The sequence below is a fragment of the Peromyscus eremicus genome, chromosome 3 (assembly GCF_949786415.1).
Source record: "Peromyscus eremicus chromosome 3, PerEre_H2_v1, whole genome shotgun sequence".
In the NCBI taxonomy this organism is placed as follows: domain Eukaryota; kingdom Metazoa; phylum Chordata; class Mammalia; order Rodentia; family Cricetidae; genus Peromyscus; species Peromyscus eremicus.
The window spans coordinates 155950269-156063952 of record NC_081418.1 but is presented as its reverse complement, the minus strand read 5'-3'; the positions used below and the strand labels follow the sequence as shown (position 1 = coordinate 156063952).

Genomic DNA, 113684 nt, shown 5'->3' with positions numbered 1-113684 from the left:
TCTGGTGTGGCCTGTCACAAATTACTGTTTTTTCAAGTGAATGTTTTTACAGATTAAAAAAAAAAAATGCTTTCTTGAAAGAGGGTAGGCAATCAGGTGGAGAGACAGCAGCAAAGCACGCAGCAGTTAAGTGTATGAAAAATGGCATTTTGTAGAAAATAAAAATTTTTGGTTAAAATACACAGTATTAAGAACAATTAGGGGTTAACTGACTAATAATGTAATAATGTTTTAAATTTTAAAATAATCCAGGAAATTTCAGATAATGAATGTCTTCTCTGAGGTTTTTGTTTCTTTGTGGCTTTTTGTTTGGTTGGTTTTGTTTATTCCCTTAAATTTTATAGTTAGGCTAGAAACAGAACATCTCTCCAGAAGAATTTTGTTAGTAAGAACTGGAATGTTGCTTTTCTATGTCTACTGCTAGAAAATTCAGTCAGATTTCAGGGAAGAAAATACTGATTTAGAGTTACTTTCAGTATTACAATGTCTTTAAAAGATTTAAAATTATTTTTAATTGTTTCCATGTTTTTTACGTGCCACGTTAAAATCTTACTGGGATGTATCTTTTCCATTAAAATTGACTCTACAGGAATTTGTTCAAAGCAAAATTTTCTTTGCCGTTAATTTCCATTTTAAAAGCTAAGACTTTGATTTTCAAATCGTCAGGGTCACATTTTTGTCTGTAAAAGAATGAAAATTCTGACCATCTGTTTGGGTGATGAAGGCAGCTACAATTAGGATTTGTGGAGAGAACTTTTGGCCTTACCAGGGTTTTTTTTCCCATGCCAGATATCCCTCTCTGACCTGCCATAGCCTTCCCTATACCTGTGGATCCCTAGAGCCAGGATACCCAAGTGTCTATTCAATCCAGTCTTTTTAATTTTATTAAGATAGTCTGTGTGTGCGCGTGCATGCGTGTGTGCATGCATGTGTTCAATCCTAATATTTTTAAGTCTGAGGCCTCATTTACTTGAAATGTATTTTTTATACTGTTTGTATTTGTATACCTTGACTGTAAAGACAGTAAATAACTAGGTGAATAAATTACTGTCAAGTGTTTAAACCCTTGACTATCTACCTCCTGAGATAGCCTGGCTCAATATTAGAATGGCAGATCCACTTGTTCTTAACTTAGAAGAGTATTGGACACTTCTGTTTTTTTGTTTTTTGTTTTTTTTATCAGATACACAGAAAAGCTATCTATTTCATTATCATCAGAATTTGTCATCTGAAAGAACTTACAGTCTTAACTTTAAAGTGCATATAAGATGTAATATTTTAATAGATGTGTTGTCATTCAAATACCAGGAAGTAAATTTACATTTAACTCCTTTACTTCAAAATTCTGTCTACACTTGTACTTTAGATACATTTTTTTTTTTTTTTTTGGTATAACAAATACATGATCCAGAACCTTGAGATCTTTAAAGCATTCAGCATGCCACTTAATCTTGTAGCTTCTCTTGTATAAGCTTCTCAGATTCTTTATAACACTACCAGGATAATGATGGAGCCTGCTGTGGCATGCATTTGTCCTGGTGTGACATGCATCTGTCCTCCTGGTGTGGCATGCATTTGTTGTCCCAGCACTGGGGGAGTAAAGACAGGAGGTCCCTAGGGCTTTCTGGCCAGCTAGTCTTGCTGAATCAACAAGCTCCAGTTTCAGTGAGACACTGTGTGAACAAATAAATGGAAAATGATGAGGAAGTCGCCCATCATTGACAGCTGTCCTCCACACATGGGTACACATACATGTAAATAGCACAAACATGAGCTATGAGTGAGTTTGTAGACAATTGACGGGATTACAGTCAGTAAAGCAAGTGTTTGGGGTCTCCTAATAGTATTCTAAAATTCTTAGTGTAACTCATGTGTGCACTTTATGTAATACCTTAAAAGAACTCATACGGCGCAGGGAGATCCCTTTAATACAGGCTTGATGCCAAACAGGCCTGCGTCTATCACTAGTAATGCTGTGGAAATTCTTTGGATTTGTTTTTCACAACACTTGTTTACAGGTCACTTGGATAGCTGTAAGTTTTTTCTCCTGTCAATTTGGGTGTTGAATTTGGGGTCCTGAATATTTTCTGCAAGTGCTATGATGCTGAGAAGTCCCCGCCACCAGCTCTGCTTTTTATTAAAGTGTATTTTTTCTAGAGTTGACGCATGTTGTTCTACCTCACGTCTCTGACCCTAGGACTCAGTATTTTAGGTAAAATGGGAAGATGCTAAAAAACGTTCCGTGGCAGAATACATGGTTCTGCTTAAACTTAATTCCAGGTAAGCACTGTTTGCCATAGAAGTAGCCACACTTTGTCATATAATATCCAAAACCTAGCTATTGCTAGGCTTGTTTTATTAACTTTTTAACCATGTTTTTAAAGCTGATTGTAGCCAATAACTTTTTTTTTTTACACTTCTCTGGACATAAGAGACCAACACTGCTTTTCAGTGTTCCAAGACAGCAGGACCACAGTTCAGAAAGGTAGCCACATGAGCCCTGTGAATTTTAAAAGTTACTGATGATTTTAGAAAGTAGATCTGACTTAATTTTTATGTTTGTTGTGTTATAATAATGTGCTTTCAGTAGGAATGGTCCCTATAAGCTCATATTTGAATGCTTAGTCACCAGGGAGTGGAAGTGTGAAAGGATTAGAAGGTATGGCTTTGGAGGAATTTTGTCAACAGGGTGAGCTCATTCCAGGCCCAGTCTCTGCCTGCAGATAAGGGTGTAGCTCTGAGGTACTGCTCCCACACCATGCTCCCTGCCATGATAATAGCCTCTTAAGTATAAAAGGAAGCATTAAATAGAGTTGCCTTGGTCATGGTGTCTTTTCACAACAATAGAACAGTGACTTAAGACAAATACTCTTTGGAGTTCCCTGTTTACCTCTATTGTAAATTATTTAAAATGAGTTAGACGTGGTAATAGGTGAATACAAAAGTATGACGTTTTTCTGGTGTGTGTCAGCATTAGTTGCCTTAGTGGCTGTCTGATCACTAGCAAATATCATGTGGGTACAGACTAGACATTTCCAAGACTTCCTATTTGTATGTTTTTACTAGTCTATATTAATAGAATAAAATATAATGGTTCATGTTGGCATTTTTCTCAAATGTAGAGAAGACATTGGTTGTAATCAACCCTCCTTTTTATCAGGACTTCTTCTTTTCAAGCATGTACCTTTATACTTTTAACTCTGCACCCAAGTAGATTTTTTTTTTTCCTATTGTGTATATATTGGGATTCATATAGTTAATTGGTCCTGGGGTGGATTTCTCAATGGTGGGGACTTCTTTCACATAGTTACTTTTCCTGTTTAGGCATTGCAAGATAAATTTGTGCCATGTTTGTGATGCCACAGAACACTCATGCAAATACAATCCCATTGGTGTGGCAAGAAAAGGTGGCATCAGTGTGTACCTTAAGTTTATCTCCTTTTTCCTGGAGAGGAGTAGTGGGAAGAAGTGGTCAGCAGTTAAAGAACACTGAGAAGAGGCTGGTAATTCAGAAGTTTATTTAATCAGAAGTTCAAACTAATATTAAATCCCTGGAGTTCTTGGATTGATGAAACAATGATCAAAAGGTAGTACATTTTTAGAATTTAAAAATCCAATCCTGTATCTTATCTTGAGTTCCTATTTTTATTATATCCATACCTGGTGTGTTTCACATGACTCAGAAGTGTCTCGCAGATGTCTCACATGGGGGACCCATGGGTGCTTTTGTTTCAGAGTTGAGTTTTCCACCTGGAGAGTAGTCCCTGACCTGAATCTGACTTGCAGAAACAGTACCAGAAAGGGCCCTCTCAACATGTTCCTCATGGAGCCGAGGAGAGCTCAGTACTGGGCACACTTGAGCCATCAGAATATAAACATACACGTTAACTATCTGTGTGTAGTTTTCAGCAATTTGTGTGGTGGTTACTTTTTAAGTCCCAAACACCTTATTTGAATATTTCATGTTTTTAGCATGCAGAGATCCTGCAGTCCAGTGTGTGTAAATCTCAAATATGAGCAAGACTAGGGTGACGGCTTGAATATGAGGATTTGTGAATGTATAAAGGTTTGTATTTGTATTTAAAATATTTAAGCAAAAACTTAACTTTCTGTTTTTGAGCTCTGTACATTATACAATTAACATGTGACTGGGATGACTGGGGTCCGAGGGGCCTCAGGTGCTGCAGGAACGTCCTCTTCCCAGCTCCACACATGAAGACAAAAACTAGAACTTAAAATTTTATTTGAAATTTTGCTTTCCTCACTGGCAAAGGTTGGAGCGTTTCTATGGTTCTAGTCTAGGAACTTCCCTCTCCCCATCAGCCTTACTGACTGATGTCTGAGTGAAGTACACTTAAATAGAAGGGCTTTGGCAATATCGATAAATGAGAAGGAAACTTAAGTGGGTTTTCAGGACAATGGCGATTAAAAAGAGTTAGACTAAGGGATGTCAAAATCATAAGACGCTATAAACTTTGACTTAAGTACGTAAGACTCCCTGGTGTATGTACGATTAAGTTCATATTTGGTGTAAGATACAGACACAAGTGAGAAACAGGGCAGACATGAGTATTTTTCCCATCACCCACCCCTCAACTCAACCAGGACTCTAGTGTTTAATATAGTAGGCTACTTCTGTGGCATTGTCACAATGCTGAGCTGCCCTCCTCCGTTCACCATGGTTGGAAGCTTTTGCCTTGCTACTGAGCATGCCTCCTTGGTTAGTGCTGCCTTTCTCTAGCTTGCTTAGGCTTCTTCCATGTGTTCTTCCATGCTCAGTAAGTTGAAATTAGTTGTGTCAGGGAAGGGAAAGCTAAGTATAGGAAGTGGGGTGCTCTCATGCTTCATGTGTAATAGTGTAGAGTGTATGATGTAAAGACAATCTGGAAGTTAGGTTTTTGTAAATGTATGCAGTTAAAGGTTGACTTTCCTTCTCACTGAACCAAATTTTTAAGAAAATACAGTGAAAAGAAGTAGAAAAGAAGATGGAATGGCAAGTTTGACTGGAAGCTTGGGAAGCTTCTTGTTACTTCCTAGTTTAAGACACAGTTTACTGCCTTAGAGGTATCTTGAGGTTCCAGATGATGGGCTGGTGGAATGTTCTTAGACCTTGAGTGTGCTGGAGGCCCTAAAGTAGGAGATGAACTTGTAACAGAAGCTCACAATGAAGAACCAGATGTTCCGAGCCATCTGAGACCTTGCGATGAGGAGGCGCCAGACGATAAGAAACAGGGCGGTGTTAAAGAGGTAGTGAATGTTCCGGAGCCTGAGAGACAGAAACAAAAGCACAGTTAGACAGTTAAGACAGCACCTGTACCCAGCTGTTACCTGAAGTGTAAATGTATTCCTCCTATCTGTTACCAGCAAATACCTAGTTTTTAGAGCCCACGGCAGGCCTAGTGTTCCTAGGTCTTTATGTCTTTCATTTCCTATTCTGGAATAATCATGTTTCCTTCATGTTTTCCTAGCTCTTACTCTTTCTTCTACTTCTGTTTGGAGCTCTTTTTACAAGCATGATTCATGGATTAGTGTAATATTTTTAAAATACACTCTGACCTTTCAATATCGAAAATCTTCTCTGGCCACTGAGATGACTGAGTAAATGCATTTTTGGAGCAAGCCTGGAACTTGAGTTGGAACTCATGTAAGGGTCAAAGGAGGGAATTTGACTCCACAAAGTTGTCCTTTGACCTCCACATGTAAATTGAGACCACAGAGTTGTTTCCTGACCTCCACATGGCTGTGACATGCACATCCACACACCATGCATAGTTTTTAAAAGCCTTCAACCACTTATTGGCTAGAGGATAGATAATGAACTTTGCAGCCTGCTTTTCAAGTGTCTTCCTCCTTGGCTGTCTACCTTTCCACTGTTACCACCTCGACTACAAACCTTTGTTTTTGCAGGAATCATGACCTAAATCCTGTAATTTATTTGTCAGGAATTTTGACTAAAAGAAGTAGGAATTATAAGAATTGAAGAGTAGTTACATGGCTTTCCAAGTTATGTAGTATGATCTGCTTTTTGGGTATTCCTTAGGTCACACTGTGATACAGTGCACAAGAAGAAATAAACTTGGGCTTGAGCCGGCTCCAGTATTTGTTTCTATGAACATTGTCTTTTTTGTGCCCTAAGTTGTGGTATTGTGTTCCCCAAAATATTGTGCACCCTAAAAACTTACCTGGGGTCAAAGAACAGAACAGCCACTAGATACAGAGGCTAGAAAATGGTGGCACTCACACCTTTAATCCTAGCATTCCAGAGGCAGAAATCCCTCTGGATCTCTGTGTGTTTAAGGATACAGCCAAGCATGGTGACTCACGCCTTTAATCCCAGAAAGTGAGCCTTTAATCCCAGGGAGTGATGATAGAAAGCAGAAAGATATATAAGGCGTGAAGACCAGAAACTAGAAGCTTTTGGCCTGGTTGAGCTTTTAGGCTTTGAGCAGCACAGTTCAACTGAGATTCATTCTGGATAAAGACTGAGAAGCTTCCAGTCTGAGGAAACAGGATCAGCTGAGGAACTGGCAAGGTGAGGTAGCTGTGGCTTGTTCTTCTCTGATCTTCCAGCATTCACCCCAATAACTGGCCTCAGGATTGATTTCATTAACAAGACCTAAGATTTGTGCTACACTAAGTACTTCTTGTATTAATGGGCTAACAAAAAGAATACCTGCTTCAGGGGTGCAGTGAGGTCTAAATTCAACATTGTGTATAACAGGGTAGTGTGGATGCAGGGTTTCTAATGCTCAAGTGTGAATCCAGCCTCACAATTGGCACTGCATAAATGGGGGCAGGGTGATTTAATTCACATACAGAACCCTGTGTAAAGTCAGTCAACAGTAACACCTCACACATACCAAGGAATGCACCTACCTTTTTAAGTGTTGTTTTGCTTTGGGGATACCAGCCAGATCCTCTTTCAGTAGATACTTCTTAACTCCCAAAACATAATTTTCAATGTATTCAAGCCAGTTCAACTGGCGTACATCAAAGTTGAATACCTACGAAGCAAAAGATATGGGCTGTCAGCACTGCACTGCAGAGCAGTCACCTTGTCCAGTGTGGGTACCCGGAGCTCATCAATATGGCTAGACTTGCTGGCCCCACTTCTCTCAACCTCCCCATTACTGGGTTGCCAAGCATGCCACTACATCCAGCAGCAGTGAAGGTCTCATCACAATCTACAAACTAGTTGTAGCTGCAGTAAACTTGTTTCCTGATTTTGTTGTAGAATATTATTTCAAGGTGTGTTACTTTTGTTTATGCTCTGGAATATTTAATGACACAAAGATGTGTTTGATTAAATAAAATTCACCTGCGGTCAGAAGGCTGCATCAACAACTAGCAGACAGGAAATGGTAAGGAGGAGCCAGGCGAGAAAGGGCTTATAAGGAGGAGCGAGGAGAAGCATGAGGGCTTTTTGGAGGACTCGAGCAAGGAGAGGAGGTGAGCTACTTGCTATTCAGCCTCTCTGAAGAGTAGAATTCCACTTTAACCTTTGAATCTTGAGTTCTTTAGAGGGGGAAAGGTTTAGTTAAGTTCCCTTCATAGCTTTGCAAGAGTTGGAGCCATAGGGAACAGATTTCCCTCCAGCTGTGCGGTCCTTGTGGCCTAACTAACGGCTGTTGGTAGCAGCAGAGTTGCAGTTGCTGAGTCAGACAGCTGTGGCTTAAAAGGCAGCAACCATTAAAAAAAGGACAACAGATACTGTCTGGTTTCCTTAGGGAAAAAAACATCTTCCTCATCAGCATTATTGGTTGTGGTGATATTTTGTGATCTAACAAAGCTTGCCTGAAGATCAGAGTGCGGAGCTAAGCCACTAGTTAGCCATAGAGGTCAGGCAGTGGTACCTTTAATTCCAGCACTCGGGAGACAGAGGCAGATAGATCTCCAAGTTCAAGGCTACCCTGGGCTACTAGATTGATCCAGTCTAAAAGAGAAACAGAGCTAGGCAGTGGTGGCTCACACCTTTGATCCCAGCACTTGGGATCTCATGCCTTTAATCAATCCCAGCATTAGGGAGGTGGAGACAGGAAGTGATATGGCTGGGTAGAGAGAGGAATGTAAGTAGGGAGGAGACAGCTCAATCTCTTTCAGGCTGAGGAGTTGGCAAGGTAAGAGGTGGTGGCTGTGGCTTGTTCTTTTGTCTCTCTGATCTTTCAGCATTTACCCCATATCTGACTCCAGGTTTTTATTATTAAGACCAATTAGGATTCTTGCCACAACCTGTCACATAATCCTGAGTTCCCAGAGTGCACTGTCGCTGCGATTGGAGTCAGAGCCGTACTTACTCTCTGATCTTCAGGACTCAGCTCTGACAGAAGCATCTCTGTGTTGTTTGTGCTCCATTCCCAACTGTGGTTGATGAAATACTCCAACATGGAGATGGTTCTCAGGAGCCGATTCATGAGCTTCAGCATCCTGAGGGAGAGACCAGACAGCTAGTACAGTGCACCCTGCACACCGCCTCTTCCTCCACAGGGAAGGGTGGCCCAGTATCATCAAGGAAGTGCAAACCTTGGTGGGCTCATGCCAGTAATACCAGCACTGGGGAGGCTGAGGCAGGAAGACACACATGAGATCAAGATATGCCTGGGCTACTTAGATCATTCAATAAAAGTATTAAAAAACAAGACAAAAATGTATCCCTCTTTCCTCCAATTTCCCAGAATTCTTTTTTTTTTCAGTTTCTTGGTGACATTCTTCCTTTGGCTAGTTAACAACAATAACAGTTTCTACCATCAAGCTTCTCTTTAGTCTTTTGTAAAGTACCTTACCCCTTCCTTCATGTGCATGAGAGACAGCAATAAATCTAACAAATTGCTCTGCTTGTGGTACTAGAAGGGCTTGCAAATTTCTGTGAAAGTTAGAATTATCATTTCTCCTCACTTTCCATCTTAATTCTGTTAAAGGAAATAATGAAGCTAACAGACATTTTACAACCCCCCTACCCAAACACCCATCCTTTTCTCATTAGACATTTTAAAATTGAGCTAGTTATTTGCCTGAAAGGATTACTATCTTGTTTTGTTTTACTGATTTGAGGCAGATCTTTAGAAAGCTAATTTCTTTTTATTGTATGTTCTTAAATTTGTAAAACAAAAATAGGATCTCAGGTCTTAATATATAAACTTTTGGCAGAGTGTTGACTATATTAGCACTTGGTGAAGCAAAAGCTTGTAATTCATACTTAAGGAAGACAGACTTAAAGTTAGACAGTGTTGACACTTCTAGAAAATACTATCTTTGCTGATTTTCCTAACAGCCTTGTAGGTAGGTCTTTGCCCACATTTTTCTGAAAATGGTTCATAACCTTAGAGGGTCAGCATTCAAACTCCCACGAAATTCTGACCAACCCCAGAGAACCTCTGCTGTTGCAGTCCCACTGCCCTGTGTCCATTTCTTGCAATGGACTGTGTTTTCTAGCTCTATGCTCAGAACATGAAACAGCTCTCCTCTAGAAACCTCTTAGGACCGTGATGTAGTCAGAATTTATTTGTATTAACTTTACAGAAAGGTTATGTTCAAGATCACACACATACACAATAGGTAAAAAGGTGAGAAAAACGTGTGTGTGTGTGTGTGTGTGTGTGTGTGTGATAGACACTTGTCTCCTTCAATCCTCAGCTGTAGGGAGGATTAAGGACTTTGGGTTCCATGCAATGACACTACTAAAGCCAATGTTGCAACTTCTCACCTGGGTTTCCTTCCAGTGAGCCTCAGATAGAAGTCGTAGATAATGGCTGGGGCCCGATGACTGACAGCGTTCCAATACTGGGTGGTGAAGTTGTTGGTGGTGAAGTCAGCATTTGGCCTTCTGAAAGCACTCTCAAATGGGATCTTTTCGATGGTTGCCAAGACCTGTAATCCTGGAACAAAAAGAGGAAGTACTAAATCTCAGAGAATGTAAGTCCATTATAAGTGCAAGCTATCTGCAGCTCAGAATGACAGACAGTATTTGCTGTATAGCATCAAGAATCTGTTTCTAAGAACATGAAGATTTTTATGCGTGGCAAGTGAACATCTGCACAGTTAAGCAGTATGACTGCACTGAGTGGATACTTTTTTGGTGGGGTGGGAGGTTGAGACAGGGTGTCACTATTGTAGCCTTGGCTGTCCTGAGACTCATTATGTAGACCAGGCTGGCCTTGTAGACCACCACTACTGCTGGCTTTTTCTTTAAACATTTACTCTCACATACTTGGGGAAATTTCTTGTTCAATACAAGGACAGGTTATTCAGAAGGGTGTTCCATTCCAGGTTCTCAAGTCTACTCTGAAAGGCCAGAGATGGAGGCTGGGAGGATCCCTTGCAGGTTAAATGTCCTTAACAAAGGCTTGCATAAAAGTGTACAGATGGATTTTTTGTGTGGTTCACTTTAGATACCACAGCTTCTTTTGCCTTGATAGTCTTGCTTTTCTATGTGTGTATTTGACTCAGTTTTTCACTAGTAGAATTTTTATAATTGCCTTTTTATGTTCCTATTTTTTAGATTAGCTTAGTTTAAATTTTTAATATTTATAGATTCAATAGTTCTTTTAGAGCATTCATTTAAATTCAATTTTGACTTAATTGGATCTTTTTAAACAATGCAGTTCATTATTCAATTATGAAGTTATAAGTTATTGTGGTAATTTGATCATTACCTCTTTCAAAATATATCACCAGGAAATGAACATGTAAAATATAGATGTTCCTGGTTAGCTTTAACTCAGAGTTAACTGAAAAATTGTCTGGATTAGAGTATACTGTAGGCATGTTTCTAGGGGATTTCCTTGATTGTTAATTGATACAGGAGGGCCCAGTGCCATCCCTTGTATGGTGGTTTGAATAAGAATGGCCCCCATAGGCTCATATGTTTGAATGCTTACTCATTAGGGAGTGGCACTACTTGAGAAGGAATAGGAGGTGTGGCCTTGTTGGACTAGGTATAGCTTTGTTGGAGGAAGTGTGTCATGGGAGTAGGGGAGTGGGGGGTTGGTCTTTGAGGTTTCAAAAGCCCAAGCCAGGTTCGGTGCCTCTCTTCCTGCTGTCTGCAGATCTGGATGTAGAACTCTCAGCTACTTCTCCTGTTTGCACGCCTCCATGCTTCCTGCCATGATGATAATGGACTAAACGTCTGAAACTGTAAGCGAGTCCCATCTAAATACTTTTTTTTGTAAGAGTTGCTGTGGTCATGGTATCTCTTCACAGCAATAGAACAGTAACTAAGACACCTGGGTAGGTGGTTCTGGACTGTATAAGAAAGTTAAGCATAGCCTGTACAGATGAGCAAGCATCATTCTTCCATGATTTCTGTTGTGCTTCATTGACTGTGAGTTGGTTCCTTGGTCAGAAGTAATGCTCTGCAAGCAGGCCTGCCTTCAAGTTTCTGCTTGAGTTCCTGCTCTGCCTTCTCTCAATGATGGACTGTAACTTGGACTGTAAACAAAATAAACCCCTTCTTCCTCTAAGTTGATTTTGGTCAGTGTGTTTTATCAAGGCAACATAAATGAAATCACAGCATGGAACTTAGTGGCATCTACACTTGAAAAAGAAAATAAAAGCCAAACACAGGAGATTCTGACGTTATTACTGACCTATCTATGTATCTGCATGTTTGCTCCACATTTTCTTTTGGCGATGTAATAAACATTCATGTTTAACAGCTCTAAAATTGTCCTCTGGATACTCCCACTACTAGCTGCCCTTTCCTGACACATTTAAAAAAACTTTCAATCTCTAAATGATAATGGTCTTTTTCAGTAAGTCAGCCAGAACCTTTGGAGTCATCTTGATGCTCCTCTTTGTTTAACAACTCTCATAACAGTGCAAACCAGAATAACTGGCCTTCCCCTTGAAAAGAATTCAGCACCACCATGTCCATTGTGGCCATGGGTAGGAGCTGTTCCTGTTCTTGGAATATTGGGATAGTGTCACACTGGACTCTGCTATAGCTCTTGTCCCCCAGTAGTTTGCTCTCATACAACAGCTAAAACGAGTCTTTGCAAATGTTACTCAGGATTTACTTCTTTTTTTATAAAATGCTCAGATGGACCCTCTTATTTGTTTTGTTTTGTTTTTGGTTTTTTTTTTTGAGACAAGGTTTCTCTGTGTAGCTTTGCGCCTTTTCCTGGATCTCACTCTGTAGACCAGGCTGGCCTCGAACTCACAAAGATCCACCTGGCTCTGCCTCCCGAGTGCTGGGATTAAAGGCGTGCGCCACCACCGCCCGGCGACCCTCTTATTTGGAGGGGAGCCAAACCCTTAGTCCAGTTGGTAAGACCTTGTAATACCTGCATCTTCTCATACAGAGAGACAATGCTCAACATGGACAAGGCCTTGTAGGATCTTCCTGCATCCTCACTCCCACGCCCATCCTTCGGGTTCATTTACTGCCATTCTCTTTCTGGTTGCGTCTGCTCTAGACAAGGTGGCTTTCCTGTCTTTGAATATGAATAAAGAGTTTTTGTACTGATGGTTCCTTTAGCCTACAAGACTTCCTTCAGCTGTCTTCTGACAAGCCTTCACTTCCCTCAGGTCTCTGCTGAGATGTCACCTTACCAGAGCCGTTTCCTTGGTCTTCACATAAGAAAGCATCCTTCTTACCCCACTCTATTTTTCTTCAAGCACTTAACCATATCTGATATGTAAGTTTGCTTTTGTGCCTCCTTAGATCTTGAGAAGTGACTGCCAGGCAGCTGGTGCTCAGTGAATATTTCAGTAATGCATAATAATTTTCTATTTCCTAAGTCTATCTTGACTCTTTAGTTTTTTTCACAGTGACCTCATGCCACCAAAACAGATTTTCAGACTAGATGATTAACCTGTGATAGTTTAACTGGGTATAAGATCAATATACTAGTCAATTTAATGTCTTCCCAGTAACCATTAGAAAATGTATTCTTTATAAAGATACCATAAATTATTAACAAAATGTATACATATCCTAGTTCCTATGTATAAATCTGATAAAATTCTTAAGAACTATATGGAAAGAATTTAATTTTTTTCTTGAAGGGCATTAACAAAGATAACTAAATGGAGAGATGTTGCATGTTCACCCACCCAGCTGTCAATTATTCTGCATTGTCACTTGAAACTACAAATGTTCAGCCTGTGGTGACATTGCTAGTGGTTCCAGTTAGTAGCATTTGGATCACTTCTAATAGCCCTGTCATGAAGCATAAATGAGTTTGAAACTCAACAAACCTGAATTAGTGGGTAGTGGAGTCCTAATATGCTGTATTAGGCTTCTTGTGTAGAGGCTTGGCACTGGATGAAGGATATGACCAGCTAAGTATATCTGCTGTGGTGTCAGGGGTTGAGAAGCACGTATGTCAAGTATTTATCATTCCTGAAAAGGCATTCCTCAAGTTACAGCCTATCATACAACAAGCCACAGGGGTTTGGCAGTTCTGCGGCAGTGTTCCCCAGACAGCACCACTGAAGCACATAGAGAGAATTACTGTGTAACACGGAGAGGGAGGTTGTCATTGGGAACTCACACCATGTAGGATAGCCGAACTGTCTTCCTTAACCTTCTGTCTCATCATTAGGTATTTAAATTATTTTCCATGGGTCTTGGGCATTGAATAGCTATAGTCCCTTGTGTATAGACAATATGTGTTGGTATAATAAGAATGGTCTCCATAGGCCCATGTATTTTAATGCTTAGTCACCAGGGAGTGGTACTACTTAAGGATTAGAAGATGTGGTGTAACTGGAGTAAGTGCGGCCTCGTTGCAGTGTTTCACTGGGGGTGGGCTTTGAGGTTTCAAAAACCCATGGTAGGCCCAAGCATGCAATACATACTCCCTCCCCTCTCTCCCCGCACCACTCCCTCTCCCTCCCCCCCCTCTGCCTGTGGGTCAGAATGTAACTCTACTACTTCTGTAGCACCATGTCTACCATCATGCTATAGTGATAATGGACTAAGCCTCTGAAACTGTAAGCAAGCCCCCAGTTAAGTGCTTTCTTTTATAAGAATTGTCTTGGTCATGGTGTCATGACAAACAGTGACTAAAACAGAAGTTGCTACCAAGGACTAGGTTATTGCTGTGATAGGCCTGACCATGCTGCTTTGTGGGAGGAATACAGAAGTCTTTTGGTCTTTGGTCTAGAAAAGTGGCTTAATGGGCCATCCTAGTAGAAGCAGGGAAGACAGTGCTGAGGGTGATTTGAACTGTTTGGCCCCAGCTTGAGAAGTTCCACAGGGGAAGAAATTAGTAAATAGCCACGAGACTATTCTAGTGATATTTTGGTAAAGAGTGTGGCTGCTTTTCCCCCCTTGTCCTAAAAATTTGCCAGAAGCTAAATTGAAGAGTTTTGGATTAATGACATTGGCAGAGGCAATTTCAAGACAGCCCAGTATTGACTGTGTCATGTGGTTACTAGTGGTCACTTTTATGCAGATCTACAATGAAAAGGAGCAAGTGGGGCAAGGAAAAATATAAAATGTACCGTTTGAGGAGAAAAGGATTACCAAGAAATGTAATGGAGCTAAGTCTAGTGCTCAAAGAGATGAAATGCTTAAAGAAAAGCCTGGTGTTAAATGGAGTAGTGACCTCAGGGCAAGACCCCACCCAGCTAAGCTTCCAACTTGTGAAAAGAAATTAAAAACTTAAGCAAGCATTGAAGGAATCCATGGAAAACAGAGAGCAGATGCAAAAGAAACTAAATGAGGGAGGCCTTGTCCCAGTCTCAGCCAAGTAGCAGAAGTTGGCAGCCTCAGCCACATGTTTCTGGCTTTAGAGTCAAGAATACAAGAAACAAGTTGTGGAATCTGCATCTGCGTCTAAGGAAAGCCACTGAGCCAAGCCTGTGGTAGGGGTGCCCCTACATAGAGCCCTGGAGAGGCCATTGTGTGAAGCTGTGAAGGCAAAGCCTGGATTATGTTGGAGACCCCAAGATATCGGAGATGCCAGAGTCATGGTAACCTGCCAAGGAGAGCTGCATACTGAGTGTGGAACCAGCTCAAGAAAAGAAGTGTGTTGTAGTCAACATAGCTGAAAGGAGTTGGAGATCTGATGAGTACTTTTGACATCAGACATGGAGATGTAGAATTTGGAGTTTGCTCTGTTGGGTTTTGGTCTTGCTTTGATCCAGTATTTCCTCACTATGTACCCTTCCCTCCCTTTGGAATGGAAATGTGTCATTGTATATTGGAAGTTTGTGATAAGCTTTTTTCATTGTGACTTTACAGGGGGTGATAGTTAAGAGATTGTCATGAGTCCCAGAACAGGCTTTGAACTTTGGACTTTTAAACAGTGTTGAGACTGAAAGACTATGGAGACCTTTGAACTTGGATTGTGTTTTTGCATTATGATATGACTATAAGCTTATGGGGACCAGGGAGTGGAATGTGGTGGTTTGAATAAGAATGGACCTATAGGTTTATATATTTGAATGCTTGGTCACCAGGAAGTAGCTATTTGAAAGGATTAGAAGGATTATCAGGATGTACTTCTTAACTACATTTCTAGCACCAGTCCTGCCTGTCTGCTGCCATGCTCCTCACTCTGATGATAATGGACTAAGCGTCTGAAACTGTAAACAAGTCCCTAGTCAAATGCTTTCATTTATACGAATTGCCTTAGTCATGGTGTCTGTTCATCACAACAGAACAGTGACTAAGATGCAGCCAATAGAGTTTTTGTAGTGTGGGTTTCTTAAAGCAGAGACTGAGAAGTCTGCTAATCACATAGACGTTTCCTTGGCACTGCCTAAGGTCTTCGACCAAGGACTCTGGCTTTATTTTTGTCTTAACAGTGACTTATATTTTCTTTTATAAATTACTAGTGGAAAGGTTATTCACACAGAAGAGAGCCAGAGACCTGGCTTTACTTTTATTACAGGGACTAACTAGCTCCCTTTACGAATCCAAAAAGCTCATTTACTCTCGGGCCTCATGTAAGTTGAGCACCCTAGATACTTTTTAAGGTCTTTTTAACTGTAATCATGTCTAATTCCATAAAATGAGAGTTTTCAGGAAGGAAGAAAAATTTTAAAAATACTATATCCTCCAAACTCTTTTTAAAAGTCTTATTTTTAATATTTAACATTTAATATTATATGCATGTATGTGTGTCTGTGTGTAGGTATGTGCATTTGAGTATAGGTGCTTGCAGAGGCCACAAGAAGGTGTCAGATCCTCTGGAGCTGGAGTTAGAGGCAATTGTGAGCCAACTGATATGGGTGCTGGCAACCACACTGGATCCTCTGCAAGAGTAGTACATGCTCTCAACTGTTGGCCATCTCCCCTGCCTGAGTCTCCAATATCTTATTTGCTTATGTTACTATCAATGTATATGGGTGGGATCTTAGACATCTCCCATTACTAATGCAGACAGATTTCTTACTATTTTGAAATCAATTCTAATTTAGATATGTGATCTAAATAACTGAGTTTATGATGAAAAGAACTTGATCACAGATAATTCCACATCTGCAACTTTGCAAGTACAAATAACACAGTGTGTGTGTGTGTGTGTGTGTGTGTGTGTGTGTGTGTGTGTGCGGGCATGCTCTGCATGGGAATAAGACTAGAACAACAGCTAGAGGGTCTTAAATCTCAGACTTTAGCAAGAAAACTAACTCCTAAGTCAACAAAGGTGTGCACCATTGGTTGATTGGTTTGGCAGATTCCTAGATACATGAGATCTGTTACCAACAGATCACTTTCAGCATCCCAGGTGCTGCACAGTTGAGGCAGGGCGGGGGCTGGCAGCTGCACAAATGGATGAGCAATACCACTGCTCCATAACAGAGGTGGACTGTTGCGTGACCTTTCTGAAACAGCCGCTGTGAGTCGGGGGTGCTGACTGCCACCAGTACTGTTTATCTTGCCAACTTTTGCTTGGCTTCATTGTTTTTAAAACTTCCTGTAAGACTTCATTCCGTGTAATCCTGCATGTTTTTCCACAGCACACTTTCTTATTTAATCAATGTACATTCTAGTTGACGACAACACATTTACAATCTGCAGAGACTTTCTCTCTTTAAGGTTGGTTTTGTTTTGGCTCCCCGCAACCCCGTGTTCCTGGCTGCAAGACACACTGTTTTTCCCTGGCCAATACAGGTAGCTATGCACTTACATAGTTAAAGGCACTCACCCATTTTATACCAATTACACGGATTGAGATTACCAGATGTGGAATGGTAGACTAATGTTGATTTAGGTCTGGAAGATAAAAGTTAAATAAATATGACCAAATTGATAACTAATGAGAAATAAAGGGAATTAACCCTGAGGCAGGTATCAAAGTTCCTGTGGCTACTGCAATCTACACAGCACTTTCAGATTCTCTGTTCTTTGGGTTGATAGGAAAAGTGAAAAAAAGGAAGAAAAAGTACACGCATCAATATATCAAATAGGTGTGACCTGTGGAGTACACATGCCTGAGTTCACATGAGAAAAATCTCCTTTTCCTTGTCATTTACTAACAGAGCCACAGTCACACACACAGGCACCATAGCCTTTACTTCGTGTCAGCAAATTTCCTGTCTTATCTCTTGGCATTTACCAGCAACGAAACAGCAGTTCAACAAAAATATAAACTGTGCTGCCATTTCATCGACTAGTTTCTTATTTTAAGATACTGAATAGAAAGCAAAGCTTTTTGGTTATTCAAAAATTCCACGGTAAGTGGTCTAATAGCAAATTATTTTATGACCCACCAAGTATTAATCAGTATTCATGCACCTTTGCCTATATAGAGAGGTATATCGGGAATTCTGAGATCCTGGAACAAACATCCTATCACTTTGGAGTCTTGTAGACTGAAACCCCATCTCCTCTCAGAAGTTTGCATAAGCATGCTTACCTGTGAACTGCAGTATACCATCCTACTGCTATGGTGAGGTTGACAACTGTGTCAACTGGAATCAAGTCTGCCACTGCCATGGGAGTAGCTTTTATGGACCGAAGAAATCCTTTCCCCGCCTGCTCAGGAGAGATGGAGCACAGAATATTAATCAGGTATGAAGTCACAGCCGGGACTAGCCACTTTGTATGGGGGTTGGACACTAGGTCCCTTCTTTTGTTATAAGAATCCATAGGTGTGTGTGTGTGTGTGTGTGTGTGTGTGTGTGTGTGTGTGTGCGTGCCTGTCTGTCTGTCTGTCTCTGTGTGTGTCTAGCTACATCTTTGTCTACTAAAAATATAATGTGAAGTGGATGGAATTCGAGTCAGTGTGCTGGTGTGCACTGTAATAAAACTGATTCTAGCCCATGTTGACATGATTTTTATCCCCATCTAAACTGTCATGGGAATGAAAGCAGTCAGGGAATAGAAAGAGGATGACTGGAAAAGTAGAAGTAAGACAATACATGCACACAAGCTTGTGTATTTTAATGTCAAGCATTCCATAGTCTTTGGGATAATTTTTTTTTGAGACAGGGTCTCATGTAGCACAGGTTGGCCTTGAGGTTCTGATTCTTCTACCTGTCTGAGGTCTGGGATTATAGGTGTGAGTTGCCACACACACTCAGTTTATAAAGTGCTGGGGGTCAAAACTCAGGGTTTCAAGTATGCTAGACCAAGCATTCTACCAGCTGAGCTGCATCTCTGGCCCTTGAGGCTAATATTTTTCCTGTAAACCTGATTAAATGCATTAGTTCAAGCCATTAATAAACCAATGAGAAGAAAATACCTCCACCTTGTGGTAACCAAAGGAAAATTTTTGATATGCAAACATCTCCAAAGTAAAACTCTGGAATAGCAACTGAGCATATCAGTCATGTCTGTCCTGATGATAAAAGCAACTTTCTGCTGCTTTTCTCTTCCCACTAGTAACTCTAGATAAGCTACTTCCTTTATCACCACACCAAGTGGACACCAGGGTCTCTGTTTGGTTCTCCATTTCAAGGGGTTACTTTCTCATTTTTGTACATACCGCAATAATGATTCCGCTGGGTCCATTTAAATTATCAACCCAACCCTGGAAAGAAAGATCTCTGTTGGTTACACATTTCAGAAAATTGTTAGTTACCCTTAGACAGCCCAATCTGTTTGTGTGTGGCAGGGTGTATGGGTGTGCATATATATATATATGTGTGTGTTTGTGTACACACCCACACACCCATTTATAATACTAATCAATTGGTCATAAAGAATGTAGGAAAAGAGGAGAAAGGAAGAGAGGGGAGAAGGAGGGAATGGACACATTAAAAGCAGAAGAGGAGAAGGACGATCAGAAAGAAGCTGGTTTTTAAGGCACCTGTATTGAAGCAGAGCAGGAAAAGTGTGGTGCTCACCGGGAAAGGCTCCTGCCAGGTTGCTCCCACTATGGATGGCCTGACAATGGCCACATTCAGGTTCCCACTTTCCTGCTGTACCACCATCTCTCCCAAGGCTTTGGTATAGGTGTAGGTATTGGGTCGGTCCCCAATCAGCTTGGGAGTGATCTCATCAATGATAGAGTCGTCTAACCACCTGAAAGCAGAGGGAAAAAATTCTAGCAACATCTACAGCACAATAGAAACAACAAGAAAACACAGCCAGTCAAACAAAACTTGCACCTGGCTTGAATCTGGAAGACAACCATCACAAGGACAAGTGTGTATGTTCACATCATTCCTTCTCATATCTTAGTTAAAAGTCTGTTCCCCCCACCCAGATACTTGATTATTTCCATGGATATGTAATTCAGTGCATCGCATGGAACCCCTATCTTTACTTCTACAGTCTCATTAGTTTGTCCACTGAACATGTATGTGTATGAGTAATGAGCCCATGTCCAAGAGAAAGCCAGTACTGTGCTCCCTAGCTGGGGGCTCTTCCTCCAATCTGCTTCATTCATTCAGGATACAAGGCAAGTTGTCTTGTACCAGTCTTAAACGTGTAGTTTTTAAATTTTAAAATTTCACTGTCTCCATAAAGCAGCTGTATTTGTCAGACATAATCCTAACATATTCTGAAGATTCCTTTAGACTCTAAGCTAACAACTCAGTGACTGCTCAGGGCTTTCTAGGGATTCTGATGTGGAGTGAGTCCAGAGAGCTGAGGCAGCACCAATAGCACAGCTACTGAATAGCTCTACTTAGGGGTGACAGGCATTACCAGAGTATCAGCCTAATTAAAAAACATGCCAGACCATTGTAATAATCCCATGTTTATTGATATTTCCCTAAGAGCGGCATTATTGTCACTTAAATATGTAATGTTTCTTTTAGTTAGCAGGGCTGTTTGGTTAAATGTTGATATAATTTAAATTTTTTAGGCTGCCTGAATACGTTCATGTAATTACTTTAAAAATATTTAAAAATTATATTCATCTTGTGTGCATGATTGGAGAGTGCACGTTTGCCACAGAGGACAACCTGTAAGAGTCTGTTCATCTCCTTCTCCATGTGTCACCAGGCCTGGAGGGGAGTGCTTTTATCCACTGGGTCAGCTTGCCAGTCATGCTCAACGTGTTTAGTGCATTTGTTCCTAGTTTATAGGAGAAAGCATAACCGTCCCATTTTGATTGTAGAAAACATTAGCAGTTATCCCTCCACTCCTATGCCAAATTGTTAAACCCTGTGTCTGATGCTAAGATCTATTCAGAGTCCTGACTATATTTTAATCACTCTCATTGACAGTGGTGTAGAATACCAAGACTGGCCATAATGGCTCAATTTTCCTTCCTTGGCTTCTGTCAGTACAGAATATAACCCAGACACACAAATGCCTTTGGGTTTCCCTAGAATTGAAAAAAACTCCAAACACACTGAGAAATAAAGGATATTAAATATGAAGACAGGACTGAGGAGATGCCTCAGTGTATAAAGTACTTGGCATGCAGGTGTTGAGTAGTAGAGTGTGGATCTTGAGAACCCACATAAGCCAATTTGGTGTCCTAGCTATATAATACTAGCACTGGGGAGGCAGAGACAGATTCTCTGGAACAAGTGTCCAGCTAGACTAAACATATCAGCAAGCTCCAAGTCAGCCAAGAGATTCCTCCTTGTTATATACTATGGAAGTGATTGAGAAAGGTAGACATTTGGCATCAACTTTGAGCCTCCTTATGCACCCACATGTATGTACATACATCTGTGGGCTCACACATGTGAACATGCATACATGTACACCATATACACATATACATGTCAAAAAGAATTAAGTGACTACATGGGAATTGGAAGAGTAATAGACAAGGTAGGATCCCCCACCCACCTTGACTCCACTTGTTATCCAAGGGGAATTGGTTTGCATATAGCCTATGCATATCCTCATGTGCACTTTAAACCATCTAAATTACCTATAACACTGAGAATCGTGTAAATGCAGTCTAAGTGTTTGTTGTATTGTTTATGGAGTAGTGACAAAAAGCCTGTACAGGCTCAGTGCAGGCACGAGGACTCAGATTAGCAGTTGGCTGAATGTAAAGATGGAAAGTCACAGACACAGAGGGCAGCTCCACCCCTGTCATTTGATCTCATTTGTGGGTAAGCAGTGAATTGACTAACCTAAGACCAGTTTCCTACACCAATACAGATTATAAAAACCAAGTTTAATTTCAACCAGGATGCAGGAAAAAGGAGCATCAGAACCTAGAAATTACAGGGAGTCAATGCCACACCACGAGGAACAGCTGCTCACTGCAAAGGATTATAGCTGAGGGCTCTACGAAGTGGGGAAAGTTAGCTTGTCTTAGAGAATACTGACTCCGTAGATTCCTAGGGGTGTGGGTGTGAGAGCTTGTTGCATATGCAGAAGGCTTGTCCCCACTACTCAGTTCCATCTGTGTACCCCTGTATTCTGTTCTTGCTCACTCCATTTTCACTCAGGAAAGATGGCTCGTTCTATCTGTTCATATTCATGGATTATCATGAGGACAAGCATGGATATATGCACCTATGAGTGAGCCAATAAAACAGAAGTCTCTCTTCCTTCTTTCCCACCTCTCTACCCCTCTCTCATTTTCAGTGCTAGGAAATGAACCCAGGGCTTTGCATATACTCTATTCCCAGGCCAGTGGTGGTATTTTGTATTAATAAAGCAAGCCCCTAGTTGATTTTAAAGTAACTTTTCTTCTACTGCCCCTCTAACCATTTCCTGTTTCATCTAGTCCCTTCCTGGATTCAGAGGGGAGGGCAGTGTGACAAATGCCCATCCACTGCTGCCTGAGGCCCTCTCCTGTGTTCAGTTACCAATTTCTGCTATTCTCTTTCCCATTAGTTCTTCAAAACTGTAAATTAGCATGGAAAAAAGATACTGCATGGATCAATATACATTTCTGAAATCAACTAAATGTCCTGCAGTATATTCAAGGACATGTTTTGAACGTGCAAGTGCCAGCTCCCAAATTTGACTTCACTTTCTTTCCATGAGTTTCCAATTTTAAAATTCTACTTAAATTCCTTCAAAAGAAGCATAAAGTCATTGAAGATCTTAGCAGTATGTGTATGTCTGATGCAGTTACACACAGCACAGGCTCTTCTAACTTACTATCCTTTTTTAATTATGGTATTAGTAGCTTCTTGTCTACACAGTAGTTGAGTGAAATGAGGAATATGTATCTTCTGGGAGTGAATGGTAGGAGTTCTGTGATGACCTTTTCTCATCTTCCCTAGTCAGGCTATGTTTATTGTAGCCACCATGCTTATGTGTTTGGCATGTGTCTGACTCTCTCTTGACAGTGGTCCAGAGAGCAGCGATTCCATCTCATTATTTGTCTCATCACCTTTCTGTCCTGAAACCCTGCTTCCTTAGTGGATGTTTCATCATGCCCTCAGGAGCGTTAGTTTCTACACTCTGTAAGGTTTAGGGAAGCAGGGATGGATAGAGACGCAAGAGAACAGGTGGACTCAGAAGGAAATGGGGTTGTGGGGAGATATGTCAACGAAAGGGGTGCTTTTATAGAGAAGGAAGGAAAATTGTGAAAACATGGGCCACAGTGGTGGAGTGCTGAGAACAAAAAGGTGGAAGGCAACCATCCTCAATTTGGGGCATTTGTTTCACAGTTAATTTAAACATTTTCCAGGGAAGAAGGAATTTCTAAGCATAATGCTTGTTGTGAGTACCACCCACCCCAATTACTGACTATAAGTTATGGACTTTTCCTGGTGATGTATCCAGATAAGACAGCAGGCTGATCACTTTTCTGGAAGGAAAGTTCTTCCTTTTAGCCTTGGAGTATTTAGTGTCTGCATACAGTTTAGAAGGAGGAGGTGGTATGAGGAGCCCTTCACTGTGGTGAGCTGAATGCTATTTCCCCTGTCTGTGATGAACTCTCAGAGGTTTCCAACTGCATAGTCCCCTCTCAGACATCAAAATGGAGGGTAGTGGATGAGGCCCTGGGAACTCAGTTTTGGTTTTGAATCAAGCAGGGGGCCCTTTCCTGGGAGGGAAGCTTAGTGACAAGCATCAATTCATACTGAACATGCTCTCGGGCTTTCTACAAATGAACTGACCTGGGCATCAAACCTCATGTGCCTTTTCTGCAGCTCTCCTGAGGAACCGTTAACTTGGAATGCTCCCTTGTGCCAGTTCCTCTAAATGACCTCCATTTTGAAGATTTTTAAGTGACAGGTAAAAACATCCAGTCTCAGAGCCAGGAGAGACAGAAATGAAGGGAACAAGCTCCCAATTTAGCTAAAACTTTTAAAAAGGAGTATATTTTAAATGCAATTACAGTATTGCATGAATTTATACACTGGCAGATTCACCATGGAACAGTCATTTTGTGCCATATTTTTTTTTGTTGTTTGTTTTCGAGACAGGGTTTCTCTGTGTAGTTTTGGAGCCTGTCCCAGATCTCACTCTGTAGCCCAGGCTGACCTCGAACTCACAGAGATTCTCCTGGCTCTGCCTCCTGAGTACTGGGATTAAAGGCATGTGCTATCACTGCTAGGCTTGTGCCATACCTTTTTTTTTTTTAATGTAGTGTTTAAAAGACATAAAACTCAAGTAGTTAGAGCCAAATAAGCTCTAAAGAAAACAGAAATAAACGTCTACAACTAGAACCACATCCTATGAAGAAAGTGATTTTGTTGTTGTTATTGTTGACCGGTGATAAGAGAAAACAGACTGGAGACCACTTTAGCAAAGGTAGGGAAGTATATCAGCAGAATACTGTCCCCTGCTATATTTTGGAAGAATTAGATTCTTCACCAAAAACCATTACTCCCCAGAACCGTAGTAATAGATTTATATAATTTGCTCATCATCACTACTGTCAGGTAAGCTCTGTGGTGGTTAGCCTCTGGGCCTGTATCTGAGGGGCTGTGTGGACTGCGTTGACTGAGGTGGGAAGATCCACTCTTAGACGGAGGCACCAGTCCCCATGCTCGGTTCCTGGGCGAAATAAACAGGAGATGACAAGATGGTCGGAAGGAGTCCTGTTCTTTGGTTCTTGACTGTGGACTCAATGTGGCTAGTTCTCTCCACTCCTGCAGCCACAGCTTCCCTGTCATGATGGACTGCCCTAGAACTGTAAGCCCAAATGAGCCCTTTCCTCATAGGTTGCTTTTGTTAGGGTATTTTTTATCACAGCAACAGGAAAGTAACAAAAAAGGATCAGGGGGGTTTAGAAAGGCTAAAACAATTGTTCCAGTTTACACAGAAAGTTATCAGCCATGAGGTGAACTCACATCAGTCCAACTTCAAAATTTCTCTCCTGATCATTTGTATTATTTAGCGATGCTGAGAGGTGAATACATCCATAGTCTAATGTTTCTGCAGCCCTATCCTCAACAAGGTGTTTCTTTAGGGATTTTCAGGGTTGAGGATACAGCTCAGTGGAAGAGTGCTTGCTTAGCATGCACAAGGCTCTGGCTCCTCTTCTATCTGTCAATTCCTAGTACACACACATATGCATCTTCTATCTTCCTTCCCTCTGGGGGCATATTTCTTACTGGAAGAAGGGACTAGTAATGACAGGTGAAGCATTTTTCCAAAGCACTTTTTTTTTCAAAGTGTCCTACCTCATAACTTCATTAAGAATCACAAAGAAACGTAGAGAAAGCCACGTGCTGCCACCCAGTTCCTTCATTTGACCCAACTTACTCCATGGAGTCAATGATCTTTCTTGGCTCCACAGGGCATGGGTAGATGACCTCATCTATGTGGCTCAGATTGCAGTTAGAAAAGGCAGTAGAGATGTGGATGAAGGCTTCAAGCTTTGGCATCTGGCTGGCCATTAGCAGGAGCTGCTGGGTGGCGGTGACATTCAGCTGCACAGCTTCTCTGGAGAGGACGAAGCAGAAAAAAGCAGTAAAGACACTCAGTGTCCTGTGTTGCCACATCTACCCCATTACCTGGTGTACCACGCTGTGAGTGTACCTCCTGCAGTGACCGGTGTGCCACGCTGCGAGTGTACCTCCTGCAGTGACTGGTGTGCCACGCTGTGAGTGTACTTCCTGCAGTGACTGACTGGTGTATCACACTGCGAGTGTACCTCCTGCAGTGACCGGTGTACCACACTGCGAGTGTACCTCCTGCAGTGACCGGTGTGCCACACTGCGAATGTACCTCCTGCAGTGACTGGTGTACCACACTGCGAGTGTACCTCCTGCAGTGACTGACTGGTGTACCACACTGCGAGTGTATGTCCTGCAGTGACTGGTGTGCCACGCTGTGAGTGTACTTCCTGCAGTGATTGACCGGTGTGCCACACTGCGAGTGTACCTCCTGCAGTGACTGGTGTACCACACTGCGAGTGTACCTCCTGCAGTGACTGGTGTACCACACTGCGAGTGTACCTCCTGCAGTGACTGACTGGTGTACCACACTGAGAGTGTACCTCCTGCAGTGACTGACTGGTGTACCACACTGTGAGTATACCTCCTGCAGTGACTGGTGTACCACACTGCAAATGTACCTCCTGCAGTGACTGGTGTACCACACTGCGAGTGTACTTCCTGCAGTGACTGGTGTACCACACTGCGAGTGTACCTCCTGCAGTGATTGACGGGTGTACCACACTGCGAGTGTACCTCCTGCAGTGACTGACTGGTGTACCACACTGTGAGTGTACCTCCTGCAGTGACTGGTGTGCCACACTGCAAGTGTACTTCCTGCAGTGACTGGTGTACCACACTGCGAGTGTACCTCCTGCAGTGATTGACGGGTGTACCACACTGCGAGTGTACCTCCTGCAGTGTCTGGGGTGCCACACTGTGACTGTGGCGGATGTACCAAGCTTTAAATGGTGTATGTGCAATGACTATACTTACTTCAGTAATAGGTAAATGGCTCAGATATTGGTGGCACCAATCAGAGACAAGAAAAGAATTGGTCCCTGGATGCACAATTCTATGACACTTGAAATTGTGATGTGCTCCTGGCATGTGGGGTCCTTCGTCCTCATCACTGAAGCACTGTACATACTGTGTCTAGAGGTTACATGATTCTAATCAGTAAAACAGAAAACACAGTCCTCTGAATTGATCAAGTGGCCATTGAAAAAACAAAACCAAACAAATGAAGACTCTAACTCAAGAAGGTGAAACATACAAATAACTTGGAGAGAACTAAGAGTAGATATTTGAAAGAACAATATAAGTTGTTGTTGTAAGGATCCAGGCTAGCCATGAAGATTGATGCCAAATCCTAAATTGTAGCTGATACTGTAGAAAGCTATATAAACTCAGTATAAGCAGTAAGATGGCCAGAATTCACTTAAGAGACACATGCTTTATTCAATATCAGGAAACTCATTACTCTAAGTTAACTCAAAAAGAGGAAAACTATATGATCCCACATATATAACTGTGTGTGTGTGTGTGTGTGTGTGTGTGTATGTGTATGTGTGTGTGTATGCATGTGTGCATCTGAGTGTAGGTACCCACACAGACCAGAGACATTGGATACCCTGGAAGCAGAGTTACAGGTGGTTGTGAGCCACCCACTGTGGGTGCTAGCAACCAAACTAGGATCCTCTGCAAGAGCAGTACACACTCCTCTGTGCCATCTCTCCAGCTTTTTTTTGAAAAAAAATTAAATAACATTTTATATCCATTTCCCATTTAAATAAATGTACTAATGAAGTGATAAAAGAGCACACATTTCAAGTTCTATCCAAAGCTGTGCTTTGTGGTGAGAGGATAGGAGTACTGCCTTCAAGGGTAAGAAGGATGCCTCCAGACATTGCCAGTTAGTCCTTGGAGTTACTACAAGGAACTACCCTGTTATTGGAGAGAAAAACAAAATTAATGAACAGATGTAAAACATTGAAAACCCAGTCACAAAATTGCTGTAATATAAAATTATGTATTTGGAAAATAAACAAAAGAAGCTTAAAAAATTAGAATGCAGACGATCCATTAGGTAAAATATCTACTAAAAATTATGGCAAAATGCTAAAATCCCATTCTATATCTAAATGAAAACTAGAGCATACAGTGGCCTAAAGGCACACATTCAAATGAGCGCCTGTACTTAAAGGAATCGTAAGTGGATAGATAAAACTTCATCAATTTCATTCATGTATTAAAGTGGAATAAGTGGAAATACATTGTCATTGAATGAGAAGAATTGGTATTTTTAAAATGTTAATTTTTTCTAAATGAAGCTATATATTGAAGGTAACTTGGAAAATGTAGAGAGTCGTGCACGGCCGCGCCGCAAGGATGGCACCGGCATCCGGCTTCTGCCTTCCCGATGGCAGGTGCTCCTTATTTGGCTAAGGCTAGGATCTGGCTTGCTTCTGCGCACCTGAGCCTAATCTGGCTTGCTTGCGTATGTCTGACCCTATCGGCATTGTCCACATGGCACTACGGGGTTGATTGCCCAGTGGCTATAAAGGGCAGGGGCTGGCTTTTGAGAGAGAGAGAGGAGAGAAAGGAGAGAGAGAGAGAGGAGAGAGAGAGAGGAGAGAGAGGAGAGAGAGGAGAGAGAGAGACAGGAAAAATTACACTAAATTTAAATAAATAGCACCACATGAGAATAGTGTGCTATTTCTATTTTAAAAGGGTTCTATGAATATTCATGGCCTAGTCAAAATTAGTTTTTAAAATGGTGTGATATTTTCTGAGAAAGTCTGATCAATGGAAGAAGCAGGGTTAGTAATTTAGGACAAGAATCTGGTTTCATATAGATTCAAAACTAGACCCCTTGATAAGCATTGATTGAGAATGAACCATCTCAAAGGATTAGAGAAAAGGAAAACTACTGTCTTCATACCCAACTCACTATTTTTGTAGAATTTCCCTGACCATCCCTGTTCATAGTTAAAAGCATTTAAAAGGGGCTGGCTGTGGTGGTGCACACCTTTAATCCCAGCACCCAAGAGGCAGAGGCAGGCAGATGGCTGTACATTCCAGGCCAGCCTGGTCAATGTAGTGAGTTCCAAGACAGACAGACAGGGTTATGTAGAGAGACCCTATCTCAAAATAAATGATTAAATAATAATGAATGAATAAAGACATTTCAAATATCTAAATGTAAAAGCAAAATTACAAAATAATCCAAGAAATTATGAATATACATTAAGTAACAAAGAGTAAAAAGATGCAGGTAAGCTGAAATATGTTGAGCTTTATAAAAGCTAAAGTTAATATGCTGAAGCTTCCAAGTAAAACTGTAATCAGTAAAAAAAAAAAAAAACTCAGTTTGAAATAGGAAAACAACATGAACAGGCATTTCACGAAAGAGTAAAATAACAATAAGCACTTAAGCATGTCAACCTTTCTAATCATCAAAGAAATAAAGAAAAATGTGTAATACCATGTCCATTGTCATTCCAACAGCACTGGACAGGGCACAGAATGCTCCCAACAGGAGCTCCAACACCCTTTCTTTGAAGTTGAGCCCATGTCTGCATAACTACAGCAGCCGGTAGAAAGTGTGTGTGTGTGTGTGTGTGTGTGTGTGTGTGTGTGTGTGTGTGCCCACCATGATAGATTGCTGCCTCTGCATAGTGGGACATGAAGACGTTCTGAAGATTCTTGTATGTTTCTTTTTAAACTTTTCACTGGCATGTTTTGTGGTTCTTTTTTTCCTTTTTATGAAGACTCTTACACACACACACACACACACACACACACACACACCTGTCTCCATATCCCACTGTGCAGAAGCAGAGAGAGACAGAGAGTGCTATAAGCCACGAGAGTACAGAGGGAGTATACTATACCTCAGATGTGCATCAAAACGCACAGTGGCCGCACAGTGGAAGATAATATTGGTGCAAGACAGAAGTTCCTGCATGTCCTCCTTGCTGATGGCGAAGTCACGCTGGTTGAGGTCTGCAGAGATGGGTCTGATTTTCTCATGCACATTTGGACAGACTTCTTTGACTTTCTCAAACAGCTGAAACAGAAATTCACAGGCCATGAGCCTCATTAACACCACAAAGCCTTGCTTTGTATATATGTCTTTCATTATAGCACTCACACCCTGGTTTTATTTGGAATACTCGTGTTTTCAATGAAGGTGTCTCCACAGTCAAGAGCCCTCCATTTCATGCATTTGGTGTAATTTGGATCCTCTTAACTCCCAGGAACATCTGAAAAAGGCATGCCTAATAATCAGTCAGGTGCATATTTTTGAACTCTGCCCTGGAGATGAAGGGGTGATGGTCACTGTACTGGATAGTTTTATGTCAACTTGACACAACTAGAGTCATCTGAGAGAAGGGAACCTCAATTGAGAAAATGCCTCCATAAGACTGGGTTGTAGGCAAGTGTGTAGGGCATTTTCTTAATTAGTGACTGCTGTAGGGGGCCCAGCCCGTTGTGGATGGTACAAACTGAGCCGGTCATTCTGGGTGCTATAAGAAAGCAGGCTAAGCAAGCCTTGTAGAGCAAGCCCGTAAGCAGCACTCCTCCATGGCCTCTGTGTTACTTTCTGCCTCCGGGTTCCTGCCCTGACTTTCTTCAGTGATGATCAGTAATGTGTAAGTGGAATGAACCCTTTCCTCCCCAAGTTCCTTTCGGTCATGGTGTTTATCACAGCAACAAAAGCCATAACTAAGTCACCTCCTCCTTACCTGACTCCCTTCATCCTTTAGTCTCATATTTACACATGGGGATAGTTTTTACTTTTTATATGAGAAATAATGGTTTTCAGGGCTAGGTTATTGGCCTTTAGCAAACAACAGGAAATCACCTTGCTTAATGGGCCGAGCTACAAAGATATAAGCACTAATGTAATTGGAAAATAAAAAATTAGGTAAACATTTTATGAGTAAAACAGAAATGTTATGTAATCATAGTCTAATATCAATGGCAGTTAATGTCAAGGGTTACATGAGCTCATGTACTTTTGCACTGGATTTTAACTGATTTTTTTTTAGCATTTTTATTTTTGAAGGGAGAAGAGATGAAAACAACAATTTTAGCTCTTATTACATTTACTCAAGTGGGTTGATTCTCTGCTTTCCCCACCACACAGATTCTTAGATTAAATTTGCATTTTCTATTGTTTTGAAAACACCATTTTAGTGAAAACAATCTTGTTTCCAAACATTTTGTTAAGGTGGAGTTTCCATATAGCATCCATGGGGATAAATGTTTAGAAGTATTAAGAACAGGCAAAGTTGGTCTTTGGTTTTTTAAGCATAAGGCAATACCAGAGACAGGCCCCTTTGTCCGCAGACTCTGAAGACAGTGTGCTGCTTGATTCATAGTAGCAGGCTCTTTTGTTGAGTAATAAAACATTAAATCTGGGCTTGGGATACAGCTCAGTTGGCAAAGTGTCTGCCTCCCATGCACAAGGCCCTGGTTTGACCCCCAGCATTGCATAAAACCAGGCATGGTGATGCACACCAACAATCCCAGCACTCAAGTTCAAGGTCATCTCTTCTAGTTAGCCACTTTGAGGATAGCTTGGATTGCAGGAGACCCTATTTCAAAAACAAAACAAAAGCAAAAAATTCAGGTAGTCAGAGAAATCATATTTTATTTGCATCAGGCAAGAGCAGGCTCAAAGACATCCTTGGAGCTGGATGAAGATGACTAGGGAAGGAACTCAGTTCCGCAGGCAGCCAGCGCGTGCCATGCTTCCATCCCCAAGCTTCTACTTTCTACGTGGAAGGGCTGGCCTATCAAGAGATATCACTACAGTTCTGAAGATAATTAGGTTGGGCCAGTCCTCGATGTTTTGTTCTGACATCTGGGATAGATAAGGTTGATAAAATATTCAATCTCACTAAAGAGGTCATTCTAGCTCTTGGAGACAGAACTTTAACAGTTCTAATCTTGATCAATCATAAATATGCTAAATGTTTGCTTTTACAACCAAATGTTTCCCCTGTGATAGTTCTTTTTAGCCATACAACAAATGTACAAGTTTGTGTGAAATGTTTGCAATTTCCCTGTTTTAGTAACTGAATTTGTATAACCATCTTTGAGTCTATGATAGAATTTTCTTCACTAACTTGTTTGTGGTTCTGTGGACACTGACTTTGGAGAGGAGCATGTATTGGGTGGAGAGTGGATGCATCACACCTTTGCACTGCCTTTGGAAGGGTTCAGGGCTGGAATTTGGACTCTTACAATGAAGGGGTGACCCCCATGGCCTCATTTGGGAGGCATCCACAGGAGGTTTGGCTTTGTTTTCTGGGCATCACTGAATGTAATCTTTCATGAGGGCCTTTGCTCTCTATTCCTTCTATTGAATCCCTCTCTTCAAATAGACTTCTACTATCTAGTCCCAGTAACACACCAGTGCTTGTTTAGTTACTACTTTGATTCTGTGGGGGGAAATGGTGAGGTCTGTTAAGTTAAAGGGTAGACTGTGGACTGTCCAAGAGCTCTGAAGTGAAAGAATTTTCTAAGGAATTTTCAGGGTGCTGAATTAAAAAGTACATCAGGAGATGTGGGGGTGTTAGCTCTAGTTCAGGTGCAGGGCAATTAAGTATGTCCATATAAACCATACTGAAGAACTTATATATATAATTTAAAGTCTCCTCTCTCTCTCTCTCTCTCTCTCTCTCTCTCTCTCTCTCTCTCTCTCTCTCTCTCTCTCACACACACACACACACACACACACACACACACACACACACACACCCCACAAAGCATCAGGATCTTACTCATTGCTAGCATTTCCCATAGGCTATAAAGGGTCAATCTGTAAGTTTTTAATTGCTTCAGTGAGGACCGTTGCTATAACACCACAAGACAATGTGGTATGAGCATGTGGTTGGGACTGCCTGGAAGGTGTAGAAGGGTCTGGATCAACAGCTTGGACACTTGTGCTTGGTACCAGGTGTGTAATGACAATGGCAAATGACACACTACAGGTGTGTACCAGAACTGTGTATTCTGGAAAGACATCAGATCCTCTGTCATCACAATGGGTTGGGCTAAATCCCCATTCTGCTCTTTATTGTTCATGTAACAAGAACAAGTTGTGAAGTTCTCTGGGCCTTTTCTGCACATTTACTTAAAATGCCAATCATGGAACTGTATCATCCTGTGACCTTAGAGAATTAGAGATTAAATACGTGAAGCTATTCTTGAGAACAGCTTTTCACTTGTCAGAATTTCAGTTCACTTTTCATAAGAACCTATAATCAGCACTAATGGTGGCACATATTTCATTCGTCACCTTTTTGTTCTTTATCCCCACAAGGTAGGTTCCATAGTGTACTTTGAGAATAAGTATGTGGGCAGGAAGGCGTTAGCTAGAAGACGGAGGCCAACAAAAAGATTATTTCTAGGCTCTAATAGGACCATTAAGAAGGGAAGGTGCTGATGGATACTTAGATGGGTCCAGCAACACTTTACCTCCTAATGGTTTTGTCACCAAGGAAGCAGGCTCTTCCTGCAGAGGAGGTAAGAGTGCCACGGTGCTGTGGGATGTATGGCAAATGTGTTGCTGATTAATCAATAAAACACTGATTGGCCGTTGGCTAGGCAGGAAGTATAGGCGGGGCAAGGAGGAGAATAAAGCTGGGAAGTGGAAGGCTGAGTCAGAGAGACACTGCCAGCCGCCACGATGAGAAACAGCTTGTGAAGATGCCGGTAAGCCACGAGCCATGTGGCAAGGTATAGATTAAAGGAAATGGATTAATTTAAGCTATAAGAACAGTTAGCAAGAAGCCTGCCACGGCCATACAGTTTGAAAGCAACATAAGTCTCTGTGTTTACTTGGTAGGGTCTGAGAGGCTGTGGGACTGGCAGGTGAAAGAGATATATCCTGACTGTGGGCCAGGCAGGAAAACTTAAGCTACACCACGGAGGACGTATGGTCCCAGAAGAGCTGCCTTCCAGCTTTGCTGCGTCACCTCCTCTGCACAGATAACACAGCCCTGGGGAGAGGACAGTTTTCTGGGATTAATTTCTCATCTATGACATAAGAATAAACACTTCACAAGGATTCCTAAGATTAAATATGATAATGAAAGTCAGTGCTTAGCATAACATGTGTCACTTAATAGGTCCCTAAAACAAAGGAAACTCTCTTTCTGATTTCAATGTTCTGTATTTCCCAAAGTTGTCAAGCTGGGAGTCCTCCTCTCTTTTCTTCTCCCCTTCCCTCCTCTCCTCTCCTCCTTCCCCCTTTCCTCCTCTCCTCTCCCCTCCCCTCTCCCCCTCTCCCTTTCTTCTCTCCTCTCTCTCTTCCCACTCTCCCCTTCCCTCTCTTCTCTCCTCACTACCTTCCACTCTGTTAAAGAAGCTCTGACTGATCTAAGTTGAAGATCTAATTGAAGATCAGCTACATTTTTAAAAGTATGCCTTTGTAAACTGTGGGAGCCCACAAAGGTTTTCTAGTGAGATCTGAGCTGGCTTCACATAGCAGGGCTGCATTAGGGGATGGCTTGACCACGTGTGTGTGGTTACTAGGTATTTGGGATGGTCTGCACTTGACAGTGCTGGGGGGATGTCTTATGCTCCACCCCTTGGCATTCCTTTAAAAGCCCTTTAGTAGAGACAGAAGGGGCTGGTGGGAATTGACCCAGGCCCTTCCAAGGCTATCCTATGTTTCTGTCTCTCTCCTCTATATTTCTATCTAAATATTTCTCATTTTTCCCTGCTCAAGAGTACCCTGGGGGAAAAGTGAGGGCAAGCCCCCCACAGATAGTGCCATAAACAGGGACCCAGGGACTTGGTGTAAGTTTGGGGAGAAAGCCCCACCAAAAGCAGTTGGACTGGTCTGGTTTTGTAGTAAAGTGAAGGCAGGGGGATTTTATCCTCAAGAGTTATAGTGAGGCGGTGAAATGCTGGGGTTGCAAAGTGAGGCTGAAGCATAGATATCTCTCTATCTAGGTTTCTTTCTTTCTCTCTCTTTCTTAAAATTCTATCTATAAAAATTAAGGAAGGTAGAATGTAAAAATACAGTATAAGAAAAAATTTAGAGTAGAGGAGGAATATTGGGAAGAAGTCTTAGATAAGATAAGCAATAAGATGGAGGAACTATGGAGCTATGAACGCAAACTGGAAAAAGTCACAGAAAAAAATTTATCAAAGAGAAGAAAATACAGGGAGAAAAAGTTTCCTGTGGGAAGCTTTTGGCCTGTGAACAGTTTAAGTCCCAGGTGGCAGGGGAAAGAATTTTCCCTGAGATAGATACAGATAAAATAAAACTTTTCACTCTGTTGACACTGCCACTGTGTGGAAACACCATCAGAACTAGTTTCCTCTTGACTATGAAGCCAAAAGTTTAGAGAGTAGACGTCTTGGTGGTCCTTCTCCCTCAAAAAAATGAAAGCTTTCTTGGAAATACTTAATCTCTCTCTAAAAATACTAAAAAGACTTTTCAGATCTTTGCTTCTCAGAAAATTCTCTTTCTGTAACAGCAAAAAATAGATTCACCTGGAAATCTATGGGAAAGTCACCTGTGGTTTGCTCTAAGAAAAAAAAAACAAAAAGACCTCTTGGAACAAGGCAAATCCTCTCTGCTAAGCCTTGTCTCTCAAGCTAGAGAAAAACAGTGGCCAGTTCCCTGAGGCAAAGGCCTGGTGAGAGAGTGCAAGCAGGAAATGGAGCAGGGACAGATTCCTCCCCAAAAGGTGCAGGACCTGGGGAAAGCTGCAAGCACAGAAAAGCAAGGTCTAAGTTCCAAGCAGCAGCTGCAATGGCAGCATGGGAAAAGCTGAGGCAGAACTGGGGAGAGAAGCTAGAAGCAGTTAGCACAGGAACAGAGCTGTGACTGAGGTAACTGGGGCTCTGCATCTTGGGGGAAGACAAACAAAGACCTATCAGGGAAGAAAGTCTCTCTAAAGAGACTGTGAAAAAAAGCTTTATCTTAAGTACTATCATTTTTTCACTAACCAGGTATAGGTGGAAGAGCAAGCCCTGGAGGAATTTTGCTTCAAGCACAAAAGGGCATGCCTGAATAGGGTGAGCAGGTGGGTGTGACTCAGTTCTGGGGACTGTATCAGGAAGGAAATACACCTGTCATTGCCAGCTCAGAGAGAACAGAAATTTCTCAATCTCCTGTCATAAAAAAGCAAAAATCTTCACTCAAAAATCTCCCATTGAAAAAAGCAAAAGCAGGAAAACAAACCATGTAGCCAGGAACAGGAGTGTGGTGAACCCAAAGGGCATCATGGGAAATGTAGTTTGAAAAAGCAGTTTGGGAAATGTAGTAATAGCATGATTCTATAGAGAAAGGCTTTCTGGGAAACAAAGTTTTCAGCTAAAAATGGTGGTACTGCCCCCCAAAACTATTTTTTTCAGCTGTAAGTGAAGGTTTTTTTTTTTTTTTTTTTCAAAGCAATGCTAGAAAGCTTAGTCCTACCTCCTGAGAACTAAGAATAGGTGAACAACTTACCTCTAAGGAGCTAATGAAAGTGCTAGTACCGTCTGTCAACAAGTCACTTTGAAAACTTTAAGAAACCAAGGGGAAGTGGTCCGTACACTGGAAAACTGGTTTGTAGAAGGGGACCAAACTTGAGAAAATGTAGCTGTCTTACAGAATAGCTGCTTCACTTGAAAGTTGCCCATAAGAAATCAATGTTAAAATGGAATGTTTGCTCAGTAAATGCACTGATGTTTGTGAGAACAGGAAAGATGTACCAAGTACTAAAGGTTGAAAAGCTACAACTATTGTCTGAGTTAAATGACTCATGGTCAGAGTATGTCACAGCTGCTAATAAAAATCATATCAGGGGTTGAGAAGCTAATGAATGAAGTGAAAATACTAAATCATGAAAATGTTCTTCCTCAGAGTAAGCTAATGAAGGATGTGTTTCATGAAACAACATCTATGTTCTTGACTCCTTTGAACAGTAGCAGTTTTGGTGAACAAATAACCTTGCCAGAAATATTGGGCTAATAAAAAATCTATCAGACACATCAGCATTGTTAAAGAACTCATGGCAAATACAGCTTTAAAAAATCAAGAAGAGGGAATTTTACCCCATTTTACCCTCAGTCAAGTCTAAAAGCCACTGTTTTACCCTCAGTTAAGCTTGGAGCTACACTGCTTTTGTTTGACTAGCAGCAAATTGATGCAGGTTTGAGACAACGCCTAATAGCTGTGTAAGGAGTTTTGGCTAAGAGCTTTATGGTAGCTCAATATGGTAATTTTACCCTTGCCCTGATGTGAGGCTTTTTCGGTAGAGCAAACTGAAAGTTCTGCTGTAACAGAAATGTTTGTCTGAATTGTGGCACAGGGGAGCTGCAATGAGTTGGGTAAAGGAACAGCCCCTAGTTAGAAACTGTCTGCCACCGAGTGCATCTCTGCTGGTTCCGGAACAGCTGGAAGAGCCAGCAGGAAAGGTGACTTTTGGGGGAGTGGCATTGTTCTGAGTGTTACAGCCACTAGCAACAAGTGTAACACCTCCATAGAGACAGAACTCACTAAATCCCAGGGTTGAGAGAGCCATTGCCAAATTAGGCTCTTGTTTAGAACTCTCAAGAACTTTCAGAATGATAGCAAAGCTGACTATAAACTCTGAACTTTAGAAATGCTTTGCACACTGCCTGTCTTGTTAAATGTTAGTTTAAGAAATCTCTTCTAAATGTTAAGAAATCTCTTCTAGATGCTTGCTAGTGTAGGTCTTCTAAGAAATGTCTTCTATATATGTGCTAAAGCTTGTAAAATAGTTTCCTTATGAATATAAGTTTATAAAATAGATCTATAGAGTTTCCTCTTGAATATAAGTTTGATATAATTTCTCTGATGAGGTTTGCATCAAGAGTCTATTGATTTAAAAAGGGCTTGGCACAGCTAAGGCTGTTATAGACATCTTAAACCCATTCCAAAAAAGATATGCCATCTTTATCATCCTCTACTCCTGTACTGGGAGGTGAGGCAGCTATGGAGATCACTGTGGAGGTTGTAAGCTCAATAGGAACCTGGGCCAGAGCTAAATTAAACTCAGTACCCCCTCTTGCCAGAGGCTGAGGGTCAGGGATGGGCGACATGCTCTTGATAGCTTCCAGCCTAAGACAGAGTATGCTTGATGGAAAGTATATCTCCATGATGGATAATGGAAGAAATAATCATGGAGAATGACCTAAGACAGACCTCAGTCTATCTGATGGGGCCTGAGGGGCTCTTATAATAGGAGGGATGTGTGGGAGCCCACAAAGGTTTTCTAGTGAGATCTGTGCTTGCTTTATACAGCAGGGCTGCATTAGGGGATGGCTTGACCACATGTGTGGTCACCAGGTATTGGGATGGTCTGCACTTGACTGTGCTGTGGGGGAGGTCTTATGCTCTACCCCTTGGCATTCCTTTAAAAGCCCTTTAGTAGAGACAGAAGGGGCTGGTGGGAATTGACCCAGACCCTCCCAAGGCTATCCTATGTTTTTAACTGTCTTTCTCTCCTCTATATTTTTATCTAAATATTTCTCGTTTCTCCCTGCTCAGGAGTACCCTGGGGAAAAAGTGAGGGTAGGTCCCCCAACAGTAAACCATGAGATGTTTGGAATTCCTGTGATGTTAATAATTCTTCTAGTTATCTCACATTTATAGAGCTTTCTTGCCTTTGTCTCTGTAGTGTTAAAGTAGAACCCAGCGTCACACCCAGCACTCTGCCATCAGGTGACACCCCCAGCAAGAAGCTTCTTCCTTTTTGTGGGACAGTTTCCTGGGTAGGGGTGAGGCAATAATGGGACAAAACAGGCTTTGGGAGTTTAAAATACAAATTTCTTGTTTCCAGTTGTCTTTGTCTCATCCAGAGAGAGTTAATAGAACTATTAATGACAGTCACAAAGCCCAGCTCTCAGGGTGGGCTGGAGAATCATGGGAATGTTGTTGGTTTCTTTATAAAATCATCTAAATTAACAAGGTCAGATTTTACTTTTCTATTTTCAGGCATTATTTAATTCAAAGTTAGTATTTTTATGTCAAATCCTTTTATTTAGCCACTCTAAAATGTATACATCATTTCTATTTCATTATAATAGGCTATATACAGCTATTTTGATATAAGTATGTGTACCTAGAGTGTATTCAAAGTTGGTATTTTTTTGTTTGTTCAGTTAATTTTTAAAATGTCTGTTAGGGATTAATTGTCTCGTCTATGAACTGCTGAGCAGTGATAGCCATAAAAGGACTCAATGAAGTATTTCTTAAAACATTATTTTCCATTGTCTTAAATCAAGCTGTGTTGTATGAGCTGAGGTCACGGCCATGAGCCTTGCCTGCAATCATCCTCTGTATTTCAATGTTCATTTGCCTCAAGGACAACTGAAAACTTATTGAGTAACTTCTGCTTTTCCAGGGAAGCTTATAATGTACCAAGCCAAACGACAGATTTGGCTTATAAAATACAGCATAATGCTGTATGTGGACCCATGCTTTTAGTCCAAGTGCTTGGGAGGCAGATGAAGGAAGATCTCTGAGAGTTCAAAGACAGCTTAGTCTATGTAGCAGTTTCCAGGCCAGCCGGGGCTGCACAGTGAGATCCTATCTCAAGAAAATTTTCAAAAAATGTGAAAATACTTAAGAATTAGGAGCTCTAAGTAAGAAAATGACTCTTTTCTGGTTCTCTGTGGCCAGTGGATTAAAAAGTTCTTTGAAAGTTTGTCTCTCTCTGTAATCAGGAAAACAGAAAGAGGGAGGCAGCAGCTATATATGCCACAGGAGAAGGAAGCAATATATGAGTTTTGATGGACAGAACCAAACTCTTCTCCACCGTAATCCTAGGTATAGATAATCAGAGGCAAACTTTGCACCATGTGTATGCAGTGCTCACAGAAGCCAGAAGAGGGAAGTGGAACCCATGGAACTGGAGCTCTGCATGGATGGTTGTAAGCCACCATGTGAACTAAACCTGGGCCCTCTGCAAGATCAGCAAGTGCTCTTAACCACTGAGTCATCTCTCTAGCCTCTTTTTATGCTTTCTTAGTTGAAGACTCAGTGAGAATAATGCTGTTTCAAGAGTGGCAAGTGTTACACGTTTCCTCAAATGGATTTGCCAAAGCCACTATTACATGTATTACCCCTATATTTCCTCTGTAATTTGAGATGTAAGACCTTTTCATTAACATTCACTTCCCTCCACATATAGCCCAATGCTGGCAATAGATACTCAACCTGTCTTTGTTGAATGAAGAAGTTCGGGGCATTCCAGGATTTAAGGTTTGGGATCTTATCACAATTCCCATTCCTTCTTGTACTTACTCATCAACTGTTTCATGCATGCATTTCACTTGGGACAGGCTGACCTACTGTGTGCACTAACCATGGGATTTCCTTTTCTTTCTAGATTCAAAGAACACTTGACCCTAAGTCTGCATACATCCACTGGTTCCCACCTTCTTGAAGACAAGGAGAAGACAACCTTCCCCAACCACCACAGCAACAGAGGGGCAGGGAAAAACCTTCCAGAAAGTGGAGTAATTGGCCACAAAAGTGATGGAAAAGAGGCCTCTTACTAAAGAGTCCAGTCAGAGACCAGGTGAGAGACCTCTTCCTACTCCACTCTATAATCTTCTAAAGGAGTCTTTTCAGTTCTTAACAAGCATATTTCTTAATAGATACAGCCCAGTCTTGCTACCTGTCATTTTGAATAGCTTTCTTCGTTTAGTTTTTTTCTTAAATAGTAGTTACCTTGTTTCTGTCCTACTGCTGTATATGAAGTTTGAGTTCTAAGACTTGCTGGCAGCTGCTGGTAGCACAGCAGGTGACAACCAGTGTTCATCAGGCCGACCCACTAGATGAACGACTCTCTGTTGAGGAGCCCCACTTGGCAAAGCTGTGAGGTCGCTAACTGTAAATGACTGGGTGCTTCTGTCTGCAGTTTTTCTCATGTGTCACTACATTTCTTCCCTAATAACAGATATGGGTGTTCTCCCCACTGCTTGTGTGTTTATCTTGTGAAAATATTCCATCTTTGGGCACACATATAGCTGTGGATGGTCAGGAAGATGACTTCTGCTTAAGCTGTATAATTCTGATGAATAGAAATAATACTAGGATATTTTTCATAACTGACATAGGAAAGTAACAGTATTACCAGTCACAAAGACAGTTAATTTTAGACTTCAGAACAAATTCAAAAAAGACTAGCTGCCCCTGCAGAGAATACACAAGGACAAGTTACCAAACCAAAGTCAGGCACAAAACAACTTTAGTAGACATAATTCTCTCAGCAGTTGACTCTTTGCACATACTCCTTACCACTCAAGGTTCAGCCAACTAATTGTTTATTGCTTAGATCCTGGGTTTCAATGTCGCTTTCTGTCTGAGAACCCTGACCACTCAGGCTACATGCACAGCCAAGTGTTACGCACTGGCCAGTCAGTGTGACATCTTTAATCTGAGAGAAACTATGTGACTTATCATGTGTTATGAGAATGGGTCAGACCCTGAAAATGTAACATAATTGTCCAGCGTTTGGCAGTTGAAGTGTGTGTGTGTGTGTGTGTGTGTGTGTGTGTGTGTGTGTGTGCTGAAAGAGAGATGTAGCTGAGTGGGTAGAGAGATATAGAAGATGTAGTTGTATAGAAGAGAAACATGTATGTAGGAGATGTACGTGCAGGAAGGGATGTGGCTGTATAGTGAAGGAGCTATGCAAGTGAGATGTATAGCTGTGGCTGTGTGGAGATTTGTAACTGTATGGAGACAAAGAAAATGAAGCTGTATAGCAAAGAGATTTAACTGTTCAAAAGAGGTATGTGGCTATGTAGAGAATGTATGGAGAATGTAACAATGTAGAATGTAACTATGTGGAGACTGAGATTTTCAGACAGAGGATCTTTTTAAAGATTGAAGTAAAAGAGAAAGTTACCATCAGAAAGCATGTATGTTTCCTTATTTTCCCTTCAGATAGAAATGTCTAACCCTTGCTGAATTCGTGGATTTTTTTTTTTTTAATACCCTGGACTGCTGGAGGCTGGCCCTCCAGTTAGTGATAAAAACTGCCAACCAAAAGCTGATGTCTCAGCACTTGGAAGAAGGAATGGTCTGTTCCCCAGAAACATGGACTCTGATTCAAGAATGGCATGAAGGGTAAGGCAGAAAGGAATTTTGTGACCTGAAGTGAAGACAGTGGGTGTTTCCTCATGGGCACCCACCTGTGTATTTCTCAGCCATGGGGTGTGGCCCAGTGGCAGCCTTGCGGAGTCTGTGTGGACAGGAGTTAGGGGCACTACTTCCTGCCAAGACCACATGTCTTCCTATAGAATCAGTCCTGTCTTTGTCCCCATTGTTAGTTGGCTAGTGTCATCCATGGAGACCTCACTGGCTTGGGGGCAATGTGTGACAGATGGCGACCTCTCCATCATTCACCTTGGATCCTAAATGGCTAGTGTGTTGCCTCTTCTATCAGCTGGCTTTCAGGGAGGATGGGGGCTGTTTCAGCACATGCCCTTAATTCACATAGGCTAGAGAGACAATGGCTAGATCAGCTGCACATGTGAATGTTAACAGATACATTAGAGGTTTGTGAAATCTGGGAGATTTAGATTATTTATGAGCCTGGCATGGTTGGTGCAGCCCTGGAATTCAAGCCCTTGGGAGGTTGAGTGAGTAGATTCTGAGCCTGAGACCAGTCTAGGCTATATAGCAAGATCCCATCTCAAACACAACAGTAATTAAAAAAATCCCTCATTCATTTCTATTTTTACCTCTTACAAAAGTCGTGGTGAACTGATAGAGAAGAGAATGTGGAAATGTATGTGTCTTTGATGGCTGTGAGTTTAGGCAATCCATGATTTGGCTTTAGGGATGATGAACAAAAGAGCTTGTCTGGGTAAAAGAACTCAGAGGTCATTGATAACATCTTTAGATTATGCAACATAATATTTTATGCATTGGTATCTCATTTAATCCTCATAAATCCCTGTGAAATAGCTTTTGTTATTTGATACATTGTATAGATAAACAAGATGTGGCCAGGTTAGGCAACTGTGGCAAGCTCTCCATGCTGGGCTCTGTTTCTCTGGTGTGGAAAGGAATGGGTAGGGTCAGGTTTGGTGCCTTTTCTACTCTACTGTCCTATGCTATTCCCTGTGCAAATTCAAGAGCTAAATGGAATAGTGACCAGTTACTGAATACTTAGATTTCTAGAACCATCAATCATCCGGACAATAGCTGTGAGACAAGAAGAAATTAAAAAGGGATACTGCTAGAAGTGTAGTTATGACACCAAGAGAGAGCCAAGCTTGGACAATGGTGTTCAGAGCTTGCTCTGGACCATCCATGTCAAAGGCTGCCCTCCACTGATCCACTTCTGCCAGCAAGCCTAACTTTCACTGGTTCCACAGCCTCTCAAATTCCCCAATGGAGAGCAAGTACCCAAAACAGGAACAGTGGGGAACACGTCAGATTCAAACCATTACAAAGATGATTTCCTTTCCTGCCCAATTATAGTCGAAGCACCTCTGCCCTCCTTGGGGAACACACAGGTGTCACTGTTGTGTCTGTCTTCTTTTTTTTCTGTCCCCTGTATGCTCTTGCATGTAGTTGGGAGTTTGTCTAGTTTCTTTAACAGCTGCTTTGATAAAATCCTCCCCCCAAGAAAAAACAACTTGAGGGTGAAAGATTTTACTTTAGCTCACAGTTGAAAGTACAGTCCACCATAGCCAGGAAGTCAAGGCAGTAGGGGCTAGCTTGAAGGAACTGGTCACACTGAATCCACAACCCGGCAGAGAGCTGTACATTCTTATGCTCACTCATCTTCATACAGTCCAGGATCCCAACCCAGCAAATGGTGCTACCAATCATGGGGAGGCCTTCCCATCTCAAATAACCTAATTAAGATAATCCCCCACAGGCATGCTAAACTGACCTAAATAACCGCTCACCGATGTACCTGGAGGCCTGCCTCCTGGTGACTCTAGTTCCTGTCAAGATGATAGTTAACACTAACATTACAGAGCTGAAAGGAAACATGAACAACGTCACTCCTTGCCCATCATACGTGTCATACAAGGTATCCCACAGGACATACCTTACTGTTGAGGATCTGGAAAACCCTCTCCTGCAGTGTTTGTCCAGACTTAGGTCTCACAAGGATGTAAATGACTTTCAAATGGGGGCTGGTGCGGAACAACTTCTCCATCAGCACCTTGCCTAGGAAGCCTGTGGCCCCTGTGATGAGGACAGACTTGTTGCTGTAGAAAGCTGCAATCATGGACATGATTCCTCTGTTTTTCTTATATGGTCTGGGAAGAGGGTCCTGAAAAGAGAAAAAACATGCTACAATCTCAGAAATTTTAAAATTCTCAACCACTTGTAATACGTTCAGAGCTTCCAGAGGTTTCGAATGGAGGAAAAATTGTAAGAACCACAAGATGCACCCTAGTCATCATTTCTGAACCTGCTCTATATCCCAGGCTTTATGCTAAGGACCATGGGAAAAAGCTGAATGTGACACAGCCCTCAGTCTAATACAGGACATAGATACAATGAGAGACCATTAAATACAATGTGGCCAGTGAAAACGGGAGAACTGACCATGGCTGTGGGACGGTGGCAGGCGCTGAGGACTTAGGTGTGGTGACGGTGGTAGTGTTGGAAGGTGGTGACTTTAAGTTGAAGGCAGGCATGGGCTGAGGCAAGGGTGTTTTTGGCCTTAGAAACCAGAGCTTACATAGCTGTGATACCTGGTGCTCCTGCTCCTGTCCTACTGCCTTTTCTAAGTATATATGCTTTTCTCTTCCTTGGGCTGAAAAGAGGTGGCTGTCATTTCCTGTATGTGCCACTCTAGGGGTTCAGCCATTTACACATAAAGAGCAGCTTTACAAGAGAAGCCTGAAACCATTGGTTTTGGGGTACCTAGAAAGAGCAACAGGCACTGCAGCTGCCCAGGCCATTTGGGATCGCTATTTGCAGGAGCACAGGAAAAGAGCTGACAAGTTATCTGAGGACCAGAGGTGACACAGACTCTGTGGCCGCTGATGAGAAGACCTCCTGTAGACTGTAAAAGAGCAATTATTTGTCCTCTTCAATCCCAAGTGGGAGACTGACTGACAACAGCCCATGTGTGTCCCTGGTGCCCTCAGAGGCCAGAGAGAACATTAGATCTGCTGGAATCATAGCTATAGACAATTGTGAACAGCCATGTTGGTTCTGGGAATTGAACCCAAGTCCTCTGGAAGACAGTGATCTTACCTACAGAGCCGTCTCTCCAGCCTTCATTTCAATATAGTTGATTAAATGCACCAAGTCTCTACTTATGTGAATACGTATGTAAACCTATCTGTTTTTGAGGCATGAACCACAGTGCAAGGCATCAGTGTCTCTAAGATAATGTCAAACATGGCATCCAAAAAGCCAAGCACACGTAAATCTTGGTGTTTCTCTCTCCATTTGGAGATTTATAAAGGAAGGAACATTACAAACTAAGGGAGAATTGATCTATTAACCCAATGAGAATGGGAATCCAACTGAATCAATCGTAAACCAACATAATTTTCATACTTTGCTTAGAATGAAAATCTTTTAGTAAACAGATGACTTTCCATTCATATTCCAAGTTAGCCAAACAATTGACCAGGCACTCCAAGTTCTGCCATGGGAGGGACACAGAAAGGGCTACCGTGCTGCAGCTGCACACGTTGGGGCAGTGCCCGCACACCATGCAGAAGCATCTGTGACCAGGCCAGACTCATTCCAAATCCCCATGATGCCACAGGTGCCTGCTGTGGAGAAAGAAGGCAGTACAGTGGGAACAGCATCATGGGAATTTGAGCTACTTTTTTTTTTAACTTGTATCTGCAGGGTCTGCCCAAGCCCATCTACACCTTCACTAGTTCAGTGTGAAAGCCATGCACCGAATAATCCCAGTTCATGGTCTAGTGGATCAAGCAACACTCAGAAATGAGTGTTAAGAATGTGTTAAGATAACGATCCAGACTTAATTGTTCTATTAAGGCCCAGAAAGAGGCCATGAGCCATTTCTTAAAGGGATGGTATCCTAAATCTCTGTTGGTCTGTCTGTCTACCTCTCTCCTCTTTTCTCTCTCCCCTCTCTCCTCTCCTCTCCCCCCCACCCCTGTCCCTTTGGTGTGCATGTATGTGTACACATGTATGTGGAAGTCAGAGGACCACCTTGGATGTTATTCCTCAGGTGTCAACCATCTTGTATTTTGACTTTTTTTTGTGTGTGTGACAGGATCTTTCCATGGCTCGGAACTTGCCAATTAGACAAGGCTTGCTGTCCGAACTCCAGACCCACCTGTCTCTGCCTCCCTCCCCGGTACTAGGATTACAGATTTACAAGGGTTGTGGATCTTTATGATTATATAACAAGTATTTCCTGTCTGAGCCATCTCCTTACCTCATGCACCTAAACTTTAAGGGGCCTCCATTGTGATTTGGCTACTGTGGCCAGCCAGAGCAGCCACTGACCATTCATGCATATTGGATCTGCTGGGTATTACCACATGGCACAGTGGCATGTGCAGTACCTGTATCTATTGTACAGCTTCCTCTTGTTCTGTGCCTCACTCAAAGCCAGGTACTTCGGAGAGCTATAGCTAACCTAACATCCAAAGAGGTCCACAGAATATTGCACTTCTTATTTTGGTTTTAGGAGGGGTTAGATGAACAACTTATATGTTAACTTAAAGGGAATGTCTTTACCTGCCTCAAACAACTGTGTGCCTGGAAACTTCAGTGCACAGGAAGGCCCTGGATTTTTGTCATTTACTTGCTCTCTTGACAGCAAACGTCCCTAGGTTTTGCCATGCCTTGCTCACAAGATCCGTCTAGCATAATGTCATCAACATAATGGACCAGAGTGACAGCTTGTAGAAAGGAAAAACAGTCAAGATTCAGGCTAATTAAATTTATCACAAGGCTGGAGAGCTGATTTGTTCCTGCGGTAGGACATTGAGGTATATTGATGGCCTTCTTAGCTGAAGTTAAACTGCTTATCACATCTTTATTAAGGGTAATGGAGACAGTGGCAGTGTACTGACCTGAGGTAACTGTTACATGAGGTAACTGACTGAATTAACTCAAGCAACATACAATAGTTGTATATTGGATATGGCAGATGGGGTTCGGGCCCCTGCTTGGTTAAGTTGAAGGATAATCAGTTGCCATTTTCTAAACCTGAACTCTGAATAGACTAAATGGATAAACTGAATCTGGATGTGGTGGGAACCATGACCTGCATCTTTCACATTCTTTATGGTAGCACTAATTTCTGTAATCTCTCCAGGAATATGCTCTCGCTTTGGTGACATGATTTGATGGATAGGCGAGTTCCTGTGGCTTCTCCTCAGCCTTGCCTACCATTATATTCTTTCAAAGGTAGTGAGGCAAGACAAGCTTTCTGCCTGTTCTGGAGTGTGTTTATTTCACTATGCATCTGTAACTCAGAAAATCACCACATTGGTCCTGGGAAAGCCCTGATTCACTGTGAGTAGGACCTGGCTAAAAGGCCAAATCACCTGACCTCCATAAACCCGTGTTCAAAAGAGGTATTTCATTTCAAGGCTGGTGTCTGATATGCACAGTTTTCTTGTAAAAAGCCACACTTCTCAGAGGACACAATGGGAGGAACTGGAAAAAAAGTTAATAGAACAATTTTTTTTTTGTCTTGTATTAGGGTTCTTCCTCAAGGAGGCCCAGACTTCCCTTCATCCACAAATTGTTGCAGTCCTGAGAATTTATTGAAGGGCTTTGATGATCTCTTTTATGTTTGTAGCTAGATTTTTGTTCAGTTGTCCTAAAACTTTTTCTGGTTATGCAGATCAAGTAAAATTTAGTAGCCATACCTCCTAATTCATTTATAAGAGCATCATGGGGGAGTGGATGGAGATATAGCTTAGCAAGTACTGTTCTTCCAAAGGACCTGAGCTGGGTTCCCAGCACCCACACTGGGCAGTTCAAGACTGCCTATATTGCCGGCTCCAGGGGTCCCTTCTCTGGCTCCTACCAGCAGCTGCACACATATAGCAGACATTCACACAAATGTACACAGGAATACATTAATAAAGATAAAAATAAATCTTTTTTTTTTGTTTTGTTTTGTTTTGTTTTTCGAGACAGGGTTTCTCTGTGTAGCTTTGCGCCTCTCCTGGAACTCACTTGGTAGCCCAGGCTGGCCTCGAACTCACAGAGATCCGCCTGGCTCTGCCTCCCGAGTTCTGGGATTAAAGGCGTGCACCACCACCGCCAGGTCAAAATAAATCTTTTTAAAAGAGCATCCTGGCGATTAGCCAATACCCCAGGTTCCTGAAAGTCAGGTTATTCTGATGGCTGCTTTGACCCTCTTGCCCCTGTGGTCACCACACCAACAGTGTTGCAAGCACTGGGGTTGCCACCAGCCTGGGGTCCAGCAGGAGCAATGCCCACTGCCAGGTCTGCCCCCACAGCAGGAGCCACCCACGGGGCTCCTCAGGCACGAAGCGGTTCCCTTTTCAGGCTTATTTCTGTGGCACAACTAAGTTCACATAATATTAATTCTACTTTCTGCAGACACATTTGCATGTAAAGAATGACATTCACACCTTTAGGGCTTAATTCTTATTTTATGGCTTGATATACAAAGGTAAAAACATATATGTAGACGTTTTACAAATTTATTTTATTTTATGTGTGTGTGTGTGTGTGTGTGTGTGCCTGAGTGTATACATATGCACCATTTGTATGCAGTGCCCATGAAGGTCAGAGAGGCCTCAGATTCTCTGGACCTGGAGTTATAGGTGGTTGTGAGCCTCTATGTGGGTGCTGGGAACTGAACCTGGGTCCTCTGCAACAGCAGTAGGTGCTCCTAATTGCTGAGCTTTCTCTCTCTAGCCCCAGGTGGGAACTATTTCTTTTCTATTTTTCTTAGTAGAATTGTTCGTTATGGAAATAAATTTTATTTTAAGCTCTCTCTGCTTAAGTCACAACAAAATAAATCGAAGTGGAGCATAGACATTGGGAAGAATTTTTCCAGGTATTGGAAAACCTTGTGTCCTAACTGGCCACTAACCAAATCTCTAATCCTGATGCTGAGACTCAAGTGTCCCTGCTGTTCTATTGACCACAGAGAATGGTTTTAATAATCAAAGGAATAGCCAGGAGAATCAAATAAAGAAATAGAAGGGATCATTCCAAGTTGTCTAAGCAAGACAGAATGATATCTTTCTTATTTTAGATATTGCATGTTGGGGATGAAATTGCCTTGACTGTCTAGTAAAGCACATGGAAAAGATTCTGTAATTTGCACTTTACTTTTTTTAAAGATTTAATTGTCTATGTGTATGTGCCTGTGTGTATGTGTGCAGGTGTGTGTGTGTGTGTGTGTGTGTGTGTGTGTGTGTGTGTGTGTGTATGCATGTATGCACAAGCATATGTGTGGTGCCTCCAGAGGCCAGAAGAGGATATTAAGTTCCTTGGTCCATACATCTGTATCTCAGCCTTTAATCATCCAAGGTTGACTAACAAAGCCATTGGTAGGTGTGAAATCTCATAACAAACCTTGATTAAAAGGATATTGATTTAGGTTTATGAATTCAGTCTACCGAAAAGATTATTGATTTATAGAATGTCACTGGAAAATTGCCAGACACTGTACTCAAAAGGTCTTAGTGGTTCTGTCACAAGTATGTAGGTTGTCAGAATTGATTAGTGACAACTATTAGATACAAATTTACTGTGTCTATCTCAGAGTGAAGACACAGCATTAGTCTCTTCATGCCCTGACTGAGATTCCAGGACCTTGGCCATTACCACAACTATTTTTCAATCAACATGAGAAGTTGTATTTTTAAAAAGGCTACTACAAAAGTTAGTTGATTGAATGCAAAGGGATACCAATTGGTGAACTGGAAATCCATATTTCTTAACATAAACTATTGAACACACCCTGTGCTAATGAACTGACAATCTCTCAGGAAACATCAGAAAATTACAAGCATACTATTTGGAAATACACAGTTAGGTCTTGAGAAAGAACTAAGCTCTGAGTCAAAGCTAGAAATTTCCCTGTCAAAATTCCCTCCATGGGACCCCATTCCTTGCCAGAAAAATGGCAAGCCACAGCAGCATCCATTCTTCTCTGAAAAGGCACAGTGAGTTCTATTGAGAAAATCAAGGAGGGCGTTTGACATTTGTCTTTAAGAAAAGGCACTTACAGATCTGGGGACATTTCTTCCCATTTGTATGAAGCTGCAGGTAGTGGCATTAGAACAAGAGAAGAAAAGTAAATGTCTCTTACAGCAAAGCAGATTAGTGAGAAGGGAGCCCATCAGCGCTACATGGAGAGACTTCCAGAGCTTCATGTTTCAACTTTCACAAAGGTTTTCCTTCCCTTGAGTATGTTATTTGGGTGTCTATCAACTTGATTTTAACTTTCTTTTATGATGATAATTAAGATAAACTCTGTGGTCACACTTTGCAGAGCAATGAACAGATTATAAAATGCACCTTTTCTGGATGGTTCTGTGGACAAGGATAGGGTTCTTTTCTTATTTAATATTGGGGCCACTCTTGTACCATCTGACTCCTGTCACCCATTGCTTAAGTCTTTGTTTCTGTGTTTATATGCTGATACCATTTAACAATAATCTTGTTTTATACCTAGGGCAGGAGCCTATGTTTACTTAGTTGATTGAAAAATAAACAATTTGCTTTCTTTTTTATTTCTAGTAACACACTTCAAGTGATACTTGAAGTATGAGGCTAAGATGCCTGCCTTTCTTCTAAGATTTGTCTCCCATAGGGAAGAGTCCACATATTCTGAGGGAAAATGGCAAACATTATTTATACATACAATGATTTATAATATAGTCTCTCTCTGTATGTGTGTGTAATATATATATGGCACATATAACCAACAAAATATGAAAGTGTTAAGTTAATTGTAACTGCTCTGGCAGGAGGTAAGATATTCTAAAGAAAGATGCTGTGCCTCTCCTATTGCCTATTCTAGTAGACATTGCACAGTCAAAGAATGACTTTTGGTCATTTCCTCACCCCTGAAATGTCACAGTTCTGGGACAACAATGCCATGAAGTGCTGTTGCAAATCCTTGCCCAGTGAACAGGTAGGAAAATGAAGGTGACTCACACTAGGATCCATATGAAATGGCACCAGATTTTCACATCAGATGATAACTGTATTCAGTATTCAAAGGATCTCACAGAAATATATTTCAAGCTGGTTGGTTCACACAGCCATTTGGGGTGAGAAGAACACACAGACTGGAACAATAGCTCAATGGTTAAGAGCATCACTGCTCTTCCAGAGGACCCGTTTGGTTCCTAGTAACCACATTGATGGGCTCACAACCAACTCTAACTCTAGTTCCAGGGTTTCTGACATTATCTTCTGGCTTTGCACAGAATCCTAGCCCCCATAAACACCTAGCTCTTTTAGCACTGAATTTTCCAGTCTACTGCCTTCTACTTTGCTAGCCTGGGATTCCTTGCTTTTCCCTTTGTTCACGGCCACACTTTATGCTGAGTTTACACACCATACCTCTTAACTATTACCACTATCCTAAATACCTTCTTACACTTCTGCATTTCCAGTCACTTCTTTCTCAAATTTTTCATAGGACATACCACAAAAGATATAAAACTTTCTTTCTGGAGTTATGTTCAAGAGCTGTTAGGGTCAACACTGTTAGGGCACTGGCAACCCTAACAAGCTAGGCTCATATATCCCCTCACTTGGTAAGTTAAAAGAAGCAAGAGTGGAAATCAGAGGAAGGGGATTCAGCCAGGACACACTTAGAAGAAAACAAAGAGAGATTCAGGGACTCCCTCTAGTCCATCTGTGGGGTCCTGACATGAAGTTTAGGTCTAAACAGAGGGCAGAAGGTATGCATAGCTAAGCAGTCCTGGTCAGGGTGTGGTCCTGCCCATCAGTCACTCATCACTAACTCAGCTCTGCCTTTCCTGTAAGATGGTCTGACAAGTTGTCAGCACTGTGTGGAATTCCTTTCTGGGAGACAAGCCTTCTCTGGCTGCACTCACACTCCTGCCTTCCCGTTTCCTTCTCCCAGTGTAAGATTCCTGCCAATATTCCAGTTTCTTGGGGACCATTGTTTCTTCCAGTTTGGACAGTTCCTAGACATGCAGTGAACTGGATGGGAAATTTCAGTTTCCCTGAAGGAATTCAATAGTGTTTTGCTTATGACAAGTGTACAATCCCAACTCTGGCATCTGCTGTGGGATGGTCTGTATGTCAAAAGTGTTGCTGATTGGTCAATAAATAAATCACTGATTGGCCAGTGGCCAGGCAGGAAGTATAGGCGGGACAAGGAGGAGAATAAAGCTGGGAAGTAGAAGGCTGAGTCAGAGACACTGCCAGCCGCCACGATGACAAACAGCATGTGAAGATGCCGGTAAGCCACGAGCCACGTGGCAAGGTATAGATTTATAGAAATGGATTAATTTAAGCTGTAAGAACAGTTAGCAAGAAGCCTGCCACGGCCATACAGTTTGTAACCAATATAAGTCTCTGTGTTTACTTGGTTGGGTCTGAGCAGCTGTGGGACTGGCAGGTGAGAGAGATTTGCCCTGACCGTGGGCCTGGCAGGAAAACTCTACCTACAGGCATCGTAGGAAAAAAACTATGCTTGTATAATCTAAGCATTCTCTGCACATCCCCCCCCCTCCCCAGGTCTTGGGACTGAATGTAGAGCCCCCTGTATGCTAAGCATGGGCCCTACCACCAAACTATATCCTGGCCTCCTTTTCCCTCTTAGGGCCTCTCTAAGTTGCTCAGGCTTGACTTAAGTCATTCTGTAGTGCACACAGTCCTTCTGCCTCAGGCTCCTGAAAACTTGGGATTATAGATGTATACTATCAAGCTCAGCTCATCTATCTATCTTTGATTCAAACTCAGTCACTGACAGGAAAACATATGCACCACTGAGCCATTCTACATACTTGTGAAGACTGTGCTTCTCTCAACTGAGCACATATCTTTTAGGGATACAACTGAGAGACTGAATAGACAAATGATAAAAATAACAACAAAACAGAACTTTGACCCACAACCTGCAGCAACATGCCTGAGAAACCACAGGAATATATATATATATATAACAACCAGGAAGCTTGGCTGTCCTAAAACTGCAGGAAGCCAGACTGCTAACGCTGGTGACAACCCAGGAAGAAAAACAATAACTTCTGTAATACTTAGCTACCAATTAGTAACTGACAGCTCTCCCAATGTTTGCCCCCACTTCCAGCTTAGCAGGAACCACAGAAGGCCCACAGTAGCCCCAGACAAGCATCCAGGCCCGTGCTTCTGCTTACCTGCCCCCAGGGCCATGGCAGGGTTTTCTTTTCCTACTGTTGCACCTCCCTGCTGCCTGCTTAGAGTCTGCTGAAAATCCAGTGAAGGGCGGTATGATGTGGAACAATGGTGTGCACAGACTCGCATGGTAAAAAGGATTCATGTGCACACACTGAGTTAGAAAGGTAAAGCTGCTTGCATGGCATTGCACAGAGGTCAAGAATAGCTACTAGAATTACAAACTTTCAGAACATTGAGCTCTCTGTTTCAGGGACACCTAGATTGTGTAGTTACTCTAAATTACCAGTTCCAGCTAAAGGTCCCAAACCTCACTAGAAGAGAAAATGTCCACTGGGGTGGACTGCTAAGGTTCTGACATGAAGCCCATGATACCCCACAGCTGCCACCTTTAGCTGCTGCAGCCTACACTGACTGATTCAATGATTTCTCTAGAGAGAAGTTAGAGAAGAAAATGGGGTGTTGGCTCAGGCTCTGCCACACACCCCAGAGCACTCAGTATACCCATCAGTCATTCCCTCTGGACAAGTCACTTACCAGAGCAGCTGAGGCATCTCCTGAGGAAAGAAAGAATCTGGCCATGCCAGACCTGGGGCTGGATACACAAGGGGAAAGGAGCTGTTTGCTTGGCCAGTGCATGCCTTGTCTCTTATTTCAAGTGTTGATATTAGAAAGAAAGGAGAATGGTTTTATGTTTTGTACAGCTTGTGGGAGAAGTATCTTGGAATACCACAAGAAAAGAAACATTGAGAGCATCACCAGGCTACCATAAAAATTGCAACCATCTCCAGTTGTGGAAATAGAAGACATGAGGATCTTGGAAACAAAAGAAGGAGGAATCCTTGATGTACAGAGTCCAAGTAAGATATATTTAAAATTTCCAAAAGTTATTCCCACATCTTTATGAGAAAGTCTCTGTAGCTCCCTATCAAATGTAAGACAGAAATTCTAATTGCAGCTACACATCACAGAGCACTCCCACTGCACGGGTAGTCCACGGACACAGTGCAGAGCCGCACGTATGCACAGTGGACTTAGCACATGCTTGGTGGCAAAGGCTCCTGTATGGGAAAAAGACCCAATCCAGTAAGGAATTCCCTGCACACTCAGAGAAATAGAACTCCACTAGTGTGTAACCGGTCCTAGCTAGTGCTTAAGAGGGTCTGGCCATGACCAGATCTTCCGCAGCTTACACAGTGTGAGAATCTTACACATGCTTTGATACAGAGGCAATCTTTAGGTTCCCACCCCAAGTTAATTTTCTGTGCAACTTTGCAAATTCAAAGATGCAAAGGAATGGTGGTCTCAGTTATCTTAAGTAAATAACTTGCTCTCAAAGCAGCTGACAAAGGGTCACTTCTGATAGGAGGAAGCAGCTCTAGGGAGTGAATGTACAAAATAGCAAACTTAAGTAAACAAGCTCTAATTAAATCAGAAGTGTAACTCCAATTCTTTATCTTCCTATGCTATCCAGGCAAAACCTACCAGTAAGCTACACATCTTGAAGTTACTTTTGAATAGTGATTGAGGCAGTGCCCTGAGCTTACTTTCTTTTCTTCTTCAGTCACCTGCGTAGTAGGCCTGGACAAGCAAGAAGTGTAGACACACACACCTCACTGTGAAGTCAGAACCAGACTGTAAGTAGACAGCTTCTGTGGATATTGCTCTGTATAAATAAAATGCTGATTGGCCAGTAGCCAGGCAGGAAGTATAGGTGGGACAAGCAGAGAAGAGAATTCTGGGAACAGGAAGGCTGAGTCAGGAGACATTGCCAGCCACTGCCATGAGTACCAACATGTAAGATACTGGTAAGCCAGAGCCTTGTGGCAAGCTATAGATTTATAGAAATGGGTTAATTTAAGATAGAAGAACTAGATAACAAGAAGCCTGAGCCATTAGGCCAAACAGTTTAAATAATATAAGAGTCTGTGTGTTTATTTTATAAGTGGGCTGCGGGTCTGCTGGGGCTTGGCGGGTTTCTGAGTTTCTGGAGTTTCTCTCCAGCTACAGATAGCGGGCAAAAAGGCAAATGTCCAAAGTCTCAAAACAGGATAGGTTCTCAAGAGAAGACATACAAATGGCCAGAGACATAGGAAGAAGTTGTGGAGCATCACTAGTCAGTAGAGAAATGGCAGTTATAATCCCAAGATAGAACCCGAGTCCAGCAAAGAGCTATTGTGTAAATGCTACAATGACAAATGTTGGCAAGGATGTGGAGGAAAAGGATTGTGAATCAAGACAGACACATGGAAGGTGTTTATGGGTGCTCTTGAAAATATTAAAGTAGGATGATTGTATGATCCAGCTGAAGGAAATGACGTCAGTGTGACAAAGTGGCTTCTTCACTCTGGCATTCTCTGTAGCAGCTCTCCCAACAGTCAGGAAATGGAAACAACCATTTACCAATGAATACACAATGTAATGGTGGTATTACACATGAGGGAATATCATTGAGCCTAAAAGGAACGAAATTCTCTCATTGCCATACTGTAAGTGGAGATAGATACCATTAAGTGAAGTAAGTCAGGCACCAAAGGTGCATAATCCCACGTTAGGTGAGAGCTAACAGCAGTGAGAGTGTAGACACTCAGGAGACTGGGGAAAGCTGGGGTGTGGAGAGTTGCTCAGTCGGCACGAAGGTGTAGTCAGGAGCAGAAGCTCTGGGGCATGACTGCACAGTGGGCGACTTGCAGATAACGGCCACAGACTACACCTCAAAAATGACAGAAGGAATTGGAGAATTTCTGCTCCAAACATAATTTGAAGAGATAAATATTTGACCAGCTTAAAAGCAGTATATAGGGAAATATATGTATGAACATTACATGGTAAACTTTTATGATTTTTGTTTATCAGTTAAAAATTAAAATAATTAGGGCTGGAGAGTTGGCCCAGTGTGTCAAGTGCTGGCCCTATAAGTGTGATGACCTGAACTCAGATCCTAAGCATCCTTGTAAAAAGCCAGGCACAGAGATGTAAACTCAGGGCTGGAAGAGGGGGAAGCAAGTTCTCCCTAGAGTTTGTAGGCCAGCCAGTCCAGCTGGACCAGTGAACTCCAGGTTCAGCAAGAGTGCCTTTCTAAAAAAAAATGGTGAAGAGTGATTAGGAACATACCTGATGTCAGCCTTCGGCCTTCATATAAGCATGCACACACAAATAAACATGTATGTGTGTATACACCACATACACAGAGTTAAATAATTACAGACAGTGACATTCCTAGCACTTAAAATACATATTTTAGATTCATGATGTTTTAATTACCATTTAAAAAATTTATTATGTGTATGAGTGTTCTGCCTTCGTGTATGTATTTGTACCATAAGTGTGCAGTGCCCTAAGAAGCCAGAGAGGGCACCAGATCCCCTGGAACTGGAGTTATAGACAGTTTTGAGCTGCTGTGTGTATGCAGGGACTTGAACCTGGGTCCTCTGCAAGAGCAGCCAGTGCTCTTAACTCCTGAGCCATCTCCAGCCCTGTTATCTTTCCAACAGTGCAAAGTTAATAAGCATCATACTTAGCTTCACCCCAGAGAGGAGCAAGGGCACCTGAAGGTAAAGGAAGAAGCCATCTTTGAGGAACAGGTTATTCTCATGGAAAAACCTGATGGTGGATGAAGTGGCTGGACACAGAAGACAAAATTTTAATTGAAATAGTCCCCGTTCTGTGGTGTACACACTCTCTGCTACCTCATACCTTCCAGAATACATTTCTGTCAGTGGGACTCTAGAGAAAGAGGGTGGGTCTGTCATGGAAGTGGGCAAGAAAGCAGCAGAGAGAGGAAGAAGCCCAGGGAAGCAGAATTCGGAGGGAGACAACACCTCCAGAATCCTCAGAAATATGGGGAAAAATCCTTCGCAGAACATATGAAGTGGGTCTGGCCTATGTTGGGTGAATATCGGATGAAGACTGCATCCAAGCTTGCTATGCTGCTGAAACTTTCTCTGTGTGTCTTGTGTCTTGTGAGACAAGAGAGCTCTGACAAAGACAACTTAAGGGGACAGGGTCTACTTCTGTTCCCAGTTCTGGGCTACAGTCCATCAAAGCAGGGAATTCACAGCAGGAGAAACTTGAGGGAGTTGGTCACATGGCATCCATAACCAGGGGCAAAGAGGGACGAATGCATGCATGTGTGCACAAGCTCCGCTAGCTTTGTCCACCCTTAAATGGTTCAGTGTTTCTTGTCTAGAGAAAGGAGCCACCCAAGTCTGTGAACATCAGTCAAGGTAATCAAGGTAGTGTCTCCCAGGCACGTCTAGGGACCTGTTCTCCCTGGTGATTCCACCTTCAGTCAACTTGACGGTGAACAGTAACATCATACCTCGGTATGATGGCAGAAATATTTACTTTAAACTTCAAAGACATTCTTCAGGGAAGTCCTCTGATAGACAGACAGTGACTTAGGGTGCAGCCTGGAGTCATTGTGTCAATTTGTGGTAAGCTTTACCTTGCTACTGCTTTTGTGTTGGCACAAATACCAACCCAGCAGAAAGGCAGATAACCTATCACTGCATCCACAAAAGCAGTCTTTACTCTGGTAGTTGCAGATCACACTTCCAATTTGAAGGTAGTGTCTCAATAGCTTCCTCGCTTAGTTCAGGGCAGATTTTGTGGCTACTGTTTATTGAGACAAATCTCTAGCGTCTAGGCTGGCTTTAAACTCACTCTGTAGCTCAGAATGACTCTGAGCTTCTGGACTTCCTGCCTCCACAGTGTGTGCACCTCCACAGTCAGTTTAGATCGTGCTAGGTATCCAATCCAAGGTTCCTGGGCACACTCAGCAAGCACTCTACCAACTGAGCTAGTCCTCAGTTCCATCATGGTGAACTTAATAGTACTTTTCTTTTGTGTTTAGAGCTCTTCAGGTGTTCTCAGACCCAAAAGAAATACTGATTGTACTTGTAAGCACAGAAGTAAACCTTCATGGTATAAATGCACTAAGACAAGGCAGCAAAGAGGTTTCTTTCCATGGGCTAGTGATCAGAGAAGATCCAACTTTGACTAAAAGTAACAGTCTAGCTTCAGTTTAATGTGGCTGGCGTCCTCTTGCTCTAAATATCCTGTGGGAGCCCGTTCTCGGGTTCCTCGTGGCTTTACCCAGCAGGTCCGCATAGAGGATGATTAGGACCACGGGCCTGAGTGCAGGTGTCTGAGATGGTCTGAACTTGGCTGTGCTGGGGGAGGAGGTCTTTTGCTCCACCCCTTGGCGTCTCTATAAAAACCCTGGGGCAGAGACAGTCAGGGGCCCGTTGGAATAGGTTCCAGGCCCTCTCGAGGCTATCCTTTATTTTCTATCTGTTTATCTCCGCAAGATTCTCCGCAATAAATCCTTCTATCTAATATTTCCTGCTGCTCGCACTCAAGAAAACTCTGGGGAACTGTGGGGGTGGTGGGTAAATGCCCCACAATATCCTGTCTCAGAATGTTAGGCATTTCTAATTTGTAGTTCCCAAACCAGAAACTAAAACCTAAATGATCAGCAGAACTAGAATCTCTGCTTTTCCTACTTATGTCCCAGTTATCTGGCTCAGGATATACTTTGGTGCTTCAAGAAATTGAGGACAGTTCTTTTGAATGTTATACAATGTCACCGTCATAAGGCAGATCTGTCCCATTAGCCATGCCCTCCGCTAGAAGCCTGATTCCCCCAGGAAGGCCTCTTCCTTTTTAACATAGCCTAGAATTTGCTGAAATTTTTGAGAAACAATATTATTGGCCAGTGGTGCTTTTTCACCTGACAAGAAATGTTGCATTTACTTCATTTGCTCCCTTCACACCCACATCTCCCCAGAGGCCCTCCCAAAGCATGATGCTTCCTAGACAGAGCACTCCCAAAATGCTAATGGCTGCTGGAAGCTCTGGAGTGCTTTTCGGGTTCATTTCAGGAGAAAAGAAGCTAAGCTAACTACTGGAAAATGCACACTTTCTATTGGTCTATCTTCTTGCTGTAGCCCAGTAATAGCCTTCAAGTGAAGGAATGTGAGAAAATGCCAAGAGATACGTAAGAGAAACCTTCCAGGATACAGAGTGCTGCAACTGTGCCTTCCCAGTGTGTGCCAGTGCATATCTGATGGGATTTTCTAACAGGCACTTGAAAAACTCCAGCCATTGTTTGCAATGTCATCGCTGTGACTCAAAGTCTTTCCATTCTGCCTGCTCCTGTTGTCTGGCTTCCCTGAAAACATCTTTCCCAGGTCTTGCGGACTGTGGCCACTCATCCAGGCGTTCATTTGAGGGGCAGTTATGGAAGGCCCTTGCACAGCAGACACTGTGCAGCGAGAGTGAGGGGAGCATGACTGATTTCTGCTGTGTAAGGCTGAGCAAAGGCTGCTGTGAGGACCGACCGGGGCAATACAAGCACAGCACTCGGAACAATGCTGGCAGCTGAGAGCTTGTGTGAAGGTTGTTAGTGCTGCTACACTCGCTCCAGGGGAAGCACATGCTCAGCTTATTGCGGTGAAATATACCAGTATGTGAAGAGCAATTGGCATACAAGAAACTCTTTGAGAGAGATGGCGAATAACTATAGCGGATAGGCAGGGCTGTATATATATAGGGGCGTCCCCAAAGCAGAGTGTGTAATTGTGTTTGGAAGGGTAAGAGGTAACAGCTGGGACTGTGAGTCATGTCATGAAGAGATGAACTGGCTTGGAGTCTAAGTGTGCCCTTGAAAGGAATAAGGAAGGGCAGTAACATGAACATGTGTGAAATTTAGAATTGGTTAAGTTATAGATACTAAAGAGTGGGTCAGACAGGTAGAAAATGGAGACAGAGACTAAAAGCAGAACATGGCCATCACAGAGCAGAGGGGCAAGAAAGTGTGGTATGGGAGCTGGGTAAGCAGGTGAGTAGCCCAGGGAGGCTGGCTGCTTTCTGTCTAAGGAACTTGGATTCAAAGAAAAATAGAGGTTGGGGTGTGTTCCAGTTGGCAAAGGCTTGATCCCCAACACCACGTAGACCTGATGTGGTGCCAAACGATGGGCTTAAATCACTACACTCAGGAGGCAGAGGTAGGAGGATCACTGTGAGTTTAAAGCCAGCCTGGTCTACATGGTGAGTTTCAGATCAGTCAGGGCTACAGAGTGAGACCTGTTGAGAGAGAGAGAGAAAGAGAGAGAGAGGAAAAAAGTTCCAAATCTCACCTCCTGAGTTTTTGTATGAATCAAATAAATACTAGACTCATTCTGGAAATTTACCTCTTGTCTTTGTTTTTTTTTTCCTTCATCAGAAGATCAAAAGCAAATTCTACAGTTAATGATGGCTGGAGAGTGTATGAATTAGTCTGCCATGGTCAAATAAACCAAAGCTAGTTTATCACATGGGTTCTAGAACTTACTCTTTTATAGGATGGGAAATGCTTCCAGAAACAGTCTGTAGCTGGAGGGGTGATTTAGTGGTTAAAGCATGAGCTATGCACACATGAAGACTAGAGACTGTATCTCCAAAAACCCACATAAATGTCAGATGGCTCTGCTGGCCCATCTGTAATCCAAGCCTTGGAAGATGGATATGGGGACCCCTGGGACAAGCTGGCTAGCCAGACTAACTACATCACCCAGAACTTGGTTTGATTGTGAGACCTTAATGAGGAGGGAGAATGATGGATGGTTCTCAACATCAACCTCTGGTCTCCCTGTATATACATACCTACACACATGTGCCCCCACACATTTCTACACACACACACACACACACACACACACACACACACACACACACACACAGGAAAAATAAAAACAAGCAGTGTTGATCTACCCACAAAGAAAGTCAAACTGTAACTACAGACAGTATCACAGAGTACCTGTACATGGAGGGGGAAAAAAAACCTTTCCTAGTTTCTGTGCATTTTCTGTCCTTCTTTTATGGTTTTCATTCTAGTACTGAATGCTGATAGAGACATCTCTGCAGTGATACTGGTAACTGTTAAATATGATATGAGATGAATCATTATAAAAATAATCATTTTATAGCAGGTTTTCCATAGGAAGTTTTTTGATATTGTAACACTTGAAATCATGACTTATTTGAAATTTAGATCTTCAAAGTAAATGCAATACTGAGAATTCCATTTTCCAGAAGATATTACCCCAATATTTTAAGATTAAAAAATCCTTTTATTTTGTTTGTTTCATGGAGATTGGACAAGCAACAGCAAAGGCAGATGTGAGACTATGAAACTATTTTTGCTGAGAAGGTAATAATTTACTTAGTATATCTTATTATATATGGTATAATAATAATACATTTTCTTACTATTAACTGTAAGTTTTGAAAAATATCTACTTAAAAAATAGAAGTGGGACAAGTGTGAGAGCTGCTGAGATGGTTCAGTGGTCAAGATCTCCTGTTGCCTCAGAAGCCAGGTATCCTGAGTTCAATCCCTGGAACCTTGCGAAGGTAGAAAAAGAGCATCAACTCTACCAAGTTGTCCTCTGTCACATGTGCATGACATACACACAGACATAAATAATGTAATAAAAATGGTTTTTTAAAGAAGCTAATTATTTTTGACTTTAGCAAAGTGTACCAATTGTGCTGATTAGTTTTTATTATCAACTTGATACAACCTGAAGTCACCTGGGAAAAGGAAATCTCAGGTGAGGAATTGCCTGGATCAGGTTGGCCTGCGGCCATATCTATGAGAGGTTGTCCTGACTTATGGCTGATGATTGATGATTGATGTGGGATGGCCCAGCCCACTGCGGATGGTACCATCCCTAGGTAGTGGGTTTGGGCTGTGTAAGAAAGCTTAGCTGAGCAAGAACCAGAGAGCAAGCCAATAAACAGAGTTTGTCCATGGTTCTGCTTCGTGTTCCTGCCATGGCTTCCTCAGTGGTGGACTATAGTCCTTAGTATAAACCAAGTAAACACTTCATCTCCTAAGTTGCTTTTGTCAGAGTGTTTTATCCCTGCAACATGACGTGAACCAATAAAATGTATGTGGGTTTTGGATATTATTCTGTTCTAGTTTTAAGTCTACTGCAGGACAGATTTTAATTGTTGTGGGAAACTAAGTGAAACATTATAATTCCTTGAGTGGAGTGATGCTCACATCCTACCTAGCCAAGTGAATGCTGTTAGGACATTTCCTTGGCTAATAAAACCTATTTTTTTGAAAAAGGATTGACTGGTAGACAAAAACTGTCTAGAAAAAAATAAAAAGTTGTAACATTACTAGAGAGAAGTTGTTAGAAAAAGGATGGTACAGAAAGCCTGGGGAAAATGCTGTAAATATGAGGAGTATCCGGTCCATTGATGAGAAAGCTACACCGTGTGGTAGAGGAAGACACGCACTGTTGATCCCTGGCCTCTGTGCAGCTCACATGTGCTCTCTCTTCCCCCTCCTCTCTCCCTTCTTCCTCCTCTCCTCTCTCTTTCTCACAGGAAGTTTAAACAGAAGAAGGTTTCCAGAGCCTATGTTACTAAATTAATGCAAGCACAGAGGTTTTGACTTGATTTTTGGAATAAGGCATCAGATTATTCTTTCTCCAAGTTCCTCTTCTGTGAGTCAAAAGAAATATATAATAAAATCAGAGTGACATCTAATTTCTCAATGCAAATATCTTCCAAAAAATGAAATAATAAGGACAGTTGCACTTGCTGAGCTCTTGCTATGGTGTACGCAATGTCTCCTACACCATGGCATCATCGTCTTATACAATCCTTGCAGTAACTTCAGTGGCAGAAGACACTGTTCATCCCAGAGGGCTTAAGGACCTTGTGTAAGTCTGACAGCAGAGAGAGCAGGGCGAAGGGTGTGAACTTTCACCTCCATGCATGGCTAGTCAGTTTGGAAACTAAAGAAACCATAGTTGCTTTGGGAATTGGAGCAAAATAAGGATTGAAGTTACCTGAAGGTACGTTAAAATGACATTGGTTGAGCAAAGCTGTGGGTTGAGGGACTGCCAGGGCTGTTGCTAACTTCTGACACTGGATTTCCACATCAGCATTTGTTTTGATATTTCATTGGGTCATTAGAAAGACCAGGGGTCTCCATGGATTCTGACTACATCTCCTGCCTTGAGACAGACTCCCATAAGAAACAGCACTGTTGAGAGCCCAGTGACCTTCACCCAGGTTTCAAATCGAATAAAGATTCATATTAATTATTTAGAACATTACATAATTGGTGCTATCCTGCAAATTAATCTTTGATCAAAAGCACAACCCCCCCCCCCAATTCTAGTGTTTGCAGCGGCAGCTTAGACAATTTTGTGCCAGCCCCTTGCTAAGACATCCACAGACCATCCTGTTTAGTCCTATAACAACCCTTGAGGCAGGCATCATCTGTACAGGTGAAGGAACTCAGGCAATGAAGCTGACCAATGACTGGCCTCACTCCAGTTGTCCAATATGGTCAAATATCTTTCATTCCACAATGCCAATTCTTCTCTGCAGTTTAAACCCAGGACAGACTCTTAAGATTATTAATTACTGTTGAGTTTATTCAGTTACCACTGTGGTATGTATAGAACTCAGGCATGTCCTACAGAGAGGTGGATGGTGTGTAAGTGAAATTTCTATGAAATGGAAGTCTGTTCTGATTTCTACATACCCACCAGAGTAAGAGCAACCAGCCTTTTGAGTACTTTGAACTTGATTAATAAGAAAAGACAAAAAAATTCCATTGTTAGATACAAGCTGGAATGTATAATCTATGCTTTGGGTATGAAAACTAAGTTCGACATTTAATTGACTTTTTTTCTAGGCAAATTTAATAAAATGATCAAATGAAATTGAAATATCATATTCTTCCCTGGAGCGCTTAGATCTCTTCTTTAATCTATGTTTAAATCCCACATGAAAACCCTCAGACTCTAAATGTGGCCCAGGTGTGCCAAAAGTATATACTAATAATATAAGTAATACTATTGGTAGCACACATTTTCTCATGGCAGAACTGCATTTCACAGTCTCAAGCCAACAGCTTTCCTCTCCTCTAGGAACCCCTCCCCATTAGCGCAGCAGCATACAGGCATAGCAAACCTTTCCAGTTTGGTTTTAATTCAAATGCTTAACCTTCGACCAATCAATTGGCTTAGACTTCACAGCACACGGTAAACCAAGCATTTGTTTTCAACAAGTGGAGAACACGGTGGAGTGCTCCATCTGTCACACTGAAAATTAGTCAATGAGGTCTGCTGTGCTATGGTGGAGAGCCAGGAAATGTGCGAATGAGAGGAAGACACCGGTGTCCTTTCCGCCACTCACTTATCACATCTACAAATCTGACCGTAGCAACCTCTGAGCCTCCACATGTGCTGAGGTCTCTCTTACCTTTCTGTCCTTTTTCCCCCTCTGGCTTTGTGTTTCTTTGAGACCAGAAGGTGAGACTAAGGCTGAATAGGAAATGTGACAGAATTGAAATCACCTCCAAAGAGCAGAGAGCCTCTCACAGCATCCCAGGAGCAGCAGCTTTCACCAGGCTCCAGAAGAATGGCGCATTGCACCATTATATCCCTGCCTGAGGTCCGGCTCTCCCCCAGCTGAGCTTGGAAGGCTCTGTGGGCTGGGCTTCCCATGGACACCTGCAATCCTCTCTCTATTGTGACACACAGACAGTGCCTTCTGGTCCTAATGTTGCTATTGCAGCCTTCAGCACACCCAGGTTTGAGAAACAGAGTCTTCATATCTTTTTAGAGATCAGAACAGAATATACAGTCATCTTAGGAGTTCAACCAACCAGTCATTCAGTTAATTAAAAAAGGGGCCGATAACCTGCCCTCTATCAAATACCATATTGGACTTTGTAGATAAGGAATTCAAAATGTGCCAAAATATATAGACACCTACACTTGCAAGCCACCCCATTTCCCTTTACTCCTCCCTTCCATGTCCTGTGTGTTTTTCACAGAGTCCCGCTGGCACTACTGAGAGTCCTCTCAATCAACATGATCTTGGGTTTCAGTCACATCCTGCTTTGTTGTGATCGGGTAATTTTGGACAAGCTTTGTACTAGTTGTGTGCTTCAGCTCTCTGTAATTCTGAAGTGAAAACAATATATAGTCCTTCTACCCAAAGACTCTGGGAAGATTAAAGAGGTCAATTTCTATAAATGGTTTGGGACAGGGGGCAGCAAATGATTAGTATGATGTCAATATTTAAGCATGTTTGCCATCCACTGGCATTCAGATGTCCTAAGTCTCCTTTGGACACGTGTGTGTGTGTGTGTGTGTGTGTGTGTGTGTGTGATTCTGCTAAAAGATCTCATTCAGAGGTGTCAGCTGGTGACAGCCATCTACAATAGCATATGAATAAAAAGGAATCTTATATTCGTCAGTTTAAATTTATTTATTTAATTCATTTATTTATTTGAGACAGGGTCTCAGTATTTAACCCTCATTGGCCCAGAACTCATTATGTAGATAAACCTGGCCTTGAACTCACAGAGATCAATCCTGCTTCTTGCCTCCTGGCTATTCCAGAGTTTAAAAAAACTTAGTGCACTGCCTCTTGCATTCTTTGTGTGAATGTGTGCATGCAGGTGCACCTGTGTTCACAGGAGTACCCAAAGTCTGTGGAGGCCAGAGGTAAACATTGGCTGTTATTTATCAGGAGCTTCTCACCTTGATTTTTGAGACAATTTCTCTTCATGGCCTGGAACTCACTGTTGAGGCTAGGCTGGCTGGCCAGCAAGCTTCAGTGTTCTCTTGTCTCTGCTTGTCTAGGGCTGGGATCACAGCATATGCTACCATGCCTAGATATTTATCCTGGGTTCTGGGAATGGAATTCAGGTCCTGGTGATTTACCCAGCTAATGCTTTGCCATTATTATCAAGTGAGTTTCAGGAGTGGGTGAATCTTCAAAGACTCTGCCCTTGACCAAGTTTCAGTGAGGATCCTCTGAATCTAGTCTCGGCGACAAATGTTGCTAGGCACTCTTGACATCTAAAGAGGTTCATTTTCCCACATCATCCTTGTTGATATCTCAATCAGCTCCCTTTTATTAACCTTCCATTTCCTCCCTTCTGCCTCCAAATACTCACTTGTCTTTATTTTTATCTGAACTTGAATTCACTCTCACCTATTGTTAATAGTCTTGATAAAGACTGAACAAGTGTTAGAATAATTCCTCTTTAGTAATCAAAAAGTCAAAATATCAGTGTGCCTGAAATAAGATTGATTTTCTACACAGGGCAATGGGAAAACTGATTATGGGGGTTTATGATGTTCAGACAGATTTTCTTTGGAGGGTCATGGAGGGAAGAGTGGCAGAGGACAACAGCCAGCCTAGGGGATGTAGAGTATCCCAAGCATTCATCTGCAGTTGTATTTCTCATAGAAAATAAAGGGCTTGGAGACAGATCAGGTACTCAAAGCCAGCCTTGGCTATATAGCAAATTTAAGACCTGTACTACATGAGGCTTTGTCTCAAACATAAAATAATAAAAGTTTTATGATTGATTCAGGTTGACCCTAGACTGAGCTTGTTTTCTAATACTATTGGTAAATGTAATGAGCTCTCTCTCTCCATCCTCTATCTCTGCCCATCCCTCAACATCATGCCTAGAATAGGGAGAAAAAACTGTGAATTGTATCGTTTTGAAGGAAATCAATTGCCTTAAACAATTTTTTAATTTGTGAAGAAAGCAACTACATGAGGGAGTTAAATTGCATTTCAGCTCAGCTTGAAATATCTGTTAGAGGAGAAGGAATTGTAAGGAATAATGGTATTTGTGTTTTTCCATTTGAAAATGATACCTTTGTGTCCAGAATACTTCAGATTCTAAGAATCATAGTTAGAAAGTAGGGTGGGGGGGGAGGAGATAGGGGTGGAGAGAGAGAGAGAAAGTGTGGGAGAGAGAAAGAGAGTGAGAGCGAGAGAGGAGAACGTGAGGAGAAGATGAGAGAGAGAGAGAGAGAGAGAGAGAGAGAGAGAGAGAGAGAGAGAGAGGAGAGAGAGAGAGAGAGAGAGAGAGAGAGAGAGAGAGAGAGAGGGAGAGAGGGAGAGAGGAGAACGTGAGGAGAAGATGAGAGAGAAAGAGAGAGAGAGAGAGAGAGAGAGAGAGAGAGAGAGAGAGAGAGAGAGGAGAACGTGAGGAGAAGATGAGAGAGAGAGAGAGAGAGAGAGAGAGAGAGAGAGAGAGAGAGAGAGAGAGAATATCAATGAATAGAAAAATGTGGATTTACATTAATCACTGTAAAAGATTTTCCTTTGGGTCATTTAGTATTTCAATTGGTAAGACACTGCTTTCCTGAAAGAAGTACTTGTAATTGGTGAAAAGTCCTGGGCATGGAGCTTAGAAAGTTCTCCACACCAATGTCAAGTCATCAGTTGTATCAGCAGAGACAGAGCAAACACTTGGGAAGAGCTTCATTCCCATCACAACAAACTGAATCCTCCTCTGTGCATAAGGACACTTAGCCCAGGCTTGCTAAACTTCAGTGTATGGGAAGAGACCAGCCTGACCATCTTCTGCACTTGCTGCTCTCTCCGTCTGTGTCTGATGATGTCCTCCACCAAGGACAAAAGCTTGGGTGTCAGCCTCAGTGGAGTTTAGGCTTGTGTAAGACTCAGGAATTACCATGATCTCTGAGTGTCCTACTCACTGTTACACACTCCTCTCTCTCTCTCTCCTCCCTCCCTCTCCCTCTCTCTCTCTTCTCTCCTCTCTCTCTCTCTCTCTCTCTCTCTCTCTCTCTCTCTCTCGTGCGCACGCGCGCATGTGTGTGTGTGTGTGTGTGTGTGTGTGCGTGTGTATGTGTGTGCGCATGTGTGTGTGCATACAGGAGCCTGCACCCATGCATTCATGTGTAGAAACCAGAGGTGGAATTTGTGTGTCTTCCTAGATTTCTCTCCATCTTTTTGAGACAGGGTCTCTCACTGAAACTGGAGCTCACCAATGGGCTGGGTTAGCTTGCTAGAGAGCTCCTAGGATCCTCTTGTCTTCCTAGTGCTGGGATTCAAGGCGCATCCTTCCAAGACCAGCTTTTTACATGCATGCTGGGGATCTGAACTCAGGTCTTCATGCTTGTGCAGCAACCACTTTTGCTGCTGGGAAACTTCCAAGCCCCTCACTCCAATATTCTTTTGATTTGCAGTACATACTTAAGCACTAAGAGAAAAGAGCTGTTTCTAAATCTGACATGTATGCTTCTGTTTTTAATTTGATTTTTCTGAAAGGAAAAGCTTTCTGTGTCTGAATTGTAAGAAACAGTAAAGGCTTTAGAAGAGAAGAAAACAAAAGAAGCCTTTACTGTTCTCTGCACTGTCTTTGAGAATGCAGGAGCTGGTCCATGAATAGCTTCATGTCCAGCGAAGGAACCAACTCAACCATGACTCCTAAAGGGGTAAATTGCCATGAATTTTAATTGTTTAATTGTTTCTCTTATTTTCTTTCTAGTCTGTTTAGAGTTACAACATCACTGTAAATTACCACTGGAAAAGCATTGCCACATTAGTGGTATGAGTGAGCTAATCTGTATCATTGTTCAGATCCTGAGATGTAGTGGGATCCAAGGTTCCTGTTCTCACAGAGCATGGGTTCTACTGGAGTTTTCCTGTTTTGTTATTTCTTCAGCTGTGCTGTTTAAATAATAGTAGTTTCTCCTTGTAGAAAAGTATGAAGGAAACAAATGCTTCCTACAGCAGATACTTCTTATGATGGAGGTCCATTCCTCCAGAGTCTAGATGAGAGTTTAATGGGTTAATTTTATTTAAAATCAGGATGATTTTCTAGCAGTGTTTTAAAGGTATCATTCCATCATCTGGTGATTTCTATTGTTTCTAAGGAGAATTCACACATTATCCCTATAATGGCTTTCCTGAGTATAATCTTTTCATTCTTAAGCTTCATTTAAAGATTTCTCTCTTTATATTTGTTTTCTAGCCATGTTCTAGGTTCTTTTCTTTACCCTGGTTGGCTTTGACTAAGATGCTTTAGCAGGTAAATTGACATTTTAAAAATCAATCTTGTCACATTCTTAGTGGCATCTATTCAAATGTTTCTTTTTCCTGTCTCTTTTCCGCTCCTCACTTTCCCCACTGCAAGACTTCAAGTTAGAATAGCTCTGCATTTGCTTCTTGAGTCTCATTCAGTTTCACATTTTACTCCTTTCTCTCCTCGTTCCTCCATTTGGATAATTTCTGTTGACATTAGCTTATCTTCGGCTTTACACACCCCTTTCTTCTTCTGTGACGGTGCACTCTCAAGTCTACCTTGGTTTTGGAGATTTGTCATCAGTCTACAGAACTCATTCTCCAAATTCTTAATTCTCTTTCTCTATTTGAGTCCTGCACTTTAAATCATTTTTGTTTCATTTCCCCTAATTTATTTAACATTTTTCAGCACTGATTTTTAAAGAGCCTGCCCATGAATTTTACCATTTGAGTCTTTTATAAGCTATTTCTTTTGACTCATTAAAAACTAACCCTGAACACTGGTGAACTGTCTCCACAGGTGAAGGTGCCTGGCACCAAGCCTGATGACTTGAGTCAACCCCCAGGAATCATGGAGTGGAAGGAGAGTATCAACTCCCACAAGTTCCTTCTGACCTCCACACGTGCACTACGGCATGAATATGGATGTCCACACACACGCATCCATCACCACCCCCACGGTACAGACAAGTAAATAAATGTAATTTAAAAAACAAAACTACTGAAATGCTGAAAAGCAAGCAAACTCCCCAAATCACAGAACCTGGATGCCAGGGAGAGAGTCTAAGGCTTGCCTAACACTCTTTGTGTGCTGGAGCACAGTGTTGAAAAGAACCGTGGAGACTGAACAGTGGACATGTTTTTGCCAGAGAGGGCAGTGCAGTTCTCTTCTGTTGGACAGCTAGCAGGAGATTATTCACACCAACCCAATTAGGACATTCGTTGTTGTTTTCATACTTTTGAGACAGGGTCTCACTCTGTAAGCCAGATTGGCCTTGAAAACTGTAGCTCAGGATAACACTGACTTACTGCAGTTCTCTTACCTCAGCGTACAGAGTCCTGGGATTTCAAGTCTGGGCCCCCTTACAAGGTTGCCAACCAAGAACCAAGCTGCACCGAGGCAGGGGATCCTTCAGTAAGTTTAACTGCTGTCTGATTCGAGCATCTTCAGTAGTAAATCTGCCCATGTGTGCCGTGGGCTCCTGCCTCCAGTATGGCTTTGGACGGTAGGTACCTTGAGTCAGTGGACACCTTTCTGTACCTGTCTAGCCACATCTGCAGCACACCTGCTGCCTCCTCTGTGTGTGTACCCAAGGTTGCTGCTTACTAGTGTGTTCATTTCTCATTTCTGGGTTTTCAGTCTAGATTATTCTCATTAAGGCTTTGTAAAAATGTTTTTAAGTGTCCATTTCCCCCACACTCATTTAGCCAGAATGTTACAGTCCGTTCCACTTTAACACATGGCAGACAGGGGTCACCTTTGCTAACTGTTCTCCACTGTCCTTCCTGCAAGCTACTGGAACTATCAAGAGTAGTTCACGTTGTACAGAAGCTAGCTCTGTGACTCTTGGGTAGGGCTAGCTTTCCTGTGTTATGTGAGTTTAAGTCATTTGGAATCATGGTAGGAGAATACCAGCTTTCCATGCTTGTGTGTTTTAAGAACTAAGATGCTAGGGATTAGCTTGAAATGCACTACAGTATGAAATGTTAGGATATGAAACTTCTAATAAGTAGAAGTTATTAGTTTCCTGTCCTGCCATTTCCTATTGGTTTTGGGTGGTTGTGAGGCAGTGGGGGCAAAGTACATGGGGTAGGATTAGCAGGGTTTAAAAACATACAGTCATAGACGTGTTCTCTCGTGGAATTTTCTTGAGGTATTTCCCCCTTTGGGTCTCGTGACTGTCCTGGTACACACAAGAGCAATGGAAGACTGCAAAAGCACCAGAGCCTTATGTGGACACAGTGAACTATGCACCACTAGAACACTAATGGGTGTTGGCCTGAAGGAAGTTCTTGATGATATAAAACCCAACAATACTGATAGGCTACTTGAGGACATCAAGTAGATATGCAGTCACTGAGTAGGCATTCTGAGTAAGATTGCTAATAGAGAGTGCTCTTCAAGATCCCCGTGAAGAAAATTACTGTGTAGTAGTCAGGAAGTGAACATCATCAGAAGAGAGATGCTTTCAAGCTGAACCCTAACTCTCAGACGCTGGAGGCATCACCAGGTCCTATCTTGTGGTTTTGGAGACTAGCTAAAGACTGAAGCAACAACTTCCTTGTTCAGAATGACAAAGAACTCAGCTGGGGAAGTCCTTGAGCATATAGTACAAATCATCTAGGAGGATGCTGAGGGGTGAATGCTGAAACACTGGGTGCTCAGAGAGGATGAGCAGGGCCAGGAGTAACCATCAAATGCTGTCCTTGGAGATCAAGGAATATAAGGAAAACAACTTTTAAAAATAATTAGTATATATCTTTGTCTGTGCTGTGTAATAACTTCTTGTCGTCTACATTTTTATATGTATTCTGTTTGCAAGCCACAGGCACAACATGACTGTTTCAGGCCTTGTTGAGTACAGAACCCAAACAGGACTTTAGGTTTGGATTTTAAAACTTACACGATGATTACTAAAAAGCAATTTTAAGAAGTCACTACAGATGGTCTCAAAACGAAAGTGCATATCACCAAGTCATTCTTACTAGCATCTAAGTAAATGGTTCCAAAAGACCTGAGATCTTGCTTCTTTGGCAGTTTATTTCTTATTTGATTGGTTTTCAATAAACAAGTTTGTCTATGGTCCTTTCCTAAGCAGTATAGTAAGAGCCATATATTAAAAAAATTTAACTGTGCTTTATGTATTTACATCTTATATTTAAATCTCTCTGAACCTTTCATTGAAATTTAAGGCCTATATGAGAAAAATCTTGTCTCACATCTATTCCTTCTTCATAATGACAGCCTAGGTCATCTGGAGCATGCCAAGCTCATTTCCAACTCAAGGACTCTGAACTTGCTCTTCTCTGAATAGAATATCCTTGCACTAGACTTTAGCAAGTTTATTCTTTATACATTCAAATCTTAGCTCAAACATTCAGCTTTTCAAGGAAGGAAGATGTTCTCTGGCCAACACAAACATAAGTGTCTGCCCTACTCTGTTATCTTCTGTAATATCACTTACGCTTATATTATCATTGGCTTATTTGCCAGATGAACTCTCCCCAAATACTGTAATATTTACTACAGCAGAACATCAGCCACTTTGTTGTGATCCCTGTTTCCTCAGCAATTTGGACAATTCCTGGAATACAGTAGACATAAAAAATGAATTAGTGATTTCTCTTTCTCCACACATAGTATATAATAGGTTCTAGTTAATCCTGGTGAAGAGACCTAAAGTCTGGCTGGAGAAAATGTTACATCAACATTTGATCAAGAATGAGTATTCTCAAATAATATGAATAACACTACGAAAACAACCAGAAGATCATTTCTGTCATTACTATTGGATTTATGAGTAGGGACTAACAGTCTCTTAAAGTATAGGCTGAAATACTGAGACAGGAATCTATGGCCTTGATGGTGAGCTATGCTCAAACGTGGTTGAATACACTCAAACATGATGGTTTTATGAAGACAATGTAAGAAAATCTGAGCCAAGGATTTAAAAGAGTAATTAAGAAATGGAATGTTGTATTATATTATTTTCAATTCAAGTCCCTTTGATGTTTTCTTGCAGACTGTTGGTTCTAGAAGACTCCTACCATGGCCACCCTGGGCCTATTTGAAAAGAACTTGGTGAAGTCAGATGAATGGTTTATTTCAAGACCTTCAACATGTGGAGGTTGGAGATAGTTTAGTGTGAGAGAGAACAGGTTGTGTAGAAGACAGTGAAGGGGATGCTGTGGGTGAGTAGCTCATGGACAGAATAGTTTACCATGGCCATATGTGGTAGAGGATATGTGCACCTGTGTTTGTATCTGCCCCCAACTTGGGTTCCTGTTAATGTTCAATAAGTTTCTAAAATTGGATGTTTCTATGTTTCTATGTTTTACCCACAGAAATGCTATTCCAGTAACAACTATCATGAGACATTTCTGCTTGTTTATAGCTATGGTGATTTAGGGGCTAAGAGCTCTAGCCTTTGTTAGACTGCAAGGGGGACATCAAATACTTATGAATAGGTATTACGATCAATCCACATGAGTCTATTAAAATGGTAACAGAATTAATTAAGATATAAATTGAGGAAATACATTCATGATTACAGAATGGAGTAGACAGCAGAAGTAGTCCTCTGATCTGTTGGGGGGGGGCGTCAAATTCACCTTGCAAGCAGGAGACAGGAGTAGGGAGAAGGGGCATGTGACCCTTCTCCAACTCCTTACCAGAGGTCACAAACAATGGCAAAAAGCAGCACCTCCTTTGGGCTGTATAGCCCAAGATCATGGGCAGATCAAATACCACTGCATAGGGGAGTCATAGGTCAGATATGTTTTTTGGGTGAATTTGATGGAAAATACATGACACATAGAAAAAGAGACACAAGAAGGAAAGAGCAATCAGTACATTATTGCCATTGTTAGGCAAGAAAGAAGAAAAAAAACCAGCTGTCATTGTGTGGGATGAACAAAGGATGAATAAAAATGACAGCACAAAGCAAAGGTGACAATTACTCATTATGTATATTGTGTGGCAGTTATTCAGCTATCTTACATGTGGCTGTTTGGATCCATACTAGATCTCTGACATGAAAAACATGCTAGAGGCATTCAGCTATTGAAAGCAGGATGGGACTCAAACTCAAGTTTGACTCTTGCAGAGCCAGTATCTTCTTCACCATGAGGCAATACCAACTGACTGTCATGCTTGAGGAGGGAAGAGTGATCGAAAAGCAGCCTTGGTGACAAGCATTGGCAATGCGGTGTTATGGGGAAAGGTACTATCTGGATATTGTATTTTTAGTGTTGGTAAGGGGTACTGTGGTGATGTATTGTGTACCCTAATAAAATATGCCTGAAGATCAGAGACCAGAACAAGCCACTAGATCAAACAGATGTCAGGCAGTGGTGGCACACACCTTTAATCCTAGCACTCAGGAGGCAGAGATCTGTCTGGATCTCTCTGAGTTCAAAGCTACCCTGGACTAGTGAAATTGACTCAGTCTAGGCGAGAAACAGAGCCAAGCAGTGGTGGCACACACCTTTAATCCCAGCACTTGAGATCTCATGCCTTTGCTTGGAAAGCACACATGCCTTTAAATCCAGCACTAGAGAGGTTGAGACAGGAAGTGATATGGTGGGTGGAGAAAGGTATATAAGGTGTGAGGAGATAGGAACGAGAAGCCTTTTCGTCTGAGGAAGCTTATTTGGCTAGAGGATGTAAGATGAATCTTAAAAGATCTTATTAATAAAAACCCAGAGCCAGATATTGGGGTGAAAACTGAGAGACCAGAGAGCAGAAAGAAGCCAGCCACATTCTTACTGCTAGCAAATCCTCAGCCCAAGAGAGCTACTTCCTGTATACTCACACCAATATCCTTTCTGTGCCCTGCCATCTTACTTCCTATCTCTGCCCAGCTACATCACTTTCCTCTTTCTGCCAAGCTCTATCACTTCCTGTCTGTCTGTACAGACCTCTAGACCTCTGTGGTTAACTAGTGCTGGGATTAAAGGCATGTGCCACTACGCCCGGCTTTGTTTCCAGTGTGGCCTTGAGCTCACAGAGATCCGGATGGATCTTGGCCTCCCGAATGCTAGGATTAAGGACATGTGCCACCACTGCATGATCTCTACTTTCAATACAGTGGCTGGCTTTGTCCTCTGATCCTCAGATAAGCTTTATTGGGGTACACAGATAAAATATCACCATAAGAGGCCTATTGGCTGAGGCTTTTTGGCAGAAGCATCCCTTTCTAGAAAAAGCTAGAGGCTTTTTCAGGCTGAGGCATCCTAGAGATAAGATGTGGCTTGTTCCTTTGCCTCTCTGATCTTTCAGTATTTACCCCAATATCTGGCACTGGGATTTTTAATTAAAAGACAATATTAGAATTCATGTTACAGGATACAGGTGGAGAAGTGTAAAAGGAAGAATCTCAGACTGGATTCTGGGATCTGGGATGAATTAGGGGTTTGTGCATATTTGGGGTCACCTGTGTATGAGTGGGCTGTCACATGACAGAATATGAGGGCAGCAGGAATGTGTATAGTAGATGATATTCTAAGGAACCCTGTGTATAGAAGATGACATATGTCATTATCAAGGCTAGAGAGTAATAGATAACAACAAAGGCCATGTCATGTTGTGGAGCCATCAAGGAAAGATGGTGATTAAGGTTTCAGGGAACAGGGAGAACAGCAAAAATGCACTGGAAATGGGGCACTAGATTAGAAATTATTTTTCTTCCCTGAGAGAACACATTTCTTTTACTTTTAAGGCAGCAGTAGAAGCCATGGATTTTAGGCATTAGCTTCCTATTTCAAGATCAGATCACAGGCTGCTATTCACAGTAACTTCATGAAAATATATGTATTCTCAATAACCAGAGTAAAATATTTCTAAACATCCATGTTTTAGGAATGTCCTTTTCTTGAAGGCTCCTCATTAAGGCAAAGAAAGGTTTTGTCAACCACAGATTTGTAAAATATGTTTCTACTCAGACAAAATAAAAATGACTCTCCATTTTTCTGTGAGAGCTGGGGCATCGTCCCCACAAATAAAGGGTTGGTTTGGGAAAGAGTACAGCATGAGGCTACATTTTTACCCCACTCCTGGTACCTTTCTCATAAGTATTTTATTTTTAGGGCTCCCTCCACTCAGGTTTACACTCTCCATTTCCTGAGACATGAAGGGTTTGTCTCAGGAGTCATAGAATTCTATTTTCCTTAAATTTTTTATCTTTGTTCATCACGGCCTTGCTTATAACAAGGGAAAAGACTAACAGAATGCATAACAGGAAACTAAAGCAATTAGTTTGGTCATGAGGAGAAATGTTACAAGTCTATTAAAAACAGATGTATTGTAATTAACAATATTTTAAAATGTTGAAATTTTAAGTGGAAAAATATGCACAGCCTGTATTCTGGTTAAAACAAGAGTACATTTATGGAAATAATAGAGAAGTCTATTTAAAGTTGGATGTCCTTCAAAATAACATATGGCCACAAGCACTGTGTTAAACAATTTTAGAACATGGAGTCTCATATTATGCCACAGTATATAATACAGCCATCCAAGCTGTGTGCTATAGTAAATAGCTACCAAATGTCTCTGCATAGATTTTTTTTAAAAACATTTCTATGATTTTGAGTGATTTATAGATTATGTCATGTCCCAATAAAAACTTTCGATTTTGTTTAAGGATATTTAGAGAAACATAATCACATTAGCATCTTTCAGGAAAGTTTAGTATGTATTCTAACAGAAACCAGAGGGGGGACCTTTAATCAAGGTCCATTATCACTCCATGGGCTGAGCAGCAAGTTCATTCATGTGCTTTGATTCTATGTCACTAAAGCAGAACCGTCTGTACATCGGCTTTGGTGCTTTGTCTTGGAATTTGTAATAGACATTTAAATAGAAAATTGAAGCTTTGTGTTTCATTTTAAAAAGAAAAGGCTAACACAAAACATTTCCATATTAAAATAACTATGGTTAAATTAATTTGATAGTAAATCAAGTTATAAGAGAATTCAAGCAATCCAAACACATCGTTTGCAAGCAAGTTATTTGGAAAAAAATTTCAAACATTGATTTTTCTTGGTAGACAGGGCATTTCTATTTACTATTGAGACAACTGAACTCTAATTCACAGAGCACCTTAATAACACATACCATCAGCTTCTAACCTCCCCATGAGTCCTGGGAAGGGAGGTGTCATCTCCTCATTCTAAATATAGGACATCTAACCCAAGACACCACGTTATTTTAGGAGATTGAATAATTCATTGGGGAAATGGAAATAGAATGTGACTCGTACTTTCCTCCCTTACATGGAGTTACAGTTTTAGGCTGTGATAGATTTCTAGCCAGAAGATGGATTTCACAAGATACTGCATTATTACTATAGCCACTAACAAAAGATGAATTAAACCCTTTCTTATAACATCAAAATCCAGAGGGTGACATTGGAAATATTCAAACATACACCAGAGTCTATTGATCTCTCCCTCTCTATCTTGCTCCTCCTTGCTCCTTCTCTGTTACACATACCCATGAACACATGCAGAGTATACAGATCATATATATGCTTATGCACACATATACACACACGCACACAAGCACATACACATATACATACACAGAAATACATGATATACACACACATACACATACAATAAACACTTGCACATACACACACACACACATATATATACACATACAAATACAAAGACAGAATCTAAAAATCATACACATACATGCAGAATTTGCTACTGAACACACACATGCACACATATACAGGCATAATCTGTACTGAACACACTACAGAGTATACTGATCACACACACATACATGTACATGCATAATCTATACTGAAAACACACATGCACACACAATCTGTACTGAACACACACTGCAGAGTATACTGATCATACTCACATGTACATGCACAATTTGTATTGAACACATACATTGCAAAGTATACTGATCTCTCTCTCTCTCTCTCTCTCTCTCTCTCTCTCTCTCTCTCTCTCTCACACACACACACACACACACACACACACACACACACACACACTGCAGAGTATATTGATCAACATCATTATGCACAGGAGGACACAGAGGGCTTGCACATCTGTCCATCAAACAGGACAAGTCTGAGTTGTAGAACAGGTATAAATAAGTCATAAGTCTTAAGATGAATCATTTTTTCCAATGTTACTTGAAGGTGGGGTAAAAGTAATTTGTGAACACAAGGGAGTTCTATCTAGGATGTATGTTGTTTCCTTGATTGGCAAGAAAGAAATATATTTTCTGACTAAATTTTAAAGAAATAAAGCTCATTAAGGAAGGCTTTATCTTTGAAATAATAATAATAATAATAATAATAATAATAATAATAATTAATAATAATAATAAAAACCAACTAGTCAAGGTTGTTTAAAATGCCTTTAATCCAAGCACTCAGGAGGCAGAGGCAGGTGGATCTCTGTGAGTTCAAGGCCAGCAAGGGCTACACAGAGGAACCCTGTCTCAAAACGCCCCCAAAACAAAACCAAACAGGCAGGCAAACAAACAACCCAACCAAGCAAATGGACACTCCAGAGGGAGGCCTGGGTTAGTGCTGGCAGGTAGACATGCATTCATTCACGTTATGGACTAGGTTCTTCCCACATGGGATAAAGTCAATAATGTTTGACCTGATCCACCTCACTTATAGAAAGAAAGTTAGTGAGAGGCTTGAAGCACAGGGCACACTGGTGAAGCCAACGGCAGCCCTGGAGGCAACACATGCTAATGACATGATGCTGATGGCGACACACTGTTATTAAACTGACCTCAGATGTACCTTTTTAATATTACATTTTATTTTGTGTATGTGTGAATATTGAATGGCATAGCATGTATGTGTGGGTCAGAAGAACTCTTTCAGGGTCATATGGGTTCTGGAGATTGAACTCAAGTCAGTCTTGATAGCAAGTACCTTCACCCGCTGAACCCATGTACCTTTTAAATTGGAAGCAAACATTCTGCGATCCCCAGACTCTCCCACTGAGCACGCCCTCGGGTCTCTTCCTTCATCCGATTCATTCTGAATCGTCTCCTGCCTGAGTTTCTGCCACACAGCCCGAGTACGTCTAGCTTTACCCTTCTCCAGAGTGTGTTGTGCACTTTTCTCGACTATCCCCGGCGGTAGATCGTTTCCCCACCTCAATTCCCCTTCTGCCACATGAAAGCTGCAGTTCTCGCCTGAACATTCCTCTGTGATTCTGCTGATTTTCCTCCCACTCTTAAGAAATTAACCTCACTAGTGTGTCAAAAGCCATTCCAGTGCACATGGCAATTTACTTCCCTTCCAAAATCTCAGATGTCATAAGCACCTCTCACCTTAGCATTCACAGACTTCCAGAATTCACAATTTTGTCTCCAGAACTAGATGAGCCCAAACCACACCTTTATTTTTCCTTTTCTATGACTCTGCTCAACACCAACGTTTTCAATAAACTTTCTGATACCCATTTGGTATCAGCAAGGGATTATGTTCCTTACAAAACTCACCAACAGCCTTTTAGTAAGATCAAGCGGTCACCGTGGAGACCCAGCTCAGCAGTTCTTTGCTGTGCTTGGACAAGAACAATGACAACAGAACCAGGAGGGAGCATCCTTCCCAGCCTCTGATGCGCGCATCTTGCTGCCATGGACCAGTTAGCGTGGTCAGATGCAGGCAGCTTTGGCTACAGCTGCATCACAAGGCTGAGAGTGGAAAGCAGGAGCCAGGGTGTTCCCTGGAGTTCTGGAAGTGCCTCTGCATAGAGCAGGAAGCATGGCAGAGTTTCAGTTGCTATGTTTGCTCCCAGCTGAAGAGCTGCAACTATGCCCATGTGCTTGCACAGCCAGGAAATGCTGAGCCTAGAGTTCAACTGGGGCTGTTCACTTCTTGTGCCATTAAAACACAACCTAACTTGAAGCGGTGTTTTACATAAATTCCATCATAAAAATAATGATAATGAAATATATTAAATAAGTATGTAATAAACAGTAAAATAAAAATAAATAATAAACAAATAAATGGAAATCAAATAAATAAAAAATAAAAAAACAAATAAATAAAATGATAAATATAATGTAAATAAATAACAAAAAACAAATAATAAAAATCAGATTTACAGTCCAGGTACTGTATTCAATTTGGTGAGCTGGGCAGGAATGGGAAATTTATATCCTTCAAGCTTTAGCAGAATCTCATCTACAGTCTTAAAAAATGCTGGCTGGCAGTTGACTAATTTCTTTCTAGAGAGACAGCCTTCTACTAAAACATCTATCCTTTATCTGTCCATTGTACATCTCCACTCAACCATCCATCCGTCCCTATACACAGCTGCTCCAACCCACTGTTAACCACAGTAGAGTCAGAATTTTAATCCTGGCCCACCTTTAAAAAGAAAAGGGGGATAGAGAAATGGCTCAGGAGTCAAGAGCACTTGTAGGTCTTGCAGGTTTAATTTCCAGCATTCACATGGTGGCTCACAACCATTAGTAACTCCAGTTCTAAGGGATCTTCTGACCTCTTCTGACCTCCAGGGACACCAGGCACTTAGGTGGTACACATTCATATACGCAGGCAAACACTCATACACAAAATAAGCAAAAATAAATAAAGAAAAAGAAGAGAAACGTAGAGACTATGAGACAAACCATCATAGCAAAGGGCATGACGATGAAGTGTTACCATCACCGGGACCCATTGTTCTTCTGAAAGGTGCTTGGTGGCCACTTCACCTTGTGGTGGCTTTTTATGGTGCCCTCTCATGGCCTTTAGAGGAATTACACAGGCAGCTGAACTGGGTCCCATCACTGTGCTATCACTAAGTGCCTATATATTAGAGAATAAGGAACCAATGAGGCCCTAGCAGTAGTCTACGCTTATTATCTGTTGAACTGAGGTTCCAAGTCAGGAGGGAGAGTGGGACAAAGGGAATGGTGGGTGGCATTAAGTCTGGAATGTTCTAGCTGGAAGAGTAGGGCACTCTGGCAGTCCATGCCCAGGTCGTTCCCCAAACCCCTTGGTCTGGCCTGCTAGGCCTTGCGTCCATTAGATAAAACCTAACTTCTGCCTTCTCTTGTTCTGCTTGATACCAGGCTTTTACCACAACCAAGCAGTCCTGGTTTCTAGAGCTTCCCTTTGTTACCGCACCTTTTCTTTTCTTTTCTTTTTTTTTTTTTTTTTTGGTTTTTTTTCGAGACAGGGTTCCTCTGTGTAGCTTTGCGCCTTTCCTGGAACTCACTTGGTAGCCCAGGCTGGCCTCAAACTCACAGAGATCTGCCTGGCTCTGCCTCCCAAGTGCTGGGATTAAAGGCGCGCGCCACTACCGCCCGGCTGCCACACCTTTTCTATGCCTGGCTATGTGGCCCCATCTTAGCACTTTTTCTTTTTCTTTTTTCTTTATTAAGAATTTTTTTATTCATTTTACATACCAACCACAGATCTCTCTTCCCTCCTTCTGCCACTCCAGCCCTCCCCTCCCCCCTCACAACCTGTCCCCCTTTCCCTCCTCCGAAAAGGTAAGTCCTCCCATGGGGAGTCAGCAGAGCCTGGTACATTCAACTGAGGCAGGTCCAAGCCCCTCTCCCTGCATCACAACTGTGCAGCGTGTCCCACCATAGGCAGTAAGTTCCAAAAAGCCAGCTCATGCACCAGGGATGGATTCTGATCCTACTGCCAGGGGGCTCCTTAAGCAGATCAAGCTACATAACTGTCTCGATTATGCAGAGTCCAGTCCCACAGCTGTTTGTCTAAAGTTTATGAGTTCCCACTAGCTTGGTTTGGTTGTCTCTCAGGAATCCACAAGGATGACCCCAGCTTAGACTACTAGCAATAGTGGAGAGGGTGCCTGAGATGTCCTACCCCAGTAATCAGATCAGTGAATACCCTAACTATCATCATAGAGCCTTCATCTAGTAACTGATGGAAGCAGATGCAGAGATCCACAGCCAAGCACCAAACTGAGCTCCAGGAGTCCAGTTGAAGAGAAGGAAGAGGGATTCTATGAGCAAGGGGAATCAAGATCATGATGGGGAATCCTACAGAGACAACCAAACCATCTTAGCATTTTAAAATCCTTCCCCAGATTGCCCTCATGTCCAGAGAAGGCTGAGAATCACTGATTTATCCCAGGCCCACTTGGCCCACAGTGAGCATGAGCTACTCTGCCTCACTGGCTGTCACCTCCTGCCACACCCACTGCGGTCACATTTGCTGAGGTAGCACTCTCCATAGTTACCAACTTCCTTATAGTACGCCTCCCTCTCTGTTTTTGCTCTTGCTTAGCACCAGATTCCTTATTCTTTCCACCCTTTAATGTCAGTGTGCTTGTTACCCAAGCAAAGTTAGAAGTCTCCTGGGTGTGATGGCTCATGCCTGTAGTCCTCAGCAAGGCTGACATAAAGTCAAGAGTTCAAGGCCAACCTGAGATACTTCTTAAGGCGCTGTCTCAAAAAGACTCAACAAAGCTGGAAAGATGACTTGGTCAGTAAAACACCTGCCAAGGGAACACGAGGACCTGAGTCCAGATCCCCAGTACCAGTGTAAAAAGCAGGGTGCTGTTATGTGCACCTGTGATCCTAACTCTGGGAGGTACACACTTCAGGATCCCTGGAACTTCATGGCTAGCCAGGCTGGTGAATAGGTGAGCTCTAGGTTCAGGGTGAGACCCTGTTTCAGAAAATAAGGCAGAGAGTCCATTGGGAAGAACACCCAAAGTTGATTTCTGGCTTCCCCATGTACATGCACACACATTATATGCACACTTCCACACAAGTACACACACATGAACACACATACACACAAAACCAAACAAAAGTATATTCAGGTTGTATCCCAAGGTACCTTCCATTTAGTTCAGAGTCAGTAAGCACTTTGATTGCTGGAAACAGACCAGAAGCCCCGAAGCAGAACCAGGCCGCCATTTTACCCAAGTAGTCACGGACAGTCCTTGTGGGAAAGTCATATGCTCCATGGGGCTGTGGCATGCCTGCCAGGTTGAGTACAAGCCAACAGTTCAGAGTCATCAGCAGTTTCCCAATCCACCTTGAAGAGCCAAGTACCTGTGTCAGGTAAACTTTGGTACCACTTTTGGATACAGTGTCCTGATTGCTCCTAAAGTCACAGGCATAGGAATATAGCAAAGATCTGAATGTTTCAATCAGCAACTGAAACCAACGTGAGACAAAACCTGAAGCACAAGGAAAGGCCCATTGTTCAGTTCCACACAAGGGTCATGAGCTAGGCAGAGGAGGAGAGACACCCCTCTGGGAGCATGCTCTCTCAGCAATGCTTTGGAGAGTCACTAGGAATCCCAGTGAGGAAACATGAAGCACCAGTCAGAACAGTCTGCCTCCACTTAGCACTTCGTTCCTTAGAGATGGGATCAGTAACACCAGGCCGCTAACCAAAATTGGAGTTCACATTTTAAAAACAAGCTTTTGGCTGGGGATGGTGGTCCACTCCTGTGATTCTAGCACTCAGGAGGTGGAAGCAGAGGGATCAGACATTTAAGGTAGGTCATCTTCAGCTAGGTATTCATTTTGTATCATGATTGGTTGTACAAAACCCTGCCTCCAAATAAATAAATAAATAAATAAATAAACAGAAAATCAAACTTTTCATCCTGGTGGTCTCCAATCAGAAAATTTAAAACAATGTTTTTCAGAGATAGGACTAATCTCTGGTCCTTTTAACACTAAATATCTGGGCCTCCTTTAACATTCAGCCATTTGGCTCAGTTGTCCAGGATTCAGGACTGAGACTTGATGAGACCCCAAGATCCTCCCAGTCCTTAAGGACGTTTGAGGGCCTTCCAGTCTGGCTTTCTTTCAAGTTTAGTGGGTCACATGAAGCCTTGTCTGCACTTGATCTAGACAGACCATACTGACCACAGCATCTAGAGCTCAGAATAGGGAATTGATCTGAGCACCACACTTCTTCCATGTTTCCCTGATGTAGCACTGTGAAGTGGCTGCTTTGTGCCTTCAAATCAGTAGGTGAAGGAGCCAATGTTTACATAACACCCTTACAACAGGAACTAACTGGACACAGGATGTGCTGGGAACAGAGGGCACACTTCATTCCTAGTTTACAGACCTTCCCCCTAACCTCTGAAGACCTCTGCAAGAATTTGGGTCTGGGGGAGGACTTCAAAGAAGTATTATCCACACATAGTACAATGACCAGATTGCACTAGGCAAGGCATCTCAGGATCACCAGAGACTCTCACGAAATGAAGTAAGTAGGGACTCAGGAATGGGTTTGATGAACCCACTCAACCTAGAACCTCAGGTTTCTCCTTGGAGCCACATGATAACTATATGTAACTACTTAGGCTGCTAAGAAATCACCAGACAGTGTCTGTCAAGAAAGACCTGGCGAGAGCAGGTGGCCTCATTAGGTACAGAACTCCACTTTTCCTCAGAGTCAAAGCTCCTGCTGCACCTCTGCCAAGAACACACTTGGCCCTCTTCTGTTTGCCTTGAGATAGTTCCTTGTACAAGCCAGCCTGGGGTCTCGGCCTCAGGTGTGCATTACCACTCCAATGAGTGCATGCTTTTCAAAACTCTTCCCCAGGCTGGAGATGGCTCTGCTCTTTCAGAGGGCCAAGGTTGGATTCCCAACACCTAAATGATGACTCACAATCATCTGTAACTTCAATCTGAGGGGATCTGAGGCCCTCTTTGGCCTCTGCTGGCACTGCGCACACACGGTGCACATGCACACATGCAGGTAAAAACACTTACGCACATAAAATAAAAATTAAAAGTTCTTTCACACTTTGTTCTGCAGATCTCAGCAGCTGAGCATCACACTCCCAGACACCTTCTCGGACATCTTTTATCCCACAAGAGAGTCCTCATCTATCTGTCAGTTGTGTGTTAATTCCTCCATAAAATGCTCATCGTTTCTTTTTATGACATTTTTGTCAGCGGCCTCATTACAGTATCAGCCCTGAGAGAGTGGGACCATGACCTCACTGAGGGGTAGGGGTGAGAGGCCTGTGTCTACACACAGCTGTGTCTTCCTGGGGGCCATTTCTTCAAGGAGCTGCACCTCCTTCAGAGCACTGTGTCCTCACAGGACTGTGTCCTTCAGGGGACCATGTCCTCACAGGGGCTGTGTCCTTCAAATCCTCATGGGCATCATGTTCTCTGAGGTCAGCTTCATCCACATTAGGAAAAATAAAAACAGTGAAAAGCTAGCCTTCAATATCTCTCTGGGAAACACACTCGTGTCTATGGACTTTGGTCTTTGAGTTTTTAATTCTTATTCTGTGTGTATGATTTTTTTGCCAGCATGTATGGATGTGCATGCATAGTGCCCACAGAAGTTAGAAAAAGGTTTCAGATCTCCTGGAATTAGAGCTTCTGAAGGTTGTGATCCACATGTGTGGATCCAACGCCCTGTCCTCTATAAGAGCAACCAATGCTCTTTAATCTCTGAGCCTTCTCTCCAGCCCCTCCTGTCTGTGTTAGATGCAGGTCAGTTCCTCACTTGCTGCCATGCCTAGTGACCCAGGCCTCTTGCCTAGGACCTTATTCTTTGGAAAGGAGGAGAGATACAAGGTGGTGTTGTATCCAATAGCTGCTTTGTAAGTTCTCAGTTACTGATCATGCAGGGCCTCTCCCTGTGGGACCTGATGAAAGATGCCACTTTACCTCTGACATTGAACTCAGAATTGTCTGCAGTTTTTGAGTTGCTGGTGGTTACCACATACCCTATGCAGGTGTGACCTTTGTTCCTATACTGAGGCTCAGTTTTTCATGCGCATGAAGTAATATGGTGAGGATGAAATATCTTTGATGCCCTCAGAGGAAGATTACATAGGACTCACAGTGTGACTTTGGGACCCTTCTCACTAATCAGGGTTCACACAGGACGTCACTCATGAACAATTCTTCCACACGAACCAAAGACTGTGTCCACCAGCCTTTCCTAGGTCAGCATTCTTCAGGAGGTTAGACATATATTATGAACTGAGAGCTACTTTATTTTCTTGAGGGAGGGTTGATTTAAAATAATGATTCCTGACTTGAAATATTCTACAATATTTGAAGTATTCTGGTGTAATCATGTGCTCCCAGCTACTTAGAAGGCTGAGGTAGGTGGATCTCAAGGGTTACTGGTAGAATCTGAGACCAATCTATGTAACTTGGTGAAATCTGACTCAAAAATTAAAAGCAGGGCTGGGCTCAGTGTTCTGGAAATATCTCTGTTTAAGAAACTGGATCTTTTGCTGGACCTCACAGCCAGAGCTAATCACACACCTGAAAGTCACTTAAGACAGCTATCCTACTGTGTACTCAGCCTGTTTATTTAACCTGCTGTAAGAGAGCTGCAACAATCAACCTTGCTTGCCTTGGATTTCCCGTACAGTCAACTTTTACAATCTGAACTAAGGCACAGCAGTATCTTGTTATTTACTCTTCCATGCAGAATGATGCATGTGTACTGCTTGGTCAAAGCCAAAAACACAGAAGAGCAAAAGCTGTTTGTTAGGATCAGACACGCAGCACACACTGACACATTCAGACAGACACACAAGGACAGACACAGGGACAGGAGGTGGCACAGATTCAATAATGCAAGTAGCAGGAGATGGGAGACACAGGGAGAGCATGAGGTAAAGAATTCAAATCTGGACTCTCTTGGTTAAATGATTCCTAGGGGAAGTGCTTTTATTTCTTTCCGTAATGTGACACCAGTGCATTATTGGTAACTTGTTAATCACTAATGCATATGATCCACACACATGTGTGAGGCCTTGAGTCCAGTACCAGAATTAGTGGTGGTGGTGGTGTGCAAAACAAAGACAAGAGCTTTATGATAAAACTCAAAACAAACTTTGTGTGGTGCTTTCCTGGGATACCGAGTGCTGAGTGTGTCAGAACACCAGCTCTTCCAAAGTCATTTTGCTCTGAAGTACACAACCATTTACACTCCCTTGCCTCCACAAATCCCTGGGATCTCACATGGAATTTGACAAAAATAGCACAGACAGTATTCTGATGACCTCCTACGATGGCAGCGAAGAAGTTACCAAGGGCACGCAAAGGCACTACACCACCCCAAGTTCCTGCATTTGGCCCCAAGAAGGCACCACTTTCCTTTAGTGCCGCCCTAAGACCGCATTTATGTTCCAATCATAGACCTACTGACAAGTCTTTCCATCATCTGGCTCCATTGTGTGATCTACTGTCCAGGTCTTTCTCCCAAACCCTTGACTTACACCTGCCATGTCCCATAAGTAAGCCAGCTTTCAGTCCTAATCCATGCCACCACCATTCACTTGGTCACTCACCCCAGAAATATGAGACTCCTCTCTGCATCACTCATTCCTCACCTAAGATCAATCTATAGCCTTGAAGATTCTGCCCCTGTTAACCTCTCCCTTATTCTCTTGAGATGTCCTGCACCCTCTCTTTGTCCATTTGGTCTGTTCTGCTTCCACACAGCTGCTGGCTGATCTTTCTAAAATTAATGTATACCCACTCTTCTCTCCTGCTGAAGTTTCCCCAACTCACCTGTGGGATGGACTCCAAATGCTCACAGTGCTGTGAAGCACAGTTACTCAGGCTGGCAAGTGCATGCTTCAATATGTCCCAAATCAAGTCTACACTCTGGCCATACACATCACCTTTGCCTTCCTTACCAGGGCAAGCGTCACTGCAGGGACTAGGTCAACAGCCTCCACTGTACAGTTGAATTTGCCAGGAACATGGCAACAGTTTCCAAATCTGTCTTTCTTTTAGACTTTCCATGCCCTGAGACTAGGAGTACTGTACGATGTTATCCTTCTATCTCTACGGTCTGCCTCCCACCTGGCACTGTGAATAAATGCTTGACAAGTAGATGAATGAATGCATAGGTCAAAGAGAAGGGAAAGACCGAAAAATGAACACTTGTCAATGCCTCTGGGTGATCAGGAGGGATGGGACAAAGAGGACGTGGGACAGGAAGGGAACTAGAGGCTGGGACATGAATGCATCTTCAGATCTAAAAACTGCCCTGCTCTTTCTGTCCTGGCCAGTACGATCACAGAGTCCTCTGTCACTGCTCACAGAGGGGAATACACTTCAAAGCAGCCAAGCTCTAAAGCTTCTCTCCTCTGAAAAGCTGTGGTGTTAGTGATGGATGTCAAAGGAAAGCATTGTGAAGTTAAGAGAGTAAGGACCAATGGGCAGTATACGCAGAGTTAATGTGAAGACTAAGGCTAGTTCTCTCTCAGATGGGCACTAGAAGTTCTCAAAAAGGCATGCTGTTTAAAACTTTAGAATTGTTTGTTTCTGGAACCTTCCATTCAACATTTTCTGATTGTAGTTAGCCACGGGTAATTGACACCACAGTGAAAGTGGAGACAAATGCATGGATGGCACATTTAATGCCACAGGAAGCTGTGTTCATCATTCTACACAGACAAATCAGGAAACAAATCTGCGATTCTTACATGTTCTTGTTTTGTGCACAGGTCTTTGCTTTGTCTCAAGTTCAAGTGTCCAGGGTATGTTTCTTGCTTAGGTGTCATGGTTGCCTCATTTCTTAAGTCAGCACCCAGAGTTTGGGAGGAGGCCAGACCTCTGAATCATTAGGTTGGGGTTTATAATAAAATCATAAGTCTGAATATTGATTTTATAATCTCAAACAGATATTTTAAAATATCAAATTTTGTTTTGGCTTGTTTTTGTTTTATTTTTGATGCAGGTCCTCATGTAGCTCAGGCTGGCCTGAAACTCACTACATAACTGAGGGTGATCTTGAATTGTCTCTTGAGTGCTGGCATTCCAAATTTGTGTATTTTATTTTGCATAGTGTGTGTGTGTGTGTGTGTGTGTGTGTGTGTGTGTACACGCACATGTGTGAAGTTCTGCTTATCTATGTGTGTGTATGTGGAAGCCAGAGATTGATTTAGGGTATCTTTATCATTTTCCACCACCTAATTTTTTGAGACAAGAACTCTCACTGAACCTGGAAATTGCCATCTTAGCTAGATTGAATGGTCAGAGACACCAAGATCCACCTGTCTTTGTCTTCCCCAGTGATGGAGTCATAGACATGTGCTACCTTGCTCAACTTTTACATGGGTGCTGAGGATCTGAACTCAGGTCTTCAGGTTTATACAGGAAACACTTTACCCATGGAGTGGCATTACTATTCCCTACAATAGCTTGTAAAAATTTACCGAGGCCACAATTTGCTTCACTTGGATTCTCTTACATACTGCCAGACACTTAAAGAGTTGCTTAATAAATACTTAGGCTAGGTACTTAACCCTCCTAAATCTTAGTTTATCAACAGAATGAGATTAAAGTCCATATTGTCAAGTTGTTGGAGGATTAACTGCTTTTTCTGTACCCACACAGGGTAAATCACTCAAACGCTGCTATTAACTTTGTCTGCATATCTGACTCTTGGGAGCATGGCTAAGAGACACTCTTAGTCTGGTCCTAGAAATACAACCACACATCTTAATATTTCAGTTTAAGAAATCAGGTGCTATTTGAGTAAAGAAACTCAGGACCCATTAGAGATAAACGGGAATCGAAAGGAACATGGTCAACAGCAGGGAATGGCTCTTGTAAGGAGTCAGACTGTGACAAAACCCCTTACTCCTTTGAACAAGTTTTGCATGAATAGCTTAGTGAACAGTTCAGGTCCATTGAAAACATTCCTTTATGTGAGTTTTCTCTCCACCAAGGAAGTCCATCAATCCTTAATAGACTTATGATCCCAAACACAGCAAGAATCACTCATCTAACTGGTGGAGTCTACTTAAAAGCAGATTTAAAGATTAAACACTTTCAAATGGGGCCTTTAATGGGAAGCTTTCCTCTCTGGATCTTAGATTTTGGAAATTTTTTTTCTTTCCTTAATAAAATGAAATATAAAACAAAAACCCTCACACCAAAGTTGGACAAGACAAAACAACAGAAAGAAAATAGCCCAAGAGCAGGCACAAAAACCAGAGACCCACCCATTCACATATTGGAGAGCCATAACAGACTCATAGAGGATCTGGTGCAGACCCATGCAGGCCCTGTGCTTGCTCCTTCTCTCTGAGTTCATATGAGCCTTGCTCAGTTGATTCACAGTACTTGTTCTCCTGGGCTCCTCCATTTCCTCTGGCTCTTACGCTCTTTTTGCCTCCTCTTTGACGGGGTTCCAGAGCTCTGACTGGAGTGATTTAATGGAGACTTCCTAATTAAAGCTATGTGTTCCCTCTTTGCAATGTCTGGCTGTGGGTTTCTGTATTTGTTCCCATCTTCTGTAGGAGAATGCTTCTTTGATTTTGATGCTGGCTGAGTAAGGCACTGGTTTATTATAGCAGAATATCAGTTTATTGTTACCCCCCTTTTTTTTTGTTGTTTTTTTTGACCACTCGTGTTTGATTTTACCCTAGGTACCTGGGCTATTTAATCTCTGGTTGTTGACTACCCACGTAGTACTGGGTATGGGTTCTATCTCATGGAGTGAGCCGTAGGTCAAATCAAATATTGGTTACTTACTCCCACAAGCTTTTTGCACTTGCGTATCTTGATGGGGGATAGCACTGTAGATCAAAGTTCTTGTGTCTGGGTTGGTGTATATGCTTCTCTTTTGGCAGCCTGCGAAGCAGCTTCCCATACCAAAAACACTAGAACATAGGGGTAAAGGTTCTATGGAGGCACCAGCTCTAGGTCTCCATGTTCAATGAGTTACGTGAATGTTGTCTTCAGCAATGGGGCCTTGCTGTCAGTTTGTGGAGAGCAACCTATTGCCTTGGCAACAGCCTGGATTGTTTGGGGATTCCCATGGTACCCTTTTGGAAAAGCTTTTTTTCAATTGTCTTCCCAACCTTTCCTGCTGCTGAGTGTGTTCTTGTATTAGATCCTCTGTAGATCCATAGAAGAGTTGGTCACAGGCATTCTGAATTGATCTTGGTATTATCTTATGGTGCTTTGAATAGGAATGGACCCAATAAGCTCATAGATTTGAATGCTTGATCACCAGGGAGTGGCACTATTGGGAAGTGTGGCCTTGCTGGAGTAGGTGTGGCCTTGTTGGAGGAAGTATGTCACTGTGGGTGGGCTGTGAGGTTTCTAATGCTCATCAGGCCAGTGTCGCTCTCTCTTCCTGCTGCCTGCCAATCCAGATGTAGAACTCCCAGCCTCCATCTCCAGTACCATGTCTGCCTGCATGCCACCATTCTTCCCACTAGGATGATATTGGACTAAACCTCTGAATTGTAAGTCAGCCCCAATTAAGTGTTTTCCATTATAAGAGTTGCCATGGTCATGGTTTCTCTTCACAGCAATTAAAGAAAATACCTAAGACATACCTCTTTATTATTAATGCATCCATACCTTTTTTCATATTTCTTTGTTTTTTCCCCTCTATATTTCCCAAATGCATATTATTCCCCTTTAAAAGATAGCCAGAGGCCAGTCTTAGTGTTGTGTGATATGCAGGATGGATCTTTGTAGTAATAAGGAATACTGACTGCCATTTAGTTTAGTACAAACTTGAAAGTGGTTGTAGATGGTGGAGCACTATCCAGACAGGGTTAGATACTTGGGGGAACCACCAAACAGATGTATTAATTCCCAGGTGAAAAGTGTGAGAAGGCCTGAGTGAGGAAATCCACTAAAGTCTCTGCTGCCAAAGAAGGTGTAAAGAAAAAGTCGAACAGAAGAATCAAGACTTTATAAAGCTTTCCCCCAGACTGATGAAAAAGAAACACAAAACCTGGGGTTTGGGGGCTGGAGAGATGGCTCAGCAGTTAAAAGCACTGGTTGTTCTTACAGAGTACTGAGGTTCAGTTCCCAGCACCTACATGGTGGTTCACAACTATCTTTAACTCCAGTTCCAGAAGATCCAATGCCCTCTTCTGGCTTTTGAGACACCAGGCATGCACGCAGTACATTTAACATACATAGGCGAAACATTCATACACATAAAATAAAATAAATACATCTTAAGAAACAATCCTGGTCTTCTGGAAGTCACAGGGACTCGATCTAGAAGAGATTTGACTTTGGGAAACATGCCTCCCATGATCCAGGTTTGGAGCACCAGCTACTTTTTCTTTTCCTCCGTGTGTATTAGCCAAATTATCTTTTTCTTATAGACCCAGCACATTGACTCTAGCTTTTGGTGTCTGACTGCAGACTATTGTTTTAAGCCAGATTTCTCCCTCTTCCTCTCCTTCTCTGTATCAGGGCAGGCTGATAAGAAAGGCCAGGTGTTCTCTTTCACTGGCTGTCATTTCTTATCACATATTCCAGCCTTCACCTCAGGCACTCCACAAACCACCATAAATCCAGGGGCAACAGGAACTCTCAGGCATTGCTCAGGCAGCACATATGGAACAGGGACTTGAGAAGACTCTCTGGTGGTTTCCTACAGAATTCAACATAGTCTTGATAGATCATCCATAAGAACCCTTGTGTTTACTCAAAGGGATTGAAAATACATCCAAACTCAAACCTGTGCACAAATATTCAAATATTCGTCGTTGCCCCAACTCAACAGTAGTCAGGAAAACTTTTATTGGGGGGATAGATAAACAGATTATGGTATATCTAGATTAAAGAGAATTCCTCATTAAAAAGGAATGAGCTTCCAAGTCAGGAAAAGATTTGGAGGAAAGATACCAGAGTATGAAAAAGAAAAGGAAGCCAGTAACAGAGACCAAACTCTGTGTCTAGCTAGTGACACTGCCTAAGGCAAAACTCTGGGGGGCAGAAAAGATCAGTGTCTGGACTGGATCAGGGAGAGAACACGAAAAAGCATGGAGGACTTTGGGCTCTTCACTGAACTTGGAGCTCACTATTTTATCTAGGTTGAATGTACTCCAGGAGTCCACCTGCCTCTGCTTCTACAGCGCTGGAATTACAGACATAATGCCAGCTTTCTGTGTGGGTGCTGGGACATGAGCTCAGGCCCTCTGCCTTGTGTAGCAAGAACTTTATTAACTGTGTCTCCCTAGCCTGGATGTAGGAACTTTCTGTACTTTTCACTCAATTTTGCCGTGAACCTGAAACTGCTCCCCCAAATAGTCTTAAAAATCAGTGTACTGTGAGGCCAGCTTTGCTGCCACACTATAAATGTTAAGGTCAAAACTTGCAGAGCTAGAAGTATGAGTATGAATATAAACTACCTGTTTGAGCTTGTCTCAGAAAACAAAACAAAGAATTTTAACCACAATTTAAAAATAAATCTCTTTTCAAACATTCACAAATAACCAAAATGAAATAATGCTCACAGTCCCAAAGGCTCAGGAGTCCAAGAGCAAGGTGCCTGGCGAGGACTTGGTTTGAAGATGTGCCTTTAGCTGTGTTCTCATGGCGTGAAAAGAAATCCCTTCAGGTGTTTATAAATGCAAAAGCAGTGTCCAGGAAGAAACCCAAGTGTTTGTCTTGACCTTTTTTTTTGCTTTCCATTTCCTCTTTCATTTTAATGTTGGTCAGAATAGTCCCCAATCATCATTAACTGCCATAAAACTGTTGCTCAGTTAATGGCCTCACCCCTTAAATAAACTTAGACATCTCCATCGTCAAACACATAACAAATGTGGTTGTTCAGTTGGAATCTGAAAACAGGCAGATGGTGTTTAGAGACCACTGGGGTTTTGGAGTTATCAGAAGTAGATTGGATGGGTGCTCTATCAGCTCCTAACTAGTTGGGAGAGTCTGGAGGAGACTGTATACATAAGGCATACATTGTCATGCCTGATACCCAGCAAGTACTGAATAGGTATGGATTTCTTTTCTTTTTTAAGTAATTCTTCTTGAGTCCTTTGGGTTTTAGGACCTGAAAAATATTGGAGGAACTTCAGACTTTATTAGTTTGATTATTCTCTCTCTCTCCCTCCCCCCCCCCCCCCCCCCCCCCCCCCCCCGTGTGTGTGTTTTGCTAAGAGCTGAATCCTGGGCCTCCCACATGCTAGGCAAGCCCTCTACCACAGAGCCACCTTCCCAGCACTTCTGATAGTTTGTTTTTGTACTCAGAACATTCAAATTTGCATAGTAAAAAGGGCAATTTAATTTACTTCATTTGTAAAATATAACAAAACATAGAATTCACTCATTTTTGCATCTGATGTGACGGAGAAGGTGAGAGTCCATGATAGTTGTCTCTCACTTGCCACCTCTATTCTCTTTGTTCTGGTGAAAGATCCACCTCAACTCCCCTCCCCCCATCTCTTTCCCCAAACTCTCCCCTTCAAAGCCTGCCAAACACAGCTCCTCCCCCAGAGAGGCTCAAGACCACTCCCACAGGGTATATAAGCTACATCCCTGCAAACAAACACATGGTTTTCTAGTGTCTCTTCCCCATCTCCTCTCTGAGGGGGCCAGAGAACTGCCTGGGAATACTTCACACAATAAACCTGGGCTTTTCTAATTCGGTCTGATTTGGTCTGATTTGGATTGCTATGTCAGTGGAGAGGCTTATCGGGGTATAAAAAAACTTATCACTCTTACTGTAGGAATCTGTCTGCCTAGAGGCTTTATCAAAGCCATAATCAAGCCACACAGTCGACCAGTTTTCTAATAAACCGTGTGCCTACCATAGCCTTAAAAAGGAGTAGTCTCCTTAGGAATCAAGAATTCATCACCTCATTTTGTAAAGCAATGACGAGCCAATTTTGGGAAGTAAACAGTTGCTGAGAGTGCTAGGGACTCCAAAAGAATGAACTGAACTGTCTTTCTCCTCCTCAAACAATCTTTATTTCAAGTTGGTGTCTTTGAAAATGAAAAACCAAGCCCCTTGCAAACACCCTGGAATCTCAGTGTGACTGCCTGTAAAAGCTACGTCACAGTAACAAGTAAATACGTCGAGGCCAAGTTTCAGCCAGAGTTCCCATAGCACTTGTATCTTGGTCGTTTCACACAGCAGCCTCACAGTGGAGAACATGGCACCAGGGAAGGCACACTCAGGACCTCTGAGCTTTCCTGTTCTAAGCACTTGTCTGTGGTGCAATTGCACACCATGTGAGCATCTTAAGAGCATTATTTAACTTTAACCACCAGAAGCTTTTCATCATGACTTCAGTTTCTCACGGGGTCAACCTCAACCACACACAACATTGCAGCTGTCGGTTTTGGTTTATAGAATCACAGATGCATCCTTATACGTTCATGGAGTAGTGTTTGACACAAGTCTTTGGTATCTTAGAAAGCTGTCAGAACAGTACGTTAGAAAATCCAGGGTTGTTTACCATTCTGCAAATGGACACAATTAGAAAATGAAGGGTTCAAAGTCAAGAGCTAGGGCTGGGAGATGGCTTAGTTGGTAAAGTGCTTGTCATATAGGTGTGAAGTCCCATCACTAGCACTCATATAAAAAGCCAGTTGTGGTAACGCACCCCCGTAATCTCAACACTGGAGAAGTAGGGGACAGGAGAATCCTTGGGCTTACTGGTCAACCATCCTAAGTAGAGCGACCCAAGTCCCAAGGAGAGACTTTGGCTCAAGAAATAAAATAGATAGCTCTTGAGGAATGATCTTCATGGTTGACCTTTTGCAGGCACACACATACACACACACACAAGTATGCACATATGCACACACACACATACACACACATACACACACACACATTCAGGAGTTGGACCAAAATCAAGCTGATATCTTGATGTAATTATTATAATAAAATGACAACAATGTCAACTCAGAATACATTTTAGTAATTTAATAAATTTAATGCTTTAAAAGCAGAGATGTAAACAGTTCATGTGATACTCTCAGCAGAAGAACAACAGAGACAATAAATACATTTCATTACTAGGCCAGAATGAGGAATCCCTGGGTTTGCCTTCTTTATATTCAAAGGTCAATGAAACAATGCTGCCAGAAGGCAGGGTCAAGTCAAGTGAAGTGAGTCAGTCTGAAATATGTAGAACAAGGGCCAGCAAGATTGAGCCCAGGGGCCAGATCCCACCCACAGCCTGCTGTTCTGAATTTGGTTGGAGCACAGCTAGACAAATTAATTTGCATATCATCTTAGCTGCCGTCATAGAACAGTGACAGGCAGAGCCTAGCAGCTGTGAGAGAACCACTGACTTGCCAGAGTCTAAAATATTTGTGAAGTGGATTTTTACAACAAATTCACTAGAAAACACACAGAGCAGACAGAGGTGCTATTGGCAGCATTGAGAAGAAACATAGCTGTAGGACACCCCCTGGAGTGGAACGAGCATCTCGTATCTCCTTCAGGACACAAATCCACCAAATCCCAGCTAGACAGAGAATACACTGTTTCCCGTAAAGTTTTCACCTAAGAGACCAGGCAGGTGGCTTGGTGGATGAAGTACCGACTATGCAAGAGTGAGTACCTGAGTTCAGATCCTCAGAGCTCTGGGAATAGCAGTTTGGGTGTGATGGCTGGCCTGTAATCTCAGCTCACAGCAGCCAGAGACAAAGGGTTCCTGGGCAAACTGGATAGCTAGGTTAGCCGAATCCCCAGGCTTGGTGTTCAGCAAGAAAGCCTGTGTGTGTGGAAAACACTCAGGGTCAACCTCTGACCTCCATAGGAATGCACCCACATGTGCACACACCTCCCACATGTGTCCACACATGTGTACACACACACCATCCTTATAGACACAAGAAAAACCCCTGATTTTCAGACTAGCGATAAGATCACCTTTCCTCCATAATTTGGGAATGTACATTGATGCTTATATCTCAAACCACTTAAATATCTGTGACTTGTTATGTTTAAAGACTTAAAGTTCTAACACCTTAGATTTGAAGTCTGAATGGAATACACATATTATATGTGTGTATGTAGAGATGCATACATATATATAGGTATTTCTTATGTTAAAGGTATTTTTATAGAAAATTAAATATATTTATGGGAGACTTACAGAATATCACAAATCAAATGTTTTCATTTTTCAGATAAGCTTTAAGGAAATGAAGAAAAGTGTGTAAATGGTTATATTTGATCTAATGTGAAGAAGTACCAGAAAGAACTAAGATATAAAATTATTCTTGTAAAAAAAAATGGGTCAGGTGTGGTGCCTCACACAATCCTGGTGTGATGCCTACAATCCAGCACTGGGGAGGCTAAAATGGAGAGGTTCATTATGCGTTTGAGGCTAGCCTGTGCCACATAGCAAGTTCCAGGATAGGTTGGGCTCCATCGGAAGGTTCAGTCTCAGACAATAAAGATGGGCGATGACATGAGCATGTCTGTTTGCTGGAGGGCGTAAGGGGACAACGTGTGCAAGTTTCGTAGAGAAAAATTTAGGCAGACGCTGCTCCAAAGCATGGCAGCTCTGAGCAGGACAAGGCTGTGGGGATTCTGAGAAGACACATGGAGGCCTAGGTCCAGGTCCCACCCAGTGTGAGAGAGGAAAGTGATTATGGCAAATGGAGATGTGATTGTATATTCTTTGAGTCAAGCTTGAAATTACAAAATGGTCAATTTACAAAGAACACCCTCAAGTGACTCCTTACAGAAGTCAGTTTGCAAGCTCTCAATGCTCAGAAGAGACACAGCTCTAATGAACACAGCTTCGACCTCCTTCTGCAAAGCAGTCAGTCTCTTCTGTCTGTGATGGTGACAGGAACAGTGCTCAGGGCCATCTGGTGGCTGTCACCTGATGCTTATGGCATGAAGCATGAGGACCATAGAGGCTCTCCTAAAACTACAGCATCAGCTGTCACTCTGAACTGAAATGTGTTGTCAAATGTAAATGCACACCAGATTTCAAATATTTCAACACTGAAAAAACCCACCAAACATCTCACTAAGAAGTTTACATCAACTGCATGTTGAAATTACTATTTTTATATATAGGGTTAATACGTTATTATTTAATAACCAAAATATGGGCCAGCATCAAAGTCCATCAACACATGGATGGAAAAAGAAAATGAGCTCCATGTGCACGTCAGAACTTTACTCAGGTATAAAGAAGAATGAAGTCAGGACATTAGCAGAAAGATGGACAGAACTTGGAATAATTGTGTTAGATAAAATAAGCCAGACTCAGAAAGACAAATGTTGTATGTTTTACTCTAATAGATGAAAACTAGATTTAAATATATACATATATATTTCAGACTTAAATTTGATTACCCAAATTATATACCTATACACATTTTACACACACACACACACACACACACACACACACAGACGTATATATATATGACATTGAGTATAGAAGGGGGATTATGGGAGGAAGACAGGATAATGGAATGCATGTGACTTGAAAGAGGAGATTATTTGGGGGAGAACTGGGGGGTCCAACAAGAAGGGAGGGAAATGTGGGGGGTCAGTAAAAATGCCTAGTGATATTTAATGTCAGCAATGATGTGGTGTGGAATGTGTCATTCGAGATCCATCCATACAACATTTAACACAATATAACAGGAGTTTGTAAGGGCAGGGAATTATCCTACCAGGGTAAGAAATTACTATATAACTTCATATAGTTAGGAACTGAAAAACTATACAAAGCAGATGTTTTAGCTAAGGGGAAAACGAGGCTGCAGGAGAGCTTGACCTTGAGCGTCTTTGGTCGTCTGGTGCCCACTCTGGTGGTCTTGCTCTTCAGCACTGGGTGTGCTGACTGATCTTCCCTCAGACAGGATCTGTGAGAAAAGTATGTGAGCGAAATGGGAAGGCCTTCATGAGGACTGTGACATCAAGTCAGCTACCATCGTGTGAGATGGGCCTCAGTTTCTCAGTAAAATCCGCACTTCAAATACATCAGATCCAACTGTTAAAGCCAAAGTTCTAAGATTCAAATGGGTCTCTGACACAGTATAACTCATGGGGAATGCACTAAGCCAGTCTTTGCACAGACAAAAACAAATGAGATAAATGTGTGAGCATTCTCATTATCCCAGCTCTATCTGATGGAATTATTACGTACGTAGGAAGGGAAGTGAAAAGTTCCATTATGTGATAGTATATAATATGGCTGTATATGGGTTAGAAACCTACTAAATGAGTTGGAAAATTGGGATATTGCAAAAAGGTGGAAACCAGAGACCGAAAGATAAGGATAGTTGAGAATCACATTTGGGGATGAACTTCCAAGGCTTGGAGAAAGAGGGTAGAGCAAACTGCAGGGTGTGGCTGGGTTGGTATCACTCCTTTTCTACTTGCACTGAGGATTTAACCCAGAGGAAAGGGCTTTAAAAGCTGGGAGAGGGTTTTAACTGAGCATCGTAAACTTTGAGGGCTGGAGGAAGAAAGCAGAAAATGTCAACCAAGGTTAAAAATCTTTCTCTCCAAAGATGGCAAATTAACCTTCATCATGGGTTTCTGGCCTGTGTGGATAATTTCAGGCAGTGTGAAAACAGGCTCAGAAACACAGCTCCCTGGCCGCAAGCAGAGTGTAAAGAGGTGGAAACAGCTTAACTTACCCACAGCATCTTTACTCTAAGCCTGACCTGATCTCCCCCAGGACTGCAGATTCAAATTGATTTCTGTGCCCTGGATAGGTAATTATCCCGGTGGAGTTACATAAGGTCCTTACAGAGGAGGATTTGCCTCTTGGAGATATTTTGACCTTTGTGCCAGTATAGATATTTGAGGTCAATTCTTATGCCATAAAATATCACCTTAGGGTGCACAGTTAACTCAGTACATTCACAATGGCATAGGCCATCATCTTTACCACTTTTCAAATCTCTGTACTGGTTCATGTTAGTTTATATACATAAAGTTTCCTCTAAAATGTTGAGCTGGTATAGGCTCTGGAGTTAAGTTAGCTGTTCAAAGTGGAAGTACTGTGCCTTTAGTACTTGATATATGACTAGTAATAAGATAAATGTGGGTATTGTTGATAAGACAGTATTCTGGAGGAACTCTACTCCACTTCAGCTCATGAGAAATAATGAAAATATGTAATACTTAAAAACACTGTGTGTGTATCCAAGATCAGTTTGATTTTTGAGACAGGGTCTCACACTGTACCCTAGGTTGACCTGGAAGTTACAGCTATTGCCCTGCCTTGGTCCCCTGAAAGCTGGATTTACAGGTGTGAATGAGCACACAGAAGGAATGAACATACTCTTAACTGTAGAAAATTTAATTTCAACAAATGATTTTTAAATACAAACTTTAAAAGACTCCTTTCTCTCTCAAGGCAAGTAAACAAAAAACAAGCACATGCATATATGTGTACATATATTCACACATATTCACATACACTCCTACCCCTCATATACATACATATACTATATACACACATATACACATACATACATGCATATATACCCCCATTCCCCACATACACATATTTGCATACACACATTTGCATACATGCCTACCCCCACACATATACTCATATACACCCACATACACACATATATACATATATACATTCATATATACACTCATAAATACACATACATACACATATACACACATACATTCACATATATACACAGATACACACACATACACACATACACATACACATGTTCACATATACACATACATATACACACATTCACATAATACATATGTAGACATACATACATTCACATATACATACATACACATCATATACATGCATATATACACACATATATATTCACTTACACACCCATCCACACAATACACATGCATACACATACACATTTACACACAGACACACATATTTATGTATATACATATTCACATATGCATATACACACAGACACAAAGACACATATAATGCCTGGAATATTAGAACAAGTACTTTATTCCCTCTTCCACACCAGAAGTATGGCGGTGGCATAATCCTCTTCCTATGCACAGGATTAGTAAGAGGGAAAACACATATGCTTTCTCGGGAAGTTCCAACATTTGCAAACCTTTGTATTTCATGACTATAAGTGGAGTTGGTGAATAGATGGATGGATGGATTATAGCCCTGGATATTTTGTGAATATTAATGGTGTTAATGGGCAGGCAGATGGGTGGATCTTCTCATTAAATATTCATGCAAGTTTAGGGACATCTTGGGGCTTGAAGAAAGGGGTGGTTCCCTAGATCAAGTACCTCTCTCCAAAAGTCTTCACGGAGCCTGAATCACTATCGGAAGGTTAGGAAGTCTGGTTAGACCTTCAGCCTGCATCACGGAAGGTGCTGGCAACTGTTGAAGGGTTCCTGAAACAACGAGTGAATGGGAACACAGATGTGTACTGCCACACCTGGCTTCCTTCTTCCCTTTATGGCTTTTGCTCATAGTGAAGATCTGTCTTCTGGAGAGAAGGCACTGTTGAATGTTTCAGGCTTGTTGTGTTTGGTTTGCAGTTCAAAGCTGATGACTGCACATGGTGTATCTGTGATGTGAGGACCACAACGTCCTGTGAAACCCAGTGTACACATGTGTGAACGGGTGATAGGAGAGCCAGGTACAACAGTTGCACTCTTGTCTCCCTCCCAGAAGCCACGTTTACTGTTTCTATGCCTTGTGAAGTTTCTATGAGTATGAGAAAACTCTAGGCAGCTGCTCCTCCATTGGCCTCCTACAATGGCTGCTAGAAAACTAGATATGTCTCCACATCCCAGTTTTCAGCCTAAAAAATGCCAGTGGATCTGGGGTAAGCAGTGCCTGGGCAGAATCTGTCCTCATTTGCCCACAAAGACATTTGTGCAATAGTCTGTTCTAGTAAAGACAGAGAGTAGGATAGAACACTTTAGAAAGCTCTTGTGAAGGCCATGGCCACAGCCAGATGGCTCATTTGCACAGAGCAGTAATCTACAGAAGATTATTGGGGTTTATTCGGCAGGCCTCATCCTGGCTCCCTCACCCAGATTCAATGCAGCTGGAATATGGTGAGTGAGATTTGGGTCAGCTCAACCAAAGGCCTCCAGTTCCATCTCTAAATTGTTTGGCTCACTCACTGCTGCATCACTCACAAAGATCCTCGGGCTCTTGGCCTGGGTCAGTAGAGTAAGGTCACTAGTTTCAGAAGGTCTCCTCTGTTCCAGAAAAGATGGACTGTTGCTTCATTTGGTGAGATAAAACAGGCTACCTGTCAATCTTGCAAAACTCAGCTAAGGAAGGATAAGAGGTTAGCATGGCTAAATGGGATCACGGTAGTTTGTTCAAGAATACAGCTTTAAAGATTGAAGACACTCGGTGGAGAAGAGCACTTGCTTTGCTTGCACAGGCTCTGGGTTCAAGCCCCAGAACTGAGGAAAAATAATAATACTAATAATAGCCGGGCGGTGGTGGTGCACGCCTTCAATCCCAGCACTCGGGAGGCAGAGCCAGGCAGATCTCTGTGAGTTTGAGGCCAGCCTGGGCTACAGAGTGAGTTCCAGGAAAGGCACAAAGCTACACAGAGGAAACCTGTCTCCAAAAAAACCAAAAAAAAAAAAAACCCCCAAAAATACTAATAATAACAAATAGTTTTTGCCCCTTCCATAGCCAAATCTATCACTTGTATTTTTGAAAAAATATTAATGTGATTTATGAAAAATCAATCTTTTCCTGCCTCTTTTTCCCCTCTCCCTATATGCCCTCTCTCTACCATTGTTTTCAGTTACATTCTCTTGGGTAAAAAACAAGCCCAAATGGACACAGAGCAGGGAAGGCAGAGTGCAAACCAGCTTCAATGTTTGCACGTCAGATGAACAGTCTCAGCGACATCATGCTTGTGTGGCAAGCAGTTTTCTCATGGACCCAGTGTGTCTGTGGCGTGTGGAATGTGTTCACTGCAATGTCTTCAGACATTACGATGACAGCTGAGAAGCAGGGCAGTTCAGCATTCTGACTTCAGCTTCTAGGCGGGTCCTTAGCCAGATCTCCTATACTTTATTTTCTCTACATGAAAATGAGTTATTTTTTCCTTAAAGAGTTTTCTCTTTTCAAGTTTGAGAAATATGAGGCAAACTACACCAAACTGTTCCCAATATTGCCTCTGGCGAATGACATGTTTCACTGTTTATGTTTAAACTCAGCTGGAATTCTGATTCCTGAGCTTCAAAGGGTGTAATGTCAGGTGACTCTGAGAGAGAGACACATCAGAGTCTGGAAATTAAAACAAAAGGATTTCCTCCTTTAAAAATTTATTCTGTGGGCATGTATTTAGCACACATGTGTGTGCAAACCCCCGCCCACACACACATAGCACACATGCATGTAGCAGCCAGAGGTCAATGGCAGGTGTCCTCAGCTTCTCTCTACCTAGTTTTTTGAGACAAGGTTTCTCACTGAACTTGGAGTTCACTGATTCGGCTAGAGTGACTGACCAAGAAAGTTCTACAAGATAACTGTTTCCACCCCTCCGACACTGGGATTACAAGTGTGCACTGCCATGCCCACTTTTAATTCATGGGGGCTGGGGTTTTCATGATTGTGTGGCAAGAGGTTTACTCATGGAACTGCCCTCCCACCCTGGACTCCTTCCTGTAATAGTAATCTGTTTTGCTGTTACTGAAGCCCAAAAATCTTTTTATCTAATGGGAATCAAACCTTCCTTTTGATTTGCTAAGCTTCCCCACAAACCTTCATATAGGGAAACAGTAGTTGAGAGACATTTTAGAGATGAAGATATTAAACAATTATCTCAGGGCTGGAGATGGGGCACAGCACTTAAAAACACTGGCCATTCTTCCAGAGGACCCGGGTTCAGTTCCCAGCTCCCACATGGCAGCTCACAAACTGTCTATAACTCCAGTTCCAGGGGATCCAATGTGCTCCTCTCACTTCCTGGGGCATTTCATGCATGTAGTACACAGAAGACATGCATGCAGGCAAAACACTCATACACATAAGATCTAGAAAAGTTTAAAAACCAGTTACCTCCTGTGTTTAGCAGTTTTGGAGCTAACAAGGAAGCATTAGGAAGCCCTGTTTGAAATTTCCATCATTTAAAAGTTCCAGTTGCCATGGTTAGCTAGATTTTACATTTTGGGATTTTGTTTCATTTTTTAAATTTTCACTCTAGGATTTCAGTTGGGTGAACATGGAAATCCCATTGTTTTTAATCAAGATGACTTACTATTTGTTCAGTCCTGACCCGAGCTTCTGAGACATTAAGACAATCTCTGGATGAAGATGGGAGTCTCTTGGTGGCCACTTCATCATCAGGATCCTGTTCTCCATGTCCAGAAGTGGATGACTCAGACACCCCCAGGGCCACCTGCCAGTAGCCAAAGGTCCTCTTGTCCCCTCACAGTATTTTCAATCACAGTACTTTTCCTCCACCGATCCAGGGCACATCTAACCACTCTTTCCTCCCGTAGAGCTGAACCAAAGTTCACTAACTCCTGGGAGGTCTGGCCTTAAGCCGGGATCAGAGGAGGGGACTTCCCCAACATCTATGTTTGCTCTTCACTGACCCAATTATCAGGATCCTACCTTCTGGTACGTTCTGGAATCCTACATAAAGAACTACTTGTGGATTCCGACTTTGTGATGCGTCATCTTTTCAAGAACTCTGCGTTAGTCACCCAGTTTCCAGCACTATCCCAGCAGTCCTTGCTCTCTAAAAGAAGTTTAACCATGTGCAGGCTGACTATCTCCTGTCACAGGTTACAGTCACACATCAGGTCCACTTACTCATCTATAGTAAATGTCTTATTGAGTAAGTCAACACATGTCAATGTAGAGGAAAGTCACTACATAAATCAGCATGTTAAGTGTTAGAATAATTCATGGGCTGTATTTTGGATGTGGTATTTATTTGACAACTCTGTGAACAGATGACTTAATCAAAACAGCCAGAGGAAATCACCTCTGGGAGAATTCAGCTACAGGAGGAAAAGTGGTGTGGTAACAACAGAAGAATAAAAGGATACAAAGGTGTGTGGAAAGTCATTTGTTAGTAAAATGAGATGTAAGAGTTTATACATTGTCTGAGATGAATAGACAAGATAGAAGGGGGAAGAGTAAGTAGCTGAGGTTCTGTTGAATCTCAGAGTAAAATTATAGGAGAGATGGGCTGGGGATAGATAGCTGGGGAGAGATGGGCTGGGGAGAGATGGGCTGGGGAGATGATGGTTGGAGAGAGATGGGCTGGGGAGAGATGGCTGGGGAGAGATGGGCTGGGGAGAGATGGGCTGGGGAGAGATGGGCTGGGGAGAGATGGGCTGGGGAGAGATGGGCTGGGGAGAGATGGGCTGGGGAGAGATAGCTGGGGAGAGATGGGCTGGGGAGAGATGGGCTGGGGAGAGATGGGCTGGGGAGAGATGGGCTGGGGAGAGATGGCTGGGAAGAGATGGCTGGGGAGAGATGGGCTGGGGAGAGATGGCTGGGGAGAGATGGGCTGGGGAGAGATGGGCTGGGGAGAGATGGCTGGGGAGAGATGGCTGGGGAGAGATGGGCTGGGGAGAGATGGCTGGGGAGAGATGGCTGGGGAGAGATGGGCTGGGAGAGATGGCTGGGGAGAGATGGGCTGGGAGAGATGGGCTGGGGAGAGATGGCTGGGGAGAGATGGGCTGGGAGAGATGGGCTGGGGAGAGATGGGCTGGGGAGAGATGGGCTGGGGAGAGATGGGCTGGGGAGAGATGGGCTGGGAGAGATGGGCTGGGGAGAGATGGCTGGGGAGAGATGGGCTGGGAGAGATGGGCTGGGGAGAGATGGGCTGGGGAGAGATGGGCTGGGGAGAGATGGGCTGGGGAGAGATGGGCTGGGGAGAGATGGGCTGGGGAGAGATGGCTGGGGAGAGATGGGCTGGGAGAGATGGGCTGGGAGAGATGGGCTGGGGAGAGATGGGCTGGGGAGAGATGGCTGGGGAGAGATGGGCTGGGGAGATGATGGTTGGAGAGAGATGGGCTGGGGAGAGATGGGCTGGGAGAGATGGGCTGGGGAGAGATGGGCTGGGGAGAGATGGGCTGGGAGAGATGGGCTGGGAGAGATGGGCTGGGGAGAGATAGCTGGGGAGAGATGGGCTGGGGAGAGAGCTCAGTCATTGCCTTGTACAAGGACTTGGGTTTGATTTCCAGAGCACAGAGGAAGAATCTGAGGGCAGCGGTGCATGATTGTGATCCCTGTGCTGGGAAAGCAGAGCCAGGTTGATCTTTGGGGCTTGCTGGCTAGAAACTAGCACACTTAAGAAAGTTCTCATAAGAGAACTGTATTGAAAAAAAAAAAAACCATGATGGGAGGCTCCTGAAAAATAACACATTTTGGGATTTTAAAATTGCCTTCTGGTCTCTCTCTCTCTCTCTCTCTCTCTCTCTCTCTCTCTCTCTCTCTCTCTCCTCTCTCTCTGTCACACACACACACACACACACACACACACACACACACACACACACACTCTCACACAACCTTTAGGAAACAAGAGAAATTTCAATCCTGGACTGGAGAAGGTAACTTTCTTCTCTCAAATAAGAAGGAAGAGAAGTAGAAGTTGATGGGGGAGCCGAACAATGTGTGGACTGAACAGAACCTGCCGTAGCTCTCTGCTTCTGTGTAGGGTGGGACAGCATCCCATATTGCCAGTAGAGCTGAGGATAAAGGAAGGGAGCTTGGAGATGGGTAAATGTCTGTATAACTTCTCCAAACAAGATGTGAAACATGCCAGAAACCAATGAAGAGGCTGACAGCAGCCTGAAGTCCACCTGAGGGTAAAGATGCGTTTGCACTGTCTCTGTCTCCAATAAATATCATCTGTTTTTGTCTAGTAACACCCAACTGTTTCTATGAAGTTGGAGCAGAGAATACAGATGGTTGGCAAGGTCCAAATTCAGGGGCTGTAGTGATGGCTCCGCAGATATACAACACTCCTTTTGCAGAGGATCAGGGTTTGGGTCCTAGCTCACATAGTAGGAAGCTCACCCATCTAACTCCAGCTCCAGGGGATCTGACATCTTCTTCTGACTTCTGACAAAACCTGCTCTTACGTGTTGTGTATAAACTCACACAGGCATATACACATGCAAGTTAATAAATAATCTTAAAACATCCAAAATTAGAGAGAACGAATGGAAAAGAATAGGGTCCTCATTAAGGAAGGATTCACAATGTAGGCTACACAGAGGTGGAGTGGGGGTGTTGCTAAGATCAATAGGAAGATCCGGGTTCTGAGAGAGGTGTGTTTGCCTATGTGTTTATGTGTGTACTGAGGAGTCAAATGAATGACAGTATGTGACCTAGAACAGAGTGAGAAAGAAACATCTGAAAATAGTGTCCTTGCACAAGTGTGACGGTCAGATTTAGAGATTTCATAGAACACCATGCAGAATGGTGCTGAGACGAGGGCTGTCCTTTCATGTAGATTTCCAAAAATAGGAATCTTTGGTGCTCAAAATAAAAATGGGCAGAGATGCAAGGCTGCAGTGCTGGGGATCTCTGGAACTTGTTGTCAGGGTGCTCTCAGGAGTGGGAATGTAATGAAGCTGAAAACCAAACATCAAGGGATGGTCACAGCTGACAGCAGACTTCCTTTGGGAGAGACAGCAGAAGTCTGTGTTGGCATCATGGTCAAGGAAGACTACCCTGACTCATATTCTGGGGTGCACATAAAAGTCCTCCAAGGAGTGCAAAACACAGTCACAATGGGGAGGATTGTGAAGCATGGGATTTTGTGGCTGTTATCTGTGTAGAGCATGTGTGCACGTGCGCACACACACAAACCTTCACCCACCCTCAGGTCCACTTCCTACGCACACCAGCAACTCTTATATTAACAAGCTTTCATGCATTTCATGTACACATTTTAGTCTTTTGTCACAAGAACCCTGGGATATAAAAATGTGTGATTATCATTTACCAATCAAACTGAGGAAAGAAGACATTTTAGTGACTGGCTGAGGACAAGGTCAGGGACTGTGATGATTACTAACTTGACACAGTCTATAATCACTTTGGAAAAGAGTCTCAATGAGTCATTTTCTGTGTCAGGCTAGGCTGTGCACATGTCAGTGGGGAATTGTCTTGATTACATTAAATGATGTGGGAAGACTTACCCACTGTGGGTGGCACCATCGCCTAGACCCCTGGACTGTTTAAGAATGGAGAAAGTGTGCTGGGCCATGGTGGCACACACCTTTAATCCCAGCACGCAGGAGGCAGAGGCAGGCGGATCTCTGTGAGTTCCAGGCCAGCCTGGTCTACAGAGTGAGTTCTAGGACAGGCTCCAAAAACAACACAGAGAAACCCTGTCTCAGAAAAAACAAACAAACAAACAAAAACATGTGGAGAAAGTGAGCTGAGCACTAGCAGGCATGCATTAGTTCACCTCTCTCTGCTCTTGCCATGTTCTATGATCTGACCAGTTCACTCATTGAAAGACACTGAAGTCATCCAGTTACTGTCAGTAATGAGAAAGCTTTCTGTTCCTTCTATATGATAGCACCTAGGGCACTTTGCACAGTTGATAATCCTCAACTCTTTTTTTTTTTTTTTTTTTTTTTTTTTAAGACAGGGTCTCTTTACATAGCCCTGGCTCTCCTGGAACCCACTATGTAAAACAGGCTGGCTTCAAACTCACAGAAATCTTCTAGCCCCTGCCTCCCTAGTGCTAAGATTAAAGGTGTGCATCTTTTTTCCTTCCTTCCTTCCTTCCTTCCTTCCTTCCTTCCTTCCTTCCTTCCTTCCTTCCTTCCTTCTTTTTTTCCTTTCCCATCACTTATCACAGCAGCAGAACTCTGACAATCTAAAAGTACGGGCTTGTCAAGGAGACTAACCTCAGAGCCGGTTTTCTTCTTCCAAGTTCCACATTTTTATCTACTAGTATGATTATTTTCAAAACTCTTAGTAATAAGAAGAAACACACAGCTCTATCCATGAGAAGTTGGTTCATTAGAACTGAACATAGAGTAAAACACATTTGGTGTGTTTTAATAACCTAGGTATCCTTCATGCTAGAACTCTCAAGGTAGATTTTTAAGTTGGGAGTCTCTCTCTTCTGTAAAGTTGTGCTTCAACAATGGCTGTATTCTAATAGTAATGTCTGTCTTGTAACTATACTTAAAACTTCATGGGTCTTAGTTATCACATGTGTGTAATATGGGATCTCTAGGGCTAATGGGAGACAGTTTTTTGTAACATGATGACATGTACTTGGTGAATGTTTTCTGAGCATTAGGGGTGAGTTTAGCCAGCAATCACTGACAGCCCCACTCCTTCCTTTCTGTGAAATGTGCCACCAGGGTGATGGACCATAACCATCATGAGTTCGAGGCCACAGCATGACTTAGGACAGGTCAACAGTTAATGGCCTCAAATGTGGAACACACAGGAAATAACCTTGGCAACATTTGGTAAGTTCATCTTTGTAGTAATCATTTCTGTCTTTCACAAACCAGCATCAAGAAAGCAAAGGAACCAGGACACACTTCCTGCTTTGGTAATATGCCAAATGGCAATAGGTGTTGGCCCTTAGCAGCAGCTGGGAACAGTTTTGTAAGAAAATGCAGAGTACTGCTTTTTTTTTTTTTTTTTTTAACCTCAGGAGAAGCACACTTTAAATCTTTTCTGCTACTTTCTTCCCAGCTGTTAGGGAGCAGTTCGTGCCCATTTACACCTTCATGACACTGACCACACTTGGTGGTAGTCATGCAGCTGAACCATGCTGCCTCCTCAGCAGCTTCCATTTACACCACTCTCCGATCTCTGGCTGAGCCTGGAGTCCTCTCTATCCCCCCCCCCCCAGCCTCCCTTTTTGAGCCTCTACTCAAGACCACTTATAATTACTGCCTCCCTCCCCTGAGGGTTGAACGGGGAATCTGCCAAGTAGCTTTGAGAAGTTCATGGCCAGTGTGTATCAATGACACACCACATAGGGTGTGGGAACAGGGCCTACTGACACCAAGGGCCAGTGGGGAAGGGGCAGAGGTGGAATTAAAAAGAGCAGCTGGCTTTAACCCAGGGATTTCGGTGTAAATATCCCTTTGTAGGGGAAACCAAGGCCTATCTAGACAGAGGCTTTGGAATCCAGAAAATGGCTGTAGGTGTCAGCAGTGAAGGTGAACACAGCTGTCCTTTGTGGACTAGCTTCCCCCCCCCCAAGGCTTTGACTGTCTACATCATAGCATGGGGAAAGAAGAGGGCGACATGGGCAATTGCTGATCGCACTTCATGAACTAGGTGGGATATACTTCAAGCAGGTGGACTGCCTCTAATGATAATGAAAATACTCCCATGGCCTTGTATTGCCAGTCCACATCTGTTCATTCAAAGCTCCTGAAGCAGTTGTCCCCTAGCTTATAGAGGAAGACTTCTAAGGACTATACTATACAAACTTTCACAGATGCCCATATAGGAAAGGATGTTTAAGGCAGAGGATTTGTTTTTGTTTAGTCTCCAGAAGTCTAGAGGGCTGACTTCAGGTAATAGAGTTCCCTTTGTCCACTCACTGGGCAGCTTCTAAGTGCTCACCCTCTGCCAATGTGCAAAGACACCACTCCAGAAGCTTCTAAGTTCTCACCCTCTGCCAATGTGCAAAGGCACCATTCCAGAAGCTTTGTGACTCCCCCACAGGCATTAATATTGTCCTTCCTCTCTCACTTTTCCCATCACTATTAGCAGAAAATTAGTTATAGACACAGAGGGTTTCTGTGCTTATCTTTAAAGACAGACATGAAGAGGGAAGTTGGAGAATACAAGGTATTAGTCAGTCAGATTTGGAGAAAAAGGAGACTGGGGAAGGGTAGATAAGAGGACAGGAACCCAGGCAAATTAACCACCAGAATCTGTTCTGGGTAAAGGAGAATTCTTCCCAGTGGAATTTCTCATATTGTATTTTAGCTCACCTCCCATCATGTCCTTTCACTGATTTGTAAACAGAGTCTCATGTAGCCTAGGCGGGGCTCCAACTATGCATGTGGCCAGTGATGACTCTGAACTCCTGATATACTGCCTCCATCTCTGTGTCTACACTTTGTGCAGCACTAGGGGTCAAAGCCAGCATGTCATGCATGCTAGGCAGGAGGATAAAGAAGAGTAGGTAAGGTTCTACCAGCGTTCTGTGTTTTTATACTGATGACTAGCATGGCTCAAAACTAGAGGCTTGAGAGCAGGTACTACAACTAGTTCACCATGAATGCAGAGCTAAGGAACTTGTCTGACTCACAGGAAATATTTAGTAAATATTACCAAAGAATAAATATCTGAATGGGGTGGAGTGCTCCTGTCTTCTGTAGTCACAAGATTTCCATTGTAGTCTACACACACATTAAATAGACAGGCTTTTCTCTTCTATAAGATAAGAGAATTGGGCCAAATATAAGATATGGTCCTCAAACAATCTACTTTTCGAGATGTGAATATTATTAGCTAAGACAAGCTATGTGCAGTGTGTGCTATGTATTATAGGCAAGAGGGTGTGATACAGAGTAATAGGGGCTCATGGAAATTCGTTTCATTCTAAGAGAAACTGAGACCTAAATTTACCCAAAGCACAAAGACCCCGTGATCTTACAGACACCCAGTAGCACCGGCATAGCTGCTGCCTGGGCAGAACTGGACCCAAATCGAGGCAGAGGATAAAGGAAGAGGCAAAGACATAATCCCGCCGAGGAGAGAGATGGACAAGCACCAGTTGCTGGTGAAACAACAACAAAGGCACTCATTTTGGTTGAGGGAAATAAACACCTTCAGACTACCAGAAACTGCTGTAGGTTTTCTTGACTATGTTGTCATGAATTGCTGGCATAATTGCACAGGTAATTTTAAGTATATTGGAGCTGGACACATAAGTTAATGGTCTCCCTAATTTCCAAGCATACTGACCTCAATAAACCTGGGCTTGTGCTGACTTTTGTGGAATGCATCCTCTCGGTGACCTATGATGAACCATGCACCATTAAGAAAGATGACCTAAAACACAGGGCATTTCCACAATGACTTCGTCCGGTCCCTTGGTTCTCAGAGTATCTGCTTTGCCACCTGCGGTTATCCTGTTTTTATCCAGTAAAGTTACAGGCCTAACAATGGTTCTACTGAGGGTAAGTAGATATCTTTGCTTTTTCATAACAAATCCCCAGGAATTCCTTGCCTACCCTTCCCATCTTCAGGATTCTGCTGTGCTATACTAGGGGTCATCTCTGGAGAAGTCTGGGAAGTTAAAATGTCATAAAAACAAAAACAGTATTCTTGATGAGGGATGAGGACTACATTTATCTGTGAGTATAAGGACAGATATTTAGAATGTAGTTAGGGATTATGCTGGTTTAGTAAAGCAGTGCTTGTGGGTTCTCCTCCAAGATTCACGACTTCACTAGTCCTGGGTAGCTGACTCGGTTTCCAGTACCAAGCATGATTTCCCTCTTGTTGAGCAGGTCTTATATCCAATTAGAAAGATATTGGTTTCCACTAATATGTATTTGCCACTACTACACCCTTAGGGTTAGTGTGCCATACTGGTCATTGATATGGTTTATGGGCATCATAGCTGAGTAAGAATGTTGGTTGCTTCCCTCTTTTGGAAGCTTGTGTGGTATCTTCTGGTACCATGTTAGCTGGTCCTCAGAGAGGAGGCTTTCACGTCAGATCCAGTTCACTGAGATTGTGTCTCCTAGGAATGTCAGAAGTTTACACCTATAAATTCTCACCAACATGACTCTACCTTCTAAACATGGGCTGAGCAATGAGGATACCTATAGATATGCTAACATAAATAGCGGAAGCTTATGAAGCCTCAGAATAACTACAGGCAACCAAGGAATGCCGAGAGTGGGAGGAATACTCTTTCCCAGGGAAGTTCACACCAACTGTTATCCAATACTGAATGGTCAGTCATGTAAACATACATTCAAGTAACATTACATAGACTGAGCAGATTGTATTTATGCATTTAGGAGTGTGTGTGTGTGTGTGTGTGTGTGTGTATGTGTGTATGTGTGTATGTGTGTAGTGAGTGTGTGTAGTGAGTGTGTGTGCATGTATGTGCTATGTGTGTATATAACAACAATTAATGAAAAAACAGGCCATGAATTTGAATGAATGAGGAGTGGTATATGGGAGGGTTTGGAAGGAGGAAAGGGTAGGAGGAAATGATATAATCTCAAAATCATTATTGTAATGTATTTACAATATAATACAATTTATATGATACATATATAAAATATCTCAAGAAATAAAAAAAATTAAAGAATGACATAAAACTTGTTTCTGAAACAACAACAACAAAAAACCCCAAACGGTATTAAGTCCCAAAGCCATAAAGGACATATTGTATCAACTGCAGCTTGAAAATGCTTTTGTTTCACTCAGAGATTAAGGGAGCAACATCCAACAAAACATTCCATAAACCACGACTGAAACTGCACCACTGTGAACCACTGTGACTCTCCATGCCTGACAATTAAGGCAAGACTAGTTTGTTCATTATTTACTTAGTTATGTTGTTGGCTACACAAAAAAATATGTTGCACCCTTTGCTCTGGTTCAAGTGCAGAATTATAACCATCCTCTATGGGATGCGGATGTCCTGAACAGACTCTGGTGCCCCTCCCCTTGCTATCTGACTATTGAAACAATGGTCTCCAAGAAATTGGAATTTCCCTAGGAATCTCATGCTGGGTGAAGGAAAAGGCTGAAGCCTGGTGCCAGCCAGAAGAGGAACTTGCCTCCCAACAAAAGACTTCATACAGTTCTTACAATTTGTCAGACTGTCACCTTACAGGGGAGACTGGAGCTGGGACAGTGAGGATAGGTGGACCACACCTTATTGGGGCTATCCTCTTAGCTGTACTTCCTATCTTCCATTTTAAACCTAACCTTCGAGCCAGGGACTTAGAGACATTTCTTGACCTCTCTTGTTCCTTTTCCCAGATCAGCCACATTAACTAAATCTCTCTTCTCTGCTTTTCACTATTGTCTCTTTTTTGGGCATATTGAAGATGGTTTGCCAAGCCTTGCTTGTTAGATCCATGAGAGCCTGTGCTCTGACCCACTCCAGGGTCAACAACTCCAGGAACAGAATGAAGTGGGGACAAGCATGTGGAAAAAAGACCTCATCTAAAATCAACTCTAATTTCATGTAATTTACACATACCACAGAATAGTTGTGATTATTTTTAACTTCCAAAAAATAAAAGAACCATTTCTAGTTTGAAAGAAATAAAAAATCAGGAGTCAAATTTGACCCCCCAAGCTGTTGTTGGCTCAGTACTTGAGTTCTGAGCAGATGAAACTGGAGGTCCAAAGCTGCATGGACCCCTTAAGAACTGTCACCACTGCAAGATTCTGCAGTCACAGACTGTGCTCCTGCCTGCACCCTACCACCCACATATTACAGATAATAGGGAAAGGGAGGTATAAGACTTAAAAAGCCATTGCTGCTTAAATGCCCATACCACATCAACCTGGTAGATTTTAAGTCTCAGATGAGGCCCAGAAGATGAAAACATGACTGTGAGAAACCAAAGGCCCTGCCTGAGAAGTCTTTATTGCTCCTGAGTCCCTCCCCTTAAATGTCAACAAACTAAATGAGACTCAGTAAGGTCTGGCAGGGCCTCATCAGGAAAGCAGATTCTGGAAACAAACGTTGGAAGAAAACAGTTTCCTTCTCATTAGACTGCAAGACCTGCTCATTCATGTGGAAGTATTTTCATATCCACTTTACAGGGAAGATTCCTTGCCTTTGCTTTGCCCAAGGAAGAAGCATTAAAGAGTAGAGAGCTGCTAACAGTTAACATCGAGTGGTGGATGTTAAAGACTAATCTGTTAATATAGGACAGTGCTTCCCACAGGATTTCCCACACTGTGATTTCTCAAAGGCTGACTCTGT

At 42.4% G+C, this 113684-nt stretch overlaps 1 protein-coding gene and 1 long non-coding RNA gene across 3 annotated transcripts; one reads left to right on the top strand and one right to left on the bottom strand.

Annotated features, from left to right (window-relative positions):
• Positions 1–4226: 4226 nt before the first annotated feature.
• Positions 4227–103388, bottom strand: Far2 (fatty acyl-CoA reductase 2). 2 transcript variants are annotated; one of them, XM_059256405.1, is made up of 12 exons: positions 103005–103388; positions 43212–43439; positions 29049–29224; positions 24980–25159; positions 19240–19417; positions 18879–18923; positions 17808–17926; positions 17097–17164; positions 9701–9872; positions 8295–8424; positions 6877–7004; positions 4227–5266 (listed from the first exon to the last, which is right to left on the bottom strand). In XM_059256405.1, the coding sequence occupies exons 2-12, from the start codon at positions 43398–43400 to the stop codon at positions 5104–5106; spliced, it is 1548 nt and encodes a 515-aa protein (XP_059112388.1). In that variant the 5' UTR covers positions 43401–43439; positions 103005–103388; the 3' UTR covers positions 4227–5103. The 2 variants fall into 2 exon arrangements, with proteins under 2 accessions (XP_059112388.1, XP_059112389.1); XM_059256406.1 differs by lacking the exon at positions 103005–103388 and adding an exon at positions 97559–97574.
• A 58-nt stretch (positions 103389–103446) lies between these two features.
• Positions 103447–110562, top strand: LOC131906224 (uncharacterized). Its single transcript, XR_009378141.1, has 3 exons — positions 103447–103807; positions 108103–108213; positions 110375–110562. It is a non-coding gene; the product is annotated as an uncharacterized LOC131906224 (long non-coding RNA).
• Positions 110563–113684: the final 3122 nt, after the last annotated feature.

What these genes read in the sequence shown, in the direction of transcription:
- Far2 (XM_059256405.1), bottom strand. Translation starts at nt 43,400, where the DNA reads ATGTCCATGATTGCAGCTTTCTACAGCAACAAGTCTGTCCTCATCACA. An exon ending in TGAGTCCTGAAGATCAGAGA is followed by an intron (nt 7,005 to 8,294) that starts GTAAGTACGGCT and finishes TTTGCTTCGTAG; the next exon opens with GTATTCAACTTTGATGTACG. An exon ending in GCAAAACAACACTTAAAAAG is followed by an intron (nt 5,267 to 6,876) that starts GTAGGTGCATTC and finishes TCTGTCTCTCAG; the next exon opens with GCTCCGGAACATTCACTACC.